The sequence below is a fragment of the Chiloscyllium punctatum genome, chromosome 39 (genome assembly GCF_047496795.1).
Source record: "Chiloscyllium punctatum isolate Juve2018m chromosome 39, sChiPun1.3, whole genome shotgun sequence".
Lineage (NCBI taxonomy): Eukaryota > Metazoa > Chordata > Chondrichthyes > Orectolobiformes > Hemiscylliidae > Chiloscyllium > Chiloscyllium punctatum.
The window spans coordinates 57,792,153-57,936,331 of NC_092777.1; the positions used below are offsets into that span (position 1 = coordinate 57,792,153).

General features: G+C 47.1%; 1 protein-coding gene across 1 annotated transcript; it reads left to right on the top strand.

The window, feature by feature from the left end:
- Positions 1-24,412: 24,412 nt before the first annotated feature.
- Positions 24,413-119,019, top strand: gcgra (glucagon receptor a). The gene is made up of 14 exons (XM_072558806.1): positions 24,413-24,606; positions 78,508-78,665; positions 87,393-87,489; positions 89,119-89,226; positions 89,949-90,070; positions 90,987-91,093; positions 91,789-91,942; positions 99,715-99,874; positions 100,760-100,820; positions 104,980-105,049; positions 105,153-105,241; positions 107,514-107,652; positions 110,211-110,252; positions 112,100-119,019. The coding sequence occupies exons 2-14, from the start codon at positions 78,612-78,614 to the stop codon at positions 112,412-112,414; spliced, it is 1,518 nt and encodes a 505-aa protein (XP_072414907.1). The 5' UTR covers positions 24,413-24,606; positions 78,508-78,611; the 3' UTR covers positions 112,415-119,019.
- The last annotated feature ends 25,160 nt before the right edge of the window (positions 119,020-144,179 follow it).

A 144,179-nucleotide genomic window follows, 5' to 3' on the forward strand; every position in this document is an offset into this window, starting at 1 on the left:
AAAAGCAGGCAGTCCATAGTCTGTTGGGAATGGGTGAAGGTCAGGTCCTGCTAGGGAATGTAAGCCCAGCATGGGTAAGAAAGACTCTTGAACTGTTAACTTCTTTACTTTTCTATTTAGTTTCTAAACCGCACTGTAATATTTGGCTTGTAGCCTTATTTCTTTATTTTTCTACTGAAGATTTTGTGTTTAGGTACCTTTGTATCGAAGATAGTGCTGGGAATGGTGATATTGTACACATTTCCCTGCACTCCACATTCTGAGTACATGTGGCAATAATTGCTCATTCTAATTCAATTTTAGCAAACAGATTTTGGTTCTTGTTTGTCAGGAGTGATCGGCTGCATGTACCTTCTGGTTGTGGTATCAGTGAAGGAGAAAGGATTACGTTTTGCTGGGAAAAGAGAACTTTCAGACATAGTTAACCCTGAATCTTTCCAGTTAATGTTGGCCACATGAGTTCAGCTAAGAGTAACACAGCAATCCGGGAATCAATGTTAATGATCCTCCATGACCCACCTAACCCCATCAGACCATAACGAGTGGAAAATCTTCAGTCTAATGAGAATTTCCATTCTTATGGTTGTAACCCCCTGTAAAATCCTTGAGAAAGTTTCACCTTATCCAATGAGGTGTAACTCAGTTTTTGATGACTTCCTAAGTTTCAAATGACTTTCTAAACAGTCTCTCTGGCCCTGAAAAGATTACGTTTGTAGAATTTATCCATTAGGGTAAAACGTTCCATAGATTTTTTTTAAAAGACTCTGTTCAAAATGAAACAAAGACATGAAGATTTGAAACAAAAATGGAAATTGCTGGTGAAACTCAGCAGGTCTGGCAGCATTTGTGGAGAGAGAGGAACAGAGTTAGCGTTTCAAATCCAGTGACTTCCCCAGAACATTTCTAAAGAATGGTCCCTGGACAATTGTTTTTAACAGTTTATTTGTCTTTGTTTGAGCTTCTATCATCATCTAATACAAATGATTTATTTCACAATCTGAACATTGAAATTAAAAGTGAAGGGATTTAGTGCTTTTAACGTCCCCAGTTTGCTGTCTGTGGGAATACTCCAATGGGATTGTTTGCTTACATCATTGCGCTGGTGATCCTCTTGATATGATGTTAAATCAGGAAAGTCAATCCCCATCTCACAGAGACCGCCAGATCTTTGTCACTAGTTTCCCTCAAGGTCAGCAGGATCTGTTCTGCAAAAACACAAAGGATTCTCATCATCAACCTTTTTTTTTAGATTAGATTCTCTACCGTGTGGAAACAGGTCCTTCAGCCCACACCGACCCTCCGAAGAGCAACCCACCCAGACCTATTCCCCTACATTTACCCCATTCACCTAACACTACGGGCAATTTAGCATGGCAAATCCACCTAACCTGCACATCTTTGGACTGTGGGAGGAAACCGGAGCACCCGGAGGGAACCCACGCAGACACGGGGGAGAATGTGCAAACTCCACACAGACAGTTGCCCGGGGCAGGAATCAGATCTGGGTCCCTGGTGCTGTGAGGCAGCAGTGCTAACCACTCAGCCACCGTGTCACCCATTGGTTTATCAAAAAAGTTTTCAATTCAAATTTCTCAATTGTCAATAATGTTTTAAAAAGTTTAGAAGCCTCTGTGGGATAATTATATTAAATGTCTTTGAAAATTCAGAACGCTTGTGTCTTGAATCATTCAATTCTCCAATCAGAGCTTGCTACTTCTAAACCAAAATCTGAACTTTGACTTCTGCCTCCTCCAACAAGACTCACATTCCGGTCAGACCACATTCGGAATATTGTGAGCAGGTGTGGGCCCTGTATCTAAGGAAGGATGCACTGGCCTTGGAGGAGATCCACAGGACGTTTATGAGAATGCACCTGGGGATGAAGGGTTTATCATTCGAGGAGCGGTTGAGGACTCTGGGCTTGTGCTTGCTGGAGTTTAGAAAGATGAGAGGGGAATCTGACTGAAACATACAGAATACTGAGAGGCCTGGATAGAGTGGACATGGAGGAGATGTTTCTATCAGTGGGAGAGACTAGGACCCGAGGGCACAACCTCAGAGTGAAGGCACGACCCTCTCGAACTGAGATGAGGAGGGAATTTGTTCAGCCAGAGGGTGGGGAATGTGTGGAACTCAATGCTGCAGGGGGCTGTGGAGGCCTAGTCACTGAGTGGATGTAAGACAGAGATAGATAAGTTCTTGATTAGTAGGGGGATCGAAGGTTAAGGGGAGAAAGCAACTGAGAAACATCAACAATGAGTGAATGGCAGAGCAGATGGACCGAATGGTCTAATTCTGCTCCTATGGCTTATGGTCTAAGACATTTTGATCTCTTTGAGTAGATCCCTGGTCATCTGCCCCACTATCGGCTTCTGTGGTGCAATTTCAAAATTTACTCAGTAACACTGGGGACTCGATGGGCCGAATGGCCTGTTTCCACACTGTAGGGATTCTGTATTTTATACAACTCCCAATTTTCACCAATTCCAGTTTACTTTAATTTCTTTTAAACAACTTCTCTTTACAAGACTCAAAGATATAAGGGAAACTTTAGATAATATGTCGGGGGTGAACTAACGCTCCAGAGGCTGGTTAGTTCACTGGTTAGAGGCTGGACACTTACAGAGTGTGTCAAGGAGAGTCCTTGACACTGATCCAGCTCCCTCAGAGTGAATTGAACCTCTGACCCTCCTGTTTACATCTGTCAGCCAGAGCTCCCTGATTGGACCAGGTTAACAGCCCCAATCAGGGAACTCCTATTCTATGAGGTCCACCTGGCTGGCCTTATTACAATCACTACAGGAAGAACCAAACATAAGTGACAGTCACTAACAGAAAGGCTGTAAAATCCCTCTGTCAAACGATAAGGGGTGAGGACGGTAAGGGGGAGCTGAAACCTAACATCAAGCATGGTTGTGTTGAATGGCTGCACAGCAGGTTCGATGGGCTGAAGGGTCTACTCCTGCTCCATTTCTTGTGTTCTGCTGCATGAAGAGAGGTAAGGCAAGTTTGTGCTGTATCAGGGCAGTGTGCTCTCCATACCTCCAATACACCGTCCAGACTGTGCCCAGCAGGCAGGGACTGGGGAACTGAAAGGTGAACAGCTCTTTGAAATGTACACGTTCAGACAGAGTGTGGAGATCAGACTGGCTGTAATGGGGCTGCAGGTAGGTAGAGCTTTAACAGGGCACTGGGTACCTTGACTGGCTGAGAGAGGTCACAGTGCAGAATGGTGGCTCAGTGGTTAGCACTGGCGCCTCAAAACACCAGGGATCCAGGTTTGATTCTAGCCTCAGGCCATTTGTGGAATTTGCACATTCTCCCGTGTTAGTGTGGGTTTCCTCTGGGTTCCTCCTACAATCCAAAGATGTGCAGGTTAGGGTGGACTGGCCATGCTAAATTACTCATAGTGTCCAGGGATGTGCGGCTAGGTGGGTTAGCTTAGGGAAACGCAGGGGTAGGGTAAGGTTGCCTTGCTCTCTGGAGGGTTGCCATATTCCTGATGGGCCGAATGGCCTGCTTCCATGCTGTACAGATTCTTAGAGTGAGGAAGACAAACAATTATAAGTTTGGATAAGTCCCATGATTCTCATTGGTTGCCCTGGAGTTTCCCATCATGCTCAAAGGTCAAACCAAAACAAACCGGTTTTATTAAAACTGTGCTTTCCTTTTGCCATGTGGTCTCCACTCGTCATCTCCAGTTTCTCTCTGAGACCGACAGGATGGTGGCCTCTGGCAGTGAGCCCGGCCGCTCTGGCCTCTATCTGGTTCTCTCTCCAGAGTGGCCTGAGATTTTCTACATCATCCTCGGTGTTATTTTCCACTGCTCCTTCCTGCTTCTATTTATCCTTTCAGTCACATGACACTGTGATCCTTTGCTGTACGTTCTGTGTCTTACCATCCTGCTCCACAGTTACCTGATGAAGGAGCAGCACTCCGAAAGCTAGTGCTTCCAAATAAACCTGTTGGACTATAACCTGGTGTTGTGTGAGTTTTAACTTTGTACACCTTCCTGCTTCTCTCTGTCTCTCTCTGTGTGTCACGATGCTCAGGCTTTTCCCGTGACATTCCAGGTGCTGAGTGATGGGGCGGAGGGGATGGCTTCTGTTTCCCTCAACTCCTTCAACTCCAGGGAATGTCAGATCCACCAGAACCCGGTCACAGACGGCAGGATCCATCGGGAGAAGGAAGTGTGATTATGATGTGACATTTGGCTGACACACCCCACACCTCACTGAGGGGAAGCCTATAATATCAACAGAGCAGGTTTAATTTCACTTGGGCTGTAATTGTCCAGCTAGAAAATGGAACTGTAAATATAACAGGCAGCAGCAAGGGAATACTGGAAGGGATGAATCTGTTACTCAAGTAAACACACTCCACTGTGTGTAAAAACAGCTTCCTGAAAGACCTCATGCAAATTTTAAAATCTCTTCTTCTGGATAGTGTCATGGGAGAAAAATCGTTCCTCTCAATATACTCTTTAAACAAGTTAAATACCTCAAATTGCCCGAGAAGGGATCACCAAGGGGTTACAAGCCTTGTTTATGCAACTGGTTATAATTTAACTATTTTAATCCTACCTGGTGAAGGAGCAGTGCTCCGAAAGCTAGTGCTTCCAAATAAACCTGTTGGGCTATAACCTGGTGTTGTATGAGTTTTAACTTTGTCCACCCCAGTCCAACACCGGCATCTCCAAATCATGTTTTAATCCAGTTCTCATACTGCTCAGGATTGAACACAGTAAGTCAACCTGATCTTCAATCAACTGTGGCATTAATTGCGGTTCCATTGTGTTGCAAATGCAAATTCTTCCACTAAAGACATCGCCCGATTCAGAGGCAATGACAGGTTTTTGAAATACACCAGTGTTCACCTCAGTACAATCACAGAGGGGTTATTTTCTAGACTGCCCAGAGACGTGAATCTTACACTTATCACTTTGTAAAATGAGGCCATTCAGCCAACTGTACCTGTACTACCTCTAACATAGAGTCGTAGAGATATACAACATGGCAACAGATCCTTCGGTCCAACCCGTCCATGCCGACCAGATATCCCAACCCAATCTAGTCCCACCTGCCAGCACCAGGCCCACATCCCTCCAAACCCTTCCTATTCAAATACCCATCCAGATGCCTCTTAAATGTTGCAATTGTACCAACCTCCATCACATCCTCTGGCAGCTCATTCCATACCCGCACCACCCTCTGCGTGAAAAGGTTGCCCCCTTAAGTCTCTTTTTATATCTTTCCCCTCTCACCCCAAACCTATGCCCACCCCAGAGAAAAGACTTTGTCTGTTTACCCTATCCAGGCCCCTCATGATTTTGTAAACCTCTATAGGGTCACCCCTCAGCCTCCGACACTCCAGGGAAAACAGCCCCAGCCTATTCAGCCTCTCCCTGTAGCTCAAATCCTCCAACCCTGGGAACATCCTTGGAAGTCTTTTCTGAACCCTTATTATTATGTAGTGCCAATCTTTTGTCTTTTCTGCATACCCCTATACACCACTATTATCCTCAATAAAAAACATCGAAAGCTCTCTTGATTGTCTAAGTGAAAATGCCTCAACCCCATTTCCAGACAGCGTATTCCACCCCCTAACCACTCACTGAGTGTTCCTTTTCCCCGCACACATCATCCTCGCTTTGTTTTCACATCGATTTGAAGGGATTTTACGGTTGGATTTGATCAAGTATTTCCACCTGCAGCTAAGTGTCAAACTTTGAGATAGCTCATGGTATTAGAGGCGCTTTGTATATGTAATCTATTGTTCTTCGTGTCCTTTCACAGCAGAAGTGCAAGCTTCAGCTTATGAATTTGAGTACTATGCATTTTTTTTTCATGGTGATTGCACTGAAACCCCGGTGGGCTCTGAATTCCTGCAGAAACATGTTCCTGGACGATGAGAACATAATCCCATTGCTCTGAGCAAATGGATATTGGTCAGGGTCAGCATATCATCGCCCTCTGCTGGCAATGCACGCAGGTGCAGCAGCTGCATGGGGCAGAGATTCATACAGAGACAAGTCATGCAGCAATAGCAGTGCAGAAAGAGGCCCATCGGCCCGTCAACTCAATGCCAACTCTTAGCCAGAGCATCCCCACTAATGTGTTGGCCTCAAACATTTCCTGTGGCAGAGAATTCCACAGGCTCCCCACTCTCAGGGTGAAGACACTCTCCCCACTCTCAGGGTGAAGACACTCTCCCCACTCTCAGGGTGAAGATAATGTCCCCACTCTCAGGGTGAAGTCACTCTCCCCACTCTCAGGGTGAAGATATTATCCCCACTCTCAGGGTGAAGACATTATCCCCACTCTCAGGGTGAAGACACTCTCCCCACTCTCAGGGTGAAGATATTATCCCCACTCTCAGGGTGAAGACATTATCCCCACTCTCAGGGTGAAGATAATGTCCCCACTCTCAGGGTGAAGTCACTCTCCCCACTCTCAGGGTGAAGATATTATCCCCACTCTCAGGGTGAAGACATTATCCCCACTCTCAGGGTGAAGATAATGTCCCCACTCTCAGGGTGAAGTCACTCTCCCCACTCTCAGGGTGAAGATATTATCCCCACTCTCAGGGTGAAGATATTGTTCTCACTCTCAGGGTGAAGACATTATCCCCACTCTCAGAGTGAAGATAATGTCCCCACTCTCAGGGTGAAGACACTCTCCCCACTCTCAGGGTGAAGATATTGTTCTCACTCTCAGGGTGAAGATATTATCCCCACTCTCAGGGTGAAGATAATGTCCCCACTCTCAGGGTGAAGATATTATCCCCACTCTCAGGGTGAAGATATTGTTCCCACTCTCAGGGTGAAGACATTATCCCCACTCTCAGGGTGAAGATAATGTCCCCACTCTCAGGGTGAAGATATTATCCCCACTCTCAGGGTGAAGATATTGTCCCCACTCTCAGGATGAAGACACTCTCCCCACTCTCAGGATGAAGGCAATATCCCCACTCTCAGGGTGAATAAATGTCTCCCCACTCTCAGGGTGAAGACACTCTCCCCACTCTCAGGGTGAAGAAATGTCTCCCCACTCTCACCCCTAACTAGCCGACCTTGTACTCTTAGTCTGTGACCCCTGATCTGGGTTCCCCAGTCATTAGGAACATCCTTCCTACATTTATCTTGTATAAACACATTAGAATTTTACAGGTTTCTATGAGAACCCTAGTCATTCTACTGAACTCCAATTAATTTAGTCCTAACCGATCCTGTCTGTCCTCATACATCTGTACTGCCATCCCAGGGATCAGTCTCTGCTGTACCCTGTCCCCAGTTTGAAAATTTGTCAATTTTGAAACTGTGCATTGATTCCTGAATCTAATAAGAGGGATGGAAACTGCATGTTTTACCTGGTCTGGCCTACATGTAACTCCAAATCCACAGCAACGTGTGGTTGACTACAAACAGCCTTCTGGGTAATTTGGGATGAGAGATAATAACCAGCATAGTCTGTGATACCCTTGCCCCATGAATGATTAAGAGAAAGTCATTGATAAGGATTGGGAACCAATAAAAGAGCAATCTCAAATCCTACTGAATGATAGGTTTGCATTGCTCCAATGGCTGTCTCTAATAGACACTGTTATAGCCAATGAAATGCTTTCTGATGTGTGGCCTCCAGTGCATTGTGGGAAACAAAGCAGTCAATTTGTGCACAGCACACGCCCAGAAACTGCGATGTGACAATAGTCAGATGGTCTGCTTTGTTGCGATGTTGGTTGAGGCATAAGTATCGAGCTGGGGATTGGAGAGGATTTCCCTGTTCCTCCCATGGTTATGAATCAGTTTACAACCCCTTGAGCAGGTCCTCCATTTAACATCTCCTCCGAAAATCTCTGTAGCAGACCATTTCCCACTTTTCATCAGTTTGAGATGACCGATGGCAGCACTGTTTACAAATCCATTGCCAACTTTATCCAATTTATTTCCATATATTTATATTGAGAATAATTCTGTTCCACACAAATTAACAGCAGCGCAGTAAAAAGCAAGGCAAAGTGAGGTTCATTTGAGTAGATTACAACTTGGTTGGAAGTTATCATTTAATTGTGTCTGTATTAATTTTGGTTACATGAGGTAGACGGGGAAAACAATATAAAATCAGTGACAGGAAAATACAAGAGAAAATTACAAAACACAGGAAAGCTGGTGGCTAGAGAGTCACCTTTCCTATTTAATTGTTTATAAAAGCAGCAAATGTGGTAATTGGCCACTTAAGAAGTTCTGGTACAAGAGCTCTGATCAGAGTTTTGTTTATTTTAGTGAACTCATTCAAAGTGGCAGATGCTCATGTGGAGAGCAGAGTATTTTCTGATAATCTCGACCCAGTGTGACCCTCCATCATTCTCCGGAACAGAAACCTGAGCAAACGTGCAGCTGGCTGAATCGAATTCATTCCCCGCTGGGCCGGCACTTGTGTTTCAGCTCAGTGAGCTCAAGATATGGTAAATCGAACCGCAACACATGTTGTCTTTCGACGCCCTCAATTGTTTATTTCACCGACAGTAATCTGAGTTCTTTTTTCCCGTGGAGAAATGAAGGAGAGGCGCACGCTGAAATACCCTGCCAGCGAACAACGAGGCTCGGGTTACACCTCAGCACTGATTGGAAGACCGAGGAACATTTGGGAGTGCTGTGCGCTGTTTCGTGCCCCACCTCACAGGAAGAATGTAATGATCTTGGAGCGTGTTCAGAGGAGCTTTACAAGAGTTGCCCCAGGAATGAAAAGCTTAACGTTTGAGGACTCTGGGTTTATACTCAATGGGGTTCAGAAAGATGAGGGGGGATCTAATTGAAACATACAGAATACTGAATGGCCTGGACAGAATAGATGTTGGGAAGGTGTTTCCATTGGTGGGAGAGACTAGTCCCGAGGGCACAGCCTTAGAGTAAAGGGAAGACCTTTTAGAACAGAGATAAGGAGCTACTTCTTCAGCCAGAGTGCGGAATCTATGGAATTTACTGCCACAGAAGCTGTGGAGACCAGGTCATTGAGTATATTTAAGGTGGAGATAGATAGGTTCTTGAGTGTCAAGGGGATCAAGGGTTACAGGGAGAAAGTGGGAGAATGAAGTTGAGAAACTCATCAGCCATGATTGAATGGCACAGCAGATTCAATGGGCCGAATGGCCTAATTTCTGCTCCTGTGTCTTATGATCATACAGACGTTGCAAAATCTTGAGGGTGTCAGATTGACTGTACAAGGCAGAGTGGTTAAACCTGACTTCAGCAGAATAGGCTGGTGAAGAAGACAGAGAACATGTAGGAAGTACAGATAGAGTAAAAGATATGCAAGTTCAACATGTTAGATGTATCATAACAGACAGGATGAGCATTAATCAGCATTTCACTTGAACACATCTAAAGTGACACTGACTGAAACTGTGGTGCTGTTACATTAGCAGGTACATGCATTTACAAAGGATCACACTGTTAGTAAATAGAAGACTGAGGAAAGATTGGCTCCAGTTCAACCATCGTTTAACAACTAGCTTTATAGATCAGAATGCAACATGGCACTGGCATCTCAGTACTGGGGAGAGGGTGGCCTGTAGATGTTATCGCCAGACTATGAAGCTAGGGACCCTGGTAATATTCCAACAATCTGGACTTCAATCCCACCAGATGGTGGGCTTTGAGTTCAATACAAATCTGGAATTAAGAGTCTAATGATGACCATGAAACTGTAGTCAATTGTTGGAAAGACCCATCTGATTCACCAATGTCCTTTAGGGAAGGGAACTACCAACCTTACCCAATCTGGCCTACACGTGACTCCAGACCCATAGCAATGTGGTTGACTCTTGACTGTTTGTCTGGGCAATTAGGGATGGACAATAAATACTGATCATGCCCATATCCTGTGAATGAATTTTTTAAAAAAGTACTGATTAAAAAAGAGTGACAGGGTTTATCCCTAAAGTGACATGATTTTCATGTCAGTTGAAAGTTGTACCAAATACAGAAGAATTTTCTTTAAACTTTGCACAAAAAACTAAAATGAAATAATTATGATAAGGTATCATTTTGATGATCCAAAAATTGTGCTGTTTAGTTGTTAGTCTAATTTTGCACAGTTTGACTTTCTCTTCATTTTTCCTTTTTAATTTATATTGTGGGAGGGGGAGGGAGAGGGGATTCCACAGAATTTCACCAAATATTCTAGGATTCCTTTACCAAAAAGGGGTCCAACCCAGGAAGCTAGAACGAGAGGAAGGCTGTTTAATTCAAGGGGATTAGCCGGATGATATCGTAGAGGAGCCAAGTTCCTGGGAAACCCATCCAATCCTGCGGGATGGTATTATATTACCTTCCCTCCAGCCCTGCGCTTGCCACCAGAATACATTTCAACAATGTTTTTTACATTGTCTAAACCCAACGCGATCAATAACCAAGTACTCCCTAGCAGACTTGACAACATGCATTGCCTTATTTCACTACATGTTGACAAACCCAGTGAACTCGTTACTGCTTCACAAAGACTGTCCAACCCCCTCAACTCTTGGCTGACCCCACTGCAGACTGTAGACTGCACGTAACCTGCAGACTGCAGGACTCTGAGAAGGAAACTCCAGAGATCATTAAAAATAATGTTTTGGTACATATCCAGGAACTAAGATTTTAATAAGGGAAGTCTTTGCAAAGATGCATCTGTCACGTGGTGCCATGGCTGCTCAGCTGAGACAGGTAGACTTGGGAAATGGGAGCAACAGCAGGCCATTCAGCCCATTGAACTTGCTCTGCTGGTCAAACAGATCATGGCTAATCATCTATCTCAACACCATCAGCCCGCTCTATCCACACTTGGAAATCTATTGATTTCCTTTCAGGAGCAGGTTGAATTTTGAAGCATGCACAGTCCTCCATGGTCCAGTTTTAAAAAACCACATGGCACATTAGGTGGAGAAATCCTTCCTATCTCAGCCCTCGGTGGCCTTGAGCCTTATTCTGAGAGTGTTGCTCTGGATCTGGATTCACTTGCCCGGGGAAACATCCCCATCCCAACCTGGCGTGCTGATCATGGTGGGAATTTTGGAAGCTTCGTTGAGATCATCTCTAGACAATAGCCAGAACGTGAGGACCGCAGATGCTGGAGATCAGAGTCGAACAGTGTGGTGCTGGAAAAGCGCAGCCGGTCAATCAACATTTCGACCATAAGCCCTTCATCAGGAAAGTGAGGGAGGCCCAAGGGGGCTGAGAGATAAATGGGAGGGAGGGGGTGGGACTTGGGTGGAAGGTAGTCGGGAATGTGATAGTTGGGTGAAGGGGAGGGTGGGGTTGGGGTGAAAGGTGGTTGGGAATGTGATAGTTGGATGAAGCGGGGGGGGTGGGACTGGGAGAATGTTAGCTGTGAATGCAATAGATAGATGAAGTTGAAGGCATTACCTCCGCCTTCACCTACCTATCGCATTCCCAAATACCTTTCCCCCAGTCCCACCCCCCCCCTCCCATTTATCTCTCAGCCCCCTTGACCCTCCTCACTTTCCTGATGAAGGGCTTTTGCCCGAAACGTCGATTCTCCTGCTCCTCGGATGCTGCCTGACCTGCTGTGCTTTTCTAGCCCCACACTCTTCAACTCTAGAGAAAAAGGCCCAGTTTTCTCAATGTCTCTTCAGAAGAAAGCTCTGCTTCCCATGGTGAACCTCAGTCACATCCCCTCTATGTCAAGTGTATCCCCAGATGTGGAGATTGGTGAGTCAGGCAGTAGTCAGCTCATCCATTTTATATTGACTGTCAGCAGAAGGAGAGAGGTTAACAGATATTTCATCACGCTGTGGGAGACTGGAATGTTTTATCTTAGTGAGATGTTAAGGCAGAGACTGTGGCATGTTTTTTTAAAGGGGAAACTGTGTGAGTGTTTCACTCAGAGGGCTGTTTGGAGAGAGATGGATAAGGGGATAATTTTAGTCACTCTTTCCATCGAACTTGTAGATAAAAAGGAAGGCACGTTTCAATTTATTCTGGGAAACCTCACAGTCAGTTACACGCAATGGACTGGCAGCAAGAAATAGTCCATATTCCACACTATGACGTTGAAAGCGGACTGCAGGTTTTATAAGGAGTCGAAAAGTGTGGTGCTGGAAAAGCACAGCAGGTCAGGCAGCATCTGAGGAGCAGGAGAGATGACGTTTCGGGCGTAAGTCCTTCATCAGGAATGTTTTATAATCCAGAGCGGTCTCAGGACCTCAATGAACTGAGCCTCCAATGAAATGCACTGTCTGAAAGTGTGGTGAACCCTGCACTGGAATTGTAACTTCCCAAAGGCCACTTGGCACAAAATTCTTTATTCTTTCACTGGACGTGGTTGTCGCTGGCTGGGCCAGCATTAGCAATCCCCCCCCACTCCCGTCCCTAACTGCCCCTTAAACTGAATGACATGCTCAGCCATTTCAGCGGGCAGTTAAGAGTCAAACACATTACTCTGGGCTTGGAGTTACATGCAGGCCCAGACCAGGTAAGGACGGTAGACTTCCTTCACTGAAGGTGATCCATTAGTGGTCACCATTTACTGAGACTAGCTTTCAACTCCAGATGGTTTACCTTAACAGTATTAAATTCAACCAGTCACTGCACCCCCATGCATTAGGCTGGCTCGCTCGACATCACTAGCAACATTATCGTTATTTCACCAGTCCCTGAAGGAAGAGTATGGGTGCAGTATACACAGAACTGTACAGAAAGATCAGGAACTGGCATTCCTTGACCAACATGGACACATTGTCTTCTGTCTGCTCTGCGACACTGCATGACGTCACACCCCACCCTATTGTATACTCTCTTCCCTTCTTGATTACTGATCCAGAAATGGATTCTGATCTTTCCTAATGCATTCTCAACCAATAAAAGGGAAAACATTCCTGTGGGCTAGGGCAGGTCTGAAAATGCGATCGCATCTTGAGTTTGGAATTTTTTGGTGTGGCTCTGACATCTCTGAGCCGAACAGTGGGGTGCCGGAAAAGTACGAGTGGGTCAGGCAGCATCCGAGGAGCAGGAGAGTCAATGTTTTGGGCACAAGCCCTTCATCAGGAATGAGGCTTGTGGGCTGGGAGGCTGAGAGATAAATGGGAGGGGGGTGGGGCTGGGGGGTAGGTAGCTGAGATTGCGATAGGGAGATGAAGGTGGGGAGAAGGTGATAGGTCGGAGAGGAGGTTGGAGCGGATTGACATCTCTGTCTCTGGATTGGAATATTGCTGATGATGCAGTCAACACCAATGTTGGATTGTCTCCGGGTGCTCTGGTTTCTTCCCACAATCCAAAGATGTGCAGTGGAATGGCTGTGGGAATATGCACATAGTGTTCAGGGATATGCAGGAGAGGTGTGGTATTCATGGGAAATGCAGGGTTACAGGGATGGGGTGGGATGCTCTTCAGGGGGTCAGTATGGACTGAATGGCCTGTTTCCACACTGTGGGAATTCTATGATGTCCTAGTCATAGAGTCATAGAGATGTACAGCATGGAAACAGACCCTCCAGTCTAACTCGTCCATACCAACCAGATATCCCAACCCAATCTAGTCCCACCTACCAGCACCCGGCCCAAATCTCTCCAAACCCTTCCTGTTCATATACCCATCCAAATGCCTCTTAAATGTTGCAATTGTAACAGCCTCCACCACATCCTCTGGCAGCTCATTCCATACACGTACCACCCTCTGTGTGAAAAAGTTGCCCCTCAGATCTCTTTTATATCTTTCCCCTCTCACCCTAAACCTATGCTCTCTTGTTCTGGACTCCCCGACCCCAGGGAAAATACTTTGTCTATTTATCCTATCCATGCCCCTCTACAACGTCACTCCTCAGCCTCCGTTGCTCCAGGGAAAACAGCCCCAGCCTATTCAACCTCTCCCTATAGCTCAAACCCTCCAACCCTGGCAACATGCTAGTAAATCTTTTCTGAACCCTTTCAAGTTTCACAACATCCTTCCGATAGGAAGGAGACCAGAATTGCATGCAATATTCCAAAAGTGGCCTAACCAATGTCCTGTACAGTCGCAACATGACCACCCAACTCCTGTACTCAATACTCTGACCAATAAAGTCTTTGGAATATGAGACAATCATCAATCCTTTTAGAATTATATTAATTTGAAGCTGCTGAATTTAAAGCTGTTGTAAATTTGCATTTTATCAGGAGTCAATCAGGAAATGTGTGAATGTTATTAAAAGGGGATAAAGGTCTTCGTATGTATCACTCCAGGAGATAGCCAGAGATGTGCGTACATCAGATTAGCATCACAATATGGTCCAACCGAACTTCAATCGCTTGATAGATACTTTCACATCAACCTGTTCAAAGATGTAATTACACGCAGGTGGGACTTGAACCTGGGACTCCTGGCTCAGAGGAAGAATGGTATTCGAGGCAGTCCAGGGAAGGTTCACCAAGCTGACAGCAGGTATGGGGGAGCGGTTGAGTAGATTGCACCTATACTCATTGGAATATCGAAGACTGAGAGGCAACCTCGTTGAAATATGCAAGCTTCCTAAGAGATTTGACAGGGTAGATCCAGAGAGGTTCTTTATCAGAAAGTTTAGGTCCAGACGCCAAAATCTCAGAATAAGGTGTTGCACACTTAAAACAGAAATAAGGAGGAATTCCTTCTTTCAGTGGGCGTTGACTCTGTGGAATTCCTCACTGCAGAGGGTTGTTGAGGTTGGGTCATTAAGTATATTCACAGTTGACGTAGGTCTTTATTCAGTGAGGGAGTCAAGAGTTAAAGGGAAGAGGCAGGAAAGTGGAGTGGAGGATTATCCAATCAGCCAGGATCTCACTGAATAGCACAGCAGGCATGATGGGCTGAATGGCCCACTCTTGCTGCTACATCTTGTGGACAAACCCCAGATCCAAGTGTGTTTCTTCAAAGTTCCTGATTATAAACCTCCTCCAGGTTCCCTGATTTGACACTGTTATTGAGATAATGCTGTCAGGACACTGACAGGTCCGGAACATCCTGGGGATTCTGACTGGGAATCCATCACATCTCAGTGTTCCTGCCGAAGGACCTGTCACCAATTCCACATCTAGGAAAGAGAACACTTGGTAATTAAGCTATTGACAGTCACTGCAGGTTTTGCATGGTCCTACCAAAGATTCCTGTGCATTTGATCATCTGAACCTTAGGGAAAACTGGTGTGCAGTGGTATTGGCCAATTGACTGTCCACAGCATCTAATACTTTCCATACAAGTTGATCTACTGTGTCGTTGTTCATTGGGTGGTCCAGAGTCTCAAAGATAAATGTAGCCTTTGACCTAGCTCCTTCTTTTAGTCACAGCCCAAGCTTCTGTTTGCGGGACAATTGGTCCTGAGGTCAAATAAATACTGAGTTCCAGCTGATGAAATTACCTTCCTCTCAGGACAGCTCCCCTTTGGGACAGATCAAATTCAGAAATAAAAAATCACAGCATCAAGGAAGAGCAGTAGGTCGTTCTGCCCATCATCCCTGTACAGGCTCTATTAGAATCACCCAGTTTATCCCATTCTCCTGTCGTTTCCCACAGCTCTGTGGGTCCTATCATCCTTCATTCTGGAATTTTTATTGAGGATCAGATGGCTCAGTGGCTAGCACTGCTGCCTCACAGTACAAGGGACCCAGGTTCAATTCCCGCCTTGGGTGACTGTGTGTGGAGTTTGCACGTTCTCCCTGTGTCTGTGTGGGTTGCCTCTGGGTGCTCCAGTTTCCTCCCAGAGCTGGTCAGGTTAGATGGATTGGCCATGCTAAATTGCCCCAGAGTGTTCAGGGTAGGTGGGTTAGCCATGGGAAATGCAGGGTTACCAGGGTAGTTGGGGTCAGACATCCAAGAAAACCCTTTTGAACCCTAATCATGAATATGGGAAATGTGTACTCCATGCAGAATGAAACCTCATGGACTGTAATCATGATTAAAAATGAGAAAATCTGGCACTGTATTTGGGTGATGTGGACTAGTGGAGAATTAATACTGGCTCAGACACCCAGGGAGAATTCTCCTGCTGTTCTTACTAATAGCTCCAGGGTCTGGTATCTCAATGAAGACACTGCACCTCTGACAGTGCTGCATTTCCTCAGCAACTACACCAGGATTGGTAGGCCAGAGTTGCTGGTTAAGTCTCTGGGGTGAACCCAGCACCTTCTCAGCTTGGACATAGCAACAGGGACCAAGTGGTGGCTACAGCAACACAGAGGAAACTCTGTTTAAGTAAAGTCACCAGAGCGACAACTGATGCTAGTTTAGCCCGAGGGTCAACATGCCTCAGGTGAGGGGAGAGGTTGACAGGGAGAGTCCTTCATAGAACTGACCCCAGAATGTTAGCATCACTAATCAGCTGTCCAGCAATCTGAACTAACCAGCTGATTAGATTAGATTAGATTCCCTACAGTGTGGAAACACGCCCTTCGGCCCAACAAGTCCACATCAACCCTCCGAAGAGCAACCCATCCAGACCCATTCCCCTACATTCACCCCTGACTAACACTATGGGCAATTTCCCATGGCCAATTCACCTGACCTGCACATCTTTGGACTGTGGGAGGAAACCGGAGCACCCGGAGGAAACCCACGCAGACACGGGGAGAATGTGCAAACTCCACACGGGCAGTTGCCCAATGGCAGAAATCTAACCTGGGTCCCTGGCGCTGTGAGGCAGCAGTGCTAACCACTGAGCCACCGTGCTGCCCACTAAATGATGTGCAGGTCAGGTGAATTGGCCATGGGAAATTGCCCATAGTGTTAGTCAGGGGTGAATGTAGGGGAACGGGTCTGGATGGGTTGCTCTTCGGAGGGTCGGTGCGGACATGTTGGGCCGAAGGGCCGGTTTCCACACTGTAGGGAATCTAATCTAATCTAATGGTGGTCACCACGCTAATCTATCCCTGGTCAGACCCTACTTGGAGTACTGTGAGCAGATCACACCTTAGGAAGGATGGATTGACCATGGAGGGAGCACAACGTAGGGTTTACATGAATTATACTTGGAGAAAGTGAGGACTGCAAGGTCAGAAACCCCCTGGTCCTCACTTTCCACCCCACCAACCTCCACGATTCTCCTGCTCCTCAGATGCTGCTTGACCAGCTGTGCTTTTCCAGCACCACACTCATGGTGACTGATAGCTGAACTTCAGGGGTTAGGTTATGAGGAGAGATTATACAAATGAGACCCATTATCTCTAGATTTTAGAAGATTACGGAGTGATCTGATTGAAGCCTTCAAGTTATTAACAGGAAAAGACAGGGTAGATAAAGATACACTGCTTCTATTGGCTGGGGATTCTCGAACTAGGGTCTGGACTGGGTACGAATTAGGGTCAGACCGTTCAGGAGAGATAAAAACTGAAAGAACTGTGGATGCTGTAAATCTGAAACACATAGAAAAAACTCAGCAGGTCTGGCAGCATCTGTGGAGAGAAATCAGAGTTAACGTTTCAGGTTTGAGTGACCATTCAGGGGCTGAACAGGCTGGGGCTGTTTTCCCTGGAGCATCGGAGGCTGAGGGGTGACCTTATAGAAGTTTATAAAATCATGAGGGGCAATGGATAGGGTAAATAGACAAAGTCTTTTCCCTGGGATTGGGGGTGTCCAGAGCTAGAGGTTTAGGGTGAAAGGGGAAAAGATATAAAAGGGACATAAGGGGCAACTATTTCATGCAGAGGGTGGTACGTGTATGGAATGAGCTGCCAGAGGAAGTGGTGGAGGCTGGTACAATTGCAACATTTAAAGGCATCTGGATGGGTATATGAATAGGAAGGGTTTATCATAGAATCATAGAATCCCCCTAGTGTGGAAACAGGCCAATTGGTCGAACAAGTCCACACCGACCCTCTGAAGAATCATCCACCCAGATCCATTCCCCTACCCTACTACTCTACATTTGCCCCTAACTAGTGCACCTAGCTCACACATCCCTGAACACAATGGGCAATTTAGCCTGGCCAATTCACCTAACCTGCACATCTTTAGATTGTGGGAGGAAACTGGAGTACCCGGAGACACAGGGAGAATGTGCAAACTTCACACAGACAGTTACCCAAGGCCGGAATCGAACCTGAGTCCCTGGTGCTGTGAGGCAGTGTGGGCTAGGTGCTGACAAATGGGACTAGATTAGGTTGGGATATCTGCCCAGTATGAACGAGGTGGACTGATGGTCTGTTCCCGTGCTGTACATCCCTATGACTATATGACTCTGATTAACTCTGACCTCTCTCCGCAGACGCTGCCAGACCTGCTGAGCTTTTCCAGCAATCTCTATTTCTGTTGGTTCAAGCGAGACACTAGGAAGCACTTCGACACAGAAAGGGTGGGAGAGGTTTGGAGCTCTCTTCCACAAACAGCAGGGATGGTAGATTAGTTGTTAATCTTAAATCTGAGATAGATAAATTTAGTTAGGCAAAGATATTAAGGGATATTGGCCAACATGAAGTGAGTCAGTCACAATGTCATTGATAGGCGGAACAGGCTAGAGGTGCTGAATGGCCTACACCAATCCTGTGAGGGGATCCGAGAGGGGTCTCCTGGGCTGAAGCAGTGAACAGCCCCTTGTTTGAACAGACTGTCCCCAGCGATACCCCAACTGCACAATGTTCACACTGGCTAGTGCCCTTCCCCCCTCCCCCCCCAAACTTCTCCTTCTGCAGACCTTCCTACTCACCGGTAAACCGGTATCATGAAATCTCTGAGTGAGCAGAAACACAGGTAATCCTTCTCTAGTACAGACCCCAAGACTCCCCCATACTGGGTCCATAGTGGGAGTGATGGAGAGAGATTATAACTCTGGTCCAGCTGACTGGAAAGGTAAAAGCTAACAGCCCCAGTCCCTATCAGACGGTGCTTTTATCGAGTCGGGATATGCAGAGATCTATCTACTCCTGTTCCCCTGATCCAGCCATCAGATCTCTCACAGAGAGACCGTCCCCAATCCTTGACTGCTGTCAGAGAGATCGAGATATCTCACAAAAAAAAACAACTCTCATTTTGCAAGACGTTTCTCCCCATTCCGACTTCATTCTTTTCATCCCAGTGACCCATTTGGCGCGGATCATGTCAATTGAACAGAGATGGAGCGCCTGTGGGTGCTGGAGATCTGAGCTAAATACAGGAAGTGCTGGAGAAACTCCCCAGAGTTTTACAGTCCCGGTATCAGCAGTTAAAGGGTCCGGACCACAACCCATTCCGCGTGGGAAACGGGAACTCTGTTTCGCTCTCCAAACAAAACCGGCAGAGTTTCTCCAGCACTTTTTGTCTTTAGTTCGAATCCATTGGGCAATGACTTTGCAAAAGATTTAAGGTCTAATCTGTACTCCAAAACAGAACAGTGTGTGTGTGAGTTACTGGGAAAGATCTCTCTCCAAAACAGGACAGTGTGTGTGTGAGTTACTGGGAGGGATCTCTCTCCAAAACAGGACAGTGTGTGTGTGAGTTACTGGGAGGGATCTCTCTCCAAAACAGGACAGTGTGTGTGTGAGTTACTGGGAGGGATCTCTCTCCAAAACAGGACAGTGTGTGTGTGAGTTACTGGGAAAGATCTCTCTCCAAAACAGGACAGTGTATGTGTGAGTTACTGGGAAAGATCTCTCTCCAAAACAGGACAGTGTGTGTGTGAGTTACTGGGAGGGATCTCTCTCCAAAACAGGACAGTGTGTGTGTGAGTTACTGGGAGGGATCTCTCTCCAAAACAGGACAGTGTGTGTGTGAGTTACTGGGAGGGATCTCTCCCCAAAACAGGACAGTGTGTGTGTGAGTTACTGGGAAAGATCTCTCCCCAAAACAGGACAGTGTGTGTGTGAGTTACTGGGAAAGATCTCTCTCCAAAACAGGACAGTGTGTGTGAGAGTTACTGGGAGGGATCTCTCTCCAAAACAGGACAGTGTGTGTGAGTTACTGGGAAAGATCTCTCTCCAAAACAGGACAGTGTGTGTGAGAGTTACTGGGAGGGATCTCTCTCCAAAACAGGACAATGTGTGTGTGAGTTACTGGGAGGGATCTCTCTCCAAAACAGGACAGTGTGTGTGTGAGTTACTGGGAGGGATCTCTCTCCAAAACAGAACAGTGTGTGTGTGAGTTACTGGGAGGGATCTCTCTCCAAAACAGGACAGTGTGTGTGTGAGTTACTGGGAGGGATCTCTCTCCAAAACAGGACAGTGTGTGTGTGAGTTACTGGGAAAGATCTCTCTCCAAAACAGGACAGTGTGTGTGTGAGTTACTGGGAAAGATCTCTCTCCAAAACAGGACAGTGTGTGTGAGAGTTACTGGGAGGGATCTCTCTCCAAAACAGGACAGTGTGTGTGTGAGTTACTGGGAAAGATCTCTCTCCAAAACAGGACAGTGTGTGTGAGAGTTACTGGGAGGGATCTCTCTCCAAAACAGGACAGTGTGTGTGTGAGTTACTGGGAAAGATCTCTCTCCAAAACATGACAGTGTGTGTGTGAGTTACTGGGAGGGATCTCTCTCCAAAACAGGACAGTGTGTGTGTGAGTTACTGGGAAAGATCTTTCTCCAAAACATGACAGTGTGTGTGTGAGTTACTGGGATGGATCTCTCTCCAAAACAGGACAGTGTGTGTGTGAGTTACTGGGAAAGATCTCTCTCCAAAACAGGACAGTGTGTGTGTGAGTTACTGGGAGGGATCTCTCTCCAAAACAGGACAGTGTGTGTGAGAGTTACTGGGAAAGATCTCTCTCCAAAACAGGACAGTGTGTGTGTGAGTTACTGGGAAAGATCTCTCTCCAAAACAGGACAGTGTGTGTGTGAGTTACTGGGAGGGATCTCTCTCCAAAACAGGACAGTGTGTGTGTGAGTTACTGGGAGGGATCTCTCTCCAAAACAGGACAGTGTGTGTGAGAGTTACTGGGAAAGATCTCTCTCCAAAACAGGACAGTGTGTGTGTGAGTTACTGGGAGGGATCTCTCTCCAAAACAGGACAGTGTGTGTGAGAGTTACTGGGAAAGATCTCTCTCCAAAACAGGACAGTGTGTGTGTGAGTTACTGGGAGGGATCTCTCTCCAAAACAGGACAGTGTGTGTGTGAGTTACTGGGAAAGTTCTCTCTCCAAAACAGGACAGTGTGTGTGTGAGTTACTGGGAGGGATCTCTCTCCAAAACAGGACAGTGTGTGTGTGAGTTACTGGGAGGGATCTCTCTCCAAAACAGGACAGTGTGTGTGTGAGTTACTGGGAAAGATCTCTCTCCAAAACAGGACAGTGTGTGTGTGAGTTACTGGGAGGGATCTCTCTCCAAAACAGGACAGTGTGTGTGAGAGTTACTGGGAAAGATCTCTCTCCAAAACAGGACAGTGTGTGTGTGAGTTACTGGGAGGGATCTCTCTCCAAAACAGGACAGTGTGTGTGTGAGTTACTGGGAGGGATCTCTCTCCAAAACAGGACAGTGTGTGTGTGAGTTACTGGGAAAGATCTCTCTCCAAAACAGGACAGTGTGTGTGTGAGTTACTGGGAGGGATCTCTCTCCAAAACAGGACAGTGTGTGTGAGAGTTACTGGGAAAGATCTCTCTCCAAAACAGGACAGTGTGTGTGTGAGTTACTGGGAGGGATCTCTCTCCAAAACAGGACAGTGTGTGTGTGAGTTACTGGGAAAGATCTCTCCCCAAAACAGGACAGTGTGTGTATGAGTTACTGGGAGGGATCTCTCTCCAAAACAGGACAGTGTGTGTGTGAGTTACTGGGAAAGATCTCTCCCCAAAACAGGACAGTGTGTGTGTGAGTTACTGGGAAAGATCTCTCTCCAAAACAGGACAGTGTGTGTGTGAGTTACTGGGAAAGATCTCTCACCAAAACAGGACAGTGTGTGTGAGAGTTACTGGGAAAGATCTCTCTCCAAAACAGGACAGTGTGTGTGTGAGTTACTGGGAATGATCTCTCCCCAAAACAGGACAGTGTGTGTGAGAGTTACTGGGAAAGATCTCTCTCCAAAACAGGACAGTGTGTGTGTGAGTTACTGGGAGGGATCTCTCTCCAAAACAGGACAGTGTGTGTGAGAGTTACTGGGAAAGATCTCTCTCCAAAACAGGACAGTGTGTGTGTGAGTTACTGGGAGGGATCTCTCTCCAAAACAGGACAGTGTGTGTGAGAGTTACTGGGAGGGATCTCTCTCCAAAACAGGACAGTGTGTGTGTGAGTTACTGGGAGGGATCTCTCTCCAAAACAGGACAGTGTGTGTGTGAGTTACTGGGAGGGATCTCTCACCAAAACAGGACAGTGTGTGTGTGAGTTACTGGGAAAGATCTCTCTCCAAAACAGGACAGTGTGTGTGTGAGTTACTGGGAAAGATCTCTCTCCAAAACAGGACAGTGTGTGTGTGAGTTACTGGGAGGGATCTCTCCCCAAAACAGGACAGTGTGTGTGTGAGTTACTGGGAAAGATCTCTCTCCAAAACAGGACAGTGTGTGTGTGAGTTACTGGGAGGGATCTCTCTCCAAAACAGGACAGTGTGTGTGTGAGTTACTGGGAAAGATCTCTCTCCAAAACAGGACAGTGTGTGTGAGAGTTACTGGGAGGGATCTCTCTCCAAAACAGGACAGTGTGTGTGTGAGTTACTGGGAGGGATCTCTCTCCAAAACAGGACAGTGTGTGTGTGAGTTACTGGGAAAGATCTCTCTCCAAAACAGGACAGTGTGTGTGTCAGTTACTGGGAGGGATCTCTCTCCAAAACAGGACAGTGTGTGTGTGAGTTACTGGGAAAGATCTCTCTCCAAAACAGGACAGTGTGTGTGTGTGTTACTGGGAGGGATCTCTCTCCAAAACAGGACAGTGTGTGTGTGAGTTACTGGGAAAGATCTCTCTCCAAAACAGGACAGTGTGCCTGTGAGTTACTGGGAAAGATCTCTCTCCAAAACAGGACAGTGTGTGTGTGAGTTACTGGGAAAGATCTCTCTCCAAAACAGGACAGTGTGTGTGTGAGTTACTCGGCAAGATCTCTCTCCAAAACAGGACAATGAGTGTGTTAGTTACTAGAAATTATCTCTCTCCGATACAGGACAGTGTATGTTTGAGTTACTGGGAGGGATCTCTTCCCAAAACAGGACAGTGTATGTGTGAGTTACTCGGAATGATCTCTTCCCAAAACAGGACAGTGTGTGTGTGAGTTACTGGGCAAGATCTCTCTCCAAAACAGGACAGTGTGTGTTAGTTACTGAGAGTGATCTATCTCTAATACAGGACACTGTGTGTCGTTTTTCTGGGACTGATCTATATTCGATATTCGAACACTGTGTCTGATAATTACTTTGAGTTGTCTATCTCCAGTACAGGACTGAGGAAATGGGCAAGTGTATGTCAGAGGGAGTTAATCAGGTGAGAGTGATTGCCCTTGTCATCAAGGCAACATTAAACCAAGTGTGGCATCAAGGAGCCCTGGCAAAACTGGCATCAGTGGGAAATGGGGAAAACTGTCTGTTGGATGGAATCATATCTGGCACAAAGGAAGATGGTAATGGTTGTTGGAGGTCAGTCACCTTTACTCCAGGACACCTTTGCAGAAATTCATCAGGGTAGATAGTTTCCCAATGTTCAGATCCATGTTAAGACACACCTCAACAGCTCTTGTCTCAGAGGTAGGGACACTATCACTGTACCAGAAGAACCCACAACCTCCTCCAATCCCATCTTCAGCTGCTTCACCAACGACCTTCCCTCCATCACAAGGTCAGAAGTGGGAATGTTCGCTGATGATTGCACAATGTTCAGCAGCATTCACAACTCCTCAGGTACTGAAGCAGCCCATTCTCAAATACAGCCCGATCCGGACAATATCCAGGCTTGGTCTGACAAGTGGCAAGTTATGGTGGCGCCAGACAAACCCCAGGCAATGGGGTGGCACGGTGGCTCAGTGGTTAGCACTGCTGCCTCACCGCAGCTGGGACCTGGGTTCGATTCCATCCTCAGATAACTGTCTGTGTGGAGTTAGCTCCCTGTGTCTGCGTGGGTTTCCCCTTCAAACCACACACCATCCTGAGGTGGAAATATATTTGTGGTTCCTTCCCTGTTACTAGGTCAATATCCAGGAATTCCCTCCATAAGGGCACTATGGGTCAAACCCACAGCATGTAGATTGCAGTGGTTCAAGAAGGCAGCTCACTATCAACTACTCAAGGGCAAATAGAGACGGGCTATCATTGCTGGTCCAGCCAGACACACCCACAGTCCAAGAGACGGTAATAAAAAGTCCCAAGTTGAGCTGAGGTGTGAATGGTTATGCACTGCCTGGGATCACATGAAATAGTCAGTTCAAATCCTCGAAATGTTAAACAATTGTTAGCCAACAGGGAAAGAGCCAGCAGTGGTATGTAGGGTTGAATGGCCTCACACTGTACGATAATGATATTTGTGGGGGGGCGTGGATCGCTGCGCATGCGCTCCCTCCCCTTGCTCAGTGCTGGGGAGTTTGTGTCTGTATTGCCCCCAGTCAGAGAGTGAGCAGAAAGCAAGCTGCAGCTCAGCTAATTCTCCAGTAAACTTTCCTCACTTCATCACCTCCTGTAATTGGACTCTGGGATTGTTTGACGCGTTGGGGAAAGAGAGAAGGGGAGAGAGAAGGAACTTCACACTGTGCTCAGGAGCAAGATGCTGCTGCCAGCTCCTGCCTGCCTCAGCTCCTGGACGGTGAGTTACCTCCTCCACGTTTCTCAATATCTGCCCGTGTGGGGGGGGTCTGTTAGAGTGTGGTTCTCTCTGTGTGAATGTGTGTCTGTCTATTTGTCAGTATGTGAGTGTCTGTCTCTCTGTGTGAAATTGTGTGTCCGTGTGAGAGTGAGTGTGTCAGTGAGAATGAGAGTGTCTATGTGAGTTAGAGCCTGTGTGAGTCTGTGTATGAGTGTGCCTGTGTGTGTGTGTGTGTATCTGTGCTTGAGTGTCTGTATGTGAGAGTGTCTGTGTTTGATTGTGTGTGTTTGAGTGTGTGTCTGTGTTTGATTGTGTGTGTTTGATTGTGTGTGTTTGAGTGTGTGTCTGTATGTGAGAGTGTGTGTGTTTGAGTGTGTGTCTGTGTTTGATTGTGTGTGTTTGAGTGTGTGTCTGTATGTGAGAGTGTGTGTGTTTGATTGTGTGTGTTTGAGTGTGTGTCTGTGTGAGAGTGTGTCTGTGTGTTTGAGAGAGTTTGTGTGTGTTTGAGTATCTGTGTGTCTGTTTGAGAGTGAGTGTTTTGTTGCTTGTCTCTCTGCGGCTGATGTTATTGGAGCTTCTCCCGGTGTCGGTTATCCATGGGATCCTGCCACGGCCCGGGTCAGTTAATCACAGGGAGAGCGAGAGCGATCTGGGAGAGGGATAAGGACTGGGAGAGGGATAAGGACTGGGAGAGGGAGAGGGAGAGGATCAGGGAGAGGGACAGGGAGAAGGATAGGGATGGGGAGTGGGAGAGGGACAGGGAGAGGGATAAGGACTGGGAGAGGGAGAGGGTTAAGGACTGGGAGAGGGACAGGGAGAGGGAGAGGGAGCGGCTCCCGCGGTCTCGGAGCGGAACGGTGGGAGTTTGGGCTCTGTGCTAACAGCGGGGTGAGGGTGAGGACTCCCCCCTCCCCGCGGTTAGTTTCACAGATTGGGTGGGAGGGAGGGAGGGAGGGGGGTCCATCAGAGAGTCCGGGGCCACACCATCCCAGCCTCAGGAATACAGCGTACTGGGAATGTTCAGTGTCTCTCTGCATTGCTGTGGCGCCGCTCTCATCCTCGCTGCCTGATTTGAGAGGCGCGGATCGAAAACCGCAGCCCCATTCCAGACCCAATGCGAGCCCAGGGTATTCCCCCACCCCCAGGGTATTCCCCCCACCCTCAGGGTATTCCCCCCGTCCCGGGTATTCCTGAGGGTGTGGACGGTTTGAGAGTTTTGATGTTGAGGTTGAGAGTCTGGGGGTGAGAGTGTGGGGCTTGGGGGTGAGAATGTGGGTTTGGGTTTGAGAGTGTAGGGGTTAGGGGTGTTGAGATTGTGGGGGGATGGGTTTGAGAGTGTGGGGGTTAGGGGTGAGAGTGTGGGGGGGTGGGTTTGAGAGTGTAGGGGTTGGGGGTGTTGAGATTGTGGGGGGATGGGTTTGAGAGTGTGGGGGTTAGGGGTGAGAGTGTGGGGGGGTGGGTTTGAGAGTGTGGGGGTTTGGGGGGGGAAGAGTCTGGGTGGTGGGTGTTACATTTAGAGCTGGCAGTGTGTTTGGTGAAAGATTTGAGGTGTATTTTGGGGAAGGCGGGAGTTGGAACTGAGATAAGTGGGACAGGGGGTTAGAGGGTGGATTTATACCCAGACTGAGAGCACAATTCCCCACAACGTGCGTCTCTCAGTACGTCTCCCCCAAACTCCAGCGGGACACCCCGTGGGAATGGTCAGCGGGGTGGGGTGGGAGGGTACGAGAGAGAGGGGAGAGGAGGGACATGTGAGGAGAGGGAAGGGAGAGTGGGGGGAGAATGAGGGAAAGGTGAGAGTGGGAGGGGGAGAATGGGGGTGAAGGGAGGGGACAGTGTGAGTAGAAGCCCCCCGACCCCAGACCCTGAGGCTGTGTCTCTCTGAGGGTCTCAGGCGAGAGCTCACTGCTCTATGTCAGGGGCTCAGGGTGAGGGGTAGGGGATGGGGGTAATTCCAGCTGGGACCTGGGGTTTGAGCGAGACTGACATCCCCCTGTTCTCTCTGTGTCCCCCCCCTTGTTTGTTGTGTGCCCCCGTTCACTCTGAGCCCCCCCCCCGTTCTCTCTGAGCCCCCCCCCGTTCTCTCTGAGCCCCCCCCCGTTCTCTCTGAGCCCCCCCCGTTCTCTCTGAGCCCCCCCCGTTCTCTCTGAGCCCCCCATTCTCTCTGAGCCCCCCTGTTCACTCTGTGTCCCCTTGTTCTCTCTGTGTCACCCCTCCCGTTCTCTCTGAGCCCTCCTGTTCTGTGTCCCCCTGTTCACTCTGAGCCCCCCTGTTCACTCTGTGTCCCCCCCTTGTTCTCTCTGTGTCCCACCCCGTTCCCTCTGAGCCCCCCTGTTCCCTCTGAGCCCCCCTGTTCCCTCTGACCCTCTGTGCCCCTCTGTTTCCTCTGTGCCCCGCTGTTCTCTCTGAACCCATCCTGTTCACTCTGAGCCCCTCCGTTCTCTCTGTGTCCCTCCCTCGTTCACTCTGTGTGTCCCCCCCCGTTCACTCTGTGTCCCCCCCTTGTTTGTTGTGTGCTCCCCGTTCTCTCAGAACCCCCCCCCCCCCCGGTCTCTCTGAGCCCTCCTGTTCTCTCTGTGTCACCCCTCCCATTCCCTCTGAGCCCCCCTGTTCACTCTGAGTCCCCCCATTGTCCTCTCTGTGTGTCCCCATCTTGTTTGCTGTGTACCCCCCTGTTCATTCTGTGCTCCCCTGTTCATTCTGTGCCCCCCTGTTCATTCTGTGCCCCCCTGTTCATTCTGTGCCCCCCTGTTCATTCTGTGCCCCCCTGTTCTCTCTGTGCCCCCCTGTTCTCTCTGTGCCCCCCTGTTCTCTCTGTGCCCCCCTGTTCTCTCTGTGCCCCCCTGTTCTCTCTGAACCCATCCTGTTCACTCTGAGCCCCCCCCGTTCACTCTGAGCCCCCCCGTTCACTCTGTGTGTCCCCCCCCGTTCACTCTGTGCCCCCCCTCTTGTTTGTTGTGTGCCCCCCGTTCTCTCTGAATCCCCCCCCCCCCCGGTCTCTCTGAGCCCTCCTGTTCTCTCTGTGTCACCCCTCCCGTTCTCTCTGAGCCCCCTGTTCTGAGTCCCCCTGTTCACTCTGAGTCCCTCCGTTGTCCTCTCTGTGTGTCCCCATCTCATTTGCTGTGTGCCCCCCCGTTCTCTCTGAGCCCCCCCGTTCTCTCTGAGCCCCCCCCGTTCACTCTGAGCCCCCCCCCATTCACTCTGAGCCCCCCCGTTCACTCTTAGCCCCCTTGTTCTCTGTGTCCCCCTATTCTCTCTGAGTCCTCCTGTTCACTCTGAGCCCCCCTGTTCACTCTGAGCCCCCCCCTTGTTCTCTCTGAGCCCCCCTTGTTCTCTCTGAGCCCCCCTGTTCTCTCTCAGTCCTCCATTTCTCTCTGAGCCCCCCTGTTCTCTCTGAGTCCCCCCTTGTTTGCTGTGTGCCCCCTGTTCACTCTGAGCCCCCCCTGTTCACTCTGAGCCCCTCTGTTCACTCTGAGTCCCCTTGTTTGCTCTTTACCCCCCCAATTTGCTCCATACCTTCTCTCCCCCATTCACTGCATATCCTCCACACCCCCCCCCCACCCCACAGGAATCTGTGACTGACAGCAGCCCCCAGTACAGCACCCCGTGTACTGCCCAGTTCCCAGCCTCATGTTCCCTTCCCAACCCCTCAGTTCCAGCCCTGGTTCCAGAACCCCTGTTCACCTATTAAACTCTCCCAACCTCATCCCCATCTCTCCTCTCCCTCTCCCTGTTCCTTGCCGTCTTCCTAATCCCCACCCTCTCCCCTCCATTTTCCTATCTCCCTCCCTTTCTCTATTCCCCTTCCCTCTCTTTCCCTACCCATCCCTCTCCTATTCCTCCACCCTCCAACCTTTGCCCTTCGTTGACTAGGTGTTGGGCTGCCTGGGGTTATGTGGCCTCTGCACTGAGCATGTGGCATGAGGGTGGGAGGGAGAGAATGCTCACTTGCACACTCTGCCTGCACATTCTGTGCCTGTCCCTGCTCCCAGAGAGTGAGGAGCTGCCAGCTCGATTCTCTCTGAGAGCAAACCTGTGTTCCTAACCAAGGCACCACCCTTCGTACCTCAGTTGCCCCCACATTGCAGCTGTTCCTCAGGTCGTCAGTCAGGGTGGGAGCTGCATTGGTCTCGCGGTTTATATGCAGTGGTTTGATCTGGAGACCGAAGGGAATATTGCCATTGTAGCTGTGAGACTGGTTGGCATCAGTGGGGAGCTGGCTGTGGGTTCCTCTACAGCACCAAGGAGATAAGTTTTAAAGATCTAGGATTCTCCATCCCAGGATAAAGTCTGAATGTGGTGAGATTTTCCCTTGTCTTTATAAGGTAATCACTCCGATATTCCTGGTTGCTTGAATTCAGGCGTTGCAAACTCAGTATCTGACTGTATTCGAGAGGTGACTGTGTGTGTCTGTGTGACCATGTCCAAATGTGTGAGCAGGTCATTGTGCCTGGCTTTATCTGTATGTATGTCTGCCTGTGAGACCTGTGTGCACCTGTGTTTCTGTCAGCTTGTCTTCATGTCTGTGTCCGTGTCTGTGTGTGTGTGTGTGTGTGTGCGTGTGTCCCAGTGCTTGTGACCGGCAGTCTGCCTGTCCATCTAGGTGTCAGACTGCATGTGTGTCCAGCTATGGGTGTGCAACTGACATCCAAGATTCTGTTTGAATGAAAGGTTGTGCATTTATATAGCCCTTTTCACATTTTTAGCACATACCAGCATGCTTTGTAGGCCACCTAATACTTTGGAGGTTACCTCTGTAGTAGTGTAGCCGAGAGTGTGTCGCTGGAAAAGCACAGCAGGTCAGGCAGCATCCGAGGAGCAGGATAAAGGGCTTATACCCGAAACGACAATTATCCTGCCCTTCGGATGCTGCCTGACCTGCTGTGCTTTACCAGCAACACACTCTCGACTCTGATCTCCAGCATCTGCAGTCCTCACTCTCTCCTGTGTCATAGTATAGGACAGACAGCAGGTAATTTTCACACAGCAAGATCCCAAAAACAACAATGATCACATAATGATGCAAATTTCTGGAAGGGTCCTCAGAGCTACCTGCCAAGCCTCCCTGTTCCCTGGCCAATATCTGCCTCAGACTTGCTGCAGTGCTCCAGTGATGCTCAGTGTAAGCTGGAAGAACAGCACCTCAGTCTCTCTCTGGTGCCTCTCAGCCCTCAGCATTCAGTTTAACAGTTTCAGAGTGTGTACAGCCACTCCATATTCATTAACCACCCCGCACTGCCCGGGCCCTGTTCTTTTTGGGTTGCTCTCAGCATGGACAATACCTTTTCAATTATTCACATTCCTCATTAGCACCCATTTCAGCGTTTAGCCCCCTTTTGGCTTATTCCTTTGTTGTCTGTGCGTTTTCTTCTCTCTGTCTCGCTTTCTCTCTCTGTCTTTTTCTCTCTCTCTCTGTCTTTTTTTCTCTCACTCTGTCTTTTTTTCTCTCTCTCTGTCTCTCTCTGTCTCTCTCTGTCTCTCTCTCTCTGTCTCTCTCTCTCTGTTTCTCTGTCTCTCTGTCTCTCTGTCTCTCTCTCTCTCTCTCTCTCTGTATCTCTCTGACTGACTGTCTCTCTCTCTCTCTGTCTTTCACTCTGTCTCTGATTGTTGATTGATTTATTTTGATTTATTGTCACGTGTACCGAAGTACAGTGAAAAACTTTGTTTATGAGCAGTACAGGCAGGTCATAGTAAAGCATAGTACAGATCAGAAGGATTTAGACAAAAGGCATACAGGTTACACTGAGGCCAGAGAGTCCATTCATCAAACTTGGGAAGAAGTGGTTCCTGAACCTGCTGCTGCCTGTGTTCAGGCATGTTCGGATAGTTCTTTCTCTCTACACTGTCTCCGTGTACAGAGGAACCCCGGTTGTCCAAAGGGCATGGGCACAGAGTATTTCATTTGGTTAATTGAATGCCGGGTAATCGATGCTGGATAACGTAGTTGGCCAAGCATCGGGACCTTGTAATCTTGTTCAGGTCATCCGAAATTCAGTTAATCGAATGCTGGATAATCGAGGTTCTCTCTGTACTCTGTTCACTCCCTTCTCCACCCCCCTCCGCCACCAAGCTTTTCCCACCTGCTTCCTGATCCAGGGTCACTGGACCCGAAATGTTAACTTTGTTCCTCTCTCTCCAAAATACTACCAGACCTGCTGAGTTTCTCTCCCCCCCAGCCCCCCCCCCTCAATTTCTGTTCATGTTTGATTTTCCAGCATCTGCAGGTCTTTCTGTTTACAATTTCAATCATCTGTTTTAGTCTGTTACATGGGAAGGGAAATAACAACAACAACCCAGATTTACATAGCAACTTTAAACGCAATGATGTGTTTGAAGGCACCTCCTGGAGGGGAAATAGGAAGTAAAGTAGGAGAAATAAATTACTTGGGAAGAAAAAAGAGAAATTAGGTAATTAAATGATCAAGAAACATAAGACAAAACAGTTAAACACTTTAAAAGTATATCAGCAAGAAAAAGAAGGTGGATATTAGGAAAGGAATTTGATGGGGGCAGGTTGGATGATCCCACAGGTAACCACAGAGAAACAGCAGAAGTCACAAACAATAAGACCAGAAGACAATGATTGTGTTTCGCTATTTACCTGAGAGATAGAGCAGGTAGACAGGATGAGACGTACTGGAATCGACCGAGTAGGGGCCTGTACCCATTAACTCCTGACTCACAAGGTGAGAGTGAAGCTCACAGGTTGTGGGTCCAATGTGCAGATATCACTGAGGGGTTATCGGAGTCCACAGGTAGAGCCAGCCTGACAGATCGAGGTGAACTGAGACACTTTCTCAGCACTTGGCGGGGCCATATCACTGCTAATTCTCAGCAATCAGCATTACACTGTCATTAATATAACTTGGAGGAGCTGGGGTGGACAAAGGTAAAAAACCACACAACACCAGGTAATAGTCCAACAGGTTTATTTGGAAGCACTAGCTTTTGGAGTGCTGCTCTTTCATCAGGTGGTTGTGGGTGAAGGAGCAGCGCTCTGAAAGCTAGTGCTTTCCAAAATAAACCTGTTGGGACTATAACCTGGTGTTGTGTGTGATTTTTTAACTTTTGTCATTAATATTTAATTTCACCAAAACAATTTATTAGGTTGTCGTGGTCCCCATTTTTCTGTGATTTGGTGTTTGCCGGGGTCGGTTTGCCGGGGTCGGTTTGCCCGGGGTCGGTCTGTGTGATCTGTCTGTGTGATCTGTCTGTGTGATCTGTCTGTGTGATCGGTCTGTGTGATCGGTCTGTGTGATCGGTCTGTGTGATCAGTCTGTGTGATCTATCTGCTGTGATCTATCTGCTGTGATCTATCTGCTGTGATCTATCTGCTGTGATCTATCTGCTGTGATCTATCTGCTGTGATCCTGTGTTCTCTGAGATACTCTGGGCCACCCACTGAGGACAAAATTGATGCCTTGCAGGAAGCTGGGTTTGATCTGATTTGACTTATTATTGTCACATGTACCTAGGAACAGTGAAAAGTTGTGTTTTGCGTGCAGTACAGGCAGATCATACCATGCAGAATGCGTAAGGTGATAGAACAGAGTGAGGAACATAAGGTTACAGCTGTGAAGACAGTGCAGAAAAAAAAATTCAAGATTCGATTTGAAATTTGAGAGGTCCATTCAGAAGTGTAATAACAGTAAGTAACAAGCTGTTCCTGAGCCTCATAAGAATCCCTCCAGTGTGGAAACAGGCCCTTCAGCCCAACAAGTCCACACCAAACCTCCAAAGATTAATCCACCCAGACCCATTCCCATACGTTTAGCCCAGACTAATGCACCTAACCTACACATCCCTGAACACTGCAGGCAATTTAGTTCAGCCAGTTCACCTGACCTGCCCATCGTTGGATTGTGGGAGGAAACCCACACAGATATAAAGAAAATCTGCAAATTCCACACAGACAGTTGCCCAAGGCTAGATTTGAACCTGGGTCTGTCAGGCAGTAGTGCTAACCACTGAGCCACCGTGCCACCCCAACTTGTTGGTACCTATGTTTAAGCTTTAGTATCATCTGCCTGATGGAAGCGGTTGAAAGCGATTATAACCGGGGTGGGAGGGATCTGTGATGATGTTGGCTGCCTTCCCAAGGCAGTGGGAAGTATAGATGGAGTCAATGGATGGAAGGTTGGCTTGTGTGATTGATTGGGCTGTGTTCATAACTCTCTGTAGTTCCTTACGGCCCTGGGTACATCAGTAGACATACCGAGTGGGTGGTAATAGCCACGAGGGTCTTCTATTTCTAACACCCAGATCAAAGGCCTGGGGATCAGCTGTGGTCCCCAGCTTCTAGCTTCACAAACAGAAACCACTACAGAGAGTAGCAGCAGGTAGAGGCACCTTCACTGTGCGCCCCCTTCCTACCGTGGCCTGTCCACCATCTGTAATACACAGTTGCGAGACCACCTCCAGGCGCTGGTGGGTAGGCCATTGACCAGTGTGGACCCAGCAATGGTCCCGTGATGATTATCTTTAAAGTGGGTGTGGTTCTGCCCACAGTCACATGGTAATCTCTTCAGCATGGCAACACCAAAGGAAATGATCGCAATCTAACAGCAGCCCCTGACGTTGGAAAATGATGGTCCTAAATATCTAGAGCAGGTTTAGTTAGTGGTATTAGGAGCTGCAGGGAGGGTGACACTCCCAGTGGATAGTGCTTGTTTCCTGCACTTCCCTTACTCTCCTCTAGGGGAGCGTGTATGAATGATGGTAGCCTGAGGAGGTGATGGCCTATCGCTAGGCTATTAGTGCAGAAACCCAGATGGCTTTCTGGGGACCTGGGTTCAAATCTTGTCACAGCAGGTGGTGGAACTTGAATTCAGTTCTTCAAGAATCTACCGATGACCATGAAATGATTGTCAATTGTTGAGAAAAAACCCATCTGGCTAACTAATGTCCATCAGGGAAGGCAAACCTGGTCTGACCTACATGTGACTCCAGGACAACATGGTTGACTCCTCTGAAATGGCTTAGCAAACCATTCAGTTCAAAGGCAGCTAGGGATGGGCAATAAATGGCAATAAATGCCCATGTCCCATGAAGGAATAAAAATAACTCCTGTGTTCCAGTGAATACCTTCCCTAAGAAATTGTGTGGGTGTCACACAGGACCAAAGTGAACAGATGCAGTTCATTTTTATTTGGCTACTTCAGGCACTTGGGCGCTGGCGGTGGGGGGGGGGGGGGGGGGGGGGGGGGATGCTGCAAAGTTCAGGCCAAATAAGTTGGATTCAATGTTATCAGATCTGTCCATCTAGCCATTGCCACATTGCCGTGTGTGGGAGCTTGCTGTGTACAAACTGGCTGCTGCATTCCCCACACAACCCCACTTCCAAAGTACTAAAAGGGGCTAGTTTAGGTAGCCGTACGTTTTCAGCCTGATGAAGGGCTTTTGCCGAAACGTCGATTTCGCTGCTCCTCGGATGCTGCCTGAACTGCTGTGCTCTTCCAGCACCACTAATCCAGAATCTGGTTTCCAGCATCTGCAGTCATTGTTTTTACCTAGTACATTTTCAGCAGTACACACTGAATGGACCGAAGGGCCTTTTCCGTACTCTGTGCACCTCATTGGCTACGAAACACTTTGGGAGACCTGGAGGTCATAAAAGATGATGTATGGAGTCATAGCGATGTACAGCACGGAAACAGACCCTTCGGTTCAACTCATCCATGCCGACCAGATATCCCAACCCAATCTAGTTCCATCTGTCAGCATTTGGCCCACATCCCTCCAAACCCTTCCTATTCATATACCCATCCAGATGCCTTTTAAATGCTGTAATTGTACCAGCCTCCACCACATCCTCCGGCAGCTTATTCCACACACGTACCACCCTCTGTGTGAAAAAGTTGCCCCTTAGGTCCCTTTTATATCTTTCCCCTCTCACCCTAAACCTATGCCCTCTAGTTCTGGACTCCCCCACCCCAGGGAAAAGACCTTGTCTATATACCCTATTCTCAATGCATATTATTTATTTTGACATTCTGCAATAAATTTAAGCAACAAGTTTGGGGTGGGTGCGGAGATAGAAAACAGAGGGACTGTTTACTTCTTGTTGCATTTCCAAGACCAACACCAACATTTGAGGTAGAGAATGGGAAAGGGCTGAGAATTGAACCTGCTTTTGTCACTGTGTCTCTGAAAGGGGAGTGGGTGATTAGTCTAGAGTCTGTGCGGTTTATAGGGAGATATTAAGGCGAGCCTGGGTTAGCAACAGATGGGGTTTCTGAGCTGCCAGTAACATTACTGTGACTACAGTGTCTCAGCAGTAAAAAGGGCATGTACCTGATTGTCCACATTGTACAGTAGCTATTTGCAATGGGATTAATGTGACAGGGCTATGGACAGATTTATTACCAGTTATCTTCACTTTGCAAAAGAAAACAAGGTGGATTTTAAATCATGCTACTGAGCTATAGCAAACAGAAAAATAAATATGCTGGATTTAAAATATTCATCTGACATTTCAAAACAAGTTCCCCAGTGAAATTGAACCCCCCCCCCCCGAGAACTGAAACAACCAGCTCCCTCCCTAATGGAATACCTGCAATCTATCAGAGGGGAAGAGGAATAGTAAGAATGCATTATACAGCAACACAGAGAGAAGAGAGAGACTGTACAGAGCGTCTGCAGAGATAGTGGGAGAGCAGACAGTGAAATGTACAGAATAAGGGAGACACAGAGTTGGAAACCGAGATAGGTTTGGCTGGTGTGAATGATTCAGAGAAAAGAAATGAGAGGGAGACCAAGAATGGAATGCAGAGAGGGAAGAAAATGGGCAGGCAGGATCGGCATGGTGGCTCAATGATTAGCACTGTTGCCTCACGGCGCCAGGGACCCGGGTTCAATTCCAGCCTCAGGTGACTGTCTGTGTGGAGCTTGCACATTCTCCCAGTGTCTGCATGGGTTTTTTTCCCGGTTTCCTCCCACTCTTCAGCGTGGTCTTATTGGGCTAAAGGGCCTGTTTCCATACTGTAGAAATGTAATCTCTCAGTTTACTGAGCTCTGCTTAGAGAAGACAAGTGGGGAGTACTCCATCATATGCCTGACTTATGCCTTGAAGATGGTGGACAGACCTTGGGGTGTCATGAGATGAGATATTCACCGCAGTGTTTCGAGCCTCTGACATGCTCTTGTTTGCATAGAGGAGTCCAGTTGCCTTTCTGGTCAGTGGTAACCCCCAGGGATTCCGTGATGGCAATGCCATTGAATTTGAAGAGGTGACGTTTAGATTTTCTCTTATTGAAAATGGTCATTGCCTGGCATTTGTATGGTACAAATGTTACATGCATCTTTCCAGCTCAAGCCTGGATAATGTCCGGGCCTTGCTACATTTGGATAGAATACCCCAGTATCTGAGGAGTCACAAAGGGCACTGAACATTGTGCGATCATTAGCAAATATCCCCACTCTGACCTACTGATGGAAGGAATGTCATTTGGAGTACTGTGTACAGTTTAGATCTCCTCTCGTAAGAGAGAAGATAATCGCATTTGAAGCAATTCTAGATTGGATCACTCGGGGATGAAGCCTTTAATCTTAATGAGGATGCATTGAGTCTGCATCCATTGGAGTTTAGATAAATGTGAGATAACCTTTTTGAGATATATGAGATCCTGAAGGGGCTTGGCGGGCGGATAGTGAGAGGATGTTCCTTTTTGTAGGGGGGGCTAGAACAAGGAGTCAGAGTTTAGAATGACCCCCTATTTAAGACCGAGATGAGAAATGTTTCCTTTCAGCTGTTATGGAGTCTTGGGAACTCTGTTCCCCAGAGCATGGTGGGGGTGGGTCATTGGATATTCTTAAGGCAGAGATGGTTAGATTCCCAACCAATAAGATAGTTAGTTAGGGGTTTAATTAGGTAAATGGAGTGAGGTCATAATCAGATCAGCCGTAAGCTCATTACATAGTGGAACAGGATTGAAGGGCTGAATGACTGACTTCACCTGATTTGTATGTTTGTATCAGTGGAGCAAGTTGCAACTTTTAAACCAACTCGCAGTTTTGAAGCATTAAATATCCCAAGGTGCTTTCCATGGGTGTGTGAGACTGGTCGAAAGAGAAGGCTTAAGAAAGAAGGCTTAGGAAAGGTGCCTGATAGAGTCATAGAAACATAGAGATATACAGCATGGAAACAGACCCCGACCAGATATCCCATCCCAATCTAGACCCACCTGCCAGCACCCAGTCCATATCCCTCCAAACCCTTCTTATTCATAGAGCCATCCAGATGCCTTTTAAATGTTGCAATTGTACCAGCCTCCACCACTTCCTTTGGCAGCTCATTCCATACACGTGCCACCCTCTGTGTGAAAAATGAATTTGCTTTTTAAAGTAAGTTCTTTAGAGAACTTAACCAGGCTGTGGTTACAAGCAGTGGAAGTCAGAAAACATTGCTGGGCATGTCAAAGGTCAAATTTAACATGGATTTGAAAACAAAATTCCAGATAATGAGCCAATGGTTTAAACAACAAAAGCCTACTCTAATCATTAATAGTCACTGTTCACTCAGAACAGACTCCACAAACATACAGAACCTTAATAATCATGGAAAATAAATATGTGGCAATGAAACTTTAAAATCCTGGGCATGATAAAACTATTTGAGTCAGGACTTTGGGAAGAGTTATGTAGCAGTTTTTATTTAACTGCTGAGTCAGCAGGGGTGAAAGTTCAGATTTTCTTAATCACACAGATACACTGAGCATGATGGAAAAGCACCAGACTGACCACTCAATATTATTGTCTGATGATGTTCATTCCAGAACAGTTGGTCCTGTTGTTAGACTGACAGTTGATTATGAGCATCTTTGCCTGTTCTTTGCAGTAAAATTAAAAAGAAAGATAAATTTAGCATTTACATAGTGCTGTTCCCAACTGCCAGATTTCTCAAAGCACTTGGCAGTCAATGGAGCACTCACAAAAAGTAATCATTCATCGCTCCATTTACACTGTAAACTTCTACATCAGAAATGTAATAATGACCAGAAAATCTGTTTTTCTGATGTTGATTGAGGGTTATATATTGGCCAGGGAACTATACCCTGTGCTGATCTTCAACATAGCGTTGTGGAATTGTTTACATCTTCCAAGGAAGCAAATCAGCACTTAAACCATCTGACAGACAGCACCCCCAACAGTGCAGCAGTGCATCAGTACTGCGCTCGAGGGTTAGTTGTAATCAGGCGCGTGAAGGTTATAACATTGAGATATGAATGGGCAGCACGGTGTCTTAGTGGTTAGCACTGCTGCCTCCCAGTGCCAGGGCCCAGGTTCGATTCCAGCCTTGGGCAACTGTCTGTGTGGAGTTTGTACATTCTCCCCGTGTCTGCGTGGGTTTCCTCCGGGTGCTCCAGAGTCCAAAGATCTACAGGCCAGGTGAATTGGCCATGCTAAATTGCTCATAGTGTTTGGTGCATTAGTCAGAGGGAAATGGGTCTGGGCGGGTTACTGTTCGGAGGGTCGGTGTGGACTGGTTGGGCCAAAGGGCCTGTTTCCACACTGTAGGGATTCTAAAACAAATGAATGCTGCTAATTGAATCACAACTGATAGACATGGGGCTGGGAAAGATGGTGAAAGCAGTTTCGATATTGAAACTGACATGCCACACGAAGTTGCTCAGACGTTATTCATGGTTATGGAATTAAAATCCTTGTCCCCTCAGCCTGTACACATGATGGTCGTCATTTTGTCACAGATATCCTCACAATCACCTTCTTGGGGCATTTAGAGGCCACCAATAATCCTGAGGATTATATAGAGTGAAACAAAGATGTGAGTGGCAAGGAGACGGGCTCAAAGGGCTGGCAGATCTGAGGGGAGCACCACCCAATTCAAAGCTAAAGGCAATCAGACTGCAAGAGTGAGGTTTCACTTCCGTGATGTGCAAAGATTTGAAAAGTGAAAGATTAACAGGAATAGAACAAAGGACCAAGTGAGTCATGGAGTATGGGTGAGCTGACGCTGGGATCAGAGGGAGATGCAAATTTATTCTAAAGCCCACTAGCTTTAGAGTGTGCTGTTTGAGCTATATTACAGGGCGAAATTCCTGATGAAGGGCTTTTTCCAAAAACCTTGATTCTCCTGCTCCTCGAATGCTGCCTGACCAGCTGTGTTTTTCCAGCACCACACTCTCGACTCTGAGCTATATTACAGGGGAGTTTGTCACACGTGGGGATGTAATGGATTCCTCTGTTTGCACACACTATTTGGTCAAGTGTGTATGTGCAGAGCTTTATCAGCAAACAGATCACAGCCAATCAATGTCAGCAGAGTTCAGGGCTCTCCTCGGAGACAATAAAAGCACCGATGCTTTGCATTCTTGTATTCATCGGCTGGACGAGCACCAAGTCAAATAGTGAAGTCCATCTATGGAAGACAACCTTCAGGTTGTTTATTTGCAGAGACGCCGTTTATTTTTCCCTCTTTTGCCCCCTCCCCCACCTCCATTTTATTGTTTGAGAGCTCTCAGCTGTAATGTAGGACACACTGACACTGTGGGAGTCAATGACAGCGGCAATGCCCTCATGCAATGAGATAGATTGACGCTGGGAATCACTGGCACAATAGATAGAGATAAAGTCATATAGATATACAGCACGGAAACAGACCCTTCGGTCCAACCCGTCCATGCCGACCAGATATCCCAACCCAATCTAGTCCCACCTGCCAACACCCGGCCCATATCCCTCCAAACCCTTCCTATTCATATACCCATCCAGATGCCTTTTAAATGTTGTAATTGTACCAGCCTCCTCCACTTCCTCTGGTAGCATGTTCCACACACATACCACCCTCTGCATGAATACTGAAGCTTCCAAAGGAAATTGAGGAGGGAGAGAGACTCACAGTGCTTATTGGGAAACAGCATTAGATGGGGCTGGTGGACCTACTGGTTGGAATGAGGTTAGCCAGGTGGACCTCATAGAATAGGAGTTCCCTTACTGAGGCTTTTAACCTGGTCCAATCAGGAACCCTGGCTGACAGATATAAATAGAAGTGTAAATGCTTCAAAAAAAAGAAGTGTCAGGGGTTATAGCAGTGAGGTATGGATGGCATGTTCGTCAGAGGGTCGGTGTGGACTTGATGGGCCGAATGGCCTGCTTCCACACTGTAAGGATTCTATGATTCTATGCCTCTTCTACCAGCTACTATAGCCTCTCTGGTACTTTATTCAGTTGTTTTATATTCTTCAATGAAAAGATAGCTCGTTATTACACACCTTATTCCTGTTACCTTCAGGTCTAATTGTCTAGGGACTGTAGAAACGAAAACAGAAATTGCTAGAAAAACTCAGCATGTCTGGCAGCATCTGTGAAGAGAAAGCAGAGTTAATCTTTCTGCTCAAGTGAACTATTCTGAAGAAGGATCACCCCACCTTCAATGGTAACTCTGTTTTCCCTCCACAGATGCTGCCAGACCTACTGAGTTTCTCCAGCACGTTCTGTTAGGGTTTCTGATTTCCAGCACCTGGAGTTCTTTGGGGTTTTCATTTTGCCCAGGGTCTATGTTTTGTAACAAACTTAACTTCAAAGTAAGTTTGTGCCATTAGGTTAGATTTTGGTTCTTTATAGGTTTGGGGAAGGGTTGGGGGGGGGTGATGTGGGGAATGTGTGGAATATCTATGAATTCTCCTTTCCTGATGGTTTCCTCTCCGATTTAGACAAATGGCTGATCTGTGCAAGGGAGACAGGCAGGAGGCTGGAAAAACACAGCGAGCCAGGCAGCACCAGGAGGTGGAGAAATCAATGTTTTGGCTGTAACCCTTCTTCAGGACCAGGGAGTGGGGGGGGCGGGCTGCAGATCTGTGCAAGAAGCCAATCCTAGTTCACCCAAAGGAACCAGCTGACTGGGCTGGGATTATCTGTTCAATGTCCAATTGGAGAAGGAAATCTTGTCAGTTTGAAGGTACAAGCTTAGTGGGTCAAGAGGACCCAGTCAGCTAAGGGCTTTGGCGGTTCAGTGGTAGTGTCTTAGGTTCCCTACAGTGCAGAAAGAGGCAATTTGGCCCATCAAGTCCGCACCAACCCTCCCAAACCCACTCACCCCATCCCCATAATGGTGCAGGGGTTTTGCCCCTGGCTAACCGGTCTAACCGGCTCGTCCCTGTACACTATGGGCTCTATAGCACGGCCAATCCACCTAACCTGCACGTCTTTGGACTGTGGGAGGAAGCCCACACAGACAAGGGTAGAACGTGCAAACTCCACACAGGCAGTCACCTGAGGCTGGCATCGAACCCAGGTCCCTGGCGCCGTGAGGTAGCAGTGCTAATCACTGAGCCACCGCCCCCCACCTCAGGGTCAGGAAACCCGGGGTCACGTCCCACCTGCTGCAGAGGTATGTGTTAACATCCATGAACAGGCTGATTAACATATCTTCAGATCCTGGGTTAGGAATACCTCTCTTGAATCAGGTTGATTGGCCTCAGAGAGCTGGAGGAGGCTTAGTCCATCAGAAGGCTTGACTCTTGAAGTCGCACATAGAGCATCCCCCAGTGGGAACACTTAATCAGAGAGTCATAGTGATGTACAGCATGGAAACAGACCCTTCGGTCCAACTCATCCATGCCGACCAGATATCCCAACCCAATCTAGTCCCACCTGCCAGCACCCGGCCCATATCCCTCCAAACCCTTCCTATTCATATACCCATCCAAATGCCTCCTAAATGGTGCAATCATACCAGCCTCTGCTACTTCCTCTGGCAGCTCATTCCGTACACATACCACCTTCTGCGTGAAAAAGTTGCCCCTTAGGTCTCTTTTATATCTTTCCCCTCTCACCCTAAACCTATGCCCTCTAGTTCTGGACTCCCCGACACCAGGGAAAAGACTTTGTCTATTTATCCTATCCATGCCCCTCGTGATTTTGCAAACCTCTATAAGGTCATCCCTCAGCCTCCGATGCTCAAGGGAAAACAGCCCCAGCCTGAACAGCCTCTCCCTATAGCTCAAATCCTCCAAACCTAGCAACATCCTTGTAAATCTTTTCTGAACCCTTTCAAGTTTCACAACATCCCTCCAATAGGTTCAGGGAAGAGTGACGTTTACATTAATGATGAACAAGAACAAGGAATGGGAAGATGGTGCATTCCATGAGCTGCAATAAGACCTGACCCAAGCAGATTGGAAATGCAGGGTGATGGGGAAAGGTTAATGGGGCAATGGAAGGGCACCAAGAAGAGACAAACTCTGATCTATGGGGATTCTGTTTCCTAGACCCAACTGCTGATCCTGAGTATGATTATTGTTCAGCCACCAACTCTCTCGCTGCAGGCACTGTGAAACAGAGCTGGTGTAGGTGACCAGCATCGATTCCATAGAACAATCAGGGGCCCTTCTTCCTGTAGTGATAATGAACACCGTTAACCCCAAAATATAGAAGCTGGTAAACCTTCAACCAGAGCTTCTGTTCGCAATGTGTCCTGTGACCTGGCACAGGGTCCTTATTACGAAACATGGATTTTGGACTTTTTTAAAAAAACAAATGTACAATGTTTGATAATTGTCCTTCAAACTGTGCCTGAACTTTGTTTACACGTTGGTTCTGAAGAGGGGAAAAGTAAACTGTCACAAGGGGCAGAAGAGGAGAGACAGCACAAGGTTGTTCTGCTGGGAGGTAGAGAAGGAGTTTAAATGACCACGTTGCTGTCGTCCCACTTTTTCGCATCTTGCAGTAGATTCCTGATCATTGTGCCAGCCTCCCCATCACTCTACGGTATATATCCCAGTCTATCTCACTGGAGTTTCGGAGAATGAGACGGGATCTCGTTGAAACGTATCAGATTCTTAAGGGGCTTGACAGGGTCAATGCTGAGAGGATGATTTTCTTCATGGGAGAGTCGAGGACCAGAGAGCACAGTCTCAGAATAAAGAGGTACCAATTCAAGGCTGAGATGAGGAGGAATTTCTTCCGTCAGAGGGTTGTGAATCTTTGGAACTCCTTGCCTCAGAGAGAGCTGTGGGGGCAGAGTCCTTGTGGATATTGAAGGCGGAGATAGATTCGTGATCAGTCAGGGAATGAAGGGTCATAGGGAAAGGGCAGGAAAGTGGACTCGAGAAATCTTAGATCTGCCATCTCGTTTGGATAATCGAGCTTGTTTTGTACTTATCATGTCGCCCTTCAGCCTCCAATGCTCCTAGTGAAAACAATCCAAGTTTGTCCAAACTTTCCTTATATTGAAATCACTCCAATTCAGGCAACATCCTGGTAAACCTTTTCTGCACCCTCTCCAAAGCATCCACATCCTTCCTATAGTGTGGTGACCAGAACAGCACACAACACTCCAAATGGGGCCTGACCAAAGTCTTACACAGTTGTAACATAAATTCTCAACTTTTAGAACATAGAACATACTATATTAAAATGCAGTACAGGCCCTTCAGCCCTCAACATGAAACCAATCAGAAGCCCATCTAACCTATACTATTCCATTCTCATCCATAGGCCTATCCAATGACCATTTAAATGTCCTTAAAGTTGGTGAGTTTACAACTGTTGCAGGCAGGGTGTTCCACGCACCTACTACTCTCTAAGTAAAGAAACTACCTCTGACATCTGTCCTATATCTATCACCCCTCAAGTTGAAGCTATGTCCCCTCGTGCTGACCATCACAATCCAAGAAAAAAGCCTCTCACTGTCCACCCGATCTAACCCACTGATTATCTTATGTGTCTCAATTAAGTCACCTTTCAACCTTCGTTTTTCTAACAAAAACAGCCTCAAGTCCCTCGACTTTTCCTCATAACACCTTTGCTCTATACCAGGCAACATCCTAGTAAATCTCCACTGAACCCTTTCCAAAGCTTCCACATCCTTCCTATAATGCGGTGACCAGAACTGCATGCAGTACTCCAAGTGCGGCCACACCAGAGTTTTGTACAGCTGCAGCGTAACCTCATGGTTCTGAAACTCGATCTCTCTACTAATAACAGCAAACAAATTATGTGTCTTCTTAACAGCCCTATTAATCTGGGTGGCAACTTGGAGGGATCTATGTACATGGACACCAAGATCTCTCTGCTCATCAACACTACCAAGAATCTTACCATTAGCCCTGTACTTTTTATTCCTGTTACTCCTTGCAAAGTGCATTACCCACATTTTTCTGCATTAAATTCCATTTGCCACCTCTCAGACCAGCTCTGCAGATTATCTATGTCCCTCTGTAACCTATAGCATCCTTCGGTACTATTCACAACTGCATCGACCTTAGTGTCGTCTGCAAATTTACTCACCCATCCTTCTACACCCTCATCCAGGTCATTTATAAAAATGACAAACAGCAGTGGACCCAAAACAGGTACACCACTAGTAACTGAACTCCAGGATGAACATTTCCCATCAACCACCACCCTCTATCTTCTTTCAACTAGCCAATTTCTGATCCAAGCCGCTAAATCATCCTCAATCCCATGCCTCCATAGTCTATCATGGGGAACTTTATCAAATGCCTTACTGAAATCCATATACACCACATCAACCATTTTACCCTCATCCACCTGTTTGGTCACCTTCTCAAAGACCTCAATAAGGTTTGTGAGGCATGATCTACTCTTCACAAAACCATGTTGACTATCCCTAATCAACTTATTCCTATTGAGATAATTAAAAATCCTATTGCTTATAGTCTTTTCCAACACTTTACCCACATCTGAAGTAAGGTTCACTGGTCTATAATTACCAGAGTTGTCTCTACCCCCCTTCTTGAACAAGGGGACATTTGCTATCCTCCAGTCTTCTGGTACTATTCCTGTAGACAATGACGACATAAAAATCAAAGCCAAAGGCTCAGCAATCTCCTCCCTGACTTCCCAGAGAATCCTAGGATAAATCCCATCCCACCCAGGGGACTTATCTATTTTCACACTTTGCAGAATTGCTAACACCTCCTCCTTGTGAACCTCAATCCCATCTAGTCTAGTAGCCTGTATCTCAATATTCTCCATGACAATATTGTCTTTTTCCAGTGTGAGTACTGATGAAAAATATTCATTTCGCTCTTCCCCTATCTCCTCTGACTCCATGCACAATTTCCCACTATTGCCCTTGATTGGCCCTAATCTTACTCGAGTCACTCTTTTATCCGTTATGTACCTGTAGAAAGCTTTAGGGTTTTCCTGATCCTATCCGCCAACAACTTCTCATGTCCCCTTCTCACTCATCTTAGCTCTCTCTTTCATGAGTAACTTGTAACTCTCAATCGCCCTAACTGAGCCTTCACATCTCATCCTAACGTAAGCCTTCTTATACTCAGTGTCCCGACTGATCGAAGCAAACATGTTGTATGCCTTCTTTACCACCTTATCCACTTTTATTGTCACTTTCAGGGAGCTATGGACATGCACCATGATATCTCTGTATATCAGTGAGCCTGAGGGCCCTGCCATTTACTGTATACTTTCCTCTTGCACTTGACGTCCCAAACTCCATAACTTTTCTTTGCTGACTTTTTAAACTGATTTATATCCTGCTGCATCCTCTGATATCCTTCCTCACTATCCACAACTCCAGTTTTTGTGTCATCTAACCAGACCACCAACATTTTCATCCAAATAATTTATATATATTGCAAACAACAGAGGTCTTAGCACTTGATCTTTGTGGAAGGCCACTGGTCACAGATCTCCAGTCGGAAAAAGAATCACTCCACAACTACCCTCTGTTTTCTATGACAAGACAATGTTGTATTCAACCTGCCAAATCACCATGGATTCCAGTCCATTGACCGTCTGGACTAGCCTACCATGAGGGACTTTATCAAAGGCTTTGCTAAAGTCCATGTAGACACCATCCACTGCCTTACCGCCATCAGTCATCTTTGTCATTTCCTCAAAAAGCTCAGTCAAGTTTGTGAGGCAAGGGTCCCCCCCTCTTCCATAAAGCCAGGCTGACTATGCCTAATTAGCCTATTCTTCTCTAAATGCAAGTAACTCCTGTCCCTCAGAATCTTCTCCAATAATTTCCCTACCACTGGTGGACAGCTTACCGGCTGTGATTTCCTAATTATCCTTTTTGGCTTTTTTGAACAAAGGAACAGCCAATAGCTATTCTCCAGTCTTCTGGGACCCCAACTGTGGCTGAAGAGGATACAAAGGTCTCTGTCAAGGTCCCAGCAATCTCCTCCCTGTCTCCTCATGCCCTGGGACAAATCCTTCATGCTCTGGGATGTATCTACCTCATGTTTTTCAAAAAAGCCAACACCACCTTCTCCTCAATAATTAAAAATCACACAACACTAAGTTATAGTCCAACAGGTTTATTTGGAAGCACTAGCTTTCAAAGCGCTGCTCCTTCATCAGGTAGCTGTACTCAAAAAGCTAGTGCTTCCAAACGAACCTGTTGGACTATAACCTGGTGTTGTGTGATTTTTAACTCAGTCCAACCCAGTCCAACGCTGGTACCTCCAAATCAGGCTCCTTAATAGAGACATTCCTTAGAGTATTAATAAAGCCCTCTCAGAACTTCGCATCACCCATGTCTTTCTCCTTGGTGAATATCAATGTGAAGTACTCATTAAGGACCTCGCCCACTTCTTCACGCTCCACATACAAACCCTCCTTTGTCCTTGAGTGGACTTGCTGTTATGGGCCAGACCAACCCCCCCTTCAAAATGTATTAAGATGATAACCTTCGACATCAACCGTTTCTTATTTTTAAAGATAATTGCAAGGCCTTGTGTTTTAGATGCAATTCAATTGGTCAAACTACCAGGGCTTGAAACAAAACACACTTTATTCATACACTGCAGTTAAAATACAAACAAGAGAATTGGAATACCTTATTGCCAAAGACATATCATGGCCCTTCTCCCCCACACACCCCCACCCCCACCCCATCTCTCCCCCCCATTGCTTTTTTTTTTAAAGCTCTTTTTTGCCTCAAAGACCATGTTTGAGATCTGTTTCCTAAACCGTCTCCTTTCTCTTCTTAACTAAACTTATAACATCTCTCGTCATCCAAGGTTCCAGAGCCCTACCATCCTTACCTGTCATCCTCACAGGGACATGCTGGTCAAAAAGGCTCCTACATGTCTGATGCAGATTTACTTTCAAACAGTTGCCCCAATCCAAAATATTTTGCCTAATATTTTTGTAATGAGCCTTCTCCCAGTTTAGCACTTTCACCTGAGGACCAGTCTTACCCTTTTCCATAACTGGCTTAAAATTATGATCACTGTTCCCAAAATGCTTCCCCATTGAAACTTTGATCACCTGGCCAGGGCTCAATCCCCAATATAAGGTCTACTCCAGCCCCTTCCCTAACTAGATTGTCTACACATTGTTTCAAGGACCCCTCCTGGGTGCCCCATATCAGCTCCTTGCACAAAGAGAGTCCCAGTCAATATTGGGGAAATTAAAACCACCCACTACAACAATTTGTTGTTTTTACATCTTTCCATGATCTGCTTACATATCAGTTCCTCCATCTCCCACTGGCTATTGGGAGTTCTATTGTATAACCCCATCATAGCGATTGCACCTTCCCTATTCCTGATTTCTACCCATAATGCCTTGTTGCATGAGCCTTCCAAGATGTCCTGTCTCAGTGCAGCTGTGACATTTGCCTTAATTAGTGATACATCTCCCCCCCCCCCCCACCCCACCCCCTCCACCCCCACCCCCCCTAACCTGTTTCCATCCCTCTCAATCACGCTGGAGGGATCTAAACCCTGGAACGTTGAGCTGCCCCTTCTCCCCACCAATTTTCTGTAATGGCTACCACATCCTAATACCAGGTATTAATCTATGCTCTAGGTTCATCTATCTTCCCTGTTATACTCCTTACATTAAAATAAAAATAAATACGCTTAAGACAACCAGTCCCGCCATGTTCATTAATCTGACCCTCACTAACACGTGGCACAGAGAGGAATCCTGAGGTTACAACCCTGGAAGTCCTGCTTTTCAACTTTTTACCTAACTCACTGAATCCCTTTGCTGAACTTCCTCTCTCTTCCTGCCTACATTGCTCATACCAATTTCACCCATGGGTTCTGGCTGTTCACCTTGCCCCTTTAGAATATCCGGTGCCCACTCAGAGATATCCTTGATCCTGGCACCAGGGAGGAATTACACCATCCTGGGTTAGCGCTCATGGTCACTGAAACACTTAGCTGTGCCCGTGTCCATAGAATCCCCTATCACTATGTTCGCCCACACTTTGACCCTACCTGCTGTACAACAGTGCCAGCTGTAGTGCCACTGCATTTGACTTGCTGCTTTTCCCTGAGGGGCCATACCCCTGACAGTATCCAACATGGTAGACCAGTCCGAGAGTGGAAAAGCCTGAGGGGACTCCTGCACTATCTACCCATGCTTACTTATCTTCCTGGTGGTTACCCTGTCTTGCTCAACGTGCTATCCTGTTCCTACTTCTCTTGGTCTGATGGACCAGAACTTGTGGATAAGTAGCAGCAAGCTGTTTGATTCAGAAATCCAACTCCTTTCTATTCCCACTTGGTCTCGACATGGGTACAGTTCATAGGGATCTCCGGCCAGACAACCAACCCTGGATAATTCCCCATCCCTGAGGCCAACTGCGTCTGTGATTGAACCAAGACTGACAAACTTAACACAGATCCACAACTGATCACAAACTGAGAGGAACATAGGGCAGTATGACTCCAGTGCTATCTGTGCTGTCCACGTGAAATACAATGGTGCTATCCCATTGTCCATATCCACTTCCAGAAAATAAAAGTATGAATATTTCTGCCTCAGAGTGAGGCATGTCGGATAGACTGAAAAAATCAGACCTGTTCTCCTAGGGGAGAAGAAGGCTAAGAAATCGCTCACAATTTACGTAGATGATTCAGCGTTGGGGGCCAAGTGTGTGGGTCAAAGTTCACAGATGACACTGAAATGAGTAAAGTGTGCAGAGCACACAAAGTCTGCAGAGGGACATGGAGAGATTAAGTGAGTGGGCAAGGATCTGGCAGATGGAGTACAATGTTGGTATTTGTGAGGTCATCCATTTTGGTGGGAATAACAGGAAAAAAAGGACGATTATTTAAATGGTGAAAAATTGCAGCACACACTGCTGTGCAGAGGGACCTGGGTGTCCTTGTGTATGAATCAGAGAAGGTTGGTCTGCAGGTGCAACAGATAATTAGGAAGGCAAATGGAATTTTGTCCTTCATTGCTGAAGGGATTGAGTTTAAAAGCAGGGAGGATGCACTGGTACTGGAGGGGGTGCAGAGGAGGTTCACTAAGTTGATTCTGGAGGTGAGGGGATTGGTTTATGAGGAGGGACTGAGTGGACTGGGATTGTATTCATTGGAATTTAGGAGAACGAAGGGGGAATCTTATAGAAACATGTACAGAGGAACCTCAATTATCGAAAGGACACAGGCAGAGAGCATTTTGCTCAGTTAATTGATGCTGGATAACATAGTTAGCCTCGCATCGGGACCTTGCAATCTTTTTTTTAGATTAGATTAGATTAGATTAGATTACTTACAGTGTGGAAACAGGCCCTTCGGCCCAACAAGTCCACACCGCCCCGCTGAAGCGCAACCCACCCATACCCCTACATCTACCCCTTACCGACACTACGGGCAATTTAGGATGGCCAATTCACCTGACCTGCACATCTTTGGACTGTGGGAGGAAACCGGAGCATCTGGAGGAAACCCACGCAGACATGGGGAGAACGTGCAAACTCCACACAGTCAGTCACCTGAGGCGGGAATTGAACCCGGGTCTCTGGCGCTGTGAGGCAGCAATGCTAACCACTGTGCCACCGTGCCGCCCACATGGACTTCTTCGGGTAATCTGAAATTCGGTTAATCGAAAGCCAGATAATCGAGGTTCCTCTGTAAATTTATGAAAGGAATAGATAAGACAGGAACAGGGAGATGTTTCCATTGGCAGGTGAAACTCAGATTAGGGGGGGATCAGATCCTCAAAACAAGGGGGGGAGCAGATTTCGGATTGAGTTGAGGAGGAACTTCTTCACCCAGGGGGTTGTGAATCTAGGAAATTCTCTGCCCAGGGAAATGGTTGAAGCTTCCCCGTGGAATTTTGTTTCGGCCAAGCTAGATTTTTTTTTGAACAGTAAAGAAATTAAGGGTTACGGTGAGCGGGTGGGAACTGAGGCCACGAAAAGATCAGCCATGATCTTATTGAACAGCAGAGCAGGCTCACAGGCCCAGACGGCCTACTCCTGCTCCTCGTTCTTTTATGTTCTTATGAGAGGAGGTTTGACAGAGGGTTTCAAATCACCAGTGGGCTGGATTGAGTAGATTGGGAGGAATTGCTCCTGCTTGTAAAAGCAAGAAGAGTGAGCAGTACTCGATTCAAAGAAACATGAGGAAAAGCCTTTTCACTAAGTGAAGTAGTTAGGATGCAGAGTGCACTGCCTGGAAATGTGATGGAGGCAGGTTCAATCGAAACAGTCATGAGAGGCATTGGATAGTCATAGCATGTCAGAGTATGAGAGACAAGGCTGTAGATTAGCACTCTGGGGTCGATGCTCGGTCGGAGCCAGTACAGACACGTTGGGCTGGATGGCCTCCTCTGATTCGGTGATGGGTGTCCAGCATGGGGCATGGGGGAGGGGAGAGGGACGGGGCAGTGTGGATAAAAGGAACGGAGGTCAATAATAATGAATTTTCAAAGTGATCATCTTGAACGTTGTTTGAACGTCGAACTCTGGGCTTCATGGTTTCTAAGCAGCACATGAAAAAGACGATGTGTTGGGAAAGTTCCTTTCATGAATACCAGACAGTTCAAAGTTCACCAGACAGAAAAGAAATTCTTATAGGCAGAACCTCCCAGTCCCGGACGCAGCAAGGTGACTTTTGATGAGGCAGGCAGACCCTCCCACCTCACCCAGAATTAAATCCCAGTGGGAAAGCCCACCCACAGGGGATGAACTCAGATTTCTCCAGTTTCCTCTTTTCCCCTCTCCCCACCTTGTCTCAGTCCCAACCCTCGAACTCAGCACCACCTTCCTAACCTGCAATCTTCTTCCTGACCTCTCCGACCCCAGCCCCATTCCGGCCTATCACCCTCACCTTAACCTCCTTCCACCTATCGCATTTCCAAGGCCCCTCCCCGAAGTCCCTCCTCCCTTTTATCTTAGCCTGTTTGGCACACTCTCCTCATTCCTGAAGAAGGACTCATGCCCGACCTCACTTTCTCCTAGTACAGCATCTTACCCATGTTAATAGATGCACCAGCGAAAGCATCCTAACTGGATGTTTCACAGCTTGGTATGGCAACTGCTCTGTCCGGGACCGCAAGAAATTACAGAGAGATATGAACACAGTCCAATCCATCCATCACCCAAACCCAGCCTTCCGTCCATTGACTCCATCTCCACTTCCCACTGCCTCAGGAAGGCAGCCAACATCATCGAAGACCCCTCCTATCCAGGTTAGACTCTCTTCCAACCTCTTCCGTAGGGCAGAAGATACACAAGTTTGAAAACACAGATTTAAGACCAGCTTCTTCCCCGCTGTTATGAATAGACCTCTCATATTATTAGAGTTGATCCCTCCTGCACCTGCTCTGTCGTTGTAATGCTATCATCTACAATCTGTTCTATTACCCTGATGTACTTATGTGTAAGGGATGGTTTGCCTGGATAGCACACAAAACAATACTTTTCAATGTATCTCAGTATGTGCATCAATAATAAATCTGACTGTGTGGAGTTTGCACATTCTCCCCGTGTCTGTGTGAGTTTCCTCCGGGTGCTCTGGTTTCCTCCCACAGTCCAAAGACGCGCAGGTTGGGTGAGTTGGCCATGCTAAATTACACATAGTGTTAGGTGAAGGGGTAAGTGTAGAGGTATGGATGGATTGTGCTTCGGCGGGTTGGTGTGGACTTGTTGGGCCGAAGGGCCTGTTTCCACACTGTAAGTAATCTAATCTAATCTAAAAAAAAATCACTCCCTCGGAGCTGTGCTGGAGAGTTTGCCGTGATTTTAGTGTTCAGGCCCTCGAGTGGGATTTGAAACCAGAGGTGTCTGTGTATAAACTGCAAGGTGCAGTTCCAGAGATGTAGAGGCATTGAACAGGGGAGTACTGAACACTGGAGGAATGAGAGCATTAGGATCCTGGAAAATACTCTCATTGAGAATGGGCGTGCCCTGTCTATCACTCTTAGTGATGATGTTACACAGTGTGATAACAGGGCAGTAAGTGGAGCCCTGTGTGAGTGATCCCATTTGATGTGGAGTTTATTTAAAGTCAGATCCTGCTAATGCTGCTGCATGGAGAGGTACCAGATTAGACACTGAATGTTGGTATAATTTGTTGAAAGCTTTGGGGATGTGGTTGTTTTCAGTCTCCCTGTGCACTTACCTGCCACTGTTGCTGAGCAAGGAAACATCCTTTGAGCTGATAAATACAGAGCTGAGGAGAATGGGCCAGCCTTCGGTACCTCTGCTGCTCCCAGTAGGAAGTACATTCACATGGGAATTGTGCTGGTGATCTGTGACTGATCTCCTTGACAGGTTCAATAGATGACCCTTCCCTCACCTCTGACCTTCCACCCTTGTCTTCATTTTGCCAGTTGCTATTTATTTACTGCTCCAGGAATCACTCTGAACTCTTACAAATCGATTGTAAATCTCCTTGAATTTTTCACATTGTTTAAACTCGTTCCTTCCCGCAGTCTCTGTTCGGAATGCCTCGGTTCTTCAGCTTTTCCTCTGTTTTTCTTTCCTGCCTCAATCTACAGTGTGGGAGAAAGTGAGGACTGCAGATGCTGGAGATCAGAGCTGAAAATGTGTTGCTGGAAAAGCGCAGCAGGTCAGGCAGCATCCAAGGAGCAGGAGAGTCGATGTTTCGGGCATGAGCCCTTCTTCAGGAGAAGGGCCGAAGAATTTCCTGAAGAAGGGCTCATGCCCGAAACGTTGATTCTCCTGCTCCTTGGATGCTGCCTGACCTGCTGTGCTTTTCCAGCAACACATTTTTCAGCTCTCGATCTACAGTGTCTCAAGGTGGTGCCCCCTTAGCTATTGTTCCATACACCCTTCCCTCGTGTGCTCTTCTTTTCAGTCACGGGGCCTAGTTCTTCAAGAGTCCATGGGATTTCTGATAAGTCAGATGTGAGCAACCAATGCTTGGACAATAGAGGACATCTTAGGTTCGATCCTGCTCTGGTGTGAATTTGATCTCCATCTGTTTTTCAGAGGCTGTGTTTGTAGTGTTGCTGTAACCTATTAAGGGGCAGTTAGAAGGCTCTGTCAGTTAGTTAAATTGCTTGCTGCTGCCCATTGGGTCCGGTCAATGGGATAGGGGCACCCAACCTCAGAAACATCAGTCCTAAATGGATCCTACCTCAGAATCTGTCATACTACTGGAAAAGGAGACACATTGTTCATCAGGACAGGTACCGAAACCCAAAAGGCTACAAGTTATAAATTGTTGTTCCCTTTTGAGTTTTGGTGTTCTTGCCATTCAGTCCTGATGGGTGCAAGATGAGAAGATTCGCTAGCCCGTCTCCTGTTTGTTCTCGATGATCATCCTGATCAGTGGTTCTCACGGTGGGCTCTGTAGACCATTGGTGTTCCTCCAGGCGCCTCAAAGTGACTCCCTGCACAGATTACTGACGCTCAGCTGAGGCTGAGACCTCAGAATGTTCTAGAAGCATTGACTGCTCATGTTTTGTCACACACCAGCTCCCAAGTGCATGGCATAACTCATGATAAGTGTGAGTAAGCATATTATTGTTTGATAAGTAAGATGTATCTTGCTGCTGATGGTGTTTGGTTAAACTGACTGCAAGAATAGTCTCAGTTTTTCAGAAGATAATGGTCATGATGATTTCACAATACAAATTAGATTGTTTCAAATAAATGTTTTCTCTTGTATTAATTTATCATATGAAAATGTTTTTATGGAAATAATTAATTATTTTGTGATTGAAATGAATGAATATATATTTATTGCATTTAGTGGCAGTGTTTCATTGACCATTTCTGTGAAATCCCGTTCATTCTGATGAGTTCTTTTTGACTGGGTGGGGAGAATGACTCGGCTAGGAGCACGGGGTTGGGGGCACAGGGTCTGCATGGCTCATGTGCCATCTCATGGGTCTGTAAATGAAAGGGTTTGAGATTCTTAGATATTGGAGCTCCCCATTTTGGATTCCTGCCCAGATACGTGGTGATTCTATTGTTGTTTTGAACTAAAATCATGTAATTTTGCAATCATTTTTGAAGTTATTTGCTCATGTTCCTTTCTCTTACCCTTTCCCTCTCTGTCTCCCTCTCTCTCTTTCTCTCTTTCTCTCCATCTCTTTTTCTTTCTCTCTCTCTCTTCCCTCCTCTCTCCCTCTCCATCTCTCTCTCTCCCTCTCTCTCTCACAGACTATCTGACCAGGTGGTTTTGTATCATTGTCAGGAGAGGGCAGATTCCGTTAGTGATCTCTGAACAGAGGGACTCTCCTGCAGATCAGTTATCCTGTAGGAGGGAGATGGGAACACTTTCACCTCTACTCACCAAGTCTCCCACACACTCTCACTCTCTCACTCACTCACACACACACACACACACACACACACACACACACACACACACACACACTCTTACACACACACTTTCTCAACACACACACTCTTGTGTCTCACACACCCACTCATGCACACACATTCACACACACACTCTCTGTCAAACACACAGTCTCTCTCTCTCACACACACACATACATACTCTTACACACTCTCTCTCAAACACACAGTCTCTCACACACATACTCACACATATACAACACACACATACACTCTTTCTCTCAAACACACACGCACTCTCTCACACACACACACAATCTCAACACTGAGATACACAGGCACAAACGTGCAAATACACATACTGACTCTTGAACACACAGGCACACACTCTCATGCACACACCCTCACTTACACAGACCCATGCTCTCACTCACTTCTCACTCGCTCTCACTCGCTCTCACTCGCTCTCACTCGCTCTCACATGCTCTCTCACACTCTCTCATGCACTCTTGCACACACTCTCACACGCTCTCTTGCACACACTCTCACACTCACTCTTGCTGATGTTGACCATAAAACATGGAGCAGAAGTAGGCCATTCAGCCCCTCATTCATTGAAGGTGGGTTAAAATGCTGCAATTTTGGAGTCACCTTTACCCCTCAGACTGAAGCAGATAGTGAAGATGTACCCAATCCATCGAAAGGACAGTTAGGGCTGGCTAACAAATGCTGGCCTCTGCAGCCACACTTGTACTCGGTAAATAATGGAGCACGGGGCTGGAATTTAACATTTTCATTAAAACTCCGCTGCTTCACAGTGAACCTGCCACGAGGGGAACCCAAAAGGGAATTGGAGTTAGCAAGGGGTTCATGGGAACGTGGACTTTGTAAACAGACCAATCAGCCGAGATCAGACTCAAGGGGCTGAATGGTCCACAAGATCCTGCTCCTATTCCATCTGTGTGGCCTTAATGCCATCTCAGTACAATGATGAAGTAGTTGACCCTTAGCTCCTTTCCCAAGTGGTCTACATGACCCTGCTGTTGTGCTAGATCAAGGCAAACATGTTAGAAAAGATACCCGCTGTCTGACTGACAGAAATAGGAAAGATTAATACAAGTTTTATTGCTAAAGAATCAAACAGGGCTGAGTGGGAGAGTTTAAAATCAATGGAAAGAGAATTCGAAGGGAAGTTATAGAGTCACAGAGATGTACAGCACAGAAACAGACCCTTCGGTCCAACCCATCAATGCAGACCAGATATCCTAACCTAATCTCGTCCCATTTGCCAGCACCCGGCCCATATCCCTCCAAACCCTTCCTATTCATATACCCATCCAGATGCCTTTTAAATGTTGCAATTGTACCAGCCTCCACCACATCCTCTGGCAGCTCATTCCATACACGTACCACCCTCTGTGTGAAAAGGTTGCCCCTCAGGTCCCTTTTATGTCTTTTCCCTCACACCCTAAACCTATGCCGTTTAGTTCTGGACTCCTCGACCCCAGGGAAAAGACATTGCCTATTTATCCTATCCATGCCCCTCATAATTTTGTAAACCTCTGTAAAGTCACCCCTCAGCCTTCGACGCTCCAGGGAAAACAGCCCCAGCCTGTTCAGCCTCTCCCTATAGCTCAAATCCTCCAACCCTGGCAACATCCTTGTAAATCTTTTCTGAACCCTTTCAAGTTTCACAACATCCCAGATGTTTTTCAGTAAGTGTTGTCAGGAACATTCTCCCTGAAAAGGGGATGGGCGTAGTATCCATCATGGTGGATGGATACTCAAGGATGCTCGCCTGCAGGGAGTTGGTCAAAAACCAGGCATGGCAGTGAAATTACACAAAACTGGTCGGTCAAAGAGCTAACTCAGGGACAACTCAATGGCCTCCTCATCTGCAGTCTGTTTCTATCACCACAGGAACAGGAGAAGGCCACTCAGCCCCTTTCACTAGGATTGTGCCTGATCCAACATTCCTCACGTCCAGTTTCCTGCCCTTTCCCCATAACCTTTGACTCCCCATGTAATCAAGAATCTCTCCAACTCAGCCTTCAATATACACAAGGACTCTGCCTCCCCAGCTCTCTGTGGCAAGGAGTTCCAAAGACCCATGGCCCTCTGAGGGAAGAAATTCCTCCTCATCTTAGCCTTGAATTGGTGCCCCTTTCATTCTGAGACTGTGTCCTCTGGTCCTAGCCTCCTCCATGAGGAGAAACATCCTCTCAGCGTTGACCCTGTCAAACCATTGAAGAGTCCTGTAGATTCCAATGAGGTCTGGAATGAACTTTATGAAGAAGTCTATTCTCTGGTACATGGGTCAACCTCACAGTTCTGCTTCTTTCCCTTTTCCCCCTTTCAAGGGGGAGTATGAAACCTTTTAAGGAATATTGTAATCCCTTTTTCTACTTCATGCAATGCCTTCCAACTCTCTTCACAGCTAAACATGATCCCTAACTTCAGGCCATCTGAAACTGAGGGTTAACATGTTCCCCCTGGTCAAGGCTGTCTCAGTATTAAGAGAGAGGGTCCAAGCATCACTCCTGGAGGGGTTACCTCTGCTCACACCTTTCTCTCCCAAAACGCAGCCCTTAGACACCAATCTGTTTTCTGTCCTTTAGCCAAATTCCTATCTAAATTCTCCCGCTGCCTTAAATAACATGGGCTATAATTGTATTAACCAGACTCCAATGAGGCACCACTCCTTTACAGAATACACATGTACAAGATCCTCATCACTTAACAAACAGTGAAATTCACAACTAATCTTGGTGGAACTGTTGGGTGAAGTTCACAGCACAGAATCAGATCAGTGAATTTTTTTAGGTGTGTGGATTCTTTCTTGATTATATGTTTTTTGAGATATGTCTCTTGATTAAACGTAACATATAAGCCATAGCTATTAATTTAACCTGGGGCAGTGTTTGTAGAGGAATAAGATGGTGTTATTTTCTAGGTCTGTAGATCGTGAAGGAGCAAAAATGACCTTTGCAGTGAGATGTACTTCTTGTCAGACGAGGGAGTTTAAAGAGAGTTTAAGGGTTACTGTGGATTATATCTGCAATAAATGCTTTTGGATGCAAATCTTATCAGATCAAATAGATTGGTTGGAGAGACAGATAGAAGCGATGAGGAATTTGCAACAGCAACAGTATGTGATGGATGACAGTTATAGGAAGGGGGGAAAGTCTCAGATACAGTCACATAGATGGGTTAACTCCAGGAAGGGTGAGAGAGGTAGGCAGCTAGTGCAGGAGTCTTTTGTGGATATACCCATTTCAAACAGGTATGCTGTTTTGGAAAATGTAGGGGGTGATGGATTCTCAGGGGAACGTAGCACGAACAGCCACGTTTCCGGTGTTGAGACTGGCTCTAATGCAACGAGGGGTACGTCGGCTTCCAGGAGATCAATTGTGTTAGGGGATTCTGTAGTCAGAGGTACAGACAGACGTTTCGTGGCCAGCAGAGAAAAAGCAGAATGGTGTGTTGTTTCCCTGGTGCCAGGATCAAGGATGTCTCAGAGAGGGTGCAGAATGTTCTCACGGGGAGAGGGGCCAGCAGGAGGTCATTGTCCACATTGAAACCAACAACATAGGAAGGGAAAAGCTCGAGATTCTGAAGGGAGATTACAGAGAGTTAGGCAAGAATTTAAAAAGGAGGTCTTCGAGAGTAGTAATATCTGGATTACTCCCAGTGCTATGAGCTAGTGAGGGCAGGAATAGGAGGATAGAACAGATGAATGCATGGCTGAGGAGCTGGTGTATGGGAGAAGGATTCACATTTTTGGATCATTGGAATCTCTTTTGGGGTAGAAGTGACCTGTACAAGAAGGACGGATTGTACCTAAATTGGAAGGGGACTAATATACTGACAGAGAAATTTGCTAGAGCTGCTCGGGAGGATTTAAACTAGTAAGGTGGGGGTGGGGGTGGGGGTTGGGGGGGGGGGGGGACACCCAGGGAGATAGTGAGGAAAGAGATCAACCTGAGACTGGTACAGTTGAGAACAGAAACGAGTCAAACAGTAGGGCAGGCAGGGACAAGGTAAGACTAATAAATTAAACTGCATTTATTTCAATGCAAGGGGCCTAACAGGGAAGGCAGATGAACTCAGGGTATAGTGAGGAATATAGGACTGGGATATCATAGCAATTATGGAAACATGGCTCAGGGAAGGGCAGGACTGGCAGTTTAATGTTCCAGGATAGAAAAGGAGGCAAGAGAGGAGGGGGAGTGGCATTTTTGATAAGGGATAGCATTACAGCTGTGCTGAGAAAGGATATTCCTGGAAATACGTGCAGGGAAGTTATTTGGGTGGAACTGAAAAATAAGAAAGGGATAATCACCTTATTGGGATTGTATTATAGACTCCCCAATAGTCAAAGGGAAATTGAGAAACAAATTTGTAAGGAGATCTCAGCTTCTGTAAGAAAAATAGGGTGGTTATGGTAGGGGATTTTAACTTTTCAAACATAGACTGGGACTGCCATAGTGTTAAAGGTTTAGATGGAAAAGAATTTGTTAAGTGCATACAAGACAATTTTCTGATTCAGTATGTGGATGTACCGTCTAGAGAAGGTGCAAAACCTGACCTACTCTTAGGAAATAAGCAAGGGCAGGTGACTGAAGTGTCAGTGGGGGAGCACTTTGGGACCAGCGACCATAATTCTATTAGATTTAAAATAGCGATGGAAAAGGAGAGACCAGATCTAAAAGTTGAAGTTCGAAAATGGAGAAAGGCCAATTTGACGGTCTTGGGCAAGAACTTTCAAAAGCTGATTGGAGGCAGATGTTCGCAGGTAAAGGGACGGCTGGAAAATGGGAAGCCTTCAGAAATGAGACAACGAGAATCCAGAGAAAGTATATTCCTGTCAGGGTGAAAGGGAAGGCTGGTAGGTATAGGGAATGCTGGATGACTAAAGGAATTGAGGGTTTGGTTAAGTAAAAGAAGGAAGCATATGTCAAGTATAGACAGGATAGATCGAATGAATCCTTAGAAGAGTATAAAGGCAGTAGGAGTATACATAAGAGGGAAATCAGGAGGGCAAAAAGGAGACATGAGATAGTTTTGGCAAATAGAATTAAAGAGAATCCAAAGGACAAAAGGGTAACTGGGGAGAGAATAGAGCCCCTCAAAGATCAGCAAGGCAGCCTTTGTGTGGAGCCGCAGAAAAAGGGGGAGATACTAAATGAATATTTTGCATCAGTATTTACTGTGGAAAAGGATATGGAAGATATAGACTGTAGGGAAATAGATGGTGACATCTTGCAAAATGTCCATATTACAGAGGAGAAAGTGCTGGATGTCTTGAAACGCATAAATCTGGATAAATCTGCATGACCTGATCAGGTGTACCCTAGACCTCTATGGGAAGCCAGAGAAGTGATTGCTGGGCCTCTTGCTGAGATATTTGTATCATCGACAGTCACAGGTGAGGTGCCAGAAGACTGGAGGTTGGCTAACGTGGTGCCACTGTTTAAGAAGGGTGGTAAGGACAAGCCAGGGAACTATAGTCCAGTGAGCCTGACCTCGGTGGTGGGCAAGTTGTTGGAGGGAATCCTGAGGGACAGGATGTACATGTATTTGGAAAGGCAAGGACTGATTAGGATAGTCAACATGGCTTTGTGCGTGGGAAATCATGTCTCACAAACTTGATTGAGTTTTTTGGAGAAGTAGCAAAGAAGATTGATGAGGGCAGAGTGGTAGATGTGATCTATATGGACTTCAGTAAGGCGTTTGACAAGGTTCCCCATGGGAGACTGGTCAGCAAGGTTAGATCTCACGGAATACAGACAGAACTAGCCATTTGGATACAGAACAGGCTCAAAGGTAGAAGACAGAGGGTGGTGGTGGAGGGTTGTTTTTCAGACTGGAGGCCTGTGACCAGTGGAGTGCCATAAGGATTGGTGCTGGGTCCTCTACCTTTTGTCATTTATATAAATGATTTGGATGTGAGCATAAGAGGCACAGTTAGTAAGTTTGTAGTTGACACCAAAATTGGAGGTGTAGTGGACTGCAAAGAAGGTTACCTCAGATTACAACAGGACCTTGACCAGATGGGCCAATGGGCTGAGAAGTGGCAGATGGAGTTGAACTCAGATAAATGCGAAGTGCTACATTTTGGGAAAGCAAATCTTAGCAGGACTTATACACTTAATGGTAAGGTCCTAGGGAGTGTTGCTGAACAAAGAGACCTTGGAGTGCAGGTTCATAGCTCCTTGAAAGTGGAGTTGCAGGTAGATAGGATAATGAAGAAGGCGTTTGGTATGCTTTCCTTTATTGGTCAGAGTACTGAGTACAGGAGTTGGGAGGTCATGTAGTGGCTGTACAGGACATTGGTCAGGCCACTGGAATATTGCGTGCAGTTCTGGTCTCCATCCTATCAGAAGGATGTTGTGAAACTTGAAAGGGTTCAGAAAAGAATTACAAGGATGTTGCCAGGGTTGGAGAATTAGACCTTTAGGGAGAGGCTGAACAGGCTGGGGCTGTTTTCCCTGGAGTGCCAGAGGCTGAGACATGACCTTATAGAGGTTTATAAAATCATGAGGGGCATGGATAGGATAAATAGGCAAAGTCTTTTCCCTGGTGTCAGGGAGTCCAGAACTAGAGGGCATAGGTTTAGGGTGAGAGGGGAAAGATATAAAAGAGACCTAAGGGGCAACATTTTCACACAGAAGGTGGTACGTGTATGGAATGAGCTGCCAGAGGAAGTGGTGGACGCTGGTACAAATGCAACATTTAAAAGGCATCTGGATGGGTATATGAATAGGAAGGGTTTGGAGGGATATGGGCCGGGTGCTGGCAGGTGGGACTAGATTGGGTTGGGATATCTGGTTGGCATGGACAGGTTGGACTGAAGGGTCTGTTTCCATGCTGTACATCTCTATGACTCTATGATTTAAGTGGATGCTGGTTCCCGTAAATCGTATGAAAAGCTAAGTGACTTCATGTTTTTAACAAAGCATCAGTACAATTCAGGTGAAGGTGCAAACAAATCCAATTTCCCAATGGATTTTGTTCAATTTCTCAACCGTTACTCAAAGCCAAGCGCTGAAGCAATAGGCGAAAAACAAAGAACTGCAGGAAATCTGAAACAGAAACAGAGATTACTGGAGAAACTCAGCTGGTCTGGCAGTATCTTGAAACAGCCAATTCTTCAAGTCCAGTGACCCTTCTTCAGTTTCTCCAGCTCTTTCTGGTTTTGACGCTGAAACCATAGGCTTTCATTCCAACATCCTCGGTCCATCTGGATACCAATTACACAAAGCCAAACCAACCCAACACGGTACACCTTTTAGTTCTTTATTGAAGAAAGGTACATTGCAAAATACTGCAATAATCTTATATATCATGACCTTAAGTTATCATGAGCATGTGACTTACAAGAAGTTCTGGGATTTACATATTAATGAACCAAAACCTGCAACCCATTCTAAAGGATAAAAGAGTTAACAGCAATCTAGGTTTGTTCAATATATTGTTTCAGTTGCATGACACTGTAATCTTTTGCTCTAAATTCTGTGACTAATGATCCTGTCCCACAGCTACCTGATGAAGGAGCAGTGCTCCGAAAGCTAGTGCTTCCAAATAAACCTACTGGCCTATAACCTGGTGTTGTGTGATTTTTAACTTTGTCCAACCCAGTCCAACACTGGCACCTCCACCTCATTGTTCCATTATAACAAAACCTTGCACTTATCGAACAACCTAACACAGTACAACCACGAGGAACATCCCAGGAGTTCAGTGATCAGACCGACATTTGATATGTTTGGGAAAGATTAGGGGTCATGATCCAAAGCTCAGCCAGAGAGTTATCATGAAGGAATCTCTCAGAGGAGGAGAGAGAGAGGCGGAGAGGTTAAAGACACAGTGTGGCAGCCCCTTCTGCTCGCTGTTTTTGCCCATTCAATAGACAATAGGTGCAGGAGTAGGCCATTCTGCCCTTTGAGCCAGCACTACCATTCATTATGATTATGGCTGATCATCCTCAATCAGTATCCTGTTCCTGCCTTATCCCCATAACCCATTCCACTGTCCTTGAGAGCTCTATCCAATTCTTTCTTAAAAGTATCCAGAGACTTGCCCTCCACAGCCTTCTGGGGTAGAACATTCCATACATCCACCACTCTCTGGGTGAAGAAGTTTCTCCTCAACTCTGTTCTAAATGGCCTACCCCTTATTTTAAACTGTGTCCTCTGGTTCGGGACTCAGCGGAAACATGCTTCCTGCCTCCACAGTGTCCAATTCCTATTGACTCTTTTGACACTCTACCTTGGCAACTCCAAACAGCTTCCCAGTTCCAATGAATATGTGCATTTATGTCCATGTCCATGTTTACCTTGCACAGTCCCAAGTACCACCTTAATTTTCCCAAACGACATCTTACCTCATCTAGAGGAAACTTAGCCTCAACCCAATGTTGTCCCAGAAGCATATACAGAGGGGTATCTAACCTCTCCAAGACAAGACTCTGTCTATCCCACTGAGTCCACAAAGTTCACAATAGCACGTAGGTGTTCTGCTTCAAAGTATTTACGGTGCTTACTGGAATTGGAATGCATTGCCACAGAGAGCTGAAGGAGCCAAGTCATTGAGTGTATTTGAGCCTGAGATATTTAGGTTGCTGATTAGGGGTCAAAGGTTATGGAGAGAAGACAGGAGAATGGGGTCGAGAACCAGAGCCAGTGGGCAGAATGGCCGAATTCTGCTCCTTCTGGTCTTGTGGCATACTAACTTCAGCCCCTCTCTGTGATAGCCCCATTTGATACATTTCTGGATTAGTGGTGCTGGAAGAGCACAGCAGTTCAGGCAGCATCCAAGTAGCTTCGAAATCGACGTTTCGGGCAAAAGCCCTTCATCAGGAATAAAGGCAGTGAGCCTGAAGCGTGGATAGATAAGCTAGAGGATGGTGGGGGTGGGGAGAAAGTAGCTTAGAGTCACGACATGGTTGAAGAGCTTCAGGGCAGAGGAAATGACCTGGGAGTTGCAGTGGGAGAGGGACTCCCTGCGATTCTGAGAGGATGAAAACTTCTTCAAGGCAGGCATCCTTGCAAGAGGATTCGCAGTAGGGTTAAAATCAACTCAGTAAAAACAATGACTGCACATGCTGGAAACCAGATTCTGGATTAGTGGTGCTGGAAGAGCACAGCAGTTCAGGCAGCATCCAAGTAGCCATTTTTACCCATTTGGTACATTCACCACTCCTGGCAGGATGACATTTCTCCTCAATTCCTGCTGGATTCCTCAGGAGCTATCTTATTTCACAGCTTCTTTTCCTCACAATAGTAGACATTGTATCCACTCGATCAAAACCATACATCATTTGGAAGATCTCTGTTTGTTTTTTTTTGTTCTAAGTGACACAGCCTGTCAATCCATTCCTGGAATCCACTCCTCTCTGGGGTCAACCTTGCAACTTTTCAGTCTGCAGTGATTAGAATGAACTGGAGAACAAGGTTCGGGATGGTTCAAAGAATTGCAGTGCCAATGTTTGGAGGAAAATGGACGAGGGAATGGAGACCAGCTGAACATTTCTCTCTTTTATCTTCAATAGGCAGGAAGTGAAGAATGGCAGGAAACCAGGAGAGGGAGGGAGAGAGGGAGATCAGGAGATGGAGGGAGAGAGAGAGGAGAGACCAGGTGAGGGAGGGAGAGAGGGAGACTTGGCAAGGGAGCGAGAGAAACCAGGTGAGGGAGGGAGGGCGTGAGAGAAGAGACCAGATGAGGGAGGGAGGGTGAGAGGTAGACCAGGTGAGGGAGGGAGAGCAGGTGAGAGAGGAAGAGAGAACAGGTGAGAGAGGGAAGATATCAAGCAAGGGTAAGAGAGAGAGAGAAACCAGATGAGAGATAGAGAGGAGCAAACCAGGTAAGGGAGTGAAGGAGGGAGACCAAGAGAGGGAGGGAGGGGAGGAGGGGTGGGGAAGAGAGAGAGAGAGAGAGAGAGAGAGACTGGGAGGGAGGGAGGGAGAGAAACTTGGATAGGGAGGGAGGGGAGGGTGGGAGACCAGGAAAGGGGTGCTGGGAGGATCAGAGACTGGGAGAGGAAGACTAGGAGCTGGGAATGAGATGGCGGAAGACTGGAAGATGGATGTGTGGAAAACGTTGTCACGCTGTAGTGGTTGACGAACGGGTTAAGGTCGTCAGCTGTGAGCTTCTAGGCTTCTTCACTGGGTCCCAAAGTGCTTTGACTAAATATAGCTCGAAAGTCAGAATGACAAGGTAGTATGCGGGTGATTAATGAGCTTTTACTATCGAAGACTAATTTACTGTTTATCCTCCCATGCAAACTTGAACAAAAGCTGACAATGTTGTCAAATGTCTTGCGAACATAAAAGGAAATCTTTCTCTTTCCCATGTCAAAGAGCCGCCATTCGAAAGCAGGAATAGTCTTAAAGGGATAAGATTGTGAGTTGGAGGAGGAGGCCTGGGATTCTGACTGACACATGGTCCATGAGTGAAGTAGGCCCAAGGTAGAACATTTTCCTGTAGCTAATCTTTGTAAACTGTGTGGAAGGAATTGGTCCTTTAAGAGTTTTAAACCGATTGGGTGAAATAATAAGCAAAAACAGAGCTTGACCTTCAGTATCAAAGGATGTGTAACTACAGCTATAATACTGGGTGTTTTATTGTGGTATTTTCACAAAAGGCCACTGCCAGTGCCTTGTCATTTCCACCTCTCTATATAAAAAAAAGAAGGAACTGCAGCTGCTGTAAATCAGAAACAAACAGAAGTTGCTGCCAAAGCTCAGCAGGTCTGGCAGCACCTGTGGAGAGAAACCAGAGTTAATGTTTTGGGTTCGGTGACTCTTCAAGTGTTCCCATGTATCTGCTGCCCTTGTCCTTCTTGATGTGAGTGGTCAGGGGTTTGGAAGGTGCAGGTCAGGTGAATTTCTGCAGGGCATATTGTCGGTGGTAAGCACTGCTGGTACTGAACGTCGGGTGTGGAGGGAGTGGATATAGTGCTAATGAAGCAGGTTGCTTTAAACGTGAAAATCCCATAAGGTCATTCTGCCTGTTGATTCTGCATCACCATTCGACTGTGGCTGAATGGTTTCTCAACCCCATTCTCCTGCCTTCTCCCTGTAACCTTTGATCCCCTCACCAATCAAGAACTTCTCAATCTCTGTCTTAAATACACTCAGTGACTAGGCCTCCACAGCCCCCTGTAACAATGAGTTCCACAGATTCCCCACTCCTGGCTGAAGAAATTCCCCCTCATCTCCCTTCACACTGAGACTGTGCCCTCAGGTCCTAGTCTCTCCCGGTGATGGAAACATCTGCTCCATGTCCCATCTATCTAGGCCTCTCAGTATCCTGTACATGTCAATCAGATCCACGCTTATCCTTCTCAACTCCATTGAGTACAGACCCAAAGTCCTCAAACCCCATTGAATCGTGAGGCTGTGAATGCCTGTTAATGTGATCATGATGAATAAAGCAGCCTGATGGCCATTATCTCAGTGTATCACTGAGTGAGGTATCAGTGTTAACTGTATGTGAGCCAGCTGTCAACCTGAAGCCAGCAGAGATGCTGAGAGAGGCCCCTGTTTGATCAGTATAACTCTTGATGCCAAACGGCCAGGTGCCAGGGGACAGTTGTCCGTGTGCTCTCGTTGCCAGGACACTTGTGCCTTCATTCACCATGATATTACTTTGGCCCTGGGCCAGTCTGTCACAACAACTTAAACTGGGTGAGGGGACGAACAACAGTCAGTCCGCTTTGAAAGAAATGGTTTCTTTCTTCCTAGCTTCATGGTATTCTCGTGGAAAATTAATTCTCTCTGAGGGGGCAGCCAGGGTGGGGGTGTGGGAGGGGGGAATGGGGGGTGGTGTGTGTGGGTGTGGGAGGGGGCAGCGGGGGGGCGGTGTGTGTGGGTGTGGGAGGGGGCAGCGGGGGGTGGTGTGTGTGGGGTTGGGAGGGGACTGTGTGGGTGGGAGGGGGCAGCAGGGAGGCAGTGTGTGTGGGGTTGGGAGGGGTCATTGGGGGGGAAGTGTAGGTGAGAATGGGCAGCAGGGGGTGGTGGGGGTGGGGGTGTTGGTGGGAGTGAGGAGTGGGCAGTGGGGGAGTGTATATGGGGTTGAGAGGGGGCCGCAGGGCGTGGGGGGAGGGTGTGCGGTAGGGGATTGTGTGGGTGGGAGGGGGCAGCAGGGAAGCAGTGTGTGTGGGGTTGTGAGGGGGCTGTGTGGGTGGGAGGGGGTAGCAGGGAGTCAGTAAGGGTGGGGCTGGGAGTCAGTGGGCATGATTGAGCCCGAAGTCAGGTGGGGGGGGGTGGTTTGCTGTCTGTCAGACCCCTGTGAGGGGTGCAACCCCAGCATGGCCAGGCAGTTATTGTCTGTATTGATGAACTGTGTTTCTTTGTTTTTCTATTTCTTTAGTAAGATAAACTGTAATGTTTAACTTTTTAACTTTGTTTTCTTTATTTTTTCTGGTTTGTACCAAGAATCTGTCCCTCAGTACCTTTGTACCTAAGGATGACGCCGTAAGGGGCGATTTGTAAACTTTTCACTGAGCTCATGTGAGTCCATGCGACAAGAAACTAAATATAATTCAATTCCATTCAGTTAACAGAGCAACTACTTGAGCACATTATCTTGGAAGTGCTGAGTGTAAGATACATCTGCTCCCTCGAAAAGCTGCAGTCAAACCATTCCTGTCCATCCCCAGACAGTGTTTGTAAGAGATATTCGGAGAGTGGGTGCAGCCAATGTAACGTGAACATTAAACCCTTCAGCAACGTAATTACACAAGGAGGGTTCATCTGTCTAACGGCAGAGTGCACAGTGATCAACTTGGAAAGACAGTGTTCAGAGCTCCTATTAATTCATAGGAAAAAAATAATGGAGCTTTTAACCTCAGGGTGCAGCTTTTGGACCTCACATTGCATTATTTTGTAAATAATTTCAAGATACATTTTTATTGATTTTCTTTGGAGATGTGGGTACAATTACAACATTTTGAAGACATTTTGGATGCATGAATAGGAAAGGTTTGGAGGGATATGGGCTAAGAGCAGGCAGGTGGGACTGGTTCAGTTTGGGATTATATTTGGCATGGACTGGTTGGTCCGAAGGGTCTGTTTCCATGCTGCATGACTCTATGACACATTAATAGATTATAATTTGAAAGTCTGAGACAGAGCTGAGATCATTCATTGCCAGTAAAACTCCAAAATAGACCTGGGTTTGTGCCAAGATTAATTTGTCATCGGTTTTTAGCTTTCTGTCTCCATTATTTATGGTTAAGGATAAATCCAGTCCACTTCTTCCAATGGTGCTGTATTTATGTCTTTATTTTCTCCATAAAGAAATAGGGAGCTCATTCACTGATCCAGTTGGCCAGAATATTGCTAACTGTGACATAGTGTCAGAGCAGCAATAATCAGGATCAGAAGTTCTAACGTAGTTTGCCAATGGGATTTCTCCCTCAAGGCGGTAGACTACAACTCTCTGACATTTTGTCATGTTAAGGAAGGGAAAGGACAGACTATGTTTAGAGTGAGTAAGCGGTTTTGTTGAATGCTGTTAATTTGGATAATCAAAGCAAAATATATATTTGTCAATAGAATCCCTTCAGGTACAGAAACAGGCCATTTGGCCCAATAGGTCTATACTGACCCTCTGAAGACTACCCCTCCCCAACCCATGGGACTGGAGCTTACAGCGTCTGGTTGCTCAGACCTTTGAGTGTAGGAGTTAGGCCGTCATGTTGTACAGGACACTGGTGAGGCCCTATCCTGGAGGGCCGTGTGCAGTTCTGGTCACCCTGTTATAGGAAGGACATTATTAAACTCGCGAGCATGTTCCTGGGAATGGACAGTATGAGATATAAAAATAGACTGGGACATTTTCACTGCAGTGCGGGAAGTTGAGGGATGACCATGTTGAGGTTTATAAAATCATGAGGGGCATGGATAAGGTAAATGATGAGGGTCTTTTCCCTAGGGTGGGGGAGTTCAAAACTAGGGGGCAAATTTTTAGGGTGAGAGGAGAAAGGTTTAGAAAGGATGTGAAGGGGTAACTTTTTTTTTTACGCAGAGAGTGGTTCGTGCGTGGAATGAGCTGCCAGAGGAGGTGTTGGAGGCAGCTACAGTTACAGCATTTAAAATACATTTGGATAAATTAATGAATCAGGAAGGTTTGGAGGGATAGGGGCCAGGAGGAGGCAGGCAGGACTAGTTTAGTCTGGGATTATGGTTGACATAGACACTGTTTCCATGCTGTGTCTCTCTCACTATTTGACTCGAGGTTGCACTCTACCCACTGACCCCACAAGACCTCAAAAGTAAGAGGTCGCTACTAATAGTCCAATAAAGTATTGCAGAAATGTCTTTACCCGGTGAGTTGGTTGAATTTGGAATTCATTACCACAAGAAATGTTTAGAGTGGGTAGCATTTACCAGAAGTGGATAAGGGAGCAAGGAATCGAGGGTTTGATGGTAGGCTAAGATGAGGAGAGGGCTGCATAAACACCCACTGTCAGACTTGAGAACTAACATTCAGGCAGCCATTTTCACACAGAACTGAGGGAGAGGACACAGAAAAGACTGACAAGAGTAGGTCTGGAGATAAGAGACCTCAATTCCACAGATAGAATCGTGAAGTTGGGACTGTTCTTAGAGAACAGAAGGTTTAGAGGAGATTTGACAGAGATATTCAAAATCATTAGGGGTCCACACGGAGTTACTGGGGAGAAGCTGTCCAGATGGACAGAAGGATTATCAGAGGATGCCAATTTATTGCAAGTGGCAAGAGAAGTGAAACATGAGGGAAAGTATTTGGGCCCTGTCAGTGTGGCGGTGGCAGGTTCGATCAAGGGTTTCAAAAGGAAATTGGATCCTTACATGAAGGCAAAAATGCTGCAGTGTTAAAAGGCAGGTGAGTGTCTTTAGCTGAGACACTCTCTCAGAGAGCTAGCATAGAAACAATGGGCCAAAGGTTCCACTTTCCACAATGTAACCATGCAATGATTCTATGAAAGATTGGTGATGTAGGAGCTCTGACTGATTACATGTGGCATCTAACCCGGTGATACAGTCACGAGAATGTATGATGGCTGGGTCAATGTCTGGCTCTTGAACCTGTGGAATTCTCAACCAGGGAAGACCTTGGAGGCTAAGAAACAGATCAATGTTTAGAGGGTCCGGGGGGAAAGCAGGATTATGCCATTGAGATAGAGGATCAGCTGTCAGCATATTGAATGGGGGATTAGGCTTGATGGGCTGATTGGCCTACTCCCCCCTCCTAGTTTCTGTCTCTCTCTCTCTCTCTCTCTCTCTATTTTTGTTTGTCACTGACCAAATCCTGAGAGTGACTCCGCCTGAAACCTTCAGACATTCCTCAGGCGAGTTTGTCTCTTTCTTCACAAGTGGATTCAGTCACCCATTGGTGGCCACTAACAGTCCCCATGAATAGCTACTCACCCTCCCAGCCAGATCGTTATCTATTCCTTTATCTGTCTAAGTTTTCTTCTCTTTCTTGGGACTGTAACTCCACCTTTCATTTACTCCTTACCCCCTGCCTGCCCCCCACCCCATCTTCCACATACAAACCAATCCTTTCCTACCTCCCATCAGTTCTGAGGAAGGGTCACTCGACCTGAAATGTCAACTCTGATTTCTCTCCACAGATGCTGCCAGACCTGCTGAGCTTTTCCAGCAGTTTCTGTTTTCGGTGCGGCTCAGTGCTCTGCTCTCGCCCTCCCTTTCTTGAGTGAGTGTCCCAATCTCTGAGCCAGGAGGGTCTGCGTTCAAGTCCCATCTGCTCCATAAGGGCGTGATACCTTTCCCGAACAGATGGGTCAGAACATATAAATGGGGTCTTTAGGTTCCCCAACACAAGCTATTGCTTCAAGTTTGCCCCCACCCTCCCCCCACACCTCCCCGACTCTGATCACTCTGTGAAACTGCAGACCATTCTCCTCAGGGTAGATAGCAGAGATGGATTCCAGCTGGAGATCTACAGGGTGGTGCCTCACTGTTCTGTCCTCTGATCCTCTCTTCTGTGAAAGGCTGGGGCTATTTCAGTCAGAGTGAGTCACCATCCATCACTGCCTGTCTGACCCACCCCCCCACAATCACAGGCAAAGATTCCTTCCCCTCTTTGCTCTCGGCTCGTGCTGTCTGAGGAGGAGATTTCAAAGTGACAACCAAGTGGACTTATTTGACAAGCTCGCTGCCTTACACTCACAGCCTGCACTTCATCCTGTTGAAAAGCAGCGCAGTAATGTACACAACTTAACACAGCCATCAATTGCCACTTGACCCAGTCAGCTGTATGGAACAGAATGGGAGCTGACCCCAATAGCTCAGCCAGGTAAACAGACTGGAGAGTTAGAGCATCAGGAACTCTGCCCTGGAGAGCCGTGAACTCGGGCCACACTCTCTCAAGAGTTTACCCCTCCTACAGGGTAGCAAGTGGAGGGACACACACTGTTGCATGAAGGAAAAGAGGGTGAATTGAGGTTCTATTGCCCTGGGGTAGAGAGAGATGGTGGGATGAGGTCCAATTGCCCCTGGGGTAGAGTGAGAGGGTGGGATGAGGTCCCATTACCCCTGGGGTAAGGGAAGAGCCAAAACTTCCTTCCATTTCAGTGCCTGTTCCTTCATTTCATTTCTGCAGAAGAACATACTGCAAATGCTGCAAACTAATGAGAGCTTGGGAACCTTTTTAATTGTTTGGGTATCCCCATAACTTACAATGGCGAACCACAGTACAATGCTAGTATTGATTTTTGTGCTAAATGAATGCATTGTTGTGTGATGCGGATTGACAGTTATTTCTCATTAATCAACTGCTATCGATCACTTCATATCAGTTAAAGCTTTACTATTGTTATCTAAAGAATGACCATTGTTGGCATCCACCGCACCAAATAGAGGAGTTAACACTGAGTTTAACAATTTCAGAACATGAACATCTCTTCCATCTCTGACCTATCCCATACCCAGCTCCTGCACTTGGCTTTTAGCACAGCTGATGTCAATCCTGTTGCGACAATACAGGACATTGGTTAGGCCACTATTGGAATACTGCATTCAATTCTAGTCTCTCTGCCACAGGACAGATGTTGTGAAACTTGAAAGGGTTCAGAAAAGATTTACAAAGATGTTGCTCTAGGGAGAGGTCGAATAGGCTGGAGCTGTTTTCCCTGGAGCATCAGAGGCTGGAGGTCTATAAAATCATGAGAGGATAAATAGACAAAGTATTTTCCCTGGGATGGGGGAGTCCCAAAGTAGAGAGCACAGGTTTAGGGTGAGAGAGGAAAGATTTAAAAGGGACATAAGAGGCAACTTTTTCATGCAAAGAGGGTGAATGTAGTCCTGTAGCCCCTGGGATAGAGAGAGAAGGTGAATTGAGATCCCATTACCCCATGGGGTAGAGACAGAGTGTATGTATGGAATGAGCTGCCAGAGGAAGTGTTGGAGGCTGGTACAATTACAACACTTAAACAGGCAGCTGGATGGGTATATGAATAAGAAGGGTTTAGAAGGATATGGGCTAAGTGCTTGGAAATGGGACTAGATGAGGTTAGGATATCTGGTTGACATGGATGAGTTGGACCAAAGTTTCTGAGCTGTGCAACTCAATTCACTGTATAACCCTGTTTCATCTCCTCATAGTCCCTATTATCAACTATCTAGCTTCTCTTCTTCCCTGGCTTACTCTCAACAATCCTCGGCCAGCCCACCCCTTCTCTGTCTCTCCTTCTCTGAATCTCCACCCCCCCCCCCCCACCCCTTCCCCACCCCACCCACAACTGCCACCGCCATCATCACCTTAAACACTGCTGTTTCCCAGCTGCTCTCAGTTCCAAAGAAGGGTCACTGGACTCGAAACGTTACGTTTTCTCTTCACGGCTGCTGCCAGACCTGCTGAGTTTCTCCAGCAATTTCTATTTTTATTCCTTCCAAACTCAGAATGCTAGCCAATGTGATCCAGCTGACAGAGCCAAGATACCGCCTGGAGATATTTTTTTATCCGAGGTCCCAATGTCCCCTCGAATTGTTCGACATTTTAACGGAGTGGGAGAGAGTGAGAACTGCAGGAGATCAGAGCGGGTAAAGTGTGGAGCTGGAGAATCCCAGCAGATTAAGTAGCATCACAGGAAGAGGGGGATGACGTTTCAGGTCAGACCCTTTCATCAGGGCTATTCAAAAGAAGCCCTCCACAAACACCTGATGAAGGAGCAGCTCTCCGAAAGCTAGTGCTTCCAATTAAACCTGTTGGACTATAACCTGGTGTTGTACACCAGGTTATAACTTTGTACACCCCAGTCCAACACTGGCATCTCCAAATCATATTTAAAAGATAACCTTTTAAAGAATACCTTTCTTGGGACGTGGGACAAAGCCAGTATTAGTTGCCACCCACTGAATTATGAACACTGAATTGGTAACACTGCCTGGTGACCAGTTTGCCTATGACGCTATCTGTGTCTGTTTTTAAAGGGTTCACTTTTCCCTAAGGATTTCTCTTACTCTTCAAGTACATATAAAATTCCACTACCAGCCTTCACATTACTCATTTGTTTCACCGAGTCCTTATTTGCAGTTCTGATACTAGTGTATCCTTTATGCTTTTCAATATTTCTCTTCTCTTTATGAATTAGTCATTCACCTGCTAATTAGTTTGATCATCCTTTTCCTCCCAGTCTGTTGAATCATCACTTTCCTTGGTATTTTAGCTTTATGCTGCCTCTTATCTCCAATACTGGCTGTGATAGCTAGACTTTCTAAGTCAAGGCTTTACTCAGGAAGGGGAGGTATTTGCATTGGATACCTCTCAGTTTTCCCTGAAGGTGTGCAGCTGACACTTTGATGCAGTTTAAGGTGTTCAGCTTCTGCAGCGTTCTGTGAAAGTCAACCTCCCTGAGGTTAACTTTATAACCTTGGATCACATGTGATCTTTCTCCTTCTCAAACTCAGCCTTACACTCCATCGTCTCATGGTCTCTGTTCACCAGATGCTCACTTCCTGTCAGTTTACTCATTCGTTCAGATTGGTTACACCGTACCAGGTCCCATATCAATCCTAACACATTTTATGAGAAGGTGGATCCGGAAACATTGGAGAAACCTATTGCGATATGCTGAGCATTAGACGGTCTAGGTGAAAATGAAACTTTCCTGTGATGGTGATTTTGCCTTTGCCACCAATTTCACTGATCCACAGTCAACAGATTAGATTACCTACAGTGTGGAAATAAGCCCTCGGCCCAAACAGTCCACGCCGACCCTCCAGAGAGTAACCCACACAGCCCCATTTCCCTCTGACTAATGCACCTAACACTACGGGCAATTTGGCATGGCCACTTCACCTGGCCTGCACATCTTTGTGACTGTGGAGGAAACAGGAGCACACCCACGCAGACACAGGGAGAATTACAAACTCCACACACACACACACACAGTCGCACAAGGCTGGAATCAAACCTGGGACCCTGGTGCTGTGAGGCAGCAGTGCTAACCACTGAGCCACTGTGCCACACTAAATGTGAGGCTGGAAAAGCATAGCAGGTCAGACAGCATCCAAGGAGCACCTGAATTCCAGCATCCACTGGAATCCAGCATTCCTGATGAAGGGCTTTTGCCCGAAACGTCGATTCTCCTGCTCCTTGGATGCTGCCTGACATGCCATGCTTTTCCAGCACCACTCTAATCTTGACTCTAATCTCCAGCAACTGCAGTGCCCACTTTTGCCTTCCAGCATCTGCAGTCCTCACTGTCCCCAAGTCTCTGATCTACATATCTCGATATTGTGTTCCTGTAACACTGGTGTCAGCTCCCACCTGCTTTGTTTATGGGGATTGGCGTCAGTTAACAAGCTCTGCTCTGCCTTTATAGCTCCTTTCCTATCTTGGTTTCTGATCCCTACCCTTTCCTTTTCCCATTTTAAGGTTATCAATTTTTTAGTCACCTCTAGACAGAAACTTGGCAATAAAACCCCGGCAGGATTGCGAATGCTATCACTTAGAAACAAAGCCGGAAATTGCTGGAAGATCTGAAGAAAGGGTCACTCGGTGAAATGTTAACTCTTGATTTCTCTCCACTGATGCTGCCAGACCCGCTGAGCTTCTCTAGCAACTTCTGTTACAGAAACTGCACATTGGTAATGTTGCACATTCCAGATATTTTCCGACCTGAGATGTTGTGATACCACTCGCAGATGGGACTTGGGCTCGGGTCTTCTGACCCAGAGGAAGAGACGCTACCAGAGCCTGATGCGACACCTCACCGACTTTGGCAATGCTACATACCATCGAGGCTATTAGTCAACCCCTGTTCAGAGATTACATGTTGTGACTTAACTCTGAAGTGGGTTGGACTTGAATCTAGGTCTCCTAGATCAGAGGTCCAGACACTACCACTGTGCCACTAGAGCCCATTCACCACATATGTACACGTATGTCAGTTATATTTGTGAAGAGTGTTGTGTACTGAGGTACTAGAACCATATACAAAGAGAGGCTGGGGTTTCATCTGAGTAATTGTTTGTCTTGGGGGAAACCTCCTGTTTAATCTTTTTTCTTTTTTCCTTCCGAGTCAGTGCCCTAAACTGGAGAGACTCTAATATATATGTTTTTGTTTTTTTTCTTCCTTTTACCTCCACACTACCACCTAACTGCGGTAGTGCTTATATTATCCCCAGCACCCATGTTGTGTGTGTGCAGGTGTGAGACACAGTGAGAGACACAAGGTGCACAAATCTCCATTCAATTCCCACCAGCAGGAAGAAAGGTAACATCCAAGTCGTCAGTGACAAGCAGTGCCCTTCACCTCAAAGGGCAATGCTGTGTGATCAAACAGTGAGGGGGAGGGCAAGGGCAAGGGCAAGGATTAAATCAAAATAGAGTTGAAGGGGGAAATAAAACACTCCACTCCCTGCGGCGCCCACCTCTCCCTGAACAACTCCAGGGTGTTGGTGGACATCGCGTGCTCCTTCTCCAGAGACACCCGGGCTCTGAAACCTCCTGTTTATAAGGGGCTGCCATCTCCTGTTTTGTTGGTCTAACTAATTTATTTAAAATGGGGTAAAGAGAGGCTGCTGTGTTAGTCAGTAAAGAATAGACAAATGTACTGATGCAGCCTGTCACAGTACCTACTGTCAGGACCAGTATTAGTCTCCAGTTTCATATTTCACCAAATAGTTTGGGATCAAGTGAACGTGGCAATGCCACACATTACAAACCTTATGTGTAACCCTACAGACATTGGTGTACAGGTGTAAACTTTGTGTCTTCTTTCAGATTTCTTGGCAACTATTTGCTTCCGTCATCGACCCCGTGGCTCTTACCATATATCTACACTCTAACCTGAGTGTACAGAGTTACAGTCCTGGCCAAGCTGAGGAAGGCCAGCTGACTTTAGTTTACACTGAAAGACTCAAAGGTTACCCACTTCCCCATACCCAACACCATCTAATTTGTGCGGCCAATGTCAGGGCATTTGTTATTCCTGAAGTACAGATGGGGACTGTTCACGACCTGGACACTCATAGTTATTGTCCAGGTAGAATGTAGTTACCTTGGGACTGGCTAATCTTTCTAGCCCCATCAGGACACCTCACGTGCTGCTCCTTCTGCATCAATCCGTGCAGACAGACTCTGAAGTGATTCATAATCCTCAGTTTAGCCTGGCTTTACTGATACTTATCTTTTGTTTGACGTGCCCTGGTGTAAATGCAAGTTCCTTGATTGTGTCAATCCGCAACTGAAGGAGAAAGTAGGTGCTCACCTGCCTCAGAGAGAGGGAGAGGGAGTGGGAGTGGGAGAGGGACAGGAAGAGAGAGAAAGACAGGGAGAAGGACAAGGACAGGGAGAGGGACAGGTAGAGGGACAGGGAAAGGGAGTGAGACAGGGAGAAGGACAGGGATAGGGATAGGGAGAGAGGGAGAGGGATTGGGACAGGGAGAGGGAGAGGTTCAGGGAGAGGGAGAGGTTCAGGGAGAGGGAGGGGGACAGAGAGAGGGAGAGGGACAGGGAGAGAGGGAAAGGGACAGGGAGAGGGAGAGGGTCAGGGAGAGAGAGTGAGAGGGGGAAAGGGAGAGGAACAGGGAGAGGGACAGGAAGAGGAAGGGAGATAGGGATAGGGAGAGGGAGAGGGACAGGGAGAGAGAGAGAGAGAGGGATGGGGAAGGGGAGAGGGTGGGGGGAGAGGAATCTGTGATAAATGCTGGCCTTGTCAGTGACTGGCATGTTGCAAACATTTTTTAAGAAGTGTTTCTGTGTGCTGCGTACTTTTGTTTCACCTGTTTGCTTGATTCTGTGTATAAAAACCCTTAGCCTGCCTGCCACTTTCTGTAGAACTGAGACCAAGCTGTATGGCAGTGTTTACAGAATATGAGTCAGCTCATTGGTGACTGGTTTAGCAGATAGTTTCATAATCCATCCTCTCCACATCAAATTCAGGGTTTCCTTAACCTCACCTCGTTAGCCCAATCTCCCTTTTCCTGTCACATGACGGTGGGACCCAACAGCAAGTGTCACCATTGGCTCAGCAAACTGGTAGCTCTGATGGAAGATACCAACTCGCCCTAAAGGGCAGCTGAAGGGAATTGGAACAAATAAACGAGCAAGAGAGAGAGAAGCGTGCGCATTCCAGAAGCTAAACAATGACAGAGAGCGAGGTTTGGACTTTGGATTCGAGCTGAAACCAAGTGACCCATGTTTCTGTGCATATGACCATGAACTTCCCAACAAGAAGGAGTTGGGCCTGGGAGCTGGCTCCATCCTTTCTGCCTTGTGTGCCGTTGGGTATTTTAATTGTGAGCTGGCTAAATGACTAAATGACTAAACCACCTGCAGTAAAATGTGCTGGCAGCTCAGGTATAACCGACACTCGACTGACCATTGTAGCCATTGGCATCTGGTTGATTACATATTGAGAGCAAGAGTAACACCGTCATTGCCATTTTATTGGCTATTTCTAAAGGCATGGAGGAAGCAATGCAGCTGTTAAGGGGTTTGGTCAGTTCAGTTGGCTGGACAGCTAGGTTTGAGGTACAGAGTGTCGCCAACAGCATGGGTTCAATTCCCGCAACTGACTGGGGTCACCATGAAGGAATCTCCTTCTCAAAACTCCTTCCCCTGGAGGCATAGTGACCCTCCGGTTAAACCGCCACCAATTCCCCCTCTCTCCCTTTGTCTTAATGCTGGCAAATGTATTCAAACTGCAGCTGGATATAACACTTGGGGTGAATGGGATCAAAGATAATTGGGAGAAAGCAGGATTAGGTTATTGAATTGGATGGTCAGCTGGGCCGAATGGCCTCCTCCTGCACCTATCTTCCACATTTCAAAAGAGTCAATGGCAAGGGATAGAAACTGGTCCAGTGGCCGAATGGCCTCCTCCTGCACCTATCTTCTATATTTCAAAAGGGTCTATGGCAAGGGATAGAAACTGGTCCAGTGTTTGGACAAGCAAATGACTGACACACTCTAAGGTCAAAAAGTGTGAAGTTGTTAACTAGGAAGAATAGAGCAGTAGATGCTTGAGAAAGTGAGGGACTAGTAAATGTTGCCGGGGTGAGTTAGCCGAATTCTGATTTGATGCAGTCTTTCATTCCTGAAGAAGGGCTGATGCCCGAAATGTCGATTCTCCTGTTCCTTGGATGCTGCCTGACCTGCTGTGCTTTTCCAGCAACACATTTTCAGCTCTGATCTCCAGCATCTGCAGTCCTCACTTTCTCCTAGGTGAGGAAAGGTAGCCCAGTACTGCTGGTCTCTGGGAAAGCTAACAAGTCAGTTTGGAATTGATGGGCTGAATGACCTTTGTCTAAGCTGAAATGTAATTGCACAGTTAATGCCTGCCCCAATCTCCCCTTCACTGTAATTTATTTATGAAGACTCCCCCTAAATCTGACACTCAAATGCAGGACGCAATCCTGACCAAGAATAACTAAAGTTCTCTACATTTGATCCATTAAATTAGTACCTTGCTAACAGTGTGTCACAGTACAATCTAAATGAATATTTTGCTAATGGCTCATTACAGTACAGTGTAAATGGGCACTTTGCTAACAGTATGTTGCTGTTTAGTATAAATTAATGCTCTGCTAACACTATTTCAGGTCAGTGGAAACTATTACTGGAAACAGAAAGTGCTGGAGATCACAGTGGGTCAGGCAGCATTCATGGGGAGAGAGCAAGCTAACATTTTGAGACCTGCTCTGATGAAGAGCCGAAACATTAGCTTGCTCTCTCTCCACGGATACAGCCTGACCTACTGGGATAGCCAGCATTTTTGATTTTCAGAGCAGATCCCAGCATCAGCAGTAATTTGCTCCTGCAGTGTGGATTAATACTTTGCTAGCAGTGTGTTACAGGACAGTATACATCTGTGTGTGTCCACAGCTGGTTGCTCCTGCCGTTCACTCTAGGTTAGGTGTTTGATGTGATTGACTGATTGATTGGTGGTTCCTGTGTTTCAGGTGGCTATGTTAGCAGCTCCCATACCCTCAGCCAGTCCATGTGGGCACTGAACGTTACAGGACGCCCCCTGATGCACCAATGATTTTGGCAGCACTACAGAGGCATGTTACAAGCACGATTCCTTATTCTTCTTGTACCGTTGTCCATGAATTTTCAGGTAAGGGTGCCATCTTTGTCCAAAACCATCTCTTGCCTGATGAGCACTTGCTGTGGATTCCATCTGTGTTGAGTGAGCTGTGTCTGACAATGGTCCTCCAATGTGTGTTTACCAAGTGTCAGGCTAACACAGTCTCTTTAAATATGTGATTAGTACCTGTCAATGATTATTGCTTTAATGTTCATTCTCTGGATGTGGGTCATTTATTTCAACGATCTTGGAAAGCTAAGGGGAAATAATCAAACTGACCTCGATAATAACTGACCAGAGAGCAAAGGTTGAATCAAATAATGAAGCGAGTTAACACAGCCTTCCCTGAAATTCGGTGATTTGATCAAAGTTTTTGAGCTATTGAAAGGGAACACGTTAGGGTAATTTGAGAGAGGCTATTTTTCCCCTGTTAGGAAATCCAGGATCAGGAAACATCTTCAGGAAATTGCACCTTCATCTACCTGTCGCATTCCCAGCTACCTCCAACATCCGCCCCCCCCCAACTCCCCAGCCCCACACCCCACATCCCATTTTTCAGCCCTCTTGGGCCACCTCCCATATTCCTGATGAAGGGCTTTTGCCAGAAACATCGACTCTCTTGCTCCTCGGATGCAGCCTAACCCACTGTGCTTTTCCAGCACCACACTTTTTGACTTGGGAAATAATGGAAAACTTAGATCCAGACCTTTTGGGAGGGAAGGTGCTACAAATGTTTTATTCATTCATGGGATGTGGGCGTCACTGTCCAGGCCAACATTTATTGCCCATTTCTGATTTCCCGGAGGGCAGTTAAGATTTCACCACATTGCTGTGGGTCTGGAGTCACATCTAGGCCAGAGCTGGTAAGGGTGGCAGATATTAGTGATCCAGGTGGGTCTTTTCGGAAAGCCCGGTCGGCATTTGGAATTCCCCTCCACAAATGGTCATTGATGCTAGATCAATAACTAGTGCTAAGACAGAGTTTGAGAGAGAATTTTGTAAACCACAGTTATTGAGGCATTCGGGACAAAGGCAGGGATATAGAATGAACAATCAAAACCTCACTGAATGGTAGTATAGGCTGGAGGGGCTGAATAGCCTCCTGTACTTCCTAGAAACAGATGTTACAACACGCCTCAGCAAGGAAGTAAATGATTGGACCAAGATTGTCCACATCAATAATGTTAGAAATAGATGTAACAAACGCAGGCAGAGATAGAATCTACAATAACAGGAGATTCTGAAAGGTAAAGCTCAGAATAAAACTGCTGATCAAGGGATTGAAGAGCAGATTGGTCAGATAGCTGTGTTTGTGGGAATTATCTTTAAAGTAAACAATTACAGCTCTTTATACAAGGCCACAGTTTTCAAAGGATTCTGGGTACTGATACATCATGAGGTCTGATCTGTGTCCTGCACCTCTGATGTAATCAACTCAGAGATACAGAGAGAAAACTTTTTCAGGGTTTACTTGAAAAGCCTGGAGGATAGAGAACTCAGAAAGCTATTGTCAGTGTAATGAGAGAGCATCGCCTGATTAAGGTCTGTTCATTACACTTCAACATTACCTATCTCCTGGTTATCCAATCCATGTCATTGCAAACCATGCAAAAGGGAAGAAGGTTGACTGGACAGTCAACCCAACAGCTACTGGTTGATCCCCAGTTAATTCTGGAGAAGGTGATGGTGATGGTGATGGCAGTGATGGCGATCGCGATTATGGCAGTGCTGGTGGTGATGGCAGTGATTGTGGTGGTGACAGTGGTTGTGGTAGTGATGGTGGGGGTGGTGAGGGCACCAGCCCCACCACCACCCCCCCACCACCACCATCACCCCCCCCCACCACCACCATCCCAACACCACCACCTACCACCCCCCCACCACCACCATCACCCCCCCCACCAACACCACCACCACCACCACCTACCACCCCCCCACCACTCTCCCCCACCAACCCCCACACCCCACCACCACCACCACTCCCTCCACCATCACCCCCCCACCATCACACTCCCCACCATCACACACCCCCCCCACCACCACTACCCCCACCATCACCCCCCCACCACCGCCACTCCCTCAACCACACACACCCCCACCACCACACACCCCCCCACCACCCCACCCCCCCCACCACCAGACCCCTTCACTACCCCATCCCACACCCCCTCCACCACCACACCCCCCAGTACTCCCCCACCACCACCACTCCCCCAACACCAACCCTCCCCCAACACCACCCCTCACCACCCCCCCACCGCCCCACCACCACCACTACCAAGCCCCCACCACCAACCCACCACCCCCCCTCCACCACCCCCCCACCACCCCACCCCACCACTCCCCCCCCACCCCCCCACCACAACCACCACTTCACACCCCCTCCACCATCACCACCCCAACCCCCCCACCATCAACCCCCTCCACTACCCCCACACCACCACCACCCTACCCTCCTCCACCACCCCCCACCACACCCCACCTCCCCATCCACCACCCCACCCCACCACCAGCCCCCCTTCACCACCCTATCCCACCCCTCCTCCACCACCACCCCACCCCACTCTACCACCCCACAACCCCCCTTGATAGAAACCCATACAATAATGGGTTGCATAGGGAGGGTTGATGGTCAGAATTTTTCTCCTCAGAGGTAAAATGTCTAATTCTGAGGGGGGGGTGAGGGGGCATGTATTAAAGGTGAGAGGGAAGAGTTCAAAGGAGATGTGAGGGGCAAGTCTTTTACACAGAGATTGGTAGGTGTGTGTGGAACGCAGTGCTGAGTGGTGGTGGAGGCAGATACGATAGGGGCATTTAAGGGTCTTTTAGAAAAACTCATGAATGTGCAAGGAAAGGAGGGATATGGATTAGGGCAAGCAGAGGGATTACTTTAATTTGGTGTCATGTGGGCCAAAGGGCCTGTTCCTGTGTTGTACTGTTCTATGTTCCACCCAGAGAAGTTTCATTTCCTCAATCGGAAAAAAAACTCGGCCCCTCTGACAGGGTCCGCATTCCCTCAGTGCGTTTCCAAAACCAAAACCCCGCGGGACCAATCCACAGTGCTGGAGAAACTCAGCAGGCTCTGACAGCATCTGTGGTGCGAGGAACGGTGTTAACGTTTCCAGTCCGGTGGCTCTACTTCGGAGTGCTGCATGGGCTGAAACAGTGACCAAAAATCTCGGCAACGTCTTGGCCGTTCAGATATCTGCACAGAACCAACGTTTCAGAGTTAACGGGCCTCGTTAACTGGCTTTCGACTCAGAGGCAAATATTACAGGCATCAAGCCTGGCACCTCTGTAAGGAGAGAATCCTGAGTGACCCAGATAAGTGTTCACTGGGACATTTGCCCAGTTTGCAGTGATCTTGTTTAAACGATTTAGACAGCGTACAATATATCATGGTGGAGTTTTGAAATATTTATCCTCCATTGACTGAGTGGGCTTAAGGCCATTTCAGTGTACGCTGTTTCTCCTCATCAGGACGTCAGTAATGCAGAGGAAGTGCAGGCCGACTGTGCCTGGCCCAGATAGTGCAGCGCTCTACACCAAGCAGGGCCAGTGATGGGAGCACAGAAATACTCATTGCTTTCTTCCAAGCACAGCAGGCTCAATGGGAGAGAAAGACTGAGACCAATATGTATGGTAACTCACCGGGATTAATTGATGTGGTCCTGTAACCTGTGGGTAAGAGACCCTAACTAATACAGGCACCGTCTGAATAAAGCTCAGTGTCTCCCCTCTGTCCCTGGATGTTGTAAGCATTGGACCGCAGATGCTGGAATCTGAAACCAAAGGAGCAGAAGGTGCTGGAGAAACGCAGGCACAGCGGCTGGGTCTCCCTTTTCATTTCCATTGCACGCTGCTGTTATTGTTGGAAATGTGGCTTACGGGGGGGGGGTTAATCCTTGTTAGAGTTCGAAGAGCGCAGCCACTCAAGGACTCGTGGTTGAATAGAGACAGATGTTGCCTCCTCACCTCAAGTTGTCACTCTACCCACCCCCTTCCCCACCCTCCCATCCCGGATCTCCTGCTGGGATTTGGGCCCTCTCGCTCTTGCCAAAAGCTACCTTGCTGCGTCGACATGGTAATGGAGGGAGACTCCGAAAGGACGAGGGAGCAGATGCCAACTGCCTGTGGCCTGGCGCTGAGAGTTAACATACAGCAATGAAAGGCAAATTCACAGAGCTGAAGTAACTAAACAACACGTACTTAGAGAGCACAGTGGACAGGATGAAGCATTTTCAGGAGTTTTCCAGGAATGCTAGCAAGCAAACCATGACAATGAAAGAGAAATAACATTAATATAATGCCTATCGTGACATTGGGATGCCCCAATTCCAGTGGAATGGAATTAAAATACAGGAATCAGATTCCTGGTGAAGGGCTTTTGCCCAAAACATTGATTTTCCTGCTCCTCGGATGCTGCCTGACTTGTTGTGCTTTTCCAGCACCACTCTAATCTAGACTCTGGTTTCCAGCATCTGCAGTCCTTGTTTTTACCTAGTCCATTAATCAGCACTTAAAGAAGCAGTTTTCCCAAATCCTTGTCATGGGGAAAGAAAATAAAAAAGAAACAAAAAACAAACAGCCTCTAATTGTGTCAGGGAATCTATTACATGATTGGCTAGGTTCTTCAAAATGTCTGACCAGGTCTCCTAATGTTGGCCTGGGAAAAAATCACTTCCTATTGTCATCTTATTTCATTGATGCATTCGGACACTGGGGAGACAGTATGGCGAAGGCAGTATAGAATATAGATATATTTATAAATTGGGCCAGTTCTGTGAAGGTCTTTTTTAATTAAAAAGGTCAGAAAGTCATTCTGTAACAGTGATCCAGAACAGGACCTGAGGAAACCAATCCCCTCTTCCACCACCACCCCCACTGCAATCTTGATATATAAGATGTTTATACTGAGGAGATTATGACTGGCAGAGTAAACTAACACCATTATTGGGTTTGTTTTAACTTCAGAGCGCAATATTCTTTTTTACTTCCGTTTAGAAAAATTCCAGAGTTCAGTTGAAAAGACAGAATAGTTTCAATGAGCAGGGAAAGCTAGGTTTTTTAAATCCCAGTTCAGCTCAGGGAAACCAGTCACATCAGAAGAAATGAGTTCTTTTTAAGTTTTCAAAACATTTTATTCTTGATGCTTTTCACACACATCATTAAACTCAGTTGCAAATATATTAACATTTTTCTTAGGTTGTACAAATATCTGAAATTAAAAAGGATAAGCAGCAGAATAAATCCACTTAAGACACCAAGTTACAGTTTTAAATGCAAATAAAATTTAAAAAAACAGACTACATTTCGCACACGCACAGACACACGTCGCATTTTACATTCAACACCTCTGCTGATTCCACACTGACAGTAAGCTCATGTTTGGAGAGGAATCTGGATTAGTGGTGCTGGAAGAGCACAGCAGTTCAGGCAGCATTTTACCTCTTGATAGGAGAGAGTGAACACTGTAGATTAGATTAGATTAAATTCCCTACAGTGTGGAAACAGGCCCTTTAGCCCAACAAGTCCACACCGACCCTCCGAAGAGTAACCCACCCAGACCCATTTCCCTCTGAATGATGCACCTAACACTACGGGCAATTTAGCATGGCCAATTCACCTAACCTGCACATCTTTGGACTGTGGAAGGAAACCGGAGCACCCGGAGGAAACCCACGCAGACACGGGGAGAATGTGCAAACTCCACACAGACAGTCGCCTCAGGCTGGAATCGAACCTGGGATCCTGGAGCTGTGAGCCACCATGCCGCCCTAAGCTGGAGATCAGAGTCGGGAGTGTGTTGCTGGAAAAGCATAACAGGTCAGGCAGCATCCAAGGAGCAGGAGAATCGACGTTTTGAGCATAAGCCCTTCATCAGGAATCAAGTAGACTCTTGATATCAGTGCGACCTTAAAGAATGCCATCAATGTAAGTAACCAGCACACGTGCTTTTCAAAGTGACTGCTTTGCAATGGAATTGAGTTCCATTCTGTGAAGCTACTGCACCAAGGATGCTTGTATCGAGTCTTTGATATGTCAGAATTGAGAACGCTTCAACCTTCAGAATTGTGAGGGGTTCGTGATTGCAGACTTGGGAATCGCAAAATTATCTCCGTGGCCCCGGCAAAGCAAAAACCCAGGAGGCAATCAGTTAGGTCCAATCTTAGAGTTGAGATTGGTGTCTAATTTCTCTGACCTTGAGTCCCTGTGATGGATTGTGTTGGGAAATAACTTGAAACTTTGTTTTGCTCTTTGCATTCGTTTCGTTCTGTGTTCTATTGTTGAGGAACATCTGCAGCCTCATGTGCATATTTTTCAGTCGCGTTCGCTACAAACAAAATTAAGAAGTATGATCTATCAAGCCAGCTTTCTTGCAGGGAACTGATTTGTCCAACATTGCCTTCAGCTGAAATTGTAAAGAAATGGATAAGATAGAAGCTGGGAGGTTGTCTGCATTGGCAGGTGAAACTAGTGGAAAGGGGTATAGCCTCAGAGTAAGGGGGGGAACAGATATCGGACTGAGTTGAGGAGGAACTACTTTACCCAAAGGGTTATGAATCTGTGGAAATCCCTGCCTAATGAAGCTACCACGTAGAATGTTTATAGGCAAAGTGATTGATTTTTGACCAATAAAGGAATTATGGATTATGGAGAGTGGGCGGGTCAGTGGAGCTAAGTCCAGGAAAAGGATAAAGTCCTTACAGTGTCAGATCAGGCCATTCAGCCCACAAAACCCTCCAAAGAGCATCCCACCCCACCCCCATAACCTTACATTCCCCGTGGCTAATCCACTGCTAACCGGCACACTATGGGTGATTTAGCATGGCCGACCCACCTAACCTGCACATCTTTGCACTGTGGGGGGAAACCCATGCAGGCACCAGGAGAATGTGCAAACTCCACACAGACAGCTGTGCGAGACTGGAATCAAACCCAGGTCCCTGATGCTGTGAGGCAGCAGTGCTAACCACTGATCCGCCATGCCACCTTGCTATGTCGGTGTGAAGATCAGCCATGATCTTAATGAATGGTGGAGCAGGCTCAATGAGCCAGATGGTCGACTCCTGCTCCGTGTTCCCACCTAACAACAAAAACATTAACCTCCCTCCTGGTGAACCTTCCATCCAGATTGACTTGACATCCTGTTGGGTACAGACAAAATGCATTTGCTCATCCTGAGACACCCACCAGTCTGGGAGAATTGAGCAGATGTGAACGATAATTTCAAAGCTCAAAATTGCAGCAATTTGTCAGCAAAATTACATGATTAACGTCATCATCCACGGTGTTGGATTTTCTCACTATTTCATGTTCGCAATCAGGCCTACATTAATCCTTTAGACAGACCATGGTCAGTGAATTCTCTGATCCTGTTTTCCCAGTGTGTGTTCCTGAGGGCTGCACGATGGCCAACCCAGGAATTATTGCCAGGTTGTTCCTCAGCATGGCGTGTGTTTAGGGCTAACGCTCCACAGCCATTCTCTCACTAGGAACGTACGGCATGGATTTGTGTAAAAGTCTTATTTTTTGAGACTAATTTTCTAGGCTAAAGGTCGCAGGATCAACCTTTACATGGGACAATGTTTCACGGAGATTGACATATGTGAGCCCAAGTGAAACCCAAAAAGGCTCATAAGTGGAATTAAGTAAAAACCAATGAGATTAAAGAATTGATTACAATCAGAGTTTGATCAGTTTCAGAATAAATAAAACTAGACCATTAACATTTAAATGTTTTTAAACATTTACTTGCCAGTACACAATTTTGTTAGCATTAATTTAATTAAATCATTATGTCACAATGAATTTGGACCTTTAGTATGATAATGCTTTGGTTTCTCATCTAATTGTTGGCTCACAGTGGATAAGGTTGCACATAGAAATTGACATGTTGCTGCAATGTCTGCTTTTTAACTTATAAAGTGTTTTACTGTTTTAAATAAACTACCCACAGGTAGTTGATTAATTGTTCAAATATTGTCAGTGACATGACACAGCCAGACCACATTGACATTGTTCAGACAGCTAAGTTCACAGCCCCTGGTCACTCCTTTGATTGGCTTAACCACAGACCTCCTCCAGTGTGGAAGCAGGCTGTTCAGCTCATCAAATCCACACTAACCCTCCGAAGAGCATCCCAACCAGACCCACCCCATTGCTGCGTTTCTCATCGCCAATCCACCTAGCCTAGGTATCTTACGGACAATTTCCCATGGCCAATCCATCTTTGGACTGTGGGAGGAAACCAGAGCACCTGGAGGTGACCCACGCAGACACGGGGAGAATGTGCAAACTCCACACAGACAGTCACCCGAGGCAGGAATTGAACCCGGGTCTCTGGTGCTGTGAGGCAGCTGTGCTAACCACTGAGCCACCGTGTCACCATCTAATCCTGCTCAAGCATATATCATCCCTCCTGTTCACAGCACCATTAACACCGTGAGCTGGGAATGAGAGACCTGAACAATGGATTTAACTATCTTTGGGAGTCTTTTACAGGAATGGGAGGATGTTGGAAAAGGGTGTGAATGGTGTTGAGGAGCCCACACATGTACTGGGTCCAGTCTGCCAATGTACCTGACAGTGGGAGGGTTATTCACTCAGTCTGTCAATGGTACCTGACAGAGGGAGGGTTATCCTCCCATACCCCCCCTCACTGTTTTCACCCTCTGTGCCCTTTCTCACTTCCATATGAAGGTACACGGAGTGTGGAACCATTTTCAATCTTCTGCTGTCATTACTGTCTTCCAGGGAGCGTCCGTTGAAGTCCTAGAGAACACAGTGGAAAAGTGGAAAAGATATTCCGACGAATGTTTCCGAAACATGTCCCGGACCTCACAGCCGAAAGGTAAGATGACCCCCCCTCCACCCCCAACCCCCAGTCTTTTCCCTCCCCCAACAGCCCCACTCCCCAACCTGAACTCCGAGGTTGTGATATAGTTTGAGGACTCAGGAGGAGACTCCTGGGTTTGTGTCTCTGGGAGGAGGGGTGGAGGCTGGAGGAGCTGTTACAGGATGATGAAAGCCTAATGGTGCACATCACCTCCCCAGCCTGGATAGCCCAGCCTTCCCCATTTCCTTAAACTGCCCCCCCACAATCCCCCTTTGGGAATACATGCCCCACTTTGATTCCACCCTCTGTTTCCATCCAATGTGACAGCCTTCACAGCATTCTCCTTTTCCACCGTCAGAATCGCTGGCATCATTTGTTGTGAAGGGTAATAATAATTAATGCGAAGATTATATTACTGGATTACAGTAGTTGCTATGTGTCTTGCCGATCTTTCACACATTGGGATAAAAGACCAGCTTGAAGCATTTGCACCAATCTTCAGCCGAGTGGATGATCCATCTTGGGCTCCTCCAGTGGTCCCCAGCGTTCACAGATACCAGTCTCCAGCCAATTCGATTCACTCCACACGATATCTGAAGAACACTTGGATGCACTGGATACTGCAAAGGCTATGGGCCCTGACAACGTTCCAGCAATTGTACCGAAGACATGTGCTCCAGAACTGGCCGCACCCTTGGCCAAGCTGTTCCTGTACAGTTACAACACTGGTATCCACCCGATGATGTGGAAAATTGCCCAGGTATGTCCAGTCCACACGAAACAGGACAAACCTAACCCAAACCATCACATCAGTCTACCCTCGATCAAGTTCATCGACGACTGCACAACGTTTAGCACCCAATATGGCTGCTCACAACCAGAAGCAGTCCATTTCTAGATGCAGCAAGACCCCAGACAATATCCAGGCTTGAGCTAACTAGTGGGTTCACACAAATACCAGGCAATGACTATCTTCAACATGGGAGGATCTGTATTATTGGCCACTGAATCAACATCCTTGGGGGTTACCATTGACCAGAACCTGGACTAGACCAGCCAAGTAAATACAGTGGCTGCAGGAGCAAGTCAGAGGCTAGGAATACTGCAGCAAGTAACTCACTTCCTCACTCCTAAGTCTACAAAGTATATCCACAAAGCACATCTACAAGGCACAAGTCAGGAGTGTGATGGAATACTCTCCACTTGCCCTAGATGGGTGCAGCTCCAACAACACTCAAGAAGCTCGACACCATCCAGGACAAAGCAGCCCCTGCTTGATTGGCATCACATCCACAAACACCCACTCCCTCCACCACCGACACTCAGTAGCAGCAGTGTGTACTATCTACAGGATGTGCTGCAGAAATTCACCAACGATCCTCAGACAGCACCTTCCAAGATATGAACAGCCCCCTACAAATGTCAAGGTCTCTTGCTTCAGGTTTCCACGTTGACTTTTCCACGTGCTGCAGGAAGCAGGTGAGGCCAAAACATTGAATATTTTCAAGCAGGGCACCGATCTTGTTCTGAAGGTAAGAGATTCGAAGGTATGGGGGGGTGTGGGGGGGGAAAAGCAGAAACAGGGGCCTGAGTTAACATCAGCTTCCATCTGCAAACCTTCTGTCTTGTGTGTTTTCTTGGTAGGTGTGGTGTGTAACCGAACCTTTGATAAGTATGCCTGCTGGCCCGACGGTCTCCCAAACACCATTGTGAATGTCTCCTGTCCCTGGTACTTACCCTGGTATAATACAGGTAAAAGTCTTACGCTGAGAACGTACCGTGAGATCCTTTGATTTAAAAGTGAAATAGATTTGCAGCAGGGCTGTAGCAATATAGAGCCATCCAGTGCTAAAAAGGCCCTTGTTTCTCAGTAACTCACCCATGTAGCAGTTTGCGATACTCTCCTTGCACTAGCCGGTCACTCATGAACACAAAATGCAGAACATTGTGGCTGATTCGTGAGCTTATCCATTTAATCAACTCATAGAGTCATAGAGATGTATGTTATGGAAACAGACCCTTCGGTCCAACCCGTCCACGCCGACCAGATATCCCAACCCAATCTAGTCCCACCTGCCAGCACCCGGCCCATATCCCTCCAAACCCTTCCTGTTCATATTCCCATCCAGATGCGTGTTCCAGCCTCCACCACCTCTTCTGGCAGCTCATTCCATACACATACCATCCTCCGCGTGAAAAAGTTGTCCCTTAAGTCTCTTTTATATCTTTCCCCTCTCACCCTAAACCTATGCCCTCTAGTTCTGGGCTCCCCCTTCCCAGGGAAAAGACTTTGTCTATTTATCCTATCCATGATTTGATAAATCTCTATCAGGTCACCCCTCAGCCTCCGACATTCCAAAGAAAACAACCCCAGCCTATTCAAATCTCCCTAAAGCTCAAACAGTTTCCAGTCTTCTTCCGGTGTCACCAGTGTTTAATGTAAAGGAGGTGATTAATGTCTCTGTCTTTTACAGTGCAGGATGGCTTTGTGTTCAGAAAGTGTGGACCTGACGGTAACTGGGTGATGGACTCCATTAGACAGCCCTGGAGGGACAGTAGCCAATGCAAAGATGACCCCAAGGATGACCGAGCTCAGGTAGGAGTGCGGATATCCCAAGCACCGGAACGATCGAGTAATTACAGGAATCGCAGTGGGTTTTGCAAGTGTGTGTACAGGGGGCAGCAACACATCACAAGGCAGTGAAAGCCCCACCTATGGCAGTCCTGCTCCAGACTTTATTTGTTGAGCTAAAGACATGGAATATTATGCCAGGATTTTAACAATACTGCTGTTTAGCTGGGAAATGGTGGACAGTTAATCCAGACACCCAGGTAATGTTCTGGGAGTACAGGTTCAAATCCCACCATGGCCAATAGTGGAATTTGAATTCAATAAAAAACTATGAGTCTCAAGATGGCCATGAACCACTATTGATTGTTGGAAAATCCCATATGGGTCACTAATATCCTTTAGGGAAGGAAACTGCCATCCTTACCTGGTCTGGCCTCCATGTGACTCCAGACCCACAGCGATGTGGTTGACTCTTAACTGCCCTCTGGGGTAATTAGGAATGGGCAATAAATGCTGGCCTAGTCAGCGATGTTCACATCCTATGAATGAATAATAATTTTAAAAAGCTGAACTTTGAGTCATATTTTATAGCAACAGTTCTAACCCTGCACTGTGGAAAAGGAGTCAGGAGGTGGGGGGTCTCGGACTTGAGTTTCGAAGAGCTAGTAACAGCTCAGTGGGATGAATGGCCTCTGTACAATGCCTTCCTGTATTATATTCTTAAGTTTCCATACCCACTTTTTTGTATTGATTTCTCAGATATTCTCTGATCTCCATCCATTATTTCAACATCAATCTCTCGACTGTCTCATCAGAATGAACAAAAGTGGCCTCTTCCCCACAGTTCTGTACCGAACAGTTCCGGTTCTATCTGGACGTCACTGAGCTGCTGTGCGACGCATCATACCTTTGTTAATCGGTATTTTCTGTCACTTTTCAGCAGGAACAGGGGAAGATATTACATGGCTTCAAGATAATGTACACAGTCGGATATTCGCTGTCCTTAGGAACCTTAGTGTTGGCCCTGGGAATTCTGGTGGGATTTAGGTAAGAATATTCTTTGGTAATGTTATCAAATATTGAACTGCTGTTAACTTGACCTTTCACCTTTAGTTCTCTGATCTTTCATTTCTAATTACAGTGCACTCACTTTTCACCTCTAATGTGCTAACGTCACCTCTAGTCCTCTGACCTCTCACCTCTAGTCCTCTGACCTCTCACCTCTATCCAGGTCAGAGAAGTGGGTCAAAGTTGACCCATTCCCTCTCCAAGCTCATGCCAAGTGATTCCATTGCAAAGAGTGCTCATATATTCTGCTGAATGGTCAGCCTACACCAAGAGATGCTGGCCTCTTGTAGTGCAGTGGTATTGCCCATTCCTCTGGGTCAGGATGCCAGGCTTCAAGTCCCACCTGCTCCAGAGGTGTGTCACAACAGTCTGAAGGATGGCTTAGAAAATATTTTCACCAGGAGGTGTGACCAATGGGGAAAAAGTCAGGATGGGCCGTTGAAGATGTTCTGGTGTTGGGGAAGAGTGAGCGGGGTCTAACTCCTCATCTCATTGCTCTACACCCAATCTTGCCGTTCATGTCAGAGCCACGGTGTTTCCCAAAACTGGGGCAACATTCAACTTCCCCTCAGCACAAACCTCACAGGATCGAATACCCCCTCCGCCAATATAAAACTTGTCTGACCCACGGCTGTATCCTGCACGGTTCCTAATCATCTCTATCTGTCCCCCAGGAAGCTTCACTGTATGAGGAACTACATCCACATGAACCTGTTTGCCTCATTCATCCTTCGAGCAGTCTCAATCCTCATTAAAGACGCTCTTTTCAAAACGCAGTACAAACAAATCACAGAGGATGTTGACATTAAAGTCTGGTTTAACAATGAGGTAGGTCCTCTCTGGTGATTCTATGCTGCTTTGAAGGGGTAAGCACTCACTGGTAACACGATCGTTGGCCACCATAGTTTTTTTTTAACCCAATCCTTTCTTGGGATATCGGTGCCACTGGCAAGGCCAACATTTATTGCCAATCCTAGCTGCCCTTGAGCTGGGGTGGCACGATAGCTCAGTGCTACCTCACAGCACCAGGGTCCTGGGTTCAATTCCAGTCTCAGGTGACTGTGTGGGGTTTACACATTCTCCCTGTGTCTACGTTTCCTCCCACAGTCCAAATCTGTGCAGGTCAGGGTGGGTTGGCCACGCCCATAGTGTCACAGGGATGTGCAGATTGGGTGGATTCACCATGGGAAATGCAGGGGTACAGGGATTGGGTGGGAACTCTTTGGAGGTTTGCTGTGCTAAATGGCCTGCTTCCCCAGTGTAAGGATTCTAACTCAGTGCCTTGCCAGGTCATTTCCGAGGGCAGTGAAGAGCCCCCACATACCTGTGCGTCTGGAGTCCCATGGAGGCCAGGTCAGTTCAGGACGGCAGATTTCCTTCCCTAAAGGACATTAGCAAAGTGGATGGGCTTTGACAATGCTCACCATTAGGGTTAGCTTTTAGCTCCAGAATTTTGTTGGATTTGAACTCCACCCTCTGTTGAACTGGGATTCGAAACCTCCCCCCGCTCCCCATCTCATGGACATTACCCTGGAGCCTCTGGATAACTGATCCAGTGACCTTAAAACGACACTACCATCTCCACTGTGAGAGTAGAGCAGCCGTGCCCCACTGGGGATCAATACTGCCTGATGAATCGAAAATATTCATGTCAGAAAATTGTCCAGCCAGTCAGGATTAGATTAGATTACTTACAGTATGGAAACAGGCCCTTCGGCCCAACAAGTCCACACCGCCCCGCCGAAGCGCAACCCACCCATACCCCTAACCTAACACTACGGGCAATTTAGCATGGCCAATTCACCTGACCTGCACATCTTTGGACTGTGGGAGGAAACCCACACAGACACGGGGAGAATGTGCAAACTCCACACAGTCAGTCGCCTGAGGCAGGAATTGAACCCAGGACCCTGGTGCTGTGAGGCAGCAGTGCTAACCACTGTGCCACTGGGCCGCCCACAAGATTTGGGAAGTGTACATTATCAGAAGCATGTCACATGGGCCAGTGCATTTCTGGGCCTATTTGGTCCCTTCCCCCATTTCTAATTAAAGAGAGGGAACAAGAAAAAGATTTATGAGCTTTCTCCTAAGTCTTTGCTGATCTTCAAATCCTTTTGACAATGGTCCAGTGTAGTTATCCCAAGGATCTAATGATTAGTGAACCGAACAGTGTGCTAAGTTCAGGATTACACGCAACGTTTAGTCCATAATTAGGAACTGAACACAGTCCTGATTGAATTCTGTTTCCCATCTGGTCTAGCCCAGGTTTAATGACAGACTATTAAAATGTTGGTGGAGTTTTTCAGGAACTGCCCAGTAGTGGGAGCTGATGTCTGGTAAGGTTAACTGTTGGCTCGGGGGTGTGGGGGTGTGTACGTTTTTCTGAGAGTTTCTCTGTTGTCCATCAGGGCCCTGCCTGAAGTGATGCTGCCTTGTTCCCCCAGACAGTTTCAAAGACCACGGCAAGAAACTGACCTGAAAATTGGCAAACGTTAAAGAATGGCACCCAGAGCACTGAATGAGCGACTGGATGATTTTACTGTCATGTGTGTTTTACAGTGAGATAAAACAGTCAAATACGGTGAAAAGCTTTCGTACTGTCACCACGATGTGGCACCATTTTGATTAAGAATAAGAGAAAGGCTTAGCTTAAAAAGAGACCATCACTCCTGGTCAGGCTGCAGCAGTGGGACAGTGTTGTCCATTGATTTGCACATCTTGTTGAATTAACTCCATTTCAATGGAGCAGTTTTAACCAATTGCCCTCATTGGGATACAGGGGCCATTGAGATTTTACAGCCCACTGGGTCTCACTGTTACTAAGGTCAGCAGGGGGTCATACAGGGTGAAGAAGAAATCCAAGGGGCTTTGCTCTTGCTGTGGGTGAGCTTGGGGTGGGGTGGGAACTTAACTAGGCAAGGCAGTGCCTGGCATCAAACTCTGCTGCCCATCCAGCTCAAGGCGAAAGTGAGGACGGCACAAACTGGAGAATAGAGTCGAGAATGTGTTGCTGGAAAAGCGCAGCAGGTCAGGCAGCATCCAAGGAGCAGGGGAATCGATGTTTTGGGCAAATGCCCTTCAACTGAGGAAGGCGATGTGGCTGAGGTAGTGAGCCTGCTTCAGGATGTGGTTAAAGAGCTTCAGAGCTGAGGAGATGACCTGGAGGGTGCAGTGAGAGAGAGACTCACTGAGGTCATGGAGTCATAGAGTCATAGAGATGTACAGCATGGAAACAGACCCTTCGGTCCAACCTGTCCATGCCGACCAGATATCCCAACCCAATCTAGTCCCACCTGCCAGCACCCGTCCATATCCCTCCAAACCTTTCCTATTCAGATACCCATCCAAATGCCTCTTAAATGTTGTAATTGTACCAGCCTCCACCACTTCCTCTGGCAGCTCATTCCATACACGTACCACCCTCTGCGTGAAAAAGTTGCCCCTTAGGTCTCTTTTATATCTTTCCTCTCTCACCCTAAAGCTGTGCCTTCTAGTTCTGGACTCCCCGACCCCAGAGAAAAGACTTTGCCTATTTACCCAATCCATGCCCCTCATAATTTTGTAAACCTCTATAAGGTCACCCCTCAGCCTCCAACGCTCCAGGGAAAACAGCCCCAGCCTGTTCAGCCTCTCCATATAGCTCAAATCCTCCAACCCTGGCAACATCCTTGTAAATCTTTTCTGAACCCTTTCAAGTTTCACAACATCTTTCCGATAGGAAGGAGACCAGAATTGCACGCAATATTCCAACAGTGGCCTCACCAATGTCCTGTACAGCCGCAACATGACCTCCCAATCCCTGTACTCAATACTCTGACCAATAGAAAGAGGAGGAGAACTTCTTCAGGGTAGGCATCCTTGGAAGAGGCTTCGCAGTGAGGTTAAAACCAACCTGGAGGCAGTGAGGACTGCAAAGGCTGGAGATCAGAGTCGAGAGTGTGGAGCTGGAAAAGCACAGCACATCAGGCAGCATCTGAGGAGCAGGGAAATTGACGTTTCAGGCAAAAGCCCTTCAACTCCAACTAACCAGCTCCAGCTGAACTGTGTAAGGGACCCACCCAAACTGCCCTGTTCCCACCTCACTCAAATGTCCCTATCCTCTACCCACACCCACTCCCACACCCATGTCTCCATCAGCCCTTCCTTTACACATCCAGTTCCTTGATCCAGGAATTTTGGGGAGGGGAGAGGGTGGAGTGTTGTCCTTCCATTAACGACCGCAACCTTCTCAGGGGCACTATTGAGACCAAGAGCAGCCAGCATCTGATTGGCCAGCAGCCTCTCTCATTGGCAGGAAATGCCCCTACCCTCCCTCACACCAGGCAGGTGCGTCACTACCCAGCCACTGCCTGGTCGCTGCGTCACAGGCTGATGTCGCTGGAGAACGTGACAGAGGGTCTCCCAACAACAGGCAGGACCACGCCAACCTTTCAACAAGGTAACACCTGAGGCTCCACCCAATCCTGTGAGATTCCCACCCGAAGAGTTTGGGTTAAAGCTACGGGCTCCCTTCCATGGAATCCCAGTCCAGATGCAGAGCTTCACTCACTCAGACCCATCTTCGGGAGTTGGAGCATTCACTTCCTGCAGGGTTTCCTCACCCAGTATCCTGTAGCTGGAGTGAATTTGATTCGGCCTCTGAACCCACACAGTATTGGGACCTGCACTGCTCATCAATCTGAGAATAAGGAAGTATGGACCATTGACAGTCCTCAGCCTGGCGGAAATAATTGCCAATTTAGAATCATAGAATCCTTATTGTAATGGAACAGGCCATTCAGCCCATCAAGTCTGCACTGAGCACCCCCCCGCACACCCCCCCATCCCCAGCCAAAGCACCCCATCCCTGTAATTCTGTATTTCTCATGGCCAATCCATCCTGACCTGCACATTGTTGGACTGTGGGAGGAAACTGGAGCACCCAGAGGGAACCCACGCAGACACGGGGAGGATGTGCAAACTCCACACAGAAACAGTCGCCCGAGGCTGGCACCGAATCCAGGTCCCTGACGCAGTGCGGCAGCAGTGCTGCCCTGTGTGTGGGAGAATTTACCTGGAGGCTCTCTGTTTCTGTGCTGTGTTGACAAAACAGCTTAGTCATCAGTTGTGGGGAGTGTTGCCCATGTCCATCTTTCTCCCCCATGGCACCAAGCTGTGTCCACTTTAGGTCAGGGCCACCTGTAATCTCTGAAAGGGTTAATGCAGTGCTCACTAATGATCCTAATCCATCACTGAGCTCCACTGTGTTGGAGATAGTCTTAGTTCCTCAATATACTGGGACTGCCTCTCCCACTGACAACACAACTTTCATAACATATTCCTCGTCCGTTTTCCCATTGCTTGCAACTGATGGAACTATACCCCCTTTACACATGTTCCCTGCAACAAACCAAGTGCATTAACTAAATCTGTTTCCCATTAATCTGTTGCAATTGTCAGAAACAACACTCTTTGGTAACTTATAATGTCACACTGGCTCCTATGCTAACTCAGAAACTGTGTAGTTATTTTCCAAAAAGAAACTTCCTTCATAAAATTTGAAAAAAAGACTTTACAAGGTACTTTAACTTAAAAATGACAAGAGAGTGCAATAAAATTCAACTTGAGCATGTTTAAACCTTTGATGTCACACCACACTTACAATTCTCTTGATATTTAAATTAGCACTCCATGTCAGTCACGAAGTCTGAGGACATAACAGTTCCAATTGCAAATTCCAGAAAGTGCAGTCGAATTAATCTTTTTCTGGATGCGTTTTGTCGGATTGAAACTCCAATTGACAAGTCTTCGAGGTGCTCCATTTCAGAATCTGGCATTAAACTGAGATGCTGTTAAAGATATGGAGCAGACTGGGAACTCTCCTTGTTTCCCAGCTCATGCTAACCCTAATCTAAAATCGGGAAAACAGGATCATTGTCATCTTGCTGTTGTTTGGATTCTGTGGGAATTCTCTAGGGAATGTAGAGGGGTAGCTGACGGAAAGTGGGTGTTCTGAGATCAAAGCTAGTCCACACAGTGTTGGGCAGAGTGGAGGCAGGGATTTACCTAACCGTATCTGAGTATGGAGAGTGTGTACCCACACTGGTTACCAGGTTCCATCTCTCGCTGCGGATATTCCCTCACCTTGCTGAATACCTAAGTAGCGATGGGCAAAGCAGGATGTACCTGAAGGATTTCGATCCCACTCCCACGGGAAGGGGTCTAACCATCTTGTGAGAATTTGATTTGAGTGGGTACACGGGACAGCTTTCACATCCCGGCCTGAGTTTGCTCCCTGCCCCTGCCCACTCCTGCCAGTTCTCACCGGCGTTCAACTGGGCAGTGGGTGAAGTGGGGTTCAGTCTGTCTTCCTCATCGATCTAAGCCCCGACATTCCCTTACACATCCTGACCTCGTGCCCTTGATTTCCCAGTTAATACCAGTTGATAACAACTGGAGCATGACGCAGTATTTACAACATGAACAGCTCCTTGTTGTTCTTGACAGCACAGAAAGAGACCATTCTTCTCCATTGGTCAAAGCTGGGACTTATGCTGCACCCAAGCCTCCACCCAGGGCTCTCGTGGTGCAATGGTAGCATCCCTACTTCTGGGCCAAAAGATCAGAGTTCTAATCCCATCTACCACGGAGGTGTGTCCGAACAGATTCGTCAAAAATCAATAACTTGCCTCCCACCTTTTAAAGGACTCACCCTCACGTCTCAACCACCCTTTTGCTGCAGCAAGTTCCACAGACCAGACACTCTCTGGATAAAGGCATTTCACCAGAATGCCCTTTTGGATTTGTGGATTGGTTGTATTTCTGTCCTTAGTCTTGGTCTTCCACAAGTAGAAACATTCTTTCTAAGAAAAAAACCCAAAATCAAAGTTATCAACAACTTTTGTTGCCTTTACCGTCTCTCTCAAATTAGTTCTCTTTTCCAGGAAAGGAAGCCCCCCCCCACCCCCACTCCCCCACTCCCCCACCCCCCCACCACCAAATTCACAGTCTTTTGTGAATGATACGACCTCTCAGTTTCTGTAGCGTTCCTGTGAATCTGTTTCATGTTCTGAGTCCATTTTTTATTGGAGACAGGAAGTGTTTATCGTTCAGGTGTGGGCTAAGTGAGGTTCTGTACAAGTTTGTCATCACTTCTCAACTCTGTCCTCCCCCAGCCCCAGAAACAAACCCACATGCTCCCTTTCATCTTCTTGTGGCCTCACTGACCTCTGCCTGTTTTCAAGTTTAACCTCAAATCCCGTGGCTCTTCTAACTCATTGGAGGTTTGTTTTTGTTGGGATTATGAGACCTCCTGCCTAAATCGATGGGCTCACGCTGATCTATCTCACCATTCATTTTGTTCTCACACATACTGTACAGTCATACATACACATTGTACACACACATTACACTCACACTGTACACTCACACATATTGTACGCACACACTTTACATTCATACACACTACGCACACACTGTACGCAAAGGCACTGCACACACAGACATTGTATACAAACACTTTACACACAAACTATAAACAGACACTGTACACACACTACACTCACACTGTACGCACACGCACACTGTACACATACACTGAACACACACACACTGAACGCTCACATACACACTGTACACACACACAGTGCACGCACACACACACTATACACCCACACATTATACACTCACACACACCCACGCACCTACACTGTACACTCACACATACTGTGTACACACACACACTGGACACACACACACTATACACACACACACACATTGTACGCTCACACTGGACACTCTCACACACTCACACATACTCTGTACACTCACATGTACTATACGCCCACACTGGATACTTACACACACATTGTACACACACTTTAAACTCACACATTGTACACACACTTTAAACTCACGCTATAAAATCACACTGGATGCACAAGCACACTGTACATACACACTGTGCACACACATTGTACGCTCACACACTGTACACTCATACACACACTATACACTCACACGCACCCACAGTGTACACTCACGCCCACACTGTACACTCACCCATACTGGACATTCACACACATGTACACACACACACGTTGTACACTCACACTGGGCACTCACTCTCACACACTCACACATACTCTATACATTCACATGTACTATACACTCACTCACATTGGATACTCTCACACACACATACTGTACACTCACACATATTGTACACTCAAACACTGTACACTCACGCACTGTACACTCACACAGTACGCTCACACCCACACTGTACACTCACGCACTGTACACTCACACACACAGTACACTCACGCACTGTACAATCATGCACTGTACACTCACACACACTGGACACTCACACATGCACTGACACACATGCACACACACACATTTTACACATTGACACATTGTACGCATACACAAACATTTTACACATGATGCACACACATTTCACACACCCACACACTCTTACATACACTCACACGCACATACTACACATTCACACACATTTTATACACATCCATTGTGCACATGCACATGCACGCACACACACTGCTGCACCCATTGAGTGATGAACAATCTAACCTGCATTTCTGTCTTTCGAACAGACTGCAGCAGGTTGCAGAACAGCTCAAGTGCTCATGCAGTACTGCATCGGGGCGAATTACTATTGGCTGCTGATTGAAGGGATCTACTTACACAATCTGCTGGTGATCGCCGTCTTCTCTGAAAAGAGCTACTTTAATATTTATTTATGCATCGGCTGGGGTAGGTGGTTCAGTTCACTCCTGCTCTTTGTTATCTGGGATCAGGGATTAGCCAGTATCAGTCAGATCTCCATCATGACCATTTCCAACAGATCCCAGAACTTCCAAAGGAATCAGGGTTGGATCAGTGGATCATGCACTGACAGATGTCTCCAACAACTAGAGTTACAGAGATGTACAGCACGGAAACAGACCCTTTGGTTCAACTCATCCATGCTAACCAGATATCCTACCCTAATCTAGTCCCATTTGCCAGCACTTAGCCCATATCCCTCCAAACCCTTCCTATTCATATACCCATCCAGATGTCTTTTAAATGTTGCAATTGTACCAGCCTCCACCACTTCCTCTGGCAACTCATTCCATACACGCACCACCCTCTGTATGAAAAAGTTGCCCCTGAGGTCCCTTTTATATCTTTCCCCTCTCACCCTAAACCTATGCCCTCTATTTCTGGACTCCCTGACCCCAGGGAAAAGACTTTGTCTATTTATCCTATCCTTGCCTCTCATGATCTTATAAACTTCTATAAGGTCACCCCTCAGCCTCAGACACTCCAGGGAAAACCGGCCCAGCCTGTTCAGCCTCTCCCTGTAGTTCAAATCCTCCGACCCTGTCATCATCCTTGTAAATCTTTTCTGAACTCTTTCAAGTTTCACAACATCCTTCCTACAGGAGGGAGACCAGAATTGCACACAATATTCCAAAAATGGCCTAACCAATGTCCTGTCCAGCTGCAGTATGACCTCTGATGATATGAGGAAAGCGAGCTGTGAGTAAAAAGCACACACAGAGGCAATGTTCTGGGAGCACAGTCTTCTTCTGAAAGGATTCCCAGTTTGACATCACAGTAACCCAAGTTGTACTGTTTTCTGTTGACTTGCAGGAGCACCGGTGTTATTCGTTGTTCCCTGGGTGGTTGTCAAGTATTTATATGAAAATACTGGGTAAGTTGACCCCATGGCATGAATGCTTGGTTCTGAAGCCTGTGTCCCTTTCTCTGACAATACTTGAAAAATATTATTTTGTCCTGGACGTTTCTTGAAGAGAGTTCATAAAGGCAGAGGTACTGAAGAGTCTAGGGAGTTTGACAGTTTAACAATGGCAGGGGAGTGGCCAGTTCTCCCGGTTCAGGTTTTTTTACGTCTTTTATTTTGCTGTAGCAGTACAGGATATTGGAGTCCAGGGGAGTTGCAAGCTTCAGAAAACGATCCCTCTGACTTTCTCTGAAATCTCCCTCAATGCTGTTCCCTCCTGCCTGTAAGAATCTGTGTTTGACTTTCCCTTTTTGCCAAGGGTTGTGTTTATGGGGTGTTGCTGCATTGCAACTGATACTTAGTGTTCGTTACTGTATCAGGTCAGTTAAGTTTTACAATAAGATAAGTTATTCTAAATTTCGCCTTTTTTTTGTTCACATTTCAGCTGTAGTGTTTAAATAAATTCTGTTTTGCCTAAATCCGACTGGTTTGACCAATTTGAGACTTTGGAGAAGATTTGTAGCTCAGATTTGACCAGTTGTCTCACCCTGGAATATCCACTTCACAAAGCAAATCGTAGGGTCTAGGCTACCTTCTGGAAATATTTTGAGGGGGGGGTCTGGCCTAGTCCATAACACCTTTTCCCAACTCCAAGGTGGAAGGGGTAAGTGCACTGGCAATCAAGTCACCCCACTTCGCAAGCCTCAGACATGGGGAGATGACCAACTGAATGACCACGATGGCCCATCTGCCATCTAGCACAAAACAGACTCACACTAGGGTTCACCAAAATACTTGTCGGGCTAGTACAGACACAATGAGCTGAGTGGCCTCTTTCTAAGTTATAACATGATGTGGAGGTGCTGATGGACAAAATCAGAATCACATGATACCAGGTTATAGTCCAACAGGTTTATTTGAAATCGCAAGCTTTCGGAGCGCTGCTCCTTCATTAAGTGAAGTAACAAAGTTCATTTCACATAACAAAGGAGCAGCGCTCCGAAAGCTTGTGATTTCATATAAACCTGTTGGACTGTAACCTGGTATTGTGTGACTTCTAACTTAAAATGATTTGCAATTAACCAATACCATGTAAACTTAAACTTTATCACCTTCAAACCCAAACATTCATCTGCATCTAGGACAGAGAGGTCACACAGCTCTGCAGATTGATGGAAAATAGGTTTTTAAAAAAAAGCAAATTTGGTTGAACAATGGTAGAATAGGATTACTTTCTTACTGTTTTATTTTTGGTTTCTGGCAATGATACCATGGTGTTGACCACAGTGCAATAGAAGAGCCTCAATTTGACAGCTGATCAGTTGGACCTAGGGCTCTGCTTGCATTAGAAATTCTTCTTTTCAGGGTCATTGAGTGTTTAATTTTTTGGTGAGAAAGAGTGAAACCTGATATCTCTACTCGGCTTTCCAGAGTTCTGATTTCAACTGGACTGAGACAAACAGTGACTTAAAAATCTCAAGATTATCACTCATCAGTTTTCCAAAGGCACTTGCTCACAGTTTGTCTGACAGTCTTGAAATAACAACACAGAGGCCGGTATCCTGTCACCAAGTCACCCTTTATTCACCAGCGCACAATGGACTTTGACCAACCAACTCAGAGCCAGTCCCTAGAGTGAGGGGAGACTTTGAATCTCCTGTTTATATCTGTCAGCCAGGTCTCCCTGATTGGGGTTGTTAAACTGGACCAATCAGGGATCTTATACTCAATGAAATCCATCCGGCCCTGGTTCCAGTTACTATAGTTGGAGCGTTTTAAGTGCAGCTTCTCCAACTGTAACGTGACCTTGTGTGACCAATGAATGAACACTGCATAGTTCTGCTTCTGACCTTCGAGTTGCCAAATGAACCAGAGCTGATAGGTTCTCTGGAACACGGCAGTGTCCATTTTTCACGAAAGGCAGAAGTTGCTGGGGAAACCCACCAGGTCTGGCAACCTCTATAGTGGCAAAAATGGCAATTCGAGACCTGCAACTCTTCTTCAGATGCTGCCAGACCTGCTGAATTTCTCCAGCGAGTTCTGTTTGTTGTTCCAGATCTCCAGCATTCAGAGTTCATTGTTCTATTTCCATTTTTCGCAGTTTATATTCCAAAGAGACATGTGTAGTCTTTAGAAGTGCTAAAGTCACCTACAAATGAACACTTATTTTCTGCAGACTATTTGAAGGATCAGTCTAGGCCTGTTATATGAAGCCTGAGTGTATGACAGTTATTTTGTTTTATTATTCTGATGATACTGGGGCTCTATGAGGTGTCCTTTCTTTTGTACAAAGTAAGGTTGAGAACAAGATGCCAATCTGTCTACTCAGAACCAATAATGTAAACTGCTAGTGAGGCCTTGGGGTTTTTTAAAAGTTGAAACAATAGAAGCAGCCTGAATGGGTGGGATTAAGCTACCAGGATTTTTAGTTTTAGGTTTTCAGTAGCAGTTGCTGAGGACCTAAAGTTCGGTTTGGATGCTGCTGTATGCCTTTCCCTGCAGCACTCTCTCTCAGAGTTTTCCCTTGCTGGTCTTTTTTCCAGGACTGGAGAAACATTGCCTGTGAGGCAATCTATTTTACTGAATATGCCTCTGCCAAGAGTGTGTTTATGGGATGTTACAGTATTGGAACAGTTGATGTTTGGTAGTTAAAAAATCTATTATCCCATTAAATTTTCCAATAGAGTTAATTTATTTCAATTCTTTATTTTGTTGTATTTTAACAATAGTGTCAGAATAAAGTGTGTTTTGCTTCACAATTGGTAGGTTGACCAATCAAATTGCACCCAGAATGCAGCACCTCGCACTAACCTATAAAACAAGAGAAAGTTAAGGTCTTGCCTAACCTCTTAATATATTTTGAGGGGGTTTGGTCTGGACAATAACACATTATTTAACCCATTTATCTTGTAAACTTGATCAGCGATGTTATTGTGCACTTCTATGGTATGTGACCCAGGGTAGGGGCACTACCACTGCACCACGAAGCTCTTATGGAGCGTGAGTGCTTCACTCAGTGCAGTGATGACCATGTCAGAAGGGGAGCACAGAGTGTCCCATTCCATTAGAAAAGGTTGACTCTAAACGTGTCACCCACAATGGGAAGTGCTGAGTGTGTATCCATTCACTCTGAGATTATATCAGAGGTTCCCACACACACATTCAGTAATAGTTACAATCCTGGATGGATTTGGTTTCTTTATCATGGGGTTGGGGGATGGAGTGAGGCTGGAAGGTTGGGGAAGTTCTTCCTATGAGAACATATCCAGGACAAAATCTGGCCATTCTGCCCAAAGGGTCTCTGCTAGTGTTAATGGTCTACCCTTCTTCACGTCATGCCACCAATGTGTTCCTGTCTCCCTTCTGAACTCAGGCAACCTCAGTGAAGTGATGATTCTCTACAGGAGCTTTGTGGTGCTGTGGTAGTGTCCCTACCCCAAATTCCACCTACCATAGCAGTGCATAATAACATCTCTGACCAAGTTTATTAGAAATATGGGTTAAGTAATATATTATGGACCCCCCCCCCCCATATATTAAGACCCCAAGACCCTAACATTTGCTTAACTGCCCCTCCAACAAATAAAGGAGTGAGTCAAGGAGTTGAATCCTTGATCAGAACATTCTGGAAAGGATTAATGATCATAGGGATCAGAGGCCCACAAATCTCCAAGGGCTAGGAATCTTCAACACCCTTACCCTCTTCCATTGCCCACCCAGTGCACGCTCGGGGAACTGATCCTGGCTGAGGTCAGTCATACAGTCACTCAGGACAGAATAGGCCCTTCATCCCATCGACCTATCTGTACTAACCCCACTATCCAGCACCAGGCCCATGACCATGAATGTTATGACATTTCCAGTGCTCGTCCATGTGCTTTTTTTAAAAGATTGTGAGGTTTCCCACCTCAGTTACCCTCCCAGATCCCTGTCACTCTCTGGATATCAATCCTAAAGGAAAAGTATTGAGCAATCCTCATGCATTTCTGTATCAGGTCAAAGTTTCATTGAGGCCTTGTGACGGTGACAGAACCTGGGAGTTGGTGTTGATGGGCTAGCTGTATGGAAGCAGAGGAAGGAAGTGGGGGAGTCTGTCTCTGATGTTCAAGCTCACCTTGTTTACCTCCAGGTGTTGGACAACAAACGAGAATATGGCGTACTGGTGGATTATCCGTTCTCCTATCCTGCTCTCTATACTGGTACAGTGGACAATATTTCACCTCATGTCCAAGATTTCATTGTCAAAATTCAAAACGCACAATCACATTAATTCTTGTGGCCTCTTGTTCTCTTATCTCCTAGATCAATTTCTTCATTTTTATCAGAATTATTCACATTCTTGTGTCTAAACTCAGAGCTCACCAGATGAGGTACACAGATTATAAATTCAGGTAAGACTTTCTCTATAGTCTCTCAGATTATCTTCCCCGTCCTGTATCTCCCCTCCATCGCCCATCAGTCACATTGCTTCCTTTCCCCACCCCTTTTCTTTCCTCCTGTTCTCCACCCCCCACCCCCCAACAATGTGGTTTATTTTTAATCTTTAGGGGGTTGAAAATGAGGCGTACTAAACATGGTGACCCAGATGAGTAAGGCCATTAAAACAGAAAATATCGTTCTCGGGCCTGTCTTTAATGGGGACAGAATTAAAAAGTTGAGAGGTGACATTTAACTTAGAATAGAATCTAATCCCTACAGTGTGGAAACAGGCCCTACAGCCCAACAACTCTACACTGACTCTCTGAACAGTATCCCACCCAAACCCATTCATCTACTACTCGAACATTTACCCCTCAGTAACACATCCCTGAACATTGTGGGCAATATAGCACGGCCAATCCACCTAACCTGAACATCTTTGGATTTTGGGAGGAAACCCACACAGATACAGGGAGATTGTTCAAACTCTGCACGGATAGTCACCCAAGGCTGGAATCGAACCTGGGTCCCTGGTGCTATGAGGCAGTAGTGCTAACCACTGAGCCATCTTGCCACCCTTTACTCACTGTGAAAGTGGTTGAGGGCAATGTTTTCCAAAAGGCGTTGGTTATAGTTGTTGGGGCTAAAGGGTGTAGGGAGAAAATGGATCAGGTTATGGAGTTGGATGACCAGTCATGATCATAATGGATGGCACAGCAGGTTTGAATGGCATTCTCCTCCTATCTCACCAGCCACTTTCTATCCCCCCCGTGCTCCAGTTTGTCTCTCAATGCTCCATTCTCTTCCCACCTCTCCCTTGTCTCCCTCCTTTCTCCCTCTCCTCCCCTTCCCTCCTTCCTATGACCCCATGGTGGTGATTTCTCAAGCAGAGAGTTGCACAGTTGGACAGGAGTGAGATAGGTGTGTGACCCCTCTCTCAGAGCCCACAATGGGGAATGCCTCTGCTCCTCAGTACAGTGACAGCGGAGGATGGGAGGGTTGGATCTATCTAAGTGACGTTGAATCTGCCGCTGTGGAAACTGAAGCATTTCAGACATTCCGAGACCCGCAGCCATCTGTCGAAAGAGTTACAGGATGGTTTTCCAATCCTTTGGCTTGATATCCTGTCACCCTCACTCTAAGTGGGCATGAGATTCTGTGTGGTACACCCCCTTTGGGTATCGTGCCCAGGTTTGGCCTGCCAGTTGCCCCATGCCACTTCCGTGGGGACCTGCTGAGGAGGGAGATGTGGAGGCCGAGCTGAAACTAGGTGGAGAGCTGCTTGTCAGGTAGATGAAGAGCCATGGCCAAAGGGCCAGTCCTGAGCCACCATTGGCCGCAGCTAAAGCATAGAGGGGAAAGAAAAAACAGTCATGTCAAATTCCTGGGGTTGACAAAAATCTGCCCTCACTTGAACAGAAAGGGTGATGTCCCCAGCAACTGATGTCAGTGAGTGTAGTCGGGATGGTGGGTGGGTGGATGGTGGGTGTGGACGGTGGGTGTGGACGGTGCAGTCTGGACGGTGGGGCTAGGATCTAGAGAGTGAAGTTGGGATCCGGTCAGTGAGGGCTGGGATCTGGTCAGTGAGGGCTGGGATCCGGTCAGTGAGGGCTGGGATCCGGTCAGTGAGGGCTGGGATCCGGTCAGTGTGGGCTGGGATCTGGTCAGTGAGGGCTGGGATCTGGTCAGTGAGGGCTGGGATCTGGTCAGAGAGGGCTGGGATCCGGTCAGTGAGGGCTGGGATCCGGTCAGTGTAGGCTGGGATCTGGTCAGTGAGGGCTGGGATCCGGTCAGTGAGGGCTGGGATCTGGTCAGTGAGGGCTGGGATCCGGTGTTTCAGGGGAGTGTGAGCGAGGTGCTGACAGAGATGGGGATTGCTGAGCCTTGCTGTTTATGGGGGAGCTGGGCGTCACAGGCAGACACTGTCCATTCCACACTCATGACTGTCTCTGTCTGTCTGTCTGTGTCTCTCTTTCTCTCTGTCTCTGTCTCCCTCTCTCTGTCTCTCCCTGTCTCCCTCTCTCTCTCTGTCTCACTGTGTCTGTCTCTCTCTCTCTCTGTCTGTCTCTCTGTCTCCCTGTCTCTCTTTCCCTCCGTCCTTCTCTCTTTCTCCCTCTTTTTGTCTCTCCCTCTCCCTTTCTCTGTCTCTTCTTCTTCCCTCTCCTTCTCTCTCTCTCTCCCTCTCTCTCCCTGTCTCTCTGCCACCCCGTCTCTCTCTCTCTCTCTCTCTCTCTCTCCGTACAGACTGGCCAAGTCTACGCTGACTCTGATCCCCTTGCTGGGGATCCATGAAGTGGTGTTTGCCTTTATCACAGACGAACACGCCCAGGGGACTCTCCGCCACGTCAAGCTCTTCTTTGACCTCTTTTTGAATTCCTTTCAGGTACTCAAGACTCTCACCACTGTCCCGTTGGTCAAGTTACTGAGTGGTTTCTGGGTGCCAGGCAGCTGCTGACTTGGGCATGATGACGTTAGATGCTAACTCACTGACTCCGAATCAACAAGGGAGGGCAATTAATGCCCCCTTGAGGGTTCCCCCCCACCCATTATTTACCCAGAGATGGGCAGGGCCGTTGCCATGCTGGTAGTAGGCCGAGGTGGAGTTGTCAGCAGGTCTCCGAGTGGTGGAGGATCCCTCATTCAGAGCCTCTGGCTGAGGGTCCCAGTATTGCGAGGGTGTGACCCCCCCCACTCCACACCCCGTGACCCTTGTCCCACCCTTGGCATTGCCCCAGGTCTCTGGTGGGCACCTTACCAGCAACAAGCAGCAACCCCCTCCTGGCATTGCCAAGCAAGGAAGAGGCACAGGGCCTCTATCTGGCTAGCAGCAATCAGAGGGGTAGATGGGCAGGATTTCCATTCCCCGCCCTCACCTCCCTGAAGGGGAGAGGCATGAGCCATGAGGCTCTTGATGAATTGGGAGGGTCACTCACCAGGCAAATAGTGTGGCACTGAAAAAGCACAGCAGGTCAGCCACCATCCGAGGGGCAGAGAGTCGACGTTTGGAGCATAAGCCCTTCAGCAGGAAACAGGTGGATTGGCCATGTGAGATTACCCACAGTGTCCAGGGATCTGCAGGTCAGGTGAATTAACCATGGGAAACATTCCCTGATGAAGGGCTAGTGCCCGAAACGTTGAGTCTCCTGCTCCTGAGATGCTGCCCGACCGGCTGTGCTTTTCCAGCCCCACACTTCCCCACTCTCCAGCATCTGCAACGCTCACTCTCCCCCAGCGTCACTCGCCAGACTGGCAGGTATTGACCATCACTCAGAGCTGCCTCGCTGAGCTGGTACAGTCCTGCAGGGCTCCCTCATTCCTGTGAGGAAGGCCGGTCCAGGATGTTGTCCCAGAGCCGATGAAGGAACGCTGAGACAGTTCGATATCGGAATGTTATGTGGCTCATAGGGTGTCCCAGCCCTCTTCCCGCTAGCCCTGTGTTTTCAGGGGCACCCAGTGCTAAGGAGCTTTTCAAAAGAAGGTGACACACTGGGGTGGGCAGTCCAGCTGACAGACGAGACTCCCACCAATTCTAGAGAACTCCACTCCATGCTGATTCCAGTCCCGACCCACTCCCCAGCTCTTTTCCAAAGATGGCTACTTTTCTTAGAGGAGGTGCAGTGCGTAGTGACCCTGCCTCAGAGCTGGAAGTTCCCAGGCTGGGTCCTCCTCCAGGATTTGACGGCCTAAGGAGGGTTGGGGGTTGATAATGTGACTAAAGAGATTGGGGGTCAACGTGCCAATCCCTCCAATGCTGGCCACTGGAAGGAGGGATTCCTGACCAACCAGGTGAAGAATATTGGAGGCTCTGCTGTCACTCTGCATTGCCCCAACATGCCTGTCTGTTACCATGGCAACTCCAAACTCCTTGGTGGGCCAGTTGGCTAAGAGGGTGCTTTGTACCCGACTGCTGCTCCAAGGGTTGGGTTCACTTGCTGAGCTGTCCCCCTTACCCTCTCCATCATGGGGAAGATTTGAGTTGAACCTGTCTTCGTACAGAGCTCCTCTGCTTTAACCAGTGACCTCTCCCCCCTGCACTCATTAACCAGTGACCTTTTCCCCCGCGCTCATCGGAGCCTCTTTAACCAGTGACCTCTCCCCGCTGCACTCATCGGAGCCTCTTTAACCAGTGACCTCTCCCCGCTGCACTCATCGGAGCCTCTTTAACCAGTGACCTCTCCCTGCTGCACTCATCGGAACCTGTTTAACGAGTGACCTCTCCCTGCTGCACTCATTGGAACCTGTTTAACGAGTGACCTCTCCCTGCTGCACTCATCAGAACCTGTTTAACCAGTGACCTCTCCCCGCTGCACTCATTGGAACCTGTTTAACCAGTGACCTTTCTCCCCGCACTCATCAGAGCCTGTGTAACCAGTGACCTCTCCCTGCTGCACTCATTGGAACCTGTTTAACCAGTGACCTCTCCCTGCTGCACTCATTGGAACCTGTTTAACCAGTGACCTTTCTCTGCTGCACTCATTGGAACCTGTTTAACCAGTGACCTTTTCCTGCTGCACTCATTGGAACCTGTTTAACCAGTGACCTTTCCCTGCTGCACTCATTGGAACCTGTTTAACCAGTGACCTTTCCCCCGCGCATATCAAAACCTCTTTAACCAGTGACCTCTCACCCCTGCACTCATCGGAACCTTTCCGTCATTACTGAGGTAATATTATTGCAGCTTGAGTATTTGACTGAGACCAGGGGATTACTTGCGTTTCTGGATTAATGATCTCACAGTAAAACCACTAAACCATCCATCCACAATGGCAATGGATCAAAGCAGGGAGATCTAAAGTGACCTGAGAGCACAGCCAGTTGGTATTGATGAAGCACCCATGAGCCCAATTCCACTCTCTTATTGGCACATCATCCCAATAAGAAAATCTATTTGTCACCATGACAATATAATGGAGATACTAACAGCATCTTCTTGTCTTGCAGGGTATGCTGGTGGCCATATTGTACTGCTTTGTCAACAGAGAGGTAAAACGGCCAATGGAATTGGTTTCTGTCTTTTCTGTACTATTCCTGGTGCGGGCTGGATGGGGAGGGTCAACTTTCTGAAGACCACTGACCTTTCTGTGGGCCGAGGGCTTTGTTCCTGACTTGGAGTCAGGTCATGGGAAAACAATGACATGGCATGGGGTTGGAGGGTGGGGTGGGAGGGGGAGCGCCCCCCCCCCCAGGGGCAGAGAATGGCCACTGAGGTCTGTTACTTGTTTTCATCACTGGCCTAAGGCCAAGAAACGTGGTACCTCAGGTGGAAACGTTCTTATCCTTAGTGAGAGGTAGACAAAAGAAGCAGCTGGCCTTTCCTGGTACACCTTGCACGAGCTCCGAGGCTCCCCGTGCGTTTTGTGACAGAGGGGACTGCAGCAGGCATTTGGTGCACAGACTTGCTCTGAGACTTACCCCACGGGTAGCGCTGGGGCGAAACGGTCACGTGGCCTGTTTCGGTGGGGATTGCATTGGCAGAGTGCTGCCATCAGAGCCCACGTGGGGTCTCAGTCATCCAGAAAGCCGAAACCTTTCCACAGCGAAGTATTATTGTCAGTACTCACTGCATCGCCTGAGACTCCGGCTCCATCTCTGGAATTGGGTGGGGGGGGCATTTAGCTGTTCACCTTCTGTTTCAGAAACAAAAGTAATCGCCATCTGAGCTAGATGCTCAAACTGGAGAGTGCCAAACCAATAAGATCAGGAGAGTCTGAATGAGAGTCGACATTCCTAGGGAGACTGTGACAGAGAAACATTGTCACACAAGAGCAGATCATTGAGGAGGAACTTGAGTGGGTAAAAACAAGGACTGCAGATGCTGGAAACCAGAGTCTAGATTAGAGTGGTGCTGGAAAAGCACAGCAGGTCAGGCAGCATCCGAGGAGCAGGAAAATCAACGTTTCGGGCAAAAGGCCTTCATCAGGAATATTCCACGAAGTGCTTTCGCCCGAAACGTCGATTTTCCTGCTCCTCGGATGCTGCCTGACCTGCTGTGCTTTTCCAGCACCACTCTAATCGAGCAACTTGAGTGTTCCACACCTAACTCCGAGATGTACCATTTGTGAATCAGAGACTATGCACCTGTAGGAGCGGATGTCTGAGAGAGTAAAGAATTAAAATGTTAAGGAATCTAAATTAGCCCCGAAATGGAGGGGGGGTCGGTCACAAGGGACCAATGGGAGCAGGAAAATAGAGACTAAGACACTGGTGGGCCAGGGAAGGGAATGAGCTCCTGTCACTCAGACATGGATCCCTTATCCCTCATGAAGTTGGAAGGCAAATGAGTGAAATTTCTAAAAAACTGAAAGAACTGCGGATGCTGTAAAAAGAAACAGACGTTGCTGGAAAAGCTCAGCAGGTCTGGCAACATCTGTGGAGAGAAATCAGAGTTGACATTTCAGGTGGAGTGGCCCATGGTCGCCTTCCCACTCTGTGAGTGGTGTCACATTTCCCTTCTCCCTTGGCCAGTTGCCCTCCTTCAGGCTGGGAGAAAGTGAGGACCACAGATGCTGGAGATCCGAGTGTGGCGCTGGAAAAGCACAGCAGTTGAGGCAGCATCCGAGAAGCAGGAGAGGTGAGGTTTCAGCAATAAGCCCTTGATCAGAAATGTGGTGACCCTGATGAAGGGCTAGTGCCAGAAACGTCGACTCTCCTGCTCCTGGGATGCTGCCTGACCTGCTGTGCTTTTCCAGCACCACTCTGTGTGACTCCTTCAGCTGCCTGTGACCCTCGCTCAGTCGTTCCTCTGAGACTTGCTCTTGCACAGTTCTGTTTATAAACCACCCAGCCCCTCTCGATGTTTCCTTTTTCCTCTGATCACTCTCCATTCCCAGGTCCAGTCGGAGCTCCTGAAGAAATGGAAGAGATGGAAGCTGGGCCAGGACATTGAGGAAGAGTACAGACACACTTACAGCCAGCCTGCCCAGATGAGGAATGGGAGTGCCAACCTGGAGAAACACAAGTTGGTCAGCAACTATCACAACGGGACAGGTGAGATCTCCCAGCACACCGTGGGACCCCCGGCCCAATTCACCGAAAAGCCCGAGTCGTCATCTGAACAAATAACATTGAAGGGAAAGCCCCCCTACTTCGAGTGCCCGAAACAAACAGACCACAAAGCTTTCTGTCTGCTGGAGAGTCATTGTTAGATGCACCATCACTCCCAGGTTTCTGATGGGACAGACAAGGAGGAGGTGACTGGGAGCCCAAGGCAAGACTTTGAAAATCGCCGAATCTGGAGCCGAAAGCAGAGAGAGGAGCTCACCCACCATGATTCCACCAAAATGCTTGATGGGGTTTTTTTTTTCAGGGGACTTGGGTCATGTCCATTTTGACTTCATCCTGCTTTCAGAGCAATGTTCCTGCTACACGTGTGCCTGCCTCCGGACTGACACTCACAGGACTCTTACTTTTTTTTTCAAAAACAAACATGTTGCAGTAATAAAACAATTCAGGTGACAGTGAACAAAAGCGCTATCTACCGAACGGGTAACTGGGAACGGTGACACTTGAAGGAGCACTGATGGTTCAAGAGGAAGAAGGATTATTTTTAATAGATATTAAATGTGCCCACAAAACACACCAGAGGGATTTAAGATAGTGTGAGGCTTATCGAGAGGGTGTGACTAGCCAGGTGGTGGCTACAGTAAGCTCTCGAGAGAAATCACCTCATCCTTGCTGCACAGATTTCCCTTCAGCTAATGCACCACCACCAACTCTGACTGGTTGAGCCTTGCTAAACCTAAATTATTAGGTGTGTGTGTGTGTGTGTGTGTGTGTGTGTGTGTGTGTGTGTGTGTGTGTGTATCTGCATGTTTTTACCTGCCACAGGATGTGGGCATCACTGGATAGACTAACATTCACTGCCCATCATTAGTTGCCCTTATAAAGGGGGGACTGAGCTGCCTTCTTGAATCACTGAAGTTCATCTGATGGACCAAGTGAGTGTACTTATCTGTGTGTCTGTGTGGCTGGCTGTGCCTGTAGCTTTTTGGTAGGGTTTGTGTGTGTGTGTGTGTGTCCCCACCTCAGCCTCACGTGAACAAGATGTTCGATGTGGTTTGGTCACAGTAGAAAGATGCTGTGGAATCAGAGATGAACTGATACATCAGCACACCAAACAGAAGCAGACAGCTGATGTACAGAGTTATATCGAAACGTCAACATGTGTGCATAAAGTCTCCACCGCCAGTGTGAATTATCAACGCCGTGGTGGGGAGGTGGGTGCTGGGAGCACCCAGTGAATTCTCGAGTTGGAAATCTAAACTTTAACATTGTGTTGTTCGACGGCAACAAGGTCTACCAGCTGTTTAAAAAAACCCCAACAAATCTTCATCCAAACTGAAGATCTTGACCCATTTCTCAGTGATGGTGGATTTGAGGCTTGGTGAAATTAATGCTACTTATTCATAGTTTTCCATTGCCCAGTTCCTCAAAACATCAAGGAGTAACAAGTCTCCAATATTCCTCATCTCCAGTGAGAACACAGCCTGGCCGGTCAGCAGGTATAAAGTATACACATAACCATAGCAAACATTACTCTGGAAGTTAGGATGTGTGTAATACACACAAACACTTCTAGATACACACACTCTTATAGACATGCATACTCACCCACACACACACAGTTAAAGACAGATACACACACACCCACACACAGTTATAGGCAGATACACACACACACCCACACACACACACACACACAGAGTTGTAGACAAATACACACACCCGCACACACACACACAGTTATAGACAGATACATACACCCACACACACAGAGTTATAGACAGACACATACACCCACACACACACAGTTATAGACAGACAGACACACAAACACCCACACACACACATAGTTATAGACAGACACACACCCACCCACCCCCACACACACATAGTTATAGACAGATACACACGCACCCACACACAGTTATAGACAGATACACACACACATATCCATAACATGCCCACACACACAGTAATAGGCAGATATCCACACCCACATACAGACACAGCCAGATACGCACCCACACGCACCCACGCACAGTTACAGACACACACACACACACACAGTTATAGACAGACCCACACACACAGTTATAGATAGATACACACACACATATCCATACACACACCCACACACATTTATAGGCAGATATCCACACCTCCACACATACAGACAGATACACATGCACCACCCATCCACACACACCCACCCACAGTTACAGACAGATGCACACACACCCACACACATACACACAGTTATAGACAGATACACATACCCACACACACATCCATACACACACATACACAGAGCTATAGACAGCTACCCATACACACCCCCCCACACACAGAGTTATAGACAGATACACCCACACACTCATACCCATACACACTTTTATAGACACATATACACACACACACCTACATACTTATAGACACACACACACTCTTATAGACACACAAACATTTACAGACAGGTACACACATGCACATAATATGCCAGATTCTGTGTGGAAATGAATACCAAGTCATTCAAGAGAAAAGGTTTTGCTTTATTCACTCAGAGGAGTGGTTGGCTCTGGCTAGACCAGCATTTATTGCCTGTCCCTAGTTGCCCTGGAAAAGGTGGTGTTGTGCTACCTTCTTGAAACGCTGCAGTCCGTGTGCTATAGGTACACCCACAGTGCTATGAGGGAGGGAATTTTAACCGAGTGACAGTGAAGAAATTTTATTCATGTACCTGCAAAGAAAGTGTTTTCATTGGCACAGGGGCCGGAAACCAGAGGGCAGGGCTGTAAAATAATTGATAAAAGGACTGTGGTAGGAGCAGTGGGGGCATGCATGGGGAAGGGCCTGTTATAACAGACAGGGGAAGAGATTATTTTACACCGGGGATCGATATGACCTGGAATGCAGAGCCTGGTGGGATGGTCAAGTGCAGAATTCAAAGGGGACCCAGGGATGTATTTACAAAATGTTGCCAAAAAAAGAGGGGACCGGGATTAATTAGACTGCCAATTTATAAAGAGCCAACATCGTTCCAATGGGCCTAATAGCCTCCTGTGTGCTGCAAGATTCTGTGAAAATTAGGGGGATCAACCAAAGCTCCTGCTGTTTTGCTATCCACCTTACTTTTGACAATAACCCATCGCAAAACAATAAGTGGAATCGGAAAGAAATTGTACAGAGACTCCTGGGCATGAGGGTTATCAGTGATAGACTGAGATGGGTGGCCTCCCATTGTGGGATTGAGGCCTAGTACAGAGGCTGCAGGATAACCCTTTTCAGCTGAATTGACACAGAGGGAGAGCAGTGGAGGTTCACAAGGTTGATATTGGGATGGAAGCATTGTCCTTTGAAGAGAGATTGGTTCAAGTGGACCTGTGTTCGCTCGAGTTTAGGGGGATGAGAGGGGGATCGATTGAAATGTCCAACATGCTAACTGGGCCAGACGGACTCGATACACGGAGGAGGCTTCCACCCAAGCAGGGGAGCCTGGAACCAGGGGTTATATCCTCAGGGACAGACAATTCTGGACTGAGATCAGGAGAAACTTCATTACTTAAAGGGGAGCGAACCTGTCACATTCTCTACCACAGAAAGCTGTGGAGGCCAAGTCACTGAATATATTCGAGAAAGCGATTTATAAGTTTTCAGGTCTTAAAGACATCAAGGGTCATGGAGAGAGAATGGACCCGCTATGATATTGAGTGGGGGAACAACCTCAAAGGGCTGAATGACCTACTCCTGTCGCTGGTATCTGTGTCACTATGAAATGAATGGGAAGCAAAGCTCGACCCATATCAATATCAGCTCCTTAATGGGGACCTTCTCCCAAGCCTCCTCAATTATCCACCCCACCTCACACCCACCCCTTGATGTATCCAAACTAGTCAGCCGTTCAGATGGTTGAATATAATGGCCAGTGTGGGGTCACTGATGGACACCACTGTCCTGAGCACAGATCATCTTCCTGGTTCAGCACGTTCACTTTGACTCCTTGCAGTTGTGATTTGGTGTCAGTAGTGCATAGTGTTGGATCACTGCTTCCCAGAGTTTCAGGTCAGAGTTGAACAAGGAGTAAACATATGGCCAACATTCTGTGCCTCCACTGGGTTTTCACCTCACTCCAGTCTTATTACACCGTGAGGTAATAATCTGATCGGAACTCCGAGTTTTGGAATCCCACGTTGAGCTAGAACTCTTGAATAATTCACCAGTGCTCAACTTTCGTAGAGTTTCCTGCTAGTTCAGATTGTAGCATTAACTAAAACTTGGGATGTGAACAATTGTTGCCAATCTTGCAGTGCTAGGTCAGCCGTACTGGAGTCACATGTAGGCCAGAGCAGGTAAAGATGGCAGATTTATGAACAAGATGGCTTCCGATGACAATTGATGATAGTTTCTGTTACTATAAACAGCTTTCAATTCCAGATTCTTAATTGAGTGAATTTAAATTCCTTAACTATCCTCGGTGGAATTTGGAGCAGTTTCCCTAGAACAGCAACCACGGCCTGGATTACAGTCCAGAGTCTTGGGTCATTGTGCCACCATTTCCTTAGCTTCACTGCTCGACCCTGGGCCTAGACCCCAGGCTATGGAGATCGGACTGGAGGGTGGGACCAGTTGGGTAGGGTAGCTCCTTCAGGAGTTGGTACAGACATGATGGGCCAAAGGGCCTCCTACTGTACTGTAACATTTTCATTTACCTTCTAGTGTCGGGGAAAGAGTTCAAAGGTTACTCAGGTGGGCTGGGTTTCCATGGGAACTGAGCCATCCAGGAGTTTGGAATTCTACTTCTGGGAGTTATCCAGTTTGGGGCCTAGCATAAAAACCCAAGGAGGGATTCCAAACCTGCGATAACAGGATGGGGCAAGACTGAGGAACATACACCATGTTCAGCAGGGTCATGGGTCAGTGGGCTATAGCATCTCTTCACATTCCTGAGCTAAAGAAAGAGCAGAGAAACTACCTCATGGTTGGAGCTTCTGATTGCTGTCCAATAACAGCCAGTGGAGAGTGAGCTGTGAGGCCCCTCATGGTCAATAGACTCCAGGTGAAGGTCAGAGGTGTGTGTGGAGCCTGAACCTAGCAGGAAATGGGGGAGGGGGAGAGGGTAGGAGGATTGGGTGCCCGGAATAGTGCTGTTGGGATCACTGAAGCTCTGTGCACTCTCTGGTTTGGACATGGTCTGTTAGCCCTTACCCCCAACCTCCAGCTGGGTGCTGAAGAGAGAGAACAAAGAGCTGAGGACACTAGAGAACTGACTGAAAGAAAATACACACACACAGCATGAAAAACTTAGCAGGTCTGTCTGTGTAGAGAAGAACAGAGTCAATGTTTCAAGTCAGCTGTCCAAGAGGACACGGGGAGTGTCAGATCAGGCATGATCCTAGAGCGGGGTCAAATGGCCTACTCCTGGTCTGATTCCTTATTGTCTTCTAACCCTCAATGAAACATTAACTCTCCTTCTCTCTCCTCAGATGATGCCAGAGCTGCTGAGTTTCTCCAGCACTTTCTGAGTTTGGAGGTCGAGCAGAGTTCAGTTTAATGAGGATGTCGAGGGTTGAGGAACACAGAAAGAAGCCTCGACCCTCTCACTAAAGCAGACCTATTCCTCTCGAATGCAGTAAGATAGTCAGCGATGTAGCATTGCCCTCCAGACAGTGTGTGGAGATGAGGAGATGGGGTTCCTCTGTGCAATGTCCTTTATAAAGAATGGCTTATTTCCTGGATACACAGGAAAACTCCTCTAAGAGAATGAACATCGACAGTAATTATCCCTTTTAGGGACAACCTGACCTTGGGCACTTATTTTTGTATTCCATGGTTTTGCCTTTAATTTATAGATGGGATTGTTCCTTTCTTTAACCTGTAATGCAAGCCTTGGGGCAGGGGAAGGTTGGGCTCATTAGCTGTTCTCTTTGATGTCCCTTCACATTCTTTTCCATCCCAATGCCTCACTTAGCGCCTCTTCATGTAATTTGCTTCAGTCGCTGGCAGAGTGTGTTGTAAATTGAGGTCAGGTACCATGTTCAGTGCCTGTTACCGGCTTGCACAGTGGACCACTGTGGACATGTTTTTTTTACGTTGTCTGGCAAATGCTTGGAGATGTTAAATGTGCAATGAGTTCCAAATGGGTTTTGGAAATGTGCGTGTAAAAATAACACAAAAAATCTAGAAATTGTTAAAGCCTATTTGCACAATTTAATTTATGTGACCATGTAAATACCAGTGTACAGATTATCTATATATATATACACGCCATAAAGACTTTTGTACGTGACATTCCCAGGTAGACATTCTCATCCATTTGAGCTGATGGTGTTGCTGATGGTTATAGTGCCCTCTTTACATTAAGGGTCCCAGGGACTGAGGGAAGTTCTGGGGCTAGTGGTGGATCAGACGCAGTCCTTCTGAATGTAGCTTTTCACGGAGAATGCTTACCCCCAGTATGATCACCATCTTCTCCTGTCTGTGCAATCAGCTTGGCCCACACTTAGCTGTGTTTAGCCGACAATATTGACGAGAGGGAAGGTCCCTTTGGTGCTTTCGGGGGTCCTTCTCTTCAGCCCCCTCCCCACCCCTGGGACCCTCCCCTCATGGCTTGGTCATCTGCTGATCTCCCACCAGCTTCCTGTAAACACATGCAGGTTTGTCTGTTGCCGACTCACCGGTGAAACTGAAGAGGGACCACACAAAATGAGTGAATGTTATGTTTAGTCCCTTGTACCACATTGTGAAAATAAAAGCAAAGGCAAGCTTTTGTTGATCACCTACGGCCTAATAGTTTTCTGTTTCGTACTGCAACTGCATGGTCTTAAAAAAACAATCCTGCATTTCAATAGCACCTTTCACAACATCAGGGCTTCTCAGGGTGCTTTATAATCGAGCGTTCGTTTGGAAGGGTAACATGGAGAGAGGCGTGGAGCAACGGCCTGGTGGTATGATCGCTGTGTTAGTAATTCAGAGACCCAGATAATGTTCAAGGGACCTGGGTATTCATCCCTTCACAGCAGATTCAATATAAAAAAAACCTGGAATTAAGAATCTAATGATGACTGTGAAATTGTTGCCAATTATCAGGGAAAAAACCTTTAGGGAAGGAAACTGCTGTCATACAGCCATCCAGCACGGAAAGAGACCCTTCAGCCTAACCAGTCCATGTTGACCATAATCCCAATCTAAACTAGTCCCACTTGCCTGCGCTTGGCCCATATCCCACCAAACCTTTCCGATTCATGGACTTATCCAAATGTCTTTTAAATGTAACTGTCCTCACATCTACCACTTCTTCTGGACATTCATTTCACATATGAACCACTCTCTGTGCAAAATCTTGCCCCTACTGTCTTTTTAAAATCTCTCTCCTCTCACCTTAAAGGTCTTGAAATCTCCCACCCTTGGGAAAAGGCAGCTACTATTCCTCTTATTGATACCCCACATGCTTTTATAGACCTCAATAAGATTACCCCACAGCCCCCCTACGCTCCAGTGAAGAAAGTCCCAGCCTATCCAATAATTCAAACCCTCCAGGCCTGGCACCATCCTGGTAAATTTTTTCTGAACCCTCTCCAGTTTAATAATATTGTTCCTATGGCCGGGTGACCAGAACTGCACAGGGTACTCCAGAAGAGGCCTCACCAACATCCTGTACAACCTCAACATAACGTCTCAACTCCTAAACTGAAAGGTCTGAGCAATGAAGGCTAGTGTATTAAACACCTTCTTAACCACCTTGTCATTCTGTGATGCGAACCTCAAAGAATTATGCAGCTGAACCCCTTGGTCTCTCGGTTCTACGAATCTACCCAAGGCCCTACTTTTAATTGTCTAAGTTCTGCTCTTGTTTGTTTTACCAAAATACCCCACATGTGACTCCAGACACACAGCAATGTGTTTGATTCTTAACTGCCGTCTGGGGTGGGCAATAAATGCTGATCATCCTATGGACACAGCCAGTTCACGAGAAGACCAATGGGTCAATGAGCTGTCCCAGGGATTAATGTTGGCTAGGACGCTTCTCTGTACATCTTTGGATAGTAGTGCAGGATCTTTCACATCATCTGATGGTTTAGTATACAAATTGGAAATCAGTAACTCTGATACTCTGATAAACCCCTCAATGAGAGCTCAGCAAGGGACACTCTGCCCCAGCATGGCATTTTGCCAATTACCTATTTCATTTACAATCGGCTCTGCTGTAACACATGTTTCTTCAACGCCAACTGGCTTTAATGTGATTGAAGAACTTAGACCATTATTTGTAGAATGTGAACTTTCCTTCCTGTATTCACAATAATTACCTTTGCTCCGGAGAAGACAACAGCTGAAATAGCCCAGTTGACCCTGCAAAGTCCTCCTCACAAATATCTGGGGGCTAGTGCCAACGTTGGGTGAGCTGTCTCCCAGGCAACAGCCTGACATAGTCATAGTCATGGAATCATACCTTACAGACAATGTCCCAGACTCCACTGTGGCAGGACAGACCCAGCAGAGGTAGCAGCACAGTGGTATACTGGAGGGAGTCGCTCTGGGAGTCCTCGACATTGACTCTGGACCCCATGAAGTCTCAAGGCTTCAGGTTAAACATGGTCAAGGAAACCTCTTATAGATTACCACATACTGTCCTCCTTCAGCTGATGAATTGGTACTTCTCCATGTTAAACAACATTTAAAGGAAGCACTGGGGGTGGCAAGGGCACAAAATGTTCTCTAGGTGGGGAATTTCAATGTCCGCCACCAAGAGCGGCTCGGCAGTAGTACTCTAGATCGAGCTGGTTGGGTCCTAAATGATATAGCTGCTCGACTGGGTCTGCGGCAGGTGGTGAGGGAACCAACAAGAGGGAAAAACATACTTGACCTCATCCTTACCAATGTGCCAGCTGCAGATGCACTTGTCCACAATGAAAATGTCCTCTTTTGTGTGGCACTATCACGGTGCTAAGTGGGACAGCCTTTGAATAGACCTAGCAACTCAAGACTGGACATCCATGAGGCACTGTGGGCCATCAACAGCAGCCGAATTGCACTCCAGCACAATCTGTAACCTCATGACCGAGCATACCCTCTACTTAATCATTACCATCAAGCAGGGGATTAACCGTGGTTCAATGGAGAGTGCAGGAGGGCATGCCAGGAGTAGCACCAAGCATACCTGAAGATAAAACGTCAACCTTGTGAAGCCACCAAACAGGACAAATCCAACCCAGCCATTTACCACCCCATTAGTCTACTCTCGATCATGAGTAAAGTGGTGCAAGATGTCATCAGCAGTGCTATTAAGCAGTACCTGTTCAGTAATAACCTGCTCAGCAATACCCAGTTTGGGTTCTGCCAGGGCCACTCGACTCCTGACCTCATTACAGCCTTGGTTCAAATATGGACAACAGAGCTGAATTCCAGAGAGAGGGGAAAGGGATAGCCCTTGACATCAAAGCTAAATTCAACCAAGTGTGGCATCAAGGAGCCCAAGCAAACCTGGCATCAATGGGCATCGGGGCAAACTCTCCAGTGGTTGGAGTCACACCTGACAAACTGGAAGATGGTTTTGGTTGTTGGAAGTCAGTCATCTCAGCTCCAGGACATCTGTGCAGGAGCTCCTCAGGGTAGTGTCCTAGACCCAACCATCTTCAGCTGCTTCATCAATGACCTTCCCTCCATCATAAGGTCAGACATAGGGATGTTCAACAATGATTGCATGATGCTCAGCACCATTCGTGACTCCTACACACTGAAACAATATCCAGGCTTGGGCTATTCAGTGGCAAGTAACATTGCACCACACAAATGCCAGACAATGACCATCCCCAATAACAGATGATTTAACATTCAATGGCATGTCAATCATTGAATTCCCCACTTATCAATATTCTGGGTGTTACCATTGACCAGAAACTCAATTGGACTCAAGTGGCTACAAAAGCAGGTCAGAGGCTGGGAATACGGGCACCACATCCACAAACATCCACTCCCACCACCACCCCCCAGTAGCAGCAGTGGGTACTATCTGCAAGATGTACTGCAGAAATTCACCAAAGGTCCTCAGACAGCACCTTCTAAACCCATGACCACTTCCATCCATAAGGACTTGTGGTTCCCCTCCAAACCACTCCCCGTCCTGAGGTGGAAATATATCCCCGTTCCTTCACTGTTGCTGGGTAAATACCCTGGAATTCTCTTCCTAAGGGCATTATGGATCTATCCACAGCACATGGACTGCAGCGGTTCAAGAAGGCAGCTCAGCCCCACCTTCTCAAGGGGCAATTAGAGACGGGGCAATAAAAGCTGGCCCAGCCAGCGACGCCCATGTTTCACAAGAGAGTGAACAATAGCTTCTGGTTATCTTTTGATTCCTAGGTGGTCAAAGGAGTAACACTTCAGGTTTGCAAAGTTTAAAAGCTGTTGTATATAATTCTAACCTTTGATGCAACCTGCCCACTGGACACCTTTCACCAATCGAAAGAAACCCAGAACACCGCTTTTAGATACTGGAGATCTGAAACAGGAAGTTCGAGAGAAACTGAAGCTGTCTGAAGAAGAGTCAGTCATATCAGACTCAAAGCATTGACTTTATTTCTCTCTCCACTGACATTGCCAAACCTGCTGAGTTTCTCCAGCACTTCCTGTCTGTGTTGGCCAGTATTGTGTTACATAGCCTGACTCTCCAGGGCAGCCATGAAAGTGACTCACTGTGAAACATAGACATATACCTCCAGGTTCATTTGCTGCTGGCTCTTTACACGCCATGCAACATGGGACAGGTTTTTGGGAGCAACTCCGCGGAAGGACAGGCAAATGGGTTTAGGGAGGGATTTTAGATCGGTGGCAAGAAATGGTTTTCAGTCATTGAGTGATGGAAATCAGGGCGTGCTAGGTGCCAGAACTGGAGGGGCATGGGAAGGAGTAAAACAGGAAATCTCCTCCCACTGAGACGAGGGACGCACCAAAGTAATTCTAGTTCCTTTAACACACCCAGTTTGGTCCAATGGGTACTGTTTTGGTCAGCCTGTTTTAGGAAAGACATAGTTAAACTGGAGAGAGTGCAATGAAGATTTACAAGGACTAGCAGGCCTGAGTTATAGGGACAGGTTGGCCAGGGTTGGACTTTATTCCTTGGAACATAGGAGAATGAGGGGGTGACCTTATTGAGGGTCTTGGATGGGATGAATGCAGGTAGTGTTTCTCCCAGGGAATTGAAAACTAGAGGACATAGGTTTAAGGTGAGAGGGGAAAGATTTAAGAAGGGCCTCATCTTCACACAGAGAGTGGTGCGTGTATGGAATGGGCTGCCAGAGAAAGTGGTCGAGGCTGGTACAATAGCAACATTTTAAAAAACATTTGGATAAGTACATGGATGGGAAGGGTTGAGAGGGAAACGGGCAAGTGCTGGCAATTGGAACTAGATTAGTGGGTACCATGGTCAGCATGGAGCAGTTTGGGCTGAAGGGCCTGTTTCCATGCTGTATTACTCTGTGATTCCACAAGCCCCATATAACACTTGAACAACACATCGCCCACTGCACGAGAAAAGCTTGATGGCTTTTCAGATCTGAGGGAAGGTTTTTCGTGTGTTTTGTCTGATTAATCCTGCCTCAACTCCACAGGTAGATAATAAAAAAAAAGACAGAGGTGGCATGAGATTCATTAAATCCCATCAGCATCATCCCCAGAGTTGACAGTGGGGACAGACTTTTGAAAGAGTAACCTGAATCAAATAAATGAATGTCAGAATAAATTGCAAGCTACTGTGAGGGGACAGGATGGTTATCATGATCCGACAGTCAATACATATTGGCATGAACTCCATGTCTGGCTCAGTCAGTAACTGAGACACACCAACCCCACTGTCTCAAAAATCAAATGACAAACTCAGCAAGCGTCAAAGTGAGGCGCTATAAAAATCATCAGTCGCTATCTCTTTCAACATCGGCAATTATTGATCGACAGTGTATTTATAAGTCTCATTAATGGCTTACTTAACTCATTACAGCTCTTTGCAAGAATTATATCGTTATGTCTGAGAATGCTTGACAATTAAAACTTGCAAAAGCATCCTGTTATCAGTTATGTTTTCTGCATCATCAGGTGTGTTTATGCTATCCAGGATCTTGTTTGTGGGGTTAGTGAATTCGGTTAATTCCTGCAGGAGGTAGAGGGATGGGGAATATATAGAACGTAGAACATTACAACACAGTACAGGTCTTTTGGCCCTTGATGTTGCACCGACCTGTTTATGTTTGATTGACAATTAAGCATTTTCTGAAGTTCCCTTTCTCACATTCTCTTGCCCTTCCTTGTGAATTAGTGGATATTAATTTGAATGAATGATTGTCACAGTAAGAATACAATAAAATCCACTTGTCGCCATGATTGGGTGCCATTTTCAATAATTTAAGATTAAGGAAAAAGAAGGAAAGATACAGCTTAAAGAGAGTCCATCAGGTCCTGAGGCAGCTCTTCACCATCAACAACATCTGGACCATTATCCCATCTGAGCTACCATGCCTCCTCCACTGCTTCATTTACACCGGAGCCAACTCATGACAGTCACTGATCCTCAGGCACCATCTTTTGTTGCTGGGCCTACCTCAGCGACATTGCCTCCATCGATGTCGCAGCTGTTGATTCCAATGCCAGCTCCTATTCTTACTCAAGGTCCACACTGGGCCCATTCTCCCTTACACTGGGCCCACCCACACTCCCCCACACTGCGCTGAGCTGACACCACTCTGCACTGGGCCCACACCTCCACAATGGGCCCACAAACCTCCACACTGGGCCCACGCACCTCCACACTGGGCCCACAAACCTCCGCACTGGGCCCACACAACTCTGCACTGGGCCCACAAACCTCCGCACTGGGCCCACACATCCCCACACTGGGCCAACACACCTCTGCACTGGGCTCACACACCTCCTTACTGGGCCCACACACCTCCGCACTGGGCCTGCAAACCTCCGCACTGGGCCCACACACCTCTGCACTAGGCCCACAAACCTCCGCACTGGGCCCACACACCTCTGCACTAGGCCCACAAACCTCCGCAGTGGGCCCACAAACCTCCGCAATGGGTCCACACAGCTCCTTACTGAGCCCACACACCTTCACACTGGGCTCATACACCTCTGCACTGGGCCCACACACCTCCACACTGGGCCCACACACCTCCGCACTAGGCCCACACACCTCCACAGTGGGTCCACACTCCCCCACCCTGGGCCCACCCTCCCCCATGCTGGGTCCACTCTCCTCTGCACTGGACCCATACTTCTCTGCACTGGGCCCACTCTTGTCTGCACTGGACCCACACTCCTCCACCCTGGGCCCACTCTCCTTCATTCTCTGGATTAGTGGTGCTGGAAAAGCACAGCAGTTCAGGCAGCATCCAAGGAGCAGGAAAATCAGATTTTTCTGCTCCTCAGATGCTGCCTGAACTGCTGTGCTCTTCCAACACCACTAACCCAGAATCTGGTTTCCAGCATCTGCAGTCATTGTTTTTACCACTGTCCTTCATGCTGGGTCCACTCTCCTCCATGCTGGTCCCACTCTCCTCCGCGCTGGGCCTACTCTACTCCATGCTGGGTCCCCTCTTCTCGGCGCTGGGCCTACTCTTCTCCGTGCTGGGCCCACTCGACATTCACGTGTTGGGCTTCCACCGCTGCTGATGCCATCAAAAAGGGAGAGGAAAACAATGCAAGGAAACATGGAATGCTGGAAGAACTACGCTTTCAACATGAAATGTGGACTTCTCTGACAGGCTAATTATTGCCATTTATCACCCATCCTTATTGGTCCAGAGGACCACATTGCTATGGGTCTGGAGTCACATGTAGGATATTTGTGATCTTGGAGGGTTTTCTTTGTTAAACGTAAAAATTAGTTAGAAATTTGCCTTTCAGCTAGTTGTTAATTCCAGAAGTTTTAAATTTCACCTTTTGCCCTGGTGGAAATTAATTTGAATCTATGCCCTAGAGCATTAACCTGCAGTCCTGAAGTCCTAGTCCAGTGAGATTACCACTACCCTGGATATTACGATCCCTAGTTCCAGATGGTCCAGCCAGGAAGGGAATCCAGGAGCGAGCGTGAATGTGGGAATTCTCTAAGACTCCGGCGTTTCTCGCTGACTGGGACAGGAAAAGTGGGCAGTGCATTCGATAACCAACGAGGTGAGATGGTGCAAGGATAAAGAAGATGGTACAGTATAGAGGGTCGGTGGGTGGGGAGTGGGGAGTGGGGGGGGAAGCATTGACAGCTTCAACTGAACAACAGAGAGCTGCTGTCTGAGACAATGATGTGGAGGTGCCTGGGTTGGACTGGAGTGGACCAAGTCAGAAATCACACCACACCACACCAGGTTAAAGTCTGACAGGTTTATTTGAAATCACAAGCTTTCAGAGCAATTCACCTGACGAAGGGGAATGCTTCGAAAGCCTGTGCTTTCAAATAAATCTGTCAACTATAACTTCTGACTCTAAGACAATAGGAGGGTTGGTTCCGATTAAGAATTGTTGAAGTTGACACAGCATCTGGATGGCCATAAAGTGTCAAATCTGAAATCTCAAGCTTCTCTGGAACACTGCAGAGTGAGGACGGAGATGTCAGAGTGGGAAGGGAGAAGGTCCAATTTTGAGTTTGCTCGACCTCTCTTTGTGGGAGACACAGAGACACTTCCCCATGATGAGGGTTGGGATGATGGACCTCACCATCTTGGGTGTTGAACCTGGATGGTGAGTCAGTGATTATTTAATCAAGGGAAGGGGGCATTTTCATTTGTTAATGGGCTGAGGATAGCACTGACGAGGCATTTATGGTAATGCCCAATTACTCAACCACATTGCAGGGGTTTGGAGAATCCCTACGATGTTGAAGCAGGCCACTCAACCCATCAAGTCCATACTAACCCTCTGAACAGTATACCACCCAATCCCTGTAACTCTACATTCCCCATGGTTAATCCCCTAGCCTACACATCTCTGGACACTATGGGTAATTTAGCATTGTCCATCCACCCCAAGTAGCACATCTTTGGATTGTGGGAGGAAACCGGAACAAACCCACGCAGACACGGTGAGAATGTGCAAACTCCACACAGACAGTCGCCCAAGGGGACAATCGAACCCGGGACCCTGGCGCTGTGAGGCAGCAGTGCTAACCACTGAGCCACCCCAATGTAGTCCAGACCAGGTAAGGATAGCAGATATCCCCCCCTTGAGGTGTATTAGTGAATCTGATGGGCTTTTTGAATGACAAACCATAGTCACCATTAGTCTACGGTTATATACCAATTCGTTTTAATTGAGCTCAAATGTTGCCACCTGCTACGGTGGGATTTGAACCCACTTCACCAGAGCATTCGTTTGGACCACTCGAGGGGCTGAATGGCCTATGGATACAGACTGAGCTTTCCCAGCCCAAGAGTGGCATGGAGAGCTCACTGCCCACTGCCATGACAATAGCCATTAAACCTGGAGCCTCTCCGTGGTGGCAGGACAACGCAGTGCCTCTGTATTTGGGGCACGAGTCTCTGTAGAAGCAACCAAAACCTCCATCGTTCATACAACTGGAGATAAAAGGAATCAAACAGCATCTGGACAATATCCTTGATGAGATGAATTCAGGCAGAGAATGCGAGTTATGTCAGGCTAAGGTTCAGCTTGAATGACTAAAATGATAATGCCTCTCTTCTCAGAGTTTTATTTATATCAGAAAGTCGAATTGTTATGGCAAGCGGCAATTAAAATTCCACTGTTATAAACACTGCTCTTGGTGCAATTGCCCAATGGCACAAATTGTTCTGGAAAAAAAAATATGAACATGTGTAATTCCAAATCAGCTCTGGACAACAGCAAATACTTGTTTCATAAACTCTTGGTATCCCAGAGAACTCAGAATATAAGTCATCAGATCAGACAGTAAATATTTCATTTCTTTCATTTCGCCTCCTCTTTTTTTCACATTTTTATTCAGGTCGCTAGTACTGAAGACTTCTGGGACCTTTAAGTATTCCCAGTCTGTACTCCATCCCTCTCTGTTTGAGGGAATGGTCACTATCTGGCACAGTGTCACTTCCTGGATGAAGGAGAAGTGCTTTCAGTTAGAATGCGGTTTCCAATCCAAGTCTAAGAATTCCCGGAATTCTTCCCGTAATCATTAATCCCGACTCAGGAAGGGCCTCAGCTCAATGACGGAGAAAGGAAACGGGTTAACGTTTTGAGCTCAATGTGACTCTTCTCCAGTTTCTGAAGTAAAGTCATGTTGGGCTCAAAGAGATTAGGCTGTGTCTCACCATTACTGGGGAGAGAGAGAGAGAGCAGATCCGGTGAGCTTGGTGGATGGTTTCTATTGGTGAGGCCCTGAGGGTTTTTCACCCCAACTCACCCGATGAACTGTCTCAGCCAGCTGGCCAGTAACGAAGAGGAATCGGAGGACCATGACCTGCTGGAAAGTCCACCAGGACAAGGTGGCCAGCTCCCTAACACACAGGAAAGGCAAAGGCCCAACTCATTGCCTTGGCTGGCAGATGGAAACTGTGTTACAGCAGTTCAAACAGGGAGTTGCAGGAAAGACATGAACAGAGATCAGAGAAGCATGAACACGTTCAGGAGTGGGATGGTAGTTGCAAGTTCAGATTGGCTTTAGGTGGTAGAAAATAGCAGATCTAAAATTATAGAATCCCAATTGGCCCATTGAGTCCACACCAACCGTCTGAAGATTATTAGATTAGATTCCCTACAGTGTGGAAACAGGCCCTTCAGCCCAACAAGTCCACACCGACCCTCCGAAGAGTAAGCCACCCAGACCCATTTCCCTCTGACTAATGCACCTAACACTATGGGCAATTTCCCATGGCCAATTCAACTGACCTGCACATCTTTGGACAGTGGTAGGAAACCAGAGCACCCGGAGGAAACCCACACAGACACGGGGAGAATGTGCAAACTCCACTCAGACAGTCGCCCAAGGCTGGAATTTAACCTGGGACCACTGAGCCACCATGCCACCCCAATCGAACCCTGCCACCACCCCCACCCACCCCACCCCAACCTATCCTTGTAACCCTGCATTTCCTTTGGCTAACCCACCCAGCCTCTACATGCTGGACACTATGGGCAATTTAGCATAGCCAATCCACCCTAATCTGCACATTGAGTCTTATAGTCATAGAGATTTACAGCATGGAAACAGACCCTTCGGTCCAACTCATCCATGCCGACCAGATATCCCAACCCAATCTAGTCCTATTTGCCAGCAATTGGCCCATATCCCCCCAAACCCTTCCTATTCATATACCCATCCAGATGCCTTTTAAATGCTGGAATCTGACTGTGGGAGGAAACTGGAGCACCCAAAGAAAACTCACGCAGACACTGGGAGAATGTGTAAACTCCACACAGACAGTAGCCAGAGGCTGGAATTTGAAGACAATGTTCCACTGTTAGCCCTGACATATTCTTGGTGTGTCAGGATATGCTTCAGAGAGCTAGTACAGAAAATGATGGACATAATGGTCACATATGCACATCTGGATGCTGCCTGAACTGCTGTGCTCTTCCAGCACCACTAATCCAGCATATGCACATCTGTCAAGGATCATATCCTGGACCGTTGTATAACTGATGAGAATGTTTCACTCACAATAAAAATGATATAATGAAACGATATACTTTAAACTCTGAGCTTAATGAATGAATGTATATCAGACGGAGTGCGTACTGAAATCAGGTTGATTTGGAATTATTTGGAGTTCTCACATTCACTGTATGTAGCAGATAACCCTGGGTCAGTCCCTGCTTCTTGTAGTTTGTGCGTTTGAGCCAAATTGCGTCAGCTCTTGCAATAAATTGTGTCAGCAACTCTCCAGAAACAGCCGCCGTTCCCTCCGTGTAATTAGAAAATCCATTTCAGAGATAACATGCTCCACAAACACTGTGAATGTGGACACCATGGCTGAAAGGACAGACTGTTCGCAAATGGAGGATCCAGTAATGAAGCACCATCTCACAGCATCGTGGGATTTAACTCCTCAGCACTAAGCTGCCCCCATCTCCCAGACAATGGCTAGCTGCTTCAGTCAGCTTACAAATGATAATCGTCTTTCACATCGTCATGTCACTCAGACAGAGATACATTCAATCATTATCCACAGCTATGTGCTGTACTCAGGCAGCAATACACATTTTCCAAACACACTCCCTTACACATACCTGTGTCTACTTTCAGTGCAGAGGTAGTGGCCCTATCTCAGAGCCACAGAGTCCTTGTTCAAGTCCCACCTGCCCGAGAGGGGTGTGTGTTCAAACAGGTTAATTCAAGTCACTATACTTGCACAGTAATAAACAGAACCAAAACAAGCTCAGGGTAAATTAGAGTCACACTGCACGGAAGCAGACCCCTTGGTCCAACCAGTCCGTGCTGTCCATAATCCCAAACTAAGCTAGTCCCACCTGGGCCATATCCCTCCAAACCTTTCTTATTCATGGACTTACCCAACTATCTTTCACCTTGATTGGCTCAACATGTTTTGATTTGAAATGGCTGCCTGAGTGAAGTCCGAACTAAATACCCAGAAGGTTTTCAGGAAGGTTTCAAGACTTTAAAAGGAGTCAAGACCACCTTGCATGTTGACCGTGAAGCAATTCCATAGTTCTACAAGGCCCGCCAGTGCCATTACAGGCAAAAGTAGGGGCATAAATCAGGAGGCTAGAAAGCAAAGGAATCATCAAACCACCACAGTTTGCAGAATGGGCAGCACCGCTCTGACTGATTGTGAAGCATGATGGGTCAGTTCGCCTTTATGGGGATTTTAAATAAATAGTAAACGGCTTTTCACAGCTGGATTAAGTGCCCAATCCCTCACAGAGAGGATTTATACGCAAGGCTGGCAGGAGGCGCTGTGCTTCATGAAGCAGGACATGAGCCATGAGTACCTGCAATTGCAGTTCGATGATGATTCCCAGAGAACACCACAATTAATATCCATTTGGGTTTGTACCAATATACCAGTCTGCCATATGGGTATCATCAGCCTGTGTACTTTTTCAGTAGTTGATGGAGAACATTTTACAAGATCCACCCGAGATCACCATTTATATAAATGATGTGTTATTAACAAGGAAAATCAATAAAGAGCACTTAGAGAATTTGGACATAGTCCTTAGACATTTCTCCCAGGCGGGTGTACACCTGAGAAGGGAAAACTATGTGTTTCAGGGACTGCAAGTGACCTACTGGGGTTACAAAGTTGACATAATCAGAAAGTGTGGTGCTGGAAAAGTACAGCAGGTCAGGCAGCATCTGAGAAGCAGGAGAGTCGATCTTTCGGGAATAAGCCCTTCATCAGGAATGACAGAGTTGACAAGTCCAGGTTACACCTGTTGGAAAATAAAGTGAGGGTGATGGAAAGTGCCCTGGCTTCCACGTCTGTACCCGAGCTTAGGGCTGGTGAATTATTACAGAACATTCATACGTCAACATGGTCTCCATCTGGCACCTTTGTATCAGCTCCAAAAAGGGTCAGCCTTGGGAATGGTTGTATAGCCAAGCCATAGCGTTCAGGGAAATGAAGAAACAGCCTATCATTCTCTAAGACACACTATAATCTCAAGCAAGATCTGGGATTGACATGGCGATACCTCCCTACACGGCATCAGGTTGTATTAGCTCATAGGTGACCCAATGGAGAGGGACACCCAATAGCGTATACATCCAGGTCTTGGACTAATACAGTGGGTAAATATGCCCAGATAGTACAGGAAGGTTTGGCAGTCATATTTGGAGTCAGGAAGTTCCACCAATACCTTTATGGACATTAATTTGTAATAATAACAGACCACACACCCCTACTAGGTTTACTTAGAGAGGACAAGGCAGTGGTACCATTAGCCTCAGGCCAAAATCAGCAGTGGGCTGTAATACTAAGAGCTTATAATTACTGGTTGGAACACCGTCCAGGAAGCCAAGGATGTATGCAGATGCACTAAGCTGCCTTCCACTGGCAGATACAACACCGATGGTACCACCATTGGGCGAGTCCATAATGGTTTTAAATTTTCTCGACACACTTCCAATCACAGCTGACAATATTGGATGAAGAAAGATCCAATCCTGGTAAAACTGAAACAGCTGGTGGTGATGGGGAAACCAAAGGGCCCATCACAACCAGAATTGAAATCCTTGTGGACCCGCAGAGACCAGATCACAGTAAAGGACGGCACATTATTTTGGAGAGCAAGAGTGATTGTCTGAAGCATAGGTTGCTGCCAGATAGGGGCTGAACTCTGCCAGGGTCATCCAGGGGTTTCCAAAATGAAGCTGTTGGTGAGAAGTTATGTCTGGTGGCCAAGATTAGATGGTCACGTTGGTGTGACAGTGCCCAGAGTGCCAACAAGGACAAAATTTACAGCCAACAGCTCCCCACATTTATGGGAATAGCCAGGTCAACCCTAGACTATGCAGGTCCTTTATGGGCTCAGTGTTCTTAGTCACTATAGATGCCCACTCAGAGTGATTGAACGTGCATAGAGTTCATTTGTCAAACATTGGGATGACGATAGAAAAACAGTGCTCAGACTCCCAGAAGTGTTGGTCACAGCTAAGGGGCCAACATTTACAGGCAGGGAGTTTGAGTATTTCCTTAAGTTAAATGGTATTCGTCATATAAGGACAGCTCCCTACCATCCATCTTCTAATGGTCTGGCAGAAAGAGCAGTCCAAACCTTGAAGGAGGGCTTAAAGGAAGACCCTACAGCTTCACCAGATAACAAACTGTCCCGGCTCCTTTTTGATTTATAGGACCACCCCTCATGCAACTACATGCACAGTTCCAGCATAGTTGCTAATGGGGAGAAGACTCCACATGAGGTAAAATCTGATATTCCCGGACCTGTGGAGCCAGATGAAACTGCATCAGAAACACCACTGCTGGACAAAAGACTCCACAAAGGAAGAAAGACAATTTACTTTGGGGGACCAAGTTTGGTGCAGGAACCACGGGAATAGCATTGCATGGGTAAGAGGCATGGTCGACACGAGGTCAAATCCAGTGACGTATAAAGTTCAGGTAGGTGCAATGATCCTGAACAAGCATGTGGACCATAAGAAAGTTGCTAGTGCGCAAATGGTGCAGCAGCAAAACATACCTGGCTCCTCAACAGCCTTTCAGACTGTTGTGGAACCCGCGGGTTCTCCCTCTCCATCAAATGTTGAAGATACTTCGGAATCTGAGGTGGACACGGTGGATATCGCCATCTCAATGCCTTTGCCGCTTGAAGGGCAGAATGAGTTTCTTCTGAGATGTTCTGAGCGGAAGAGGTAGGCTACTGTGCATTACAAGTGCCTGTATCAAAGGCAGAGTTGGAGGAACTTGACCCAGTGCTAAAACACCCCAGAAGGAGCTGAAAACAAAAAAGCAGCCTATGTCCTCAGACTCTTAGCAGGAAGGGATGTAGTGATTGTAACAAGGTCAGCCAGGGGTTCCTCATAGAATATGAGCTCCCTGATTGGGGATGTTAACCTGGTCCAAACAGGGAGTCCTGGCTGACAGATGGCTCTCTCTGAGAGCTGGCTCTGAGGGAATTAGATCAGTGTCAATGATTCTCTGCATGAATATAGGGTGGACTTAGTGACAGGATACTGGCCTCCATGGAGTTATTTCATGCACCATCTCTAGGCCTCACTGAGGTTCCTTTATTAGCATATTTCAAACCCTACAGTGTGTCCCATTGAGAAGGACAAGGGCAGCAGATACAGGGGAACTCCACCTCCTGCAAGCTCCCCTCCCAGCCCCACACCATCCTCACTTAGAAAAATATTGCCGATCCTTCACTGTCACTGGGAGGAATCCTGAAATTCCTTCAGCATTGCCGGGTACCTCAAACACAGTGGGTTAAAACTCCCCAAGGGCAGTTAGGGAAGGACAACAAGCAGCAGTACTTAGTTCTCACAACCAGAGGGCAGCATGGTGGCTCAGTGGTTAGCACTGCTGCCTCGCAGCGCTAGGGACCCGGGTTTGATCCCAACCTTGGGCGACTGTCTGTGTGGAGTTTGCAAATTCTCCCTGTGTCGATGTGGGTTTCCTCCCACAATCCAAAGATGTGCAGGTTAGATGGATTGATTACTTAGATTACTTAAGTGTGGAAACAGGCCCTTTGGCCCAACGAGTCCACACCGACCCTCCGAAGCGCAACCCACCCAGACCCATTCCCCTTGCTAAATTGCCCATAGTGTTCAGGAATGTGCACACTAGGTGGATTAGCCACGGGCAGAGTCACAGGGATGGGGTGGGATGTCCTTTGGACGGTCAGTGTGTACACGATGGGCCGAAAGGCCTGCTTCCACACAGGGATTCTGTGTAATTCTAAATGGGAAAAAAAAGCCATCTGTTCTCTCTCAGTCGGATGTGAATTATCCCACAGCAATGCTTGTGTTGTTCCCTTTGGTGTTAAGGTTTACACAAGCATTAGATTCACGTTATCCCATTGCTGGGATTTTCCCATCTCAGGCCATCACAGTCTGTTCCATTGGAAATCCCTGCATTGGCTGCTGAGGGCTTTGGAACAGCTGTAACTTGTTGGTTGCAGGTGCACCCTTGGAGGGCTCTTGTGACGTGGTGGTAGTGACCCTACCTTGAGGCCGAAAGGTCCTGGTTGACATCCCATCCTGCCTCAGCTGAGGTGTATCAGCTCGATTATAAACTGACCCCGCTGCACCTTGGGTGGGGTGGTGGAGGGAATGTGGCTATGGCCTGGGGAAGGCTGCTTGTCTCTCTGGGCTTTTCCTGGACCTGCGAAAAATCCCGGAAATTCCCACATGGATTGGTCTTATACCCTCCCAGGACATGATGGTTAGCTGTTTAAATCCGACATGCTGCATCATTAAAGGAAAAGCTTTAATGGGATTCAGCCATTGTTCCTCTGACAGAATAATTCATAAGTAAATGTCTTGTCTTGAAAAGGCCCTTGAACCATTTATAAAGAAAAGGGGATCCTAACTGTCTGGGATCGCTGAAGAAAATAGCCCTAACCACTGAGGTCGGGAGTTAGATCCTGTCATAAAATTTCTGCCGTGGTTGCTCGGGTCAATCTGGACTCTGCTCATAACCTGACTTGCTGTCCATCAGGACCAAGCCAACTTTGGGAACCCAATGTACAAAGTCCACTTACCCTTGGCTGAAAGACCAGCGCTAATTGTCACATGTACAGAGATACGGTGAAAATTGTAATGGTTTTGCGCGCTATCTGGGCAAATCGTCCCTTACATAAGTAATGGGACACAATGCAGAATGTAGTGTTACGGCAACATAGAAGGCGTGGGGGAAGACCAAGTTTAATATACAAGAGATCTGTTCATAACAGCGAGGAAGAACTGTTCTTAAATCTGTTTTCAAACTTTTGTACCTTCTTCCTGATGGATGAGAATGGAACTGGGGTGGGAGGGGTCTTCGACGACGTTGCTTGGTTTCCCAAGGCAGTGGAAAGTGTAGGCGGAGTCAATGGAGGGTAGGCCGGTTTGTGTGACAGACTGGGTTATGTCACCATTGTTATTATGGCAATAAAGCAATAAATAAAACAAAGGTCTTTGTCATTGAGATAGAGTGTCGGGCCCAGGCACAGTTCTGTGGGTAAGACATTCATCAAGCTGAGGTGGACAATCATGTAGCTGCCTATAAGACAAAGCTGGCTTGTAGAATGACGTCCATTTCCAAGAATGGCCCAGCTACTGTAATCAGAGTGAAGGGCTGCCCTGGGCATTGTATCAGAGTCAGTTCTGAATGTACAGGGTCATGCAAAGCTGATCACCCACCATGTATCCAAACAAACCTTCACATGGACACGATGTACCTTTTCAGAGGCCTGTCTTTTCAGCAATGTGTTAAGTTCTGTCATTAGAACTCGCCCCCATTGTCATGAATCACCGCTGATATTTTCACTTCCAAACATCAGACCATCTTTGTGCTGCTTATTGAATTCACAGCCCACAACAAAGCACCTGTCCTTCCACCTCACAGAAAGATCATTTAAAACAATATAATGGGATCGCTGTTACAAAATGAGACTGCCTACCTTTACTGGCAGACAACAGAAAATACTGAGCTTACTACAATTACACAGAGGAAACTGAAAAAAATGTTAGAAACTACTGTCGAAATTCTTAAACAAATGCAGAGATTGCTGGAGAAACTCAGCAGGTCTGGCAGCATCTGTGGAGGGAGAAACAGAGTTAATGTTTCGAATCCAGTACAACCCTCCTTCAGTTCTGAAGACAGATCTTGTATTCTGAAAGGTCATAGCAGATTCAAATGCCATTTTTCTCTTTCCACAAATGCTGCCTGATCTGCTGCGTTTCTCCAGCAATCTCTGGACTTGCTTCAGATTTCCAGCATCTGCAGTATTTCGCTTTTATTCGAGTCTTCATTTATTAATTCACAGGATCATGGGCATCTCTGCCTGGGCCAGCATTTATTGCCCATCCCTAATTGCCCAGAGGACAGCCAAGAGTCCGCCATTTTGCTGTGGATCTGGAGTCACATGTCGGCCAGACCAGGATGGCAGTTTCCTTCCCTAAAGGGGTCACAATGACCCAATGGGTTGAAACTCTTGTTTGATTCAGCACATGGTAAGTAAATAAAATCTCCCTAGGCCCAGAGGCCTACATTCCCATTAGTGGGTGCTGGTTGAACCTGAGGGTCACCAGGCCTCACATGAGGGAAGAGGTTGAGAAGGGGAGTCTTTCATGGTAACCCCAGCCTATAGTAACATCCTCCATTGCTAGGAGGTTTCTTCTAGATGCTAAGTCTGTTCAGTAAATGATGGTAGTTATTCCCCACTCCCCCCCCCCCCCAACTCCTGTTTGTGGGTCTGTAATGAGCTCAGGAGGCAGTAGGAGGCATTGCAGAGCATTTCTCACTTTGCTAACATCCACCATCCTCTTGTTTCTCTGTCTCCACTCCACTCCCACACCCCGCTTCCCTAGCAGCTATCTCACTGAGAGTGACCAGAGCCCAGCACTCTGGGACATTGTGCTACAAACTAAAAGGGAAAGGTGATGGCCTAGTGGTATCGTCGCTGGATTGCTAGTCCAGACTCCCAGGTAATGACCCTGGATTCAAACCCCAGTGTGGCAGGTGTGAAATTTGTCTTCAAAACAAAACTTGGAATTAGAAATCTAATGATGATCATAAATCCATTGTCAATTGTTGGAAAATCCCATCTGGTTCACTAATGTCCTTTTGGGTAGGAAATTGCCATCCTTACCTGGTCTGGTCACAATATGTTGTCTCTTAACTGCCCTCTGGGTAACTAGGCAATAACTGCTGGGCTAGTCAGCGATGTCCACATCCGGTGAATGAGTTTAGAACAATGTAGTGAGCCCATTTACTCGGTGACTCACAGACACAAGCCCTCTCTCCACTGCCACCACTGATGATGTTGTGGGACCCCCTCCCCCCGACGCACAGTTCCCCTCCTAACCACACAGTGTCGACTCATTGTTAACCTAGCCCCGCTAGGACACGTTATGAGCTGACCTCTGGGGCAGGTGAGACTTGAAAGGGCACTGTGCCGCAAGTGCCCTGTGCCCTGACTTATATCACCATTCGGAAAATCTGAGGACTGGAGATCACAGTCGAGAGTGTAGTGCTGGAAAAGCACAGCAGGTCAGGCAGTATCTGAGGAGCAGGAGAGTCAACGTTTCGAGCATAAGCTCTTCATCAGGAATGTGGGGAGGGGGCACAAGAGGCCTGAAAGATAAATAGGAGGGGCATGGGACTGGGGGACGGTAGCTGGGAATGCGGTAGGTAGATGCAGGTGGGGGGTGATTATGATAGGTCGGAGGGGAGGGTGGAGCTGATAGGTGGGAAGGAAGATGGACAGGTAGGACAGTTCAAGAGGGTGGTGCCAAGTTGGAAGGTTGGATCTGGGATAAGGTAGGGGGAGGGGAGATGAGGAAACTGGGGAAATGGACGTTGATGCCGTGTGGTTGGAGGGTCCCAAGGAGGGAGACGAGGTGTTCTTCCTCCAGGCATTAAGTGGCTAGGCTTTGGCAGTGGAGGAGGCCCAGGACTTGCATGTCCTTGGCAGAATGGGAGAGGGAGATGTATATCACTATTCCATCATCCTTGCTGAGTTAGATCAGCCCATCTAACCATTGCAGTCCCGGGGCCAGACTTGCTCAGACCACGCCCCCCCCCCCTTTCCCACTTCCAACCAACAACCCTCTTAACTTGCAAATTTTTTTGATCTTATCAAAGGATAATAATGGAAGGCCTCTCGATTCCTGCCCACACAGAGCCAGTATGAGGTAGACTTGAAGGTTGAGTACAATATAGGAGCAAGAGTAGACCATTCAGCCCTGCTCTGTCATTCTAGATCCTGACTGATCTATCTCAGCACTATATTTGGTGCATGATCCTCAGAGCCCTTGATGTCATAAATAATGAGAAATGAAGTGAGCATGCTCAGTGGCCAAGCTTGCACAGTGTGGTCAGGAACAACGCCGTCTTCCTCCTCCCAGCAGCAGGTCCCACTCTGACTCAGCAAAGAGGGACCGTTTTCATTCTGTGTCTGACAGTAGCTCTCATGAGACATTCATCAGGAAGAGTCTTTAACAAACGGCAGAACATTTTCGTTTTTGGCAAAACTATAGAAAGAAGAAAGGATTGGAACAGTGAGCTGAGATACCGAATCAGATAGAGGTCTAAGGCACAGAAATAAGGCCCTTTGGCCCAACAAGTCTGCATCCATACAAAAACAAGCAGTTAATTATTCTAATCCCACTTGCCAGCAGGGAGACGATGGGGAGTGAGCCCCCTGCAGCAATGAGCTTCACACACTCCCCACCCTCTGGCTGAAGAAATTCCCCCTCATCTCAGTTTGAGAGGGTCATCCCTTCACGCTGAGGCTGTGCCCTCGGGTCCTAGTCTCTCCGACCAGTCTCCTGATGAAACCTGAGATGTTAGACCCAATTTTCACTGCAGGTGGAGGGGTTCTTACACACCAACTGGTTCAGGCCTGTCTCCATAAAACACAACCTGATCTTTCTCAGCACTTTCTGCTTTCGCTTCTATATTGTGGGAGCTTGCTCTGTCCAGATTGGCTGCTACGTTTCCTACGTTCTGACGGTGACCACACTTCAAATTTACATCAGGAAATCACTTCAGATTGTCCGGAGGTCGGGGAACGCACCGAAGGGGAGTAGGAGGGTGACTGTGTAGCACTGACTGAGACCTGCTGACTCTGAGTGCCCTGATTCTACTCTGCAGATCCTTTATAATTCGATGTACTTTGACCTTACTCTTGCAGGAGCTCTAACACAACCAGTCTTTCTGTGCCTTAGACCTCTATCTGATTCGGTATCTCAGCTCACTGTTCCAATCCTTTCTTCTTTCTATAGTTTTTACCAAAAACAAAAATGTTCTGCCGTTTGTTAAAGACTCTTCCTGACAAATGTCTCATGAGAGCTACTGTCAGACACAGGAGCCCTAACACAACCAGCGATACACCAACCCTGCTCTGAGCGGTGAATGGATGCCAAGCAATATACAGCCTTGCTCAGGACAAGGGGAAGAGTTGAAGGTATCTTGCTGTGACTCATGGACTGAGAGGATCATCAAAGTGAGACAGGCAAGGCAGCCATTGTTAAACCTCTTCAAACCGATCAATAAATAAATGGCAACATGATTGAAATCAGGACACTCATTAAGAACAGGCCCTGTTCTTCTGGGTTCATAAATGGAATGGATATAAATTATCACTAAACACACGCACAGTAGGAAGTTTATCACTGCACAGTCTGCTGTCTTCATTGTTGGCAACTGCTGTAATTGACTCATTGCATTTTAATTTAATTATGATACTGGCAGAACCCAGCATGGACTATGACAGACCCTTTGTCATTCATGTCTCTTACAACTGGAAGTGCATAATTTACCATATTGTATTAGCCGGCCCACAGGCTAGGCCGAGGCTCCACAACTGCAGATAGGCCCAGGCAGCTGAAGGAAAAGAAGTAATAGTCTCGGCTGGTATAGTGGTCTTGACCCGATGGTGGTCTCATTCAGTGGGATGGTTTGGGCCCAGTGGTGGTCGTCTTGGCCTGGCATGGTGGTCTAGGACTGGTGTGATGGTCTAGGCCTAATGTGGTGGTCTCGGCCTGTGATGGTGGTCTCGGCCTAGTGTAGTGGTCTTGGCCCAGTGTGGTAGTCTCAGTCTGGTGGTAATCTTGGCCTGCTGTGGTGGTCTTGGCCTGTTGTGGTTGTCTTAGCCCGGTGTGGTGGTCTCAGCCTAATGTGGTGGTCTAGGCCTGGTGTGGTGGTCTAGGCTTGGTGTGGTGGTTTCAGCCCGGTATGGTGGTCTCAGCCCGGTAAGGTGGTCTCAGCCCAGTATGGTGGTCTCAGCCCGGTATGGTGGTCTCAGCCCGGTATGGTGGTCTCGGCCTGGCGTGGTGGTCTCAGCTTGGCGTGGTGGTCTCAGCTTGGTGTGGTGGTCTCTGCCTGGTGTGGTGGTCTTCTTCATCTTCGGTTACCAGGTATTTTTCAGATGAACCAAACAAAGTGCTCTGCAAGCTCATGACTTCAAATAAACCTGTTGGACTATAAGCTGGTGTTGTGTGACCTCTGACCTAGTCCACCCCAGTCCAACACCAGCACCTCCACATCGTGGCTGTGGGCTCTGAACAAGAGATGAATTTGGAACATCACAGTCTGACAGCTGTCAGCTAAAGAACATTACCTGATAGCTTCGGTCAGGATAGTGTCTGGTCTTCACCTCGATTCCTTGGCATATTCCTTAGTTATTGACAGATAACTTGGTCATTTTATTCCACATTGCTAGGCCTCTGACTATTCCGCTGGTCACTGGTGAGACCTGCTTTCTGTCTGTAAAGCATCGTAACCTCGGTCAGCGTCACATCTCAGTCACATCCCAACTGCAAAGGAAGAGAAAGGGCTTAAGCCAACAGAGCCCATTAAATCCCTTGGGGCGGGAGGTGGAAAGAGCGCCGACACTGTATGAAGAAGAGCAGCAGAGCTTTCTCCAGCCGCTACAGGCTCATTATGGCACAGAAGGAGGCTATTTGGCCCATTGTATCCAGGATGGCAATCTGTAGGACAGTGCATTGTATGTCCCGTTCTCCACCCCTATCCCCACTGCCCTGGAGTATCTATCCAACATCCTTTCAAAATCACTGATTCCATCACCCTGGTAAACATTTTGAGTTCTGTTTAAAACCTCTCCCCACCATAACCGCGCTCCTCACAAATATCTCTTTCAGCAATACCTCCCACCTACCCCCTCCCCCTTCTCTAGGTTAGACCATAAAATTTAGGAGCTGCATTAGGCCATTCAGCCCATCACGTCTGCTCAATCAGGGCTGACATGTTTCTCAACCCCCTTCTCCCGGCAACTCTTCATCCCCTCCTCACCAATCAAAAACCAATCTATCTCTGTCTTAAATACACTCAGTGACTAGGCCTAACAGCCCCCTGCAGCAATGAGCTTCACACACTCCCCACCCTCTGGCTGAAGAAATTCCCCCTCATCTCAGTTTGAGAGGGTCGTCCCTTCACTCTGAGGCTGTGCCCTCGGGTCCTAGTCTCTCCGACCAGTCTCCTGATGAAACCTGAGATGTTAGACCCAATTTTCACTGCAGGTGGAGGGGTTCTTACACACCAACTGGTTCAGGCCTGTCTCCACAAAACACAGCCTGATCTTGCTCAGCACCTTCTGCTTTCCCTCCTATATTGTGGGAGCTTGCTCCGCCCAGATTGGCTGCTACGTTTCCTACATTCTGACAGTGACCACACTTCAGTAATCACTGGGGATTGTCCGGAGCTCGGGGAGCGCGCTGCAGAACGTAATCCTTTCTCGATCAGGGTTTACCTGCAGTGCAGCCAATGAGAAAACCTGCGAATCGAATCACGACTTTAGGTTCTGAGTAGTCCCCCAGAGAAACAGCGAGAGATTACAGAGAGAGAAATTCCATGACCCCTCCCAGAGTGAAACCGCGCTGGAGGGAGCTAAGTTGGCGAGGGTGGTGCTGGAAAAGCACAGCAGGTCAAGCAGCATCCGAGGAGCAGGGGAATCGACGTTTTGGGCATAAGCCCTTCATCAGGATGCTGCCAGTCTGGCTGTGCTTTTCCAGCAACACACTCTTTGACTCTGATCTTCAGCGTCTGCAGTGCTCACTTTCTCCTGAAGGGAGCTAAAATGGAGAATTGACAAAACAGCGTTATCGATGTGTCTTTAAACCTGAATTCCCTGAAGTTTGCTTTTATTGTTAAATTAATTATATTGCATGTTAACTTCAATGTACTCTTCATCATTTTGGCAATGTGGAAGGTTTAGGACTCCAGACATCAAATTCAATTATCTTTACTGATGATTCATTTGGCTGCATAACCAGATGGCAGATACTATTCCGCTAATTCCACATTCTTGAAGCAGATCCCCATCCCTTGGGAACACTCTTCAGGTGCTGCCTCTGTTCCAGGTCCAAAGCTGCTCAGTGATTTGAACGTCTCTATATAGAAATGGGGGAAATATCACATCACACAACATTTATTTATTTCGAAGTCAGGGTGTCTATTTCCACAGCCTGACAACCCGGCAATATAGTACACAATCCAAGACAAACGTTTGCAGAAATATAGCAAGGGATCTCTATTCAAGCTCATCTGACTAGTACAGACCATCAGGCTGGTCACAACACATTCATTTAGCAGTGAGTCTACTGAACACGAATAATTATTCAGCCTGGAGTTTGGCGACCAGTGGTGTTCCACAGAGATCCCCTCTGGGACTTCTGCTCGTTGTGAATTTTATGAATGACTTGGATGGGAAAGTCTTCGAGGAGAAAGTGAGGACTGCAGATGCTGGAGATCAGAGCTGAAAGTGTGTTGCTGGAAAAGCGCAGCAGGTCAGGCAGCTTCCAAGGAACAGGCTTGGATGCTGCCTGACCTACTGCGCTTTTCCAGCAACACACTTTCAGCTTGGATGGGAAAGTGGAAGGGTGAGGTTAGTAAGTTTGCTAATGACACGAAGGTTGGTGGATAGTGTGAATGGCTGCTGTAGGTTGCAATGGGACACTGACAGGATGCAGAACTGGGCTGAGAAGTGGCAGATGGAGTTCAACCTGGAAAACTGTGAAGTCATTCACTTTGGAAGGTCGAATTTGAATGCAGATTACAAGGTTGAAGGCAAGATTCTTGGCAGTGTGGAGGAACAGACAAATCTTGGGGTCCATGTCCATAGATTCCTCAAAGTTACCACCCAAATTGATAGGGTTGTTAAGAAGGTGTTGGCTTTCATTAGCAGGGGGATTGAGTTTAAGAGTCATGAGGTTATGCTGTAGCTCTACAGAGCCCTGGTTAGATCAAACTTGGAATATTGTGTTCAGTTCTGGTTGGCTCATAGAACATAGAACATTACAGTGCAGTGCAGGCCCTTCTGCCCTCGATATTATGCTGAACTGTGAAACCAATCTGAAGCCCATCTATCCTACACTATTCCATTTTCATCCGTGACCATTTAAATGCCCTTAAAGTTGGTGAGTTTACTACTGTTACAGGCAGGGTGTTCCACATTCCTACAACTCTCTGAGCAAAGAACCTACCTCTGATATCTGTCCTATATCTATCACTCCTCAATTTAAAGCTATGTCCCCTTGTGCTAGCCATCACCATCTGAGGAAATAGGCTCTTACTGTCTACCCTATCTAACCTATGATTATTTTATATGTCTCAATTAAGTCACCTCTCAGCCTTCTTCTCTCTAATGAAAACAGCCTCAACTCATTCAGTGTTTCCTCATAAGACCTTCCCTCCATACTAGACAACAGCCTAGTAAATCTCTGCACCCTTTCCAAAGCTTCCACATCCTTCTTATAATGCGGTGACCAGAACTGTGCACAGTACT

Excerpts from the sequence above, each read along its gene's own strand:
- gcgra (XM_072558806.1), top strand. The coding sequence starts at position 78,612 with ATGTTACAAGCACGATTCCTTATTCTTCTTGTACCGTTGTCCATGAAT. Across the intron at positions 87,490-89,118 it reads CCGGACCTCACAGCCGAAAG|GTGTGGTGTGTAACCGAACC; the intron begins GTAAGATGACCC and ends TTTTCTTGGTAG. Across the intron at positions 91,094-91,788 it reads GGAATTCTGGTGGGATTTAG|GAAGCTTCACTGTATGAGGA; the intron begins GTAAGAATATTC and ends TCTGTCCCCCAG.